Genomic DNA, 144,179 nt, shown 5'->3' with positions numbered 1-144,179 from the left:
GCTCTGTGAGAATATCACTGAATTGCAGAACTGTGTCTTTGAGGAGATAGTAGGCAAGTTACTCGAGACTGGGAAGGAACGAAACTACAATGGGATTGACTCTCTGGCCTTAGTGGTTCTGCCTTTTTTCCTCACCCCTACTTTGATAGTTTTCTCCTGTATAAAGCACACTATATTATTGTTCCACAAACTTCTATAGCCCAGAGCTTGTGTTAGGAGAAGTCAGTGGCTGTTGCTGTCAGGCTTCAAGGAGTTGAGCCGGCCTAGTGCAAAAGCAAAGGTTAAGGTATCTAATCCTAGTAAAACTATCCTGAAGTAACACAAAGTTAAAATACGTTGTCTGGCTGCAGAAACCCAATGCGTAACGTGGAGATTGACAAGTTTAAAGAAAAAAAATCAAGTAAATGTTATCTTAAGCTGTTCCTTAATATAGAAGGAAATGGAAAACATCAACAAACTTTGCAAGATCCTGGAAAAAAAGGCTGGTGTCCATCGAGAAGATACAGCATGTGCATATGCTTGTTGAGAGCATATCATGTAGAAGCAAGGCTTATGCTCCCTGTTGTGGCGGTGACTAGCTGCTTCCGAGAGAGGCGATGAGTTAGTCTTATGCCCACATGAACTGCAGTCAGGTCATTTTTCAGGTTGCGCTGCAGAAGAGATGAGCTCCCCACAATTTAAAGGCTAAACTGTTGATCCTTGGTGTCAGGAATTAGATACTGAGAAGGGTCTCACTTAGGTGCCTAAATTTCACTGTATTTTGAAAACTGGACTTTGTAGCTTGTATCTTTGCATTTTTGGAAACATGCAGACCCTGACACCACGCTGTCGGTGCCAGTATCAGGCGTCCCTGAGCTGCCACGGTCTACGAGCATCGTGCACAGTTAGTTATTCCCAAGGATGCCTACACCCTTTGGAAATACACCTGCTTGCCAGAATACAGCTTCCTCCATATCACTGCTTTCCAATGTTTTATCATCTAAATATGATTTATAGACTGTGTCACATACACACACGTGGGGGCTATATAAAATCTGCGGTTGGCTGTGTGAGTATATATGTGCAGACCCCATGATAAACCATACCAACTTAGGGTGTTGCACCCACACGTCCCACGTAACCCTGTTGGTCTGTGCAGGTGACTGTGTATATCTTATCTACTCCATTATTTTGTCATCTTTTAACTTCAGTGGCAATTATTTTAATTTTCTTTCATGGTGTTATTAAGGATATTGAATTACACTTGGCCAAGTACAGGTCTTTGCAGAACTCATTTGAAATATTCCTCGTGAGTAATGATTCTGCAATTATAATTCTTATTCTTATCAGTTGATTAGTTGTTAATCTTGTTAATATGTGTCACATTGCGCTTTTTTATTATGCTGTTTTTAACAAAGCATTGTACAGTACTCAGTAAAATGTTTTATGGAAATCTAAATATACTACATCTGCATAGTTACTGTTACCAACCAAATTTATAGTCTGTCATTTAGTTTGTTTGAAAGTACCGTTTTTTAGTAAAACAGAAAGATGGGCATAGAGTATGCCACCATCTCCTATCTGTCACCTTTTCCGTGATCTTGCCTATGTTAAGGCTCCAGCTGCTGCACCAAAAATGCATTGGGTGTCTATTTGTCCTTTTAAAATATGAAATCAGATTCTTGCTGTTTTTACCAATTGTCTTTATTTCACAGTGACTAATTCGCAGGCTTTGAATTTAGGTTCACAATTTCCATTTGTTGTACACCCTTTAACACTTAATACTTCTTGATTAGAGTTAATTTTTAACTGAGAAAATCCTTCTCCGGATTGTGAAACCACTGGATTTGCAGACTTCTGGCTTTTCATTGCCTTGCCTTTTTGTGCATGACAGTGTAAAAATGTGCAAAGTATTATGGATTCCTGTAACAAGAGGGATGTCATTCTTTGCATCTTGCTCTGTGTTTCCCCTGCTACAGTATTTTTATCATTCATGGTAGTTTAGCATTAGTGCATTTTAATGAAAAAACACCAAGTGGAAGAACCAGGGTTTTGTATATCGTTATCTGCAGGAAGCATTCCGCTAACTCAGGCGAGGTCTTAACGTCAGAGGTGAACTTGTGACTTCATGCATCTTGTTGTGGCAGCAAGTGATCTAAATTAGACCTGAATTATGCAAGGAGAAGTGATTGTAAAAAGTACTTGTGAAAAGAGCACAGCATTTCAGCTGAGAGATCAGCTCTTGCAGGTAGCACCTAGGAGCACACTCGCAGTAGTTAAGGTTCAGGAGGGACTGTGTTAATTTGCCTCATTTTGTACTAATTGAGGTACAGATATGTCTACTTCCATTGCCAGCCTATAAACATAAAGCTTTGAAACAAATTTGTTTTCCCAGCTTTCACTGAAAACATTTTTGTGATGCTTCCTTGTTGCTTGTGGCAAAGGTGAAACAGAGAAGAATGGGGAGAAATTGAAAGCAAGTTTTTAGGGATAGCCAGGGACTTAATATTACGTTTACTGTGCTTCTGATCCTCCACTTACTTCCAGTCTTCCACGCTTACTGTAATTAGGTGTTAGGAAAAGAAACCTGTATAATTACTGTTTCAAGATGATTAACTGTCTGTGCAAGTGTGGGAAAGCCATTTGTCTCAATATATTACTACAAATAATTTTTAGTATATTTTTAGAAGTGAATACCAGTAGGGGCTCCTAAGCTTGCTTAGGAAAATAGTAATGCAGGAAACTAATTATTAAATAGCTCTTTTGAAGAAGTGGTTCTCCTCTTGGAGAAACACAGCTGCTGTTCAAAGCCAAATCACGTTGTAGGGGAGAGAAAAGGAGGAGAAAAAATTGCTCACAGTGGTTCAGAGAAGTTCCGAAAGAGTTACCTTAGAAATGCTAAAGTCTGTGGTTTTTTGTACATGTGTGTATATATAGATGTATATAAAATTAGCACATGTGACCTTTTCAGCTTCAGGATCTGCAGGGAAAGGAAGCCGCCCAGTGGACATAGGACCAGATTACAAGCCACCACTTGGTGGTAAGTGTTGTGATAAAGCTTTTCAATTAAAATGTAGTGTCTTTTGGTGTTTGACCAAGTGATGCTATATCCAACTGAAAATACTGATTCTGTCTCTTTCAGTAACTTTTTTATCTTTCTCGTGACAGTTGTTCCCACTCAAGACGTTGTAGCCTAATTCTGATGTAGCATTCTTGCCTGCTGTGTGGGGTATATGGCAAAAATATCATCCCGTGTATTTACATTTTGGTCTTGATAAGCAGATCTTCCCAATTTAGTCTTAAATGGCTGCTGTAGTGCACAGTGTAAAATGAATTTGGTAAGAACATATTAGGAAGGAAGAAAAATTGTCTTAACTCCTTCTCTTTATTATCACTTGCGGAAGCCTTGCCCTAAGGTGACCCTCATTAGTGTTACATAAAATGTGTTTCTTTCAGAGGAGAGTGACCCCTGTAGAATACTGATACCGATCCATGTGATAACTGGGTCCAAGGGGATGCCTGTAGTGCCTGTTATAGCAAGGTCCCAGGTTAACTCTCCTTAGACTCTAAACTCTTGAATTTTTTTGTATTGTAACTATGAGTAGGGTGAACATAAATTTTTATAGACAGTTGCAAATGGATCTATAAAGCGTCTTACAGATTTCAAAATTGTACAGAAACACAACTGGCTATAAAAAACCAAGCACTTCACTTGAAATCCTAGCAGACAAGCCATCTTTCTCATTCTGCTGATCTGTATGATTCTAGAAGTGTTTGGGCACTGCTTGCTTTTGATGGGGAATTTTTCTATACAATAAATAACCCCTTTCTCCTATCTCAAACTCTTACAGGCAGTAACAGCCCCCATGGAAGTCCTACTTCTCCCTTGGACAGCAACATGCTCCTTGTAATCATAGTATCTGTTGGAGTGATCACCATTGTGATAGTGGTGATAGTCGCCGTCTTCTGCACTCGTCGTACAACTTCTCACCAAAAAAAGTAAGATGTCCGGGTGGCGCTTTGCCCTGTCCTACCTTTCTCACTTAATTCAATTATTTAATCTTTTCTTTATGATGCTTTAGACGTTATTGCTTTTAAGTATTGCAGGCTGTAGAAATTCTGTTCTAACGACAGATCAGTAATGCAGTTTGAATTCAGGTCTTCAGGACATAACATGCATCAAAACAGCTAAGTTATCGTGTGTGTGGTGATGATGATGATCTGTTTTTTCTAATCAGTGTTTTAGAGCTTACAGGCAAACTGGGGCAATGCTTCCACATATACCTGCACTTGCCCCTCTCTGAGGAGAAATGATTGTTTAAAATACTGTTTCCAAACTGAAGCCAATACATCTGTTCAGAGCTGTGAGAGCTCAACAGCCCAGGCAGATTCTCACTTCTGTCCTTAGCATGTACTTCACTGTGTGGAGTAGGTTTAGAAGCTGCGTGAGATAATACCCAATTTTTAGACAGATTACTGGAGGGGAATCTGAATCTGGTGCTGGTCTCCTTAGAATAGTGCCCCAAAATCCAAAATACAGGTGTGTATCTGAATTCTTCCCTCATTTAGAGCATCTGAATTATGACTACAGCGGAGATGCTTCCATTTTATAGGCTCCTGAAGGTTGTTTCTGCATGTTCTTTGAAAGAACTGAACGGAGCTGAAAGCTTTTTTTAAATTTTGAAAAGACTGTTATGCAAAACAGAGTTCTAAGAAAATGATTAAAAGCCAATTTTAGAAGATAATCTCTGCTTGCTTTGCTGAATCTGAACCATCCTGCAAAACTGCAAGTTCTTCAGGAGAGGAGAGCAAGGACATATGAGTGATGGTCCAGCAACTGGGGGGTGTGTTTGGGAGAGGGCAAAATTCACAGCCTGTGCCCAAGAGATGTATTTTATTTTCAAAGAGCAGAAATAACCCTGTGAAATCTTGCCTTTGTTTTCCCAGTTTCTAAATGCCACTCTTTCATGCAGCAACCCACCACCGGTGAATAGCCTGATCTGATTTACTTGTTCAGCTACAGTGCTCAAAGCTGGGTGCCAGCTGCATATCACCTCTGTTTAGTCATCTCTCAGCCATTCCTAGCAAGTGTGCTACCCAGAAGGGATGCCTTCCTCCATCATAACCAGGCTCCAAAGCGAGGAGCATGTATGGAGGGGAGTGCTGCGACTCTACATTTTACTTCTCCAAAATTCCATCATGTCAGATGTCTGCCTCGCAACCCATTTGCTGCTGTTACTATTCAGCAGTGATGAACAAGCGCATTAGTTAGATGTGCCTAACCTGAGCAGCGGTAAAATGAACGTTCTTGTCATTAGTCTTCATTAGAATTAACCATCCTGTTGCGATAATTGGCTATTTGCACAATTGTTCTACAGCTATTCTTTGAGGATGTTTGTAAGCCCTGGAGTACGGGCACAGCACGATGCACATACACTTCATGTTTAGAATACTCTCTTAATAACCATAAGTACCGGAAACTTAATTTTTGTTAATGAAAGCTTAGACTGTAGAGCACTGTTCTGCAGCATGTGGTAGCATTTGAGACAAATTTCATGGCATCAGAGTCGCAGAATTTGCTTTGAGATGTCAGATGTGCTTATATGTAAAATTCAAAGCTTCCTGTTCAGTGGGTAGCTCTTGTTCAGCTGGATACAAGGTCTGAAGGAAATCTCAGTGAAAATTTGCCTTTTTCTATGAGTGAAAGGAAGCCTACATCTAAGAACATTTTATTCGTTTTCCTTCCCAAGGAAACGAGCTGCCTGCAAATCAATGAATGGGTCCCATAAGTACAAAGGAAACTCCAAAGATGTCAAACCTCCCGACCTCTGGATCCATCATGAAAGACTGGAGCTAAAACCCATTGATAAATCTCCAGATCCCAATCCAATCATGACAGATACCCCCATCCCTCGCAACTCCCAAGACATCACCCCAGTTGATAATTCCATGGACAGCAATATCCATCAAAGGCGGAATTCCTACAGAGGTGAGGTATCAGCGAGTACTTTGACTATGATTTTTAAAATTAAATACATGTTACTGTATCTGGCAAAATCACTTTATTGACACATTATTCAGTTACCCTTAGCTTACTTTGTTCTTATTTTCCAAGTAGCAAACTGGTTTTCTGCCTCGTTTCTAAGACTCTGAAAAGGAGGGATCACCTGTTTCAGTGAGAAAATTGAGCACCCAAGAATTAAATAATGAATTTCCCTTGGTAAATTCTGATTACTGATCAGAAGATCATCTAACAAGTGTTTCATATTAAGCTGTTGAGAGACGTGTGTGACATTTTTTCTGTGGTCACACACACACACAATCAGGTTTTGGTGCTTTAACCAGCTATAGCTCAGCTCTTGAGGTGTGGGTGAGTTTTCACTCAGTGAGTGGTTATCTTGTTAATCCAGCGTGACTGACCCATGCGTGTGACTCTTTGTACGGCCACTCGTTGCCCAGAGATGCACTGCCAGAGGTTTGTGTTTGCATTATAGCCTGGAGTGTTTCTCCAGTGCCCAGCAGTCTCTACCCTAACCGTCCTCTTTTCCACCTTCTAGGGAAGGATGAAAGAGCTGCTTTTATCAATTATGAGTCACAGAACTGCTTACAAACAGGATGGCTGAGAAATAGAAAGAGGAGGATTGAAGTAATCTGGTATGGTATCACAGAAGTCTTGCTGCAATGGTAAATAACCTTCAGTGTTTTTCCTTCAGGACATGAATCAGAGGATAGCATGTCCACACTGGCAGGAAGAAGGGGGATGAGGCCCAAGATGATGATGCCTTTTGATTCTCAACCACCTCAGCGTAAGTCAACAGCCCACATACCAGCTGGCTTGAACTGGGGAGCACCCAAACAAGCCGTGTTGATACTGTATGCACAGGCACACACACTCACATACTGCCTTCCTACTTACTTCTCCTAAGTAGCTCTGTCAGCAGTGGGAAGAAGGCATCCTGAATCCCTTATCGTGAAGGCAGAGTTAGATCAAGTTTAAAAGCAAAACTGAATAGCTGTATTCGAGCGAGCAGGAGGCATGCTGCGGAAGTGGGGAAGAGGTAGGAATGTGTCCAGCAGTCTCTGTCCCAGTCTCCAAGAGTGGCAACTGCAGGTGCTTTCTATGGAGAGCCTATGAGCCTGGCTGCTTTTTATAGTCCCTTCCCTTTGTACTCTGCCAGTATCCAGCTGTTACATAGAATTGTAGAGAGTTGGTAAATCTCTGTCAGGTTCTTCTGTTAGTTTTCTCCTCCCCAGACCAAACAGTCATAGCCTTTTTAGCCTCCCCTCACGAGGCAGCTGCTCCATCCCCCTTATTACTTTAGTTACCATTCTCAGAACCTTTTCTAACTTGACTACATGCTTCTTGAGATGCAGAGAGGCTAGAGCTGCACACAGCATCCTCTGCCTTGTTCCCAATACCTTCCTCGCTGAATGAGATACTACGTTCTGTTGGCTTCTTTGGGTGCCATTGCACGTTGAGCTAACGATGTCAGAGATCTGTTAACCATACCTCCATATATTCTTTGCTGAATTGTAACTGCCAGCTGTGAGCACAGTGTCATATAAACACTGTTTGGATTATTTTTTCCCCTCAGTTGTGAGGGCCTTCTGGAGTTCCTTGCCATCAAAATCACATTTGACTACCCCAAAGACCTTAACATAATTTCCAAACTTGAAGATTTCTGATTGCTCCCACGTCTGGGTCACTCAGAAGGATAATTGATTAAAACCAATCCCAGCACTGATACCTGAGGGATCTCCTGCCGACTCTCTTTAGCCTAGAAAGTTGATCATCGTCCCTTCCTTTTGCTTCCTATCTGTAACCAACTTTCAGTCCATGAAAGAGCTTTCCCTCCAACAGCAACTTAAGGCTCTACTACAAAGTTAAAATATTGTCAGAGCCTTTTTGAAAACATAGCTGTCCTATATTCACTGGTTCCCTTTATGTTCATACTTACTGGCATGCTCTTGAAACTCTGAGATTAGTGATGCAGGGTTTACTTTTACAGGAGTCATGCTTACTCTTTTCTAAATTACCATGTTTAAGAGTGATCTCACTCTTAAACATTAAACATAACTGCTGTCCCCACTGCATGGACAGCTACATGTGAAGTGGTTAGCGACCAGCTGTAGTTTACAATCCACCCTCACATGGCAAACCAAAATTAGTACGTATTTGTGCTAAAATGCGGTAGTAGCTCAGGAACAGCTTCAGGAACAACTCAGCTGCTCATCCAGTAGCAGTCTCAGTGCAAGGCATGCCCACTTGTGAGCTATTCCCCTAATTTACTGAGCAGAGGGGGATGGCTCTGAAGGAGTAACACTGCTCATCTTTTGGCAGGGATACCCAAAGCCTGCAATATATGCATTAGCTTTGCTCCACAGTGTGTCCATTATACTAATTTATTAGGACATGGATAGACCACTGATAGAGGCTGAGGTTTTTTCAGTCTGGCAGAGCAGACTCTTAAATGAGGAGAGGGTGTCTGGTTTGTTATTTCTCATCTGTGCATTTCCCTATCCATTAATGATGATTTGAGCAAACGTCCTGAACTGAAATTTTCTTGAGGCAGTAGAAATAGTTTTTAGTTATTATTATGAAATATTTCAAGAATTAATATATCTAGTTTTCAAATTATGACTCTGAGATGGAAAGGGACTTGGCTATACCTCTGAACAGCTAGGCTGAAACCCTGACTTGAGAACACAAGTGAAGAATACAAAAGTTAACATGCAGTGACAGAACTGTGAGGCAAAATTACACAGTGTTTATTTGGTCTGAGCTTTAGACCTCCCTGAGCACTATGTTGATGTTCAACCCTGTAGGCAAGTTAATTGCTATCAGAAGCTCTTGTATTTTATGGAATTATTTCAGGCCAGTCCATTATGTTTCAGCTTTCTAACTTTTTGCTTTATTTACCTGAAGTAAGTGCTTGGTTTTCTTGCCTCTGTGTACTTTTTCAAGTGTCCTGATGACCCGATTAGCTCAGTTTGTGAGTTTTCCACTGTTACCTTGTTTTACAACCTTTTCCTCTTGGTTTTAAAATAAGTAGTCTGATGCTCCTCGTTTTCTCCCAGTTTTATGCATATGAGGGAGAAGCGGAGGATGCAGTTTTACACTAATCAACTTTGTTCTGATTAGTTTCTTAAAAGTTTTGTCTGATGTCAAATACGGGTGCCTAATGAGGGACATTGCAGCTGTTGGATTCTGGTAGTTTCCTGTCCCATGCCAGGTGCTAGAACATGATGAATTCAGTCTTGTGTAACCCTATAATGAATTCAAGCTGCAACAAGTCTTCCCTTGGGCACTTCTAAGAGTGTTTTCTCTAAATGGACACATAGTGTAAGAAATTCATACAGGAGCCAGTGGTGACATGGCTGAGTGCTCCACAGAAACAGCGTGGGAAAGTACCCCTCATACTAAGTTATTCAGTGAGAAAGATACTCAGCAACTTCTATGCTCAGTCCCAATTAGGATGAAAAGATGCACAGCTGACACAAGTGATACAGCGGTGATATATGTTTCAGGGAGGTAGTATATTCCAGTTCTACTTCTTGATGGTGTTCAAGCTGATGTGATAATGCTGGCACATACAGCTGTGGATATGACGTTGCCTTGCAGCACTAAACCCTGCTGTGACATCCCTTTTTGATACCAGTCCTGCTGTGTTCACTTGAAAAGCCTATCTGTTTTCCCCCTCTTTATTAGATACTGCCTTGCCCAGAAAGAACAAAACAGACACAGACACAGCTGGCTCGGTGTGACGGGTTAGCCTGATGCACTAAATGTCAGGAAGGACAGTTTGCAGCCCTATGGTGCCTTAGGGCTTCAGATTGTTTTTGTGACTTTGACTTTTTATCCTGTTTGCAAAACCTCTGAGGGCTCCCAGCTGTAGGTTTCTGTTTTATAGTAAGCGGAAATATAAATGTAATGTCTTTAGATACCTTTTTTTGCAGAAGCTGTATGGAAAACTGACACGGGTACGCAAGGCCGTTTCTCAGCAAGCAACACAGACGGCAGCACCATTTAGCGTGTTTAAGTCTGTGCCTGCAGATACCTCCCCATTGTCATTCTCCACCCCCCCGCCAGTAGCATTCAAATCTAGTTACTTACCTTTTAAATACTAAATTATCCTAATTTATTATGTTCAATTTTAGTATCATTTGCAGTAACGCAACAGGAGTGGTGTGTGCCTGCTTAGTTCCTCCTTTGACAACTGGAGAACCAAGATTCTAGAAGGATATTAGAACACAAAGTGCTATTTCTTTCTTAACACACCACATTTCTCTTTATCCTGTTCTTCATCTAAACTTTTCTTTTCCTTGAAATTAAACAGTGTATCGCGATCTTCATTAAGAGTTGGTGGTAAAGCAGAGTGATTTTGGACCTGTAAAGCTATATGTGATTTAGGTCTGATAACCCAGCAAACTACTAGCTAACCCCAGCAGTTTAAGCGTGGGTGGCTTTTCACTGGATCAGGTTTACCCCACTTGCTCACCATATTCTGCTTTGGATAGTGTTTTAGAGCTACTGCGATTTTGTGTTCTTTTCCCCATCTCCAAGCTTTTAGGAAATGTCTTGAAAGGTGTAGTGTATGTGCATGATTTTTTATTGTGGTTGCAAAAACATATAAGGCAGTGTTTTGTAGTAACATGCATTACATTTGAGAGTGTTTGAAATGCTTCCTTAAACACAGGTGGAGACTAGTGGGTTCTACAAATAGAAGTAATGAAAATGTTCATGCCTGTAAAATTTTATGCCCTAAAATCTTTACACTTCCTACCTTACTGGCATGTAAGAGAGCTCCTGGTGTCTCTGACTGTTGCCTCTGCCGGATTTCTGATCACCAAGCTTTTGTGGGGTATTCTTCCATTTGCCAGTTCCCTGCAAGACAAAGTGGCATTTCAATCTTGCTTGAAGTTCTTAGTGAAAATATCTGACTTTTCACATGTCCCTGACAGCTAGCTCACAGGACTTAAATCTAGAACCTACTGATTACTCCATATTAAAGTTTTGTTACTCTTCATTTACAGGATGTTGATAAAGATGTTAGCTTTCTGTTGGCGTAACTCGATGGGAGAGAGAAATCGTTTATTACCAATAGCTGAAAAATCTTGAAGTATATTGCCTCCACTGATCAAGTCACCTATCATGTCCTGCTGACAGGCAGTTTCCCAGGAAATGAGGAAGTCGGAGGGTTCAGATTTATTTAGTCAGTCTTTGAGTTCAAACCGTATGCACTAATGCAAGAAGTCTTAACTGAACTCACCATTATAATGATGGATTTTTGCAGCATGTCATTTCGGGAAAATAACTTTCAAAGGCAGCACATCTGGAGAATTTCCAGAAAAGGTTCAAAAGAAAATAACCAACCACAACCTTTTTTTTTTTTTCTTTATGGTGCTAGTGATCATTTCCCTCCTGTTTTCTGTGTTGAGACTCTTTATTCTGGATGATTTTAAGCAGTTCAGTATTTTAGTCTGTCATAAGAACTAAATTCTGTGCATGCTTTTCCTCCCAGCTGGAGGAGAGAGTAGTGAGAGTTTGTTTTGCTGTTAGCACAAAAGGGTGAGGGCAAAGGATGATCTACATTAAGTATAAAATTTGTATGTCTCAAAACAGGAAGAAGAAGAGAGCAAGATAAAAAAAGGAGGGGGGAGAGAGAAAGAGGCTTTTGGTCTGAGTGTGTTAGAGCAGAGCTTTATTAAGTCTGCACAGGGGGAGTGAATAGAGCCTTTGGTGGCTTGTCCAAAGTCTTGCATTATGTAATTAAACAAAGATGCCATGTTTGGTTACAATATTAAGAATTTCAGTGACAGCCAGAAATCATTTTGGAATTTGAGCTCATATGTCTCCTGTATTAGATCTGACATTTATAGCACAGCAGGAAATACATGGAAGTTCTAATGGGAGCTGAGCTTCATTTTTCTCAAGTGTAACAGAAAGCACTTGAAAGATACAGCCAAGAGAGATGCACAGGAAAATTAAGAGCTCTGCCCCTTCTGGGGGTTTTGTGTCTTGGCATGGAGGGAGCTGAAGTGCTGGAGCAGAGTTGGAAAATTGGTGTTGAAACATGTCATCTCGGTGTCACTGTAAATCTTCTGAGCGGTTGGCTCCCCCATTCAGCGGCTCTGTGGGAGGAGGGAGGGATATGGTGCATTTCAGTACACGTGCATGCTTGTCTGTATGTTAAGCATTTTTCTGTCTTATATTCATTCACAGCTGTGATTAGTGCTCATCCCATCCATTCACTCGATAACCCTCACCATCATTTCCACTCCGGCAGCCTCGCTTCTCCAACCCGCAGCTATCTCCATCACCAGGTCAACCCGTGGCCGATTGGCACATCCATGTCCCATTCAGACAGGGCCAATTCCACAGGTGAGGAGATATAAATGATCAGGTAGATTTTGCTTGTAATGGAACAATGAGTGAAGCATGTGGAAATCAAAACCTGAAACTTAACGTGGTCAACCTCCATTGTGGTGTTCCATGAGAGGCAGAGCAATGGGTCTAAGTACAGACAAAATCCTTGATAGGTTGAGTTTTCTGTGAACAGTTTCTTGTGTAGATTGGGTATTTATCCTTGAGATATGTGATGACGTCCTTGAAAAAGGAGGCTTAATGTTTTATATACAAATTCAAATAGGAAGATTCCTTATTCTAAAGCCTTCAGCCCTGGAGTCTGAAACATCAGATTAAATCTAATATGAGCTACTTAATATGATAACTTTTTTCCTAATTAGTTGTGTTGGAAAATGGAGAGGGGACAAAAGTCCAGACTTCGCTACTGAGAGCTGACATTAGTTAATCTTCCTGAAGCATACAGGAAATTGCGGTGATTTCTGTGCAGCATTTTCAGGCTAGAAGCACCATCATTTCCAATAGTTTTTGTCGTGTTTGTAGTGCTCTGAAAAACCTAGTGAAAAAATTCGGCTCTTCTATATGCACTACAGGGTTATATGCTTCATGTATACCATGCTTAAGAATGCCAATACTGTGAAATACTCGAGTAAAATGAGAATGAAGATTTGTGTTCTGTGCTGTTTATCTGAGGTCATCTTACATGTAGCTGTTTCAGTGCAAAACTGTTGACTTGGTGATATGCCTGTGGAATCATTCAGTTCTCAAGCTTATTTTGTTATTAGACAGCTGTTGCTGTTCTCCTTAAAACAGGACAGTGACACAGAATTGGTGTTATTTGCTGTGCAGAGTGTTAACCTGTGAATTCACTTCTTAACTTGTAATGGTGATCTTGGAAAAGGTGCTAGCAAACACTACTGTTTTGTTTCCATCTGACCACAGAGAACATTTTTGTTCAAGGAAACAGGCCACTTATTTTCTTTTTGTCTGCTGTAGAATCTGTTCGAAACACGCCTAGCACGGACACCATGCCGGCTTCCTCGTCTCAGACATGTGCTGACCACCAGGATCCTGAAAGCGCCACAGGGTCTTACCTGGCGAACGCGCAAGAGGAGGATTCAGCTCAGAATCTCCCTACAGCACACGTCCGTCCTTCCCACCCACTGAAGAGTTTTGCGGTGCCAGCAGTTCCACCATCTGGTTCCACGTATGACCCTGCATTGCCAAGCACACCATTGCTGACTCAGCAAGGTGAGTGGGGGGAAAATTGGCAAGATCCGCTTGCCAGAAAGAGAAAAAGGAGATTTTAAGAAGAAAATGAGAGAAGCTTCTTAAGAGCCAGGGAGTACAGTTGGGCTTCAAAGGAGATATGTCAGAGGCTGGAGTGAATTTTGTTGGTGTAATTTTCAAGGCCCTTTTCTTTTACATATGTAGACAAACTAGGCAAAAATTCAAATTCAGCACTCCATGATTTGAAGGGTTCATTTTCATCTAGCAGAATCCTTTTTATTCCACTACTTTCAAAAGCTTTCTGAATAGGCAACAGAACTAATTAACTGAGGCATAACTATATAACAATTTATTTTAAGCTCCGAACCATCCAGTTCACTCGGTGAAGACTGCATCAATTGGGACTTTAGGAAGAACTCGACCTCCTATGCCAGTGGTAGTTCCCAGCGCCCCTGATGTGCAGGAGACCACCAGGATGCTTGAGGACTCGGAAAGCGTAGGTACTCCTACACTGCCAGTGGCTTCATTTGGCAGTGCTTATCAAACTGTGGTGACTCTCTCTTTATATGATACTTGTAAACTTTAGTAATGTCTGCATTGAGGCTTTCAAAGGCAGAGGATAATGAGGCTTCTGACGTCCACCAAGCGCCATGGCCTGTTAACCGATATCAAAAAAATCTAGTGCAAATACCTTCTACGCAAGGCAGTAAATTCAGAGAATAAGCATTTAAATTGCAAGTACTAGAAGTGCTTTCTAAATCTGAAAATTACATAAAAGCATACCTTCATTCCTAATTACACAACACTAAACAGATGCAGTGTTTCTATCTATTCCAGGCCACAAGGACCACTCAAGTCAAAAACTGAAAAACCTTTGACAACATTTTGGCTGAACTGAGGCTATTAGCTGAACATAGGGTAAAGCTCTCTGGGACTTCCTTTCTTGACTCATGCTCAGTGCTTCTGGTTTCTGCTAGCCTATCGCAATCACAAGAAGAGGAGAATACAGAGATACCATCTATAGCAGTAGTCTCTTCATTTTTTTACAGTACATAGCACCTAATGGAGCTTTGGTTTATGACTTGGATTTCTATATGCAGGCTTCCACACTGGAGCTGTAGAAGTGCCCTGCACATCTGTGTTTTGCCTGCTTAGCTTGATGTAAAGAGCATCTTTGTGCACAGAGCTGAAGGCCTCCAACAGTGCCATTTGCTCTTCCGTACAGCTTAAGATGTTGTGTTCATGCTCACTTTGAGACGTCATTTATTTCCATCTGTTTTGCCAGCATACTGTGCCTGGATCCTATTAAAGTCATGCAGCTGCAGCTTCCTGTGCTGCTGCAGAGCAGCCAAAATGTCATCACAGATGGAAAATTTAGCATTAATGCCAAAATGTTTAAAGCCATCATCCCAAACATGTTTTTAGATGCTCGTATGAAAGTGTTCTGATTTTCTGGGAAAAAATGCAACTGTTGGGCTTCTTTGGAAATAGTTTTTAAGACGTGAGGATGTTTTGGGTGTCAGGCACTGAAAGAGCTGTTTTCCTTTCAAATTGCAAGCCAAGAAGTCATTGTATTAGCTATGGTATTACTGCTACAGGAAATGCTTATTTTGAATTATTTTTTCTGGTTTTTTTTTCCTTGTTTCCTTATTGTCCTTTCCTTTTGTCACGTTGTTTTTGACACCCTCTTTATTTTATTTCTGTGTGCACTGGTCTAGAAACTGTATGCATGCTTGATTTGGTGCGCTTTTGCCCTCTGTCAAGTTGTCACTCCTACTTTATTCTTTTTTTTTTTTTTTGCTTGGTAGCAAAAATATACTCATTAGCTTATTCATCTGCAAATTTTTAATATTTAAATATACTGAGTAATAAATTAGTACAATACAAAGTCACCAAGGCACACTAAATACTAGTTAAATTATGGGTTTAAAAAATTAGGATTAGGTAGTGGTGTGAATTCATTCTGCTTTTCAATGAGAGCCTGTAGGAATAAGCCTGAGTACTTCCAGCTCACTGCTATTTATCATTGTCCATAGTTGGCAGATAATGCATTAGACACAGGACAGAGATGACTTTTCTGGTGCAATCTGGATTGCTTGGTAAACTGGAAAGTGCTTGCTGCCTTCATTTCCATTCAAATGAAAGAAAATGTTTGTATCTGGAAGCAAAGGAAGTGAGATCACAGTCAGGGCTGGGGGCTCCACTCTGGGAAGGACTCCAGTTTTATGGTTTGCACTCAGCTGAGCAGTAGCTTTAATATCAGACTCTAGCCAGAAGGTCTAATAATGGACCTTTAGATATATAGAGTAGAAAACTATGATACAGGAGTTCTCTTGCTTGTGAGTTGGCATTAGCAGAGCTGGTGTTGGAATACCATGTGCAGCCTGGCTCACCTTCTGTGAAAACCCAAAGAGGGGTTGGAGAAATGCTCCAAGAACAGAAAAGGTTCAGAACTACACAGTACTGGGAAAGACTTGGTCATCTTAGGAAAGGTTTTGAGATTAACTAGTTCATGGTGTCTATCGACATACATGAACAGCTCTCATAATTCTGTTATCAATGCAATATAGACAAAGCTAGACAACTGAGGCTAAAAATGGAGTATGGCTTTTAGCCAGCATAACGATTCTCAAAACAGTTTTACTGAAGCGATTCCTTCAACTTTTTTTTCCAAGTAAGCTGGAAAGATTTTTTTCTAAAATATCTACTTTGGTTCAGAGGAAGCTGTTCTCTTGAAGCAGGAATTGATAACAAGGAAAACTGATAAGATGATCATAGTCTTAAAAATCAGTGAAACCATGAATCACTATTGCAAAAAGATCTGCACTTAATTTGAAACAATTCTCTATTTTTTCAAGTCCTGTAACTGTTGATAAATCTGCTTCTGCTTATTAATCTGTCAGGGTCAACATCTACACCAGAATCACTGCCTGTTTGTTCTTATTTCTTTAAAGAAATATCCCTCTTTAAAGAAAGCAAGTCACCTTGTCAATAACTTTTTACATCTCCCACAGAATTATGAACCGGATGAACTGACCAAAGAGATGGCCCATCTGGAAGGACTTATGAAGGACCTTAATGCCATCACTACAGCATGACCACCTTCACCAGGACATGACTCCAAACAGTTTCTCACAAGTCTTGGGACTCAGCCTTGGAACACAAGGAGTTGTATAGAGGAGGGGGGGGGGGAAACACAACAGAAAGAGAAACAGCACACGAGAGCATACACAGAAAGCAAACGAACCAACCAGTGCATTTGTGCTACAGCTGGTCAAAAAGAGATGACCTTTCTTGTCATCGTCCTGCAATGAAGTCATTGCCAAGTTTAATTCCATTTACGTGCTGAGACCGTGCAGGATGGGACGCATCAGGCTGAAATCTAGCATCCAGACAAAAGGAAAAAAAAAATGGACTTCACATTTTTTTTTTCTGGTCAGGTTTTGTCTCAGTGGTGTGATTGCCTTGCCTTTTCAGTGTTGGACATTCGCATTTCTTTACAATTTTATTTGTTTTTATTTTATCTTTTTTTAAAAAAAGGAAAAATATTGTAATCAAAAAAAAAAAAAAGGAGAAACTGTTGTTTTCCACAGCCAAGACTGATGTTTGACTGCTTGTTCTGTTGTGTATGAAAATTCATTGCCAGCGTGGGTTGTTCTGTTTTGTTACGTCCCTTTCTGGCAGTTAATCCATGGCCTTTTGGGATGCTGCGCTGCTCTTTGTAAGCCTTTTTTATTATTTTTATATTATAATTATTAAAAGCCTGACTTTCTCCTCTCATCACTGTGAGATTACCAGTCTGTCTGAATTGAAATGTAATTTGAAAGGCTTGTTTGTCGCTTTTTGTGCAGTTTCAATATTTTGAGTGGGGAAAAGTAGACGGGGAAGGGGAGGGGATCCTGTGGGAGGTTTCATTATTGTTGTTTTCCTGTCTTTCTACATTGACTCGAAAGACTGAAGAAAATGAAAGCATCTTCTGTAACGTCCTTCCTTGTAACTTCAGCATACTGTGTCTCTGGTTACTGAATTGCAGTGAGAGTCTCATTTAGAAACATTAAAAAAAAAAAAAAAATTCCTCCTGTAAAGTAGGGTTCCTTATGTTTAGATGACACTACAGCTTATTTTGGCAACAGTGCTCTGTTTTGTTGTTGTTAGTTTAAAAATCACATCATGAAACTTCAAAGTGCAGATGGAGTGCTCATTCAGCATGGAAAACTTAGCACAGGCAGCAGTGCACAGCGCACAGCACTTCTCTGCTGGTAGTGCTTATGTTTGAGCTACCTGGACCTCCCAGAGGCAGAGAACTGTGCACCTCTTCTCATCAGCAACATACACCATACAATACTTTTGAAAACACTACATGTCCACAGGATCCTTCAGCAGCAAGTCCGACCCCAGTGCAATTTCTCTATCCCAGGCCATTTAAACAAGAATCCTTCTCTCAAGGATTCTTCAGAGACATAAGCAAGGCAAAAATGTATTTTTTTACACTTTCGAAACCATTTTAAAAGAAAAACAATATTAGTGACTCAGGTGCTGTTCACATAGCTATCTAAAAAGGAAGGAAAGTTAAAAGGGAACTCCTATATATGAGGGGAGGGAAAAGGGTTTTTGTTTTCTCCATGTATGATTGCCTGGCTCTGCCATACTCTGTGAGGAGGAACAGCATAAAAGAGGAACTGTATTTTAGTAAAAAAAATTTAAAAAAATACCCAGCTGCCTAACAAACTCATGTGCAATTTCACTTTTAAGATGAAAGGAAACTCAAAACTTACTGATGATTCAGAGGGAAAATCAGTCTGTTCTTCCTGAGCGATCGGATTTGTGATCTCGGAAGCTCAGCGATAACAATGGAGGATGCGCAGGTAAAGGGGGTTTCAGGTGCGGGGCACTGCTGCTGTGCTCCACAGTGCCTCTGCTAGGTGGCTGCACCTGTTGAAACATGGACAGGAAATACCGCAGTCTGCTTAAGGTAAAGAAAAAAAAAAACAAAACAAAAAAAAAAAACACAAAGCAAGAACTTTGCTTCGTTTATTTTCTTGTATCCATTTGACTAAAGCTAAAGCTCTGGGTCTGTTTTCATAGTCCCTGTCACTAAGAGAAGGGAGAGCCAATAAATCATCTGGGAGAGCAGCAGGGGTCTGGGTTGTAGTTTTACTTCCTTTCTTTTCCTGGACTCTTTGGTGGTGTCATTTCTAGGACACTTGCTGGGTTCTTTGTTGTTGGTTTTTGTTTGGGGTTGTTGGGGGTTTTTTTTTGGGGGGGGGGGGGGGGGGGGGGGGGGGGCTGGCAGGGTGGGTAATCAAATGAATTGGAGCACTGTGGGTCACCTGGATAATTGATGTTGGGACTTTTAATCAACACAATTCAGGGCAAAATAAGCTACAGAATATGTATTTAAATAATAAAATACACACCCTGTTCTGAAAGGAAGGGGTGTATGTTTTTGTTTGCCTATTTTTTACCTATACCCAAAGAACTATCATCATGCATACACAGTATTCTTAGCTGGTGGGTCTTTGTGAATATTACTTATGTATAACACCATGAATATTAATATTGTCATTGAATTTGGGGAGGGGGAATATTTTTAATGATAAAACAACTGTTCAAAGTTGGTTTTTTTAAGGTTAAACTAAAAAAAAACATTTATTCAATTCCGTGTATAATCTGTATTGCACTTTTTCACATTTTAATGCTACGTTTTCTTACATATCCTGTGATTTTAAATTTGGAACATTGCATATCCTTGTAGTGTCATAGTCAAGCTGTTAAGTGACAGCTTCCCTCGGAGACATTTGGGGAAAAAAAACCAAACCTGTATATTGTTTTATGATTCTCATGTAGAATAATTTTGAGGACTGCTGTAGACGTCTACGTTTCTGTACAATTTTTTTGCTTTTCTGTAGTATTTGCTGTATACTCTATGGCTTTTTTTAATAACTTCATGTTTATTATTTTGTATTGGACATCCAATACACTTTTTTTAATCCAATCAAATTCTGGTCTGCTGGGAGAGTTTGTTCTCTTTTTAATCACTCCTATACCTTTTTTTTCTTAATCAATATGGTACCAGGTTTGGAATTTTATTTGCATGTTTTTTGTTGTGATTTGGTAGGTTGTGTCCTCCAGAGAAAGAAGAGGAGCTGTTATTCCCTTCCCTCGAAGGGTTTTGAATCAGTGAAAGGACATTTACTAGCCTTAGTAAACCAGTAAATCACAGAAAAATAATACTATAGTTCTTTGAATATAGCACTTTCCGTCATAGATTTTAAAATGCAGTAACTGATATCCTTATCGTTACCCTCATGCTAACTCCAGACTCCTCCTTTCTATACTAGAGACTTGCTTTGATCATCGGTCTCATCTCTGCAAGCCAGCCACATCCCCCAGTTACTCATGTCCCATGTTCTTGGGAGCATTCAACCGCTCCTCATCCTGACATCTGCAAACAGGAATACAAGCTACTACGTTGGTTTGCACCCCCTGCCCCCATCCCGTTTTGCTAGGCTGATCCTTCTGCTCACTAAATCGTGCTGCCACGCTGAGGTCTTGGGTAGGAACTGGACCCCAAAAGTCTCCTGACGGGATGCCATGACCCTGCAGCTGGTCAGAGACTTCTCAGCCACGATAGAAGTGGTGGGGTGCGTGCATGTATATGTGTATGGGAAGGGAGAAATTGGGAAGAAAGGCATTAATTATTAAGTTGGGAGCGGCAGGAAGCACAGCTGAGATACAGGCAGAGTGGATACAGAAGAAACAAAAAACAACACCCCACCCTCTACTTATCCCTTTGCTTTTAAAGCTAGAAGTTATTTCTTGCAATGTTAATCAGTGCAGGTAGTTCGCTGTGCTATTTGCTTTGCGGATGAAAAGGTGACAGTTTTAAGAGATGTCTATCACGTAGCCTATTTTACCACAGGTGGAAGTCATACCTGGTGGGACTTGAGCCGTTCTGTGCCGCCGGGCAGTGCGGCACAGGGACACTAGAGGGCAGCCATGACTTGCCAGTAAACAAGGCTGCAAAGCAAACCCACAGCCTACACCATTTTTGCATCCACCTGGAAGAGAATAAGTTGTTTCTCTTCAGCCTAGACTAGAGAGCCCACCATTAGTGCTGCTTTCCTGTTAGCAGCAGTTCAGTAAAGAACTCAAGCTGCAACCTATAGGTTTTTTGTCCATGCCTAGCTGTGGCTTTCCTTGATAGCACTTTGGCTTCTAACACAGAAGCAAGGGGTTGCCTCAAACATCTTTGATAAACTCATGCAACACTTGCAGGTTTTTTTCCCTGTTAAGAACAGCTACCTTGTTAATTGAGCCTGGATTTAAAACAACTCATGTCACGGTTCATCTCAAATAAATGCATTCCTGTAGGGGCTCAACATGATTTAACTAAACTGCCTTTGCCAAAAATGTGAAACCATTACAACTTTCCTGCAGGGCCAGGTCTCTCCTAACCCAACACAGGCTTCAGCCAGGTTACATGTCTCTCCTTACTACACAGGGGTATGAATGCACACAGTCTGTGTGACGCTTAAAAGTCAAATGTTGAGCTGTAGTGTGACTCTCTAGAACCTTCCAAAAGCAGGCACAGCAAAATTCCTGCCTCCAAAAAGGCTTGCCAGCTCTCCAGCATGATGAACACCCTGGAAGTCAAGGGGACAATCATCCTAGCAAGCAAACATGCAGGACATGGGCAGAGGCAGCACCAGTGGGTTTGGAAAAGGAAAGCCAATCCTTGGCAGGCACAATACAGAGAAGTGGCAAAAAGAACATAAGCGTAAGAGTGAAAGAGTGGCAAACACCCGCAGATCCAGACTGCACACCTGCCTGTTGAAAAGGCAGGAAAAGCCTGAATGTGATAGAGCACCAGGGAGACAGACTAAAATCTAATGAAGGGTTATTTGCTAAAGAAGGATTCGGCCTACTTTGAGTGTTGCTGGGCCACCTTGCTGTGGGGCAGGTGTTCGCCACCAGCTGAGAGAGGCTTCCGGATCAGGACAGATCTCCCTACATGCACAGGTGCCTGACTCATTTTCCCCTCCACAGGCAGGGTTGGTAGCAAAATAGGTAGGGCAATAACCTAGTCTCTGTCCTTCAGTAAATGAGAATCAGCTTTTTCCAGTTAATTCCCATTGTCAGCTCCTGTTTCCTCACCTTCTTCCAGTACACACTGCCTTTCCTCCAGACCTTCCTCTCTGTAGGCACAATAGCTTCCATAGGGCTGCAATTTAGAGTAAATGCTAATTTTCCTTGATAATTTATTAGGAGGAAATTCTCTGTTCCCCAACCCATCTGTCTCAGGACATCCCACCCTCAGTCAGCTGCGAAGTGGCCACTGGCTAAGGGGATGCTGCAGGGTGCTCTGCCCGCAAAGGTTGGTCTTGGTGGCGGTTTAAGCACAGCCCTTTTGTTTGACACACAAATGCACCGGCAACACCACTGCCAGCCTTGGAGACAAGATGCAGCACTGCTCTAGTATCTGCAAATCCTCAACACCTGAACCAGACGCAGGACAGCCCTGGTTACAATATCCTGCAGCAACCCCGCTGCTGCAAAGGCTGAAAGAATGAAATGAGACATGCTGGAGATGCAGCAATAAAATCTTCACGTTAACTTAATCCAAATCAGTGGCACTCACACTTAGTAGGCTCCAGGCAAGGGAAGAACAAACACTCACTGGACTGCCCCAGGCTCCTCCACACAGAGGTTCTGCTGTGTTCCTTTTCCCCCTTCTTTCATTTTAGGCTGTCTGTCAGTGCCTCCACCTCCTATAATTCCATCATTCTGTGAAGAGGGAGTGAGGTCTTCTGTCCTGGGCTGCAAACCTGAGGGGAAATGAAAGAGCAACCCCATTTGTAACCTCAGTCACTGTCCCTGGCTGACAGGGCCACTGCAGACATAGCTGGAACATTCAGGTGTGTTGTGTTGGAAAGCCCTGACCTGACTTCAGGCCCCACCTTAGGACCCTTTCACAGGGAGCATGAGACTGCTGCTGGAGCTCAGTCTCCCAGGGGCACTGCTAAAGCAGACACCCAGGTCCCAGCTTGCAGCAGGGCAGGGGAACCGGGGTGGGGGCACCCAGCTCTGGGGCTGCATCACCATCTGGAGGGCGTCAGGATACCGAGGTTTGTCCTTTGGTTTAGTAGAGCCCTGCTGTGATCAGACACATGCTCTGTGCTCTGGCCAGGAAGAGCCTGGGGAGGGGTTTCCCCAGCAGAATGGGGAAACCAGGGATGGCTGCATGCCCGACCTCCCGCTCCCACCCAGCATCCTCCCCAGTCCCAGCATCCTCCCCAGTCCCAGCATCCTCCCCAGTCCCAGCATCCTTGTATGTGAGAACACCAGACCCCATTTCTCTTCCGTGGGCACCGTCACCATGGCAACAGCATCCACTTAGTCTGGCCAAGCTCCACGCTGATGATGGTGAGGTCAGGGTGGCTTTCCTCCTGCACAGGGTTTTCCTTGCAGCTGCTGTGCTGTTTTATGAGGCACAGCCCTCATCCCACAATGCTCCTATTGAGCCCTTCACTGTCTGCAGCAGGGATTTTGTGTCTCTTGACAAAAAAACCCTCTCACTGGAGAAGGGCACTGAAGTACTAGCAGTGAGCAGCTATCAGGGAAACCTTCCCCAGGGTCTCTACCCTACTCCCTATATAAGGCCACGTCTTGCCCTATCCTGCCTGGACCCTTTCATCTTCCTCTGTCTGTCCCTGTCTGCTCTTGGTCCTCTGGAGCAAACCAAAGGTTACTGTATTTCTGCAGCCTGTGGCCCTCACCCCATCCCCATGCCCCAGAGACCAGGGTAGTGACACAGGTGCACAAGGAAGTGCTTTGCAGCGGCTCTGTTGGCTGCATTCCCTCCCTGAGACCTACAGCATTTGGCGTTCTCCTTTGCCCAGCTCCGGACACCAGCACAGGTAACCAGGGTCGTTCTTCCCAGCCCAGCCTGCCTGGGTTCCCTCAGCAGTAAATACCTGCCCTGCAGCACTTCATCTAGTCCCCACTCCTGTCATTTCAGTGAGCTCCAGCAGCCAAATGCTGCCACGGGCAGAAGTTACACGTGGTGTTACTGAACCACAGCCACCTCAGCCTGATGTGGGATTGCTATCAGCCATGGTTAGAAGGGGAATAAAACATGCTACTGCAGCTGGTGCTACTGCAGTGGGGCTGGGTGTGCAGGGAAGGCAGTGAAGCCAAAAGGACAAGGGACCCCCAGACACAGGGCTGCTGGGGGAATACTGTCTGCAACTGGAGACTGCTGCCTAGTCCTAGCCCCAGCCCTGCTAGTGTTGAGGGGACCCAAAGAACAGGGCCCACAGCCCAGTTACCAACACGCTGCAGCACATAGCACCTTCCAGACCCTTTCACTCCAACCATATCCCCATTTCCACCTCTAAGTGGCCACAGCCAGGGTGACAGAGTCCCCAGTGTGGACTGGAAGCACAAAATCAGGGCTCAACCTTTGCCCCAGTTACTCCAGCAGCCAGGAATTAGAAGGACCACCCACACTCCCCCCAAAAGATGGGCTTCAGATGGGAAGACACCCCAAAATCCCCACCACCCCTCTTACCTAGCCAGAGCTGGAGAAGCCTACTACTTGCTACCAGGACCAGGGGGCTGTGAGGAGCCAGGCTGGCGCCTGCCCGTGTGCCCCACCCTCCCCAGGTGTTTCCCATCTCCATCCCCAGGGCAGGGCCCCTTCCTAGCTACAGGGCATTAGCCTGAGTGCTTAACCCAATGCTGCTCATGGCTGTGGGCTGGTTCTGGCCACCTGGCTGGGCTTTGTCTTCCAGGCCAGCCTGTCTGATTTGCAGGCAGGCCTGGAAACGAGGGGCTAGGCAGCAGTGGAGGACAAGGGAGTTTTAACTGGATGAGGGTTGGAGTGGGGACAGCTCTTTGCAACCAGGGTTGCTTTAGGCACTGTTTGAGACATGCTACGAGCTTTTGAGCTCTAATAAATTCAGCAAGCAAACAAGAGCATCACAACAAACCAGAGAGAGTTTCTGAGTCCCCAGTGCTTGTGATTCATGGTCTTTCAGAGGATTTTCCTGAGTCTCCAAGGCTGGCATCTGCCTGTTTTCATCGTACATAAACCAAATTCATACTACTTGAACCAAACCGTATGATTTTGGAGATCATTTTGCTGGAGGCAGGGAGGAAAAATGTGTACGCGTTGTGTCCATGCACAAGTGCCTCCAGGTCTCCCTGTTCATCCCTGGGGTATCTGAAGCTCCTATAGGTACCGCCACCATGGCTGTATGGTGTCATACTCAAGTCTTCATGGTAGAGCTAATTAAAAGCTACATGCTAGGCATCTTTCTAGAGCTAAGTATATATGTCCTCAGTTGCCACAGTCTTACAGGGATGTGAAATGTCAAGTTGTCCTAGCACTAAATCTTTGCCACAAACCGTGAGCTACAAGAGGGGCTTAAGGCTGCAGGGAAAAGGTTAATAATCCATCAGGAACATGGTTCCTGCCTGGCAGTGCAGCCATGAGCTACAGGTGTGGTTCAGGCCAAAAATTATGTCTCCAACATGCTGCCCCCTCCCTCCCCAGGATGGCCAGGTTCCTGGCAATATTGTTCCTGGCAATACATTCAGGCTGCTCCTGAGGAGGGAAGCAAAAATGCTTACAAAGGAGCCACACTGAAGCCCTGTCCTCCATCTTTCCTCCCCCATTCAGAGCAAGAAGTCCCTCCCAAGTCTGCTAGGCCCTTCTGACTCTAGCAGGTTTGCTCCAGCAACGCCAGGACATGCTGTATGCACTCCACCCCCACCCCCCATGCTGGGCGGTAGGAGTGCGTTCCCGTCTCCCATGTGGCTGTTTGCAGGATGGTGAGGCAGCCGGGACAACTGGAGCATCAGCAATAACAATGAGCATCTCCCATCTTCAGCTCCCTCGCTCTCTGGCGAGCCACCCCAGGGGCGGTGCTGGCCCACACAGTACAGCAGAGCAGCATGTCAGCACCAAGCCTCTGCAGAGAGGAGCTGACAGTGATGGGCATGCACATGGCTGGAGCTGACAGCATCCTTTGGCCGCAGTAGGAGGCCAGTGTGGGTGGACAGGACACCTGAGAGCCAGCACCATGTCTGGAGAGGGCAGCTGGCCATGCTGTCCCTTGAGCCATCTCCACCAGCTCTGCATCTGCTGTCTCTGACAGAGCTGGAGGGGGAGAGCACGGGTGCTCCTCCAGAGAGGCTGCTGTGAGCCATGTGTGGGCAAGCCCCAGCCATTCCCATCACAGCTGAAGAAAGCAGGTGTATAAAAAATAAAACAAAAGGGAAGAGGGGAAATATGACCCTGAAGAGCTGTCTAATTTGCAGCACAGTCAGGGAGAGCAGCTTCCCAGAGAGGGGAAGGAATTTAGCCATGTGGCACTGGGAGATGCTGTTAACACCTTCCTGCCCAGCACTGAGGACAGCTTCAGGCTGCTCCCATTCCATTCCCAGCAGGCAGGGCAGGGCATATAGAGTATGGCTGCCTTGGTGGGGGGATTTCTGGAGGATGTGGCTGGCTCCGCACACAGGGCAGGAGAGCTGGGTCCTGCAGCGCTTGTGCAACAAGAGGTCACTCAGTGGAAGTCCTACAAAGGGCCTGGCATTTGCTGGGCTAAATCTCCCACTTTAACCTATCAAACTGTTGTTTCTCCTCTGTTAAAACAAAAGAGTGTCTACCCCTTCTGAGAGACTTCAGTCAATGTCTTTTCTAATCAGGTACCTGCTAAAAGGTGGACTTGAGCAGAACAGTCACTGATGGCAGCTGGGGTCAGCTGGTTGCTGGAGGCTGAAAGGCAGCTGGTTTGCAATGCTGCCTTAAAAGAAAATCAATCTACTTTCCTGCAGCTGTAAGTGGCAGAACCAAGTTAGGATTTTCTTCCCTTAATTTGCCAATAGTAGATGGCACCATAGTCAGCTCCATTAAAATCAGAGCCTAAAGTCAAACTGGGGGCTTGGTGTGCTGAAATTGGTGAGACAAAATATCTGAGGCCTCTGCACACAGCTTAAGTGACAAACCCAATATGTATATACTCATGTGTGAAAATTCACACACAGCCTCCCCTTTTTACAAAGAGGGAGAAAGCAGGCAGTGAGGGGGTTTGTTTGAAGACACCTTGCCAATCCAGCCAGCAGTCCCTTGGGATTGCTGGGAGCAGAGACAGGCAGGGACAGGGACAAGGCCGGGACATTGGAAAGGCCCCAGCGCTGCGCTGGCTCTGATCACAGCACAATCCTGGGCAGGCCAGACCCTCAGCTTCCCTGCAGTTTCACTGAGGTGCTGCTAACAGGGCCATCAGGGAAGGTGGCACTAATAGCAAACATCTCATATACAGAATTGTTGTGCACATCCAGTGACGCCTCCCAGCTCAACACCTTGAATAAGGAAAACACTCAGGACCTCATACTTCAGCACTGATGGTCTGTGTTGAAAACAGGCAGTACTCAGCTGTGACTTGAGGACAGCACCTTGGTGTGTCCTAGTTTCTCCACTTTGTTCCCTCCTGCCAGAAAAGCAGTGTTCAGCTAAGCCTACGCCTCTGCGGGGAGTAGAGAGGGGGCCAGTATTGCTCCTGATGTGCCTAAATGGCTTGAATTAATTTCTGCAGATTTCTCAGTGTGGGCTTGAGCTTAGAAACCAAACTGACTGCTGAGCACACCCTGGTTGAGGCCCCACATGCACACACAAAACCTGGCATCACAAACTGAGCATTTCCCTGCATGGGGAAAGGGAGAAGTGTTACTAAGGGGTTGTATGGCTGTTGAAAAGCAGCTGCAAAACCACCTCTAACTCCTGAGAGCAAATCCAAACTGCATCATTCCGTGCCCTGATTTTCTTCCCATTGAGCCCAGCTTTAGTTCAGCAGTGGGAAAGGGCCACCCACATCCCTACTCACAGGCTACCAATTGGTCATCTCTGCCAAGGATGGAGGGGTGGGCTACTGTCTGCAAGGGGGTAATGGTAGATGGGGAGAGAGTCTATGGTGTTAAAGTGCCACCAGCAAAAATGGACTAATTGTTTATGCTAGTACAGCCCAGTTCCTGGGCTTTTACCCCCTGCAGCCACCACCCTGGTCCAGCCCTTCTGCAGCACTGTCCCACCAGCTTGGCAGAGGGGTTCAGCACTGGAGCAGAGCATTGCCACTGGGTTCCCAGGGTCCTGGCATGGGCTGGCCTCTTTCCTCTCTTCTCCTGGGATTCACATGGTAGTGATGCCCTAGCTGAACTTCTTGGGGGCTTGGAGAGGTGGCTGCCACCCACCAGTGCTGGGCAGGGCGACTTACCTTCAAGGGGTGCACCTCATCAGGTGCAAGGCCCATGTTGGTTCCAGCAGCTGCAGCCCTGGTTCACTAGCGGTGAAGCTGTAACACTGCCCTTGCCTATGGGAAGCAGAAGCTCCTGGTCAACTTTCCAGTCCAAGCATGATCCCCAGCACCTCACTGCCAGGGCTGTTGAGAATCCAACCCTGGCCCCTCTCCCTTTCCTCCCTGGGCTCCAGCTCCTCCAGCTCCAGGACTTTGCTCCTACCCTGGTGCCTCCCCCAGGGTCTGTATTGCTGTTCTATACCCTTGCCCCAGCAAGGTACATGGCCTGTTGGCAGAGGTGGGCTCAGATGGAAAGATTTCTGTTCATCCCATCACCTGAGGATATGAACATATTGTCTATGCCCTCATCTTCCCATGACCACCACCATGTCTCCAGTCCCACAGGAAGGTTTTGGGGCCCCTTCAGTGATTCATTTCTGCAAGCTTTTGCTTTTTTGTGGGGTGGATGCAGCCCAAGAGGGCAGAAGTGGTCATGTTCTCTGCAGTGAGGAAGTTTGGCCTGAGGTGCTCAGAGCAGCTTGCATGGGTGACCTGCTCCAGCTCTGGCAGCAGGATACCTGCAAAGGGTCGGAAAAGTCCTCTGCTGTCCTACAGGGGTGTAAGCAGTGCGATGTTGCCTCTGCCTTGCCACTGTTTCCTCCTGTTTCTGCCCAAAGGTGGAAAAGCAGCAGTGAGTGATCCTGCACAAGCAGTGCCAGGCTTTGAGCAACTCTCTCATTTGCCTTTTACATGCTGTGGTTTGCACACAAACAAGAGCACTGCCTTGTGCACATCTTCCATTCCACATCCCAAAGTGATCCTCTTCCACAAAATAACAGTGATGCAGTCTGACTCATGTGGTTTGTCGCTCATGTCCCACTGCCATATCAGTCCCTTGGGCTGGCAGGTACAAGCTTGGCCCCTGAAGCTGAGTGGAGTGAATTGCAAAAGCTGTCATTGGTGTCTGGTTTTCTTTATTTTAAATAAAATATATGCTATGGTGTATTCATGTCTTTAAAGTCGTGGGTCCTATCTTACTGATGTCTCCCCTAGCAAGGAGGAGAAAGGTGCAAATCCCTTCTCCTTTTGGGCATTTACTGGAGTACCTTGTAGGGTACCTGTTGCCTCCTTGGAGCTCACCAGCCCTGCGCCCAGTGCTGTGAGATCCCTGAATTTGCGGAGGAAATGAAAAAAGGACTCAGCCATGACATGCACAACCCCATTCCCAGTGCCAGGCTTCCTATGGACAGATCAGAGATGTTGCAGGGTCTCTCTTACAGTAGTTGTGACTGGAGGACAACACTGAGCCAAGAGATTTGCTGAGGGTCCTGCCAGGCTGGTGTCCACACAGTGCTCCACCATTTTGTACTCAATGAACCACATCACCTTGCTGGTCCAAACAGTTCAGTGGGTTTGCAAAGAAGAAAAACCTCATTTCCAAGAGCTGAGCCTCAGCCTGCTTCTCACTGCAGCTCTAGCATCACTTTCCTTCCTGTCTAAGGCTGGCTGGTGCAGGGGATCAGACCATCCCAGTGCCTGCAGGAAAGCACTGCCAGGAGTAGGTCTGTTCTGTTGTCTCCAACACCCCAAAACCTCTCACAGGGTCCAAGATGTATGAGTTTGGGAGTCCCTCCCTCCCATAAACACAGACTGTTTGTTCTTCTCTAGGAAGGAGGGTGAGTGGAGTGGGCAGCCATTCTGGGGGAGTTTCCCAAGCCAAGGCTGAAATTCCCATGAACAGCCCTGGCCAAACTACGACTAGGGAAAGGGAGCTATCACAAGAGCTGGTGATCCTGCCTTTTTCCCACTCTGAGCCCCCACACCAGCAGGCTGGGTCTTCACAAGGCACTGCAGGGGAGGCAGTAGTGATCAGGAAGTGGAGAAACCACCCTGTTGATAGGAGGGCGACTTGGCTTTGGTATCTGAACAGTTTGTTCCTGCCAGCTGGTGTGCAAGTATCATGAAATCTCAGCACAGTCTTAAGTCTTTTCAATAAGATAAGGAGGCATCAACACATATGCTAAACCAGTCAAGCCCTTCCAAGTGTGCTTGTCTACAATGGATGGGGCTTCTTCCAGCTTCTCTGGATAGTGGAACAAAGGCTTTTCTTTGGTCAGAGAAAAGCTTTCTGTGCCATCCTGATCCACAGTGGCCTTTAGCAGAGATGTGGCTACTAGCTATGTTGAAATGCTCTGGGTGAAGTAAAGATCGGACTCCATTAGCTAAGTTCTGTCTCCTCTGGTATCATGCTTGTCATGAAGATCTCACAGTTATTGTGTTAACTGTGACCTGCTCTGCTCTCAGGAAGGGTGAGAGAGCCTCCTATGTCTTGCCCATCCTTCTGCAACACGTGGCAGTGGGGGTTGAATCTCTGGTGGAGAACAAACGGCAGGTTTCACAGGGAAGTTTAAGATCTCAAAACTTGGATTTTGTTCTAGTCCAGCATTAAAACCTTGAAAGTTTACAAATCTTCTGTGAAATGTAATTTTAAAAGAAAATTTTGACTGGGCAGGACTGACTCACAATCCCAGTTTTCTCTGTAATAGTAATGGCATGTGAAATAAAACAGCCTGGCACAGACATTTATTTTGAAAGGCAAACCAAACATTTTACTGCCTGAATGTCCCTCACTGAAACTCCAGGACAACTGACAAAACTGACCCACCAGGACAAAGCCATCTGGTTTCAAGGGAACAGCATTTTCTGATGAAAATGTTTGGTTTACTCTTTCCTCACCAGTTCTGCTCATTTACAGCCAGACAAAGTCAGAGACTTGATGGGAAGGAAACCGACAGGGTCTCCCCTTTTCCTGCACCATCAGAAGCCGGAGGGAAAAGAAAAGGAATGTCCTGCTTGGACTGAGCCTGTGCTGTGCTGTGTCAGTGGGAGTGGGAGTGCATCTGTGCATCCTTCTCTGCAAAATAGTGATTCCATTGATGGTCCTTGGGCTCCTTTTATTCTTTTTTCCATCTCTGCCATGGGGAGTCCTGGTAAAGAAGGTCCTGGACCTTGTTCTCATCTCAGCAGGAAAGACATATTGTTGATGTGTTAGCAAATTCAAATCCTTCAGTGGCTGGGCACATGTCAGAGGGCTAAATGGAACCATTGGATGAAAAGGTATGAAGAAAATGAGATTTCAGAGAAGGAAAAATTAATTTGAAACTATTGGCAAGACAGAGATGAGGCACTGCATGGAGGTGAGAGGCTCTGGCTATCAGTTGTTTGGAGACAGGGAGCAGGGAGGATGGTAGCTAGCTACATCTCACTGCCCCAGGCTGTAGGACACACTCCAGCAGCTAGGCTGCCCTGCATTTTCTTGGCTATGAAGAAAGCGCATGAGACCATACATGTGAGCCACTGACCCAAATCACCAATTTTGTGTATACTTCCCAGAGTGGGTTTGGACAAAGACTCAAAGAGGGTATCACAGGAGTGAAATGAAAGCTAAGTGTAGAGGCTAGTTTTACCTTCCTAAAATAGATCAGGTCCTGACCTTGGCATCATCGTCTGGCTTAGCCTGAGACCTCAAAATAGCTGCTTCCTTTCTCTCACTTATTGTCTGCTTTCTGTGATAGTCCCTATTCCAAGGTCTGTATCCTGTGGTATAGTTCATTAGGCTCTTCTCCGAGGATCATGAAGTCATCCAGAGTTTCCATATCTACCATTAATGTGAAGGTTTTTCATACACGCATTTGCAAAATAACTACCAGATTTCTCCTTTGTACTGTTAAAAATTCAAGTGTAGGTAAAAGTTTTAAACTTTTACTGTCAATGGCGTAACACACGCTTCCTGTAAGAATGTGTGAGGTGATGTGGCAGCAGACAAACACGCTACTAAAGCTCTAAAGACATCAGGAAAATACCAACAGGAAGTGAGATAAAACCCTGCATCTTTTATGTTCAACAGGAAAGAGAGGAGAGAGAAACCACACGTTTTTTTTCTTCTTTAGAAGAAAAGCTTTTTAGAAGTTTTGTTTCTTCTTTAAACCTCATCTCATGTTGCCTAAAGTTCAACACTTAAAGCAGACAGCAAGTCAGAGGGATGGGTTTTTCACATTTTTATTTACTAAGGTTTTTATTGTGTGTTTTATATTGCAAACCCCACCCCTAAACTCTTCCCTCCCTTCCCCCCAAAATAAAACAAAAAGTAACAATAATAATTAATATAGTTCCCCCTATTGAGACAAGCCTAGTGTTGACTGTCCAGTCAGAATAACTCAATATTGGCTACTGTACTGCTAAGAACTGGAAAATCAAACAATATCCCCATGAAAAACAAAGCAAAGGAACCCAACCGAAGAAGGATGTTCACCAGACTGGTGGATGGAACACACGTCTACCAGAGACAGCCCTCAGGGTGTTTCTGTGCACCTCCATTTGTCTGAGTGTCCACAGGGGTTGTTGAGATTCAAGTACCAATGCAGCAGTCACAGGACAGTCATCCATGAGCTGGGCTGAAGACCTTTCCCACCTGCTTATATTAGATACCCCAGACCCAAACAGCTTAGCTCCCAATCTCTTGAGATGCTCATTCTAGGGGCCCTCTAGCATCTGGGGAAAAAAGACTGCTAAAACAAATATAAAATTTAAAAGGATATTGTGAGTCTTCCTTCTAGGAACTGCCTCATACCTTTGAAAACATGAAAGGGTCTGTGAGTCTGCTTCAATTCCGTCAACTGATTCTGTTTCAAGATGAACCTGTACATATTTGGAAAATCAGGATCTATATATTATAATTGCCACCTGCCAGTCAGTCCTACAGGAGGGTCAAAATTGACATGTATTTTAAAACTAGGAGATATATATAACTATATGTGTGTGTGTGTGTGCTTACATGTGTGCATAAATAGACTACATGTGTATAACTGTATGCTATATGTATAAAAGCATGTGTGTACATATATATATAAAAAAAATCTATACACACACACGCACACACCCCTTCCACCACACACACTCACACATATATAGTTGTATGTAGCTAGTAGAAAAAACATTTCTAGAGTTCCCCTGACCCTTTAAGGAAGACCAAAGCTGATTACATCTGAATTCTGAGCCACCAAAGCACGTTGAAGCAGGAGAGTGCCCATGAATGCTTGCAGCAACATTCAAGATACAGGCACAGGTCAAGAGTTTTGCAAACAATTTGGTATAAAAAACTACTGTCAGCCAGTGTTTTGGGAGAGAGTTGGGGGTGGGAGGAGGTAAGACAGGGAGTTAGATGGACCTGTATCATTACTGTGATAATAGTAAGTTTTTTGGCACTGCTGCATGAAGTTCTGCTTTCCCGCTGAGGGCTGAAAGGACCCCATGACAGCTGGAAACAGAGGGAGGCTGGACATGTGTTTCTAACACGTGTTAGAAAAACTGAGCACCTGACTCTTTACAGTGAGGTGGCTGGAGACACCTGCTGGCCTAAGGAAAAACAAAAGAGAAAGAAAGGATCAAAGGAAAAGGAGACATTTGCTCTAGAGGTAAAGGCTGTAGCTTCTCAGTGCTGTGTGCACCCAATGGCCCCTTACTGCCTTCATCCCTCTTCGACTGCCTTATATCAGGGAGCCCCAAAAAAATCCAGATCAAGGTGCCTGCCAGGCCCCAGATGTGTGCAGTGATGCTGCAACTGCAGGATGAGACCAAAGCCAGTCAGGCACAGGCTGTTATTGCTGGTAAAATCAAGCAAACTATTTCAATTCCCACATCAGAGGAGAAGCATGGACCATGGCTGGCCAAATTTCTGGTCTGATCTGGTTTAATGGTATAAACATAGTTGCAAATCTGGAGGTTTCTTGGCTGGGCACCACTATTACCCTCGGTGCCCCAAAGCACAAACTCCCCTGGGCTAAGGAGGAAGCGGGCTGGGGACTGCACCCCACTCTTCAATCTTATTCTACCCAGTTCTCTTCAAAGCAGTCAGCCCATGGACACTGAGACATTAAAATGAGAGAGGGAAGGTTAAAGCGCTGCCTTTTTCTTCATCCCTCACTTTGCTTTGCACACCCCAACCTGGAGGGCAGCACGCATGCTTTCCAAACCACGGAAAGGCTGAAGCTTGGGCTCTTCTGCTGGCTGAGGCCAGCTGCCTGGCATGCTGGCAGAGAGACGGGACTTCTCCCACAACCCACATCCATGACACCTACAGAAATACAGAGGGGATATTCACTGCCCTTCCTGTGACTTACGAGGGATTGTTTCTTGTTCCCACTAGAGCATCAGTGGAATATGAAAGAGACAAGCATCTGAAGTCAGGCCTGTCCATCTCCTGGTCACCTTCATCTTCTTCAGATGGAGTCCAAACAAAAACTCAGCCCTTCTGAAATCCCTAGAGGGGACTGGATTAATGAAACTCACCCCTCTTCTTGCTTCCTCTGCAGCCTGCTGATCACAGGAGAAAACCTGGGAGAAAGCGAAACTTTCTGATGCACACAGTGAGCCAGCCAAGTACCCCCATAAAAAAGTACTGTGGGCCACGTTCACAGCTGGTGCAAAGCAATGCAAAGCTGAGGCCAACCGGAGCTGTTCTAAAACTACCAGCTACAGGCCTGACCTGATGTTCCCTTTTATGGCCCACATCAACCTCGGATCTTTGTCTCAACAGGAAAACCTTTTTTTGGTGGCTTCTATGACTGATCATTCATATATTCCAGCTCAGGCACATACCTTGTCTGTGCATTATCTCGTTGGATTAAATTTGCTCATATCCTTTTGTTCCATGTATTAAAATATTCTATAAAATCAAGTGACCAAAAATCTATAGCTCTAAGAATACCTGGTTATCTTTTTTTGTTGTTGTTTTCATGTGTTTTTCTTTGTTTCTAATCACAGTTAAACCTAAACAAAAGAAATGGAGAAAAAAGGGGGCGGGGGGGGGAAGAAAAGGAAAAAATGATTCATGAAAGTCTAATCAGGAACTGAATTGCATGGCTGACATAACCAGCTCTCAGAAGGAGTCCTCACAAATTGGAGGGCAGTTTGGATCTGACACGTTCCAGATCCCCTGTGAGCACTATGGATTCTTTCCGCCCACCAGCAGTCAGAGAAGCAGCGCCTGCAGCACTGGCCCCAAACACCAGCGGATGTGGTAAAGAACCTGAGGACATCTGACGTGGTAAAGTCACACGCCCAGGAATTGAGCTACAAGGCTTCCCAAGAAGTCCAGTCCCTCCACCAGGAAAAGGAGAGAAGCTGGAAACAGATTCTCTAGAAGAATGAGGAGAACTTTGGCTCAGCATCTGAGCCAGCTCTTGGGGCAAAGATGGCTGGGAAGCAGAAATTAACTTGATGTCTTGGCTCAGACGTCCCAGTGGCACAGGCGGTGTGCTCTTGGACTGCAGGATCTGTGGAGGTGGGCTGGCGGTCTGAGGCAGAAGCAGAGATCCGTGAGAGCCTGAGGCCCCGGAAGGGCCACATTGAAAAGTTCTTGTTGCCATTGGGCTCTGACTAGGAGGACTAAGGCCAGAAGGGGTATAACAGGGAGAGGCGACACCAGACTGTTGCAGTGGAGACATGGAGGCAAAAGGTGGCCGTTCTTGGTGGAGCTGGGCTATCGTTCCAGTTAAAGATCCTAATGCACTTGGATGTGTTTGGCACAGGCCCGAGGATGGCCCACTGGAGGGCTGCGCCAGCTGGCTTAGGCTGGAGGATGGAGAGTTGGAAGAAGGAGGGGGTTGGAAGTGATTCATTCCCCCCAAAGTCCCACTGCCCAAGAGCTGCTGTAATGGTCCCCCCTGCAGTGGTCTTGTGGTGGGCTGGAACTGGTTGAGAAGACTTGCGGGTGGGTTTGATGAGAGCTGGGTGAGTGATGTTGATGGGGAGCTAGTTGTGGCTTGCTGGAAGTGCCCAAATCCACTACCAGAAAGGGCTGGCGGCTGCTGCTGCTGCTGCTGCTGTTGCTGCTGCTGCATGGGCTGAGCTGTACCTAAGGGTGATCCAGAAGATGCATGTTGGAACTGGCTCAGTCCCACTGAGGAGGCGCTGCTCAAACCCGGCTGGCTTGAGCCACCTGGAGGGGATCCTACGTGGAATTGGCCTAAGCCCGCAGCAGCTGAGAATCCTGCAAGCTGCTGGATGTGGAAGGAAGAAGATGAAGGGGTTTCTGCTCCTGGTGTATGCAGCTGGGATGGAGTACTGGAGGGGGAGCCAACAGCAGAAGGCCCAGTCGATGGGATTAGAGACTGAAGCCTTTTCAGCTGTCTTGGAGTCTGGTTGGATTGCTGTCCCAGGGAACCCAAGACGGACACCGGAGGACGGAATATGGCTGTTGGGAGGCGTGGGTGGTGGGTCAGAGCTATAGCGACAGAAGTGGTGGCTGCTGCAGCTTGCAGGGGTGCCTGGATCAGTGGAGTCCAGATGACAGGGGTGGGTGTGGATGCAGCAGCGGCAGCAGCAGCGGCGGCAGCCTGGACATTGTGAGCACAGTGTGCCATCTCTCTGTCGTGCTGCACAATCTGCTGGATGATCTCATTCTCTTGGTAGTTGAAAACACCCGAATTGAGGTCATGCTGGACTTTATGCAGCAGAATGGAATTTTTCTTGCCTGTAGAGAAAGTGAAGAGAGAAAGAGTCATTCTGATATGTCAAAGGCTTCCTCAAAGCTTCCTGCCAGACTTTCCTCAAATTGTTGGCACTGTCTCCACTTCACTGTCATTATGGGATCTGTGTACAGTCTCTGTGCTCCAGCAACAAGATGACAAACATTACATGTTCTGCTCTTGCGGTATGATCAACAAGCCTCAAGATCCCATAACAATGTGCCTGACGGGACACATATTCTTAGTTCGACCGTAAAGCCACTTTTGAAAGTGTGGCAGACTGGTAGCAAAGCTTATGAATCTGGAATATTCCCATTTTGCACCTCATAATCTGAACTTCCATTACAAAAAGATAATAAATCCAAAGGCTGTAATTTTTTTGTGTTTGTCAAAGAAAACCTCAAAAATATAAGTCCAGTGAAGTCCCCTGAGTATTCAGATACTCTCCTTCAGCTACCTTTTCCTCATCTGTCTCGTGCAACTTGGTCACTCTGGAGTCAAGTATGTGTTTTCAGTTGAAAGGAAATTTCTCTATGAATAAGGGACAGAACAACTTTACATGCTGGAAAAGCTCAGCTCACCCAAGTAAGAGACCTCAGACATGCTGCAGCTACCATCTTACTTGACCATGCCCTTCTAGCCCCAACTTTAAGGCAACTGCAGGCTAGCAAACGTCACATTCCAGCTGGACTTCCTAGCCTGCAGCAAACTATTAGCTCAGCATTCTTCCTTTTTAATGGGCTGGAAAACGTAGCATAAATAGTTTGTCTGGCCTGAGAGTGTACCTGGGATTGATGGCATGCACTCTTCTGGACTGAAGGACAGAACCACTCAACGCAGGTGGAGGAGATGCTGCCAGTGATGCCCTGTCACCAAAGTACAAATGCCTTCTCAAAGGAGATGATTTCTGACATGGACAGCCACTCTGCATAAAGGATTTCATATCTCCACTCTCAAAACACCGTGTGAATTGGCAACCATGCCAGCATTGATTTTTAAGGAGCTGGTATATGCTGATTTGAAGTATTTTCGTACAAAATTAGTGTGGATTAGATCCCTGTTCTTGCCTTTTCAAGGGTCCTCTATCCTGACAATATATGCCAGTTTGAACTGATGTCAGGACCTGCCTGTGGGCTTCCTTTTCACTTTTGTTTACTGAAGCTGTTTGGATTTGAAGGGTTCAGCCTAGTAAGTTCTGTTGCGTGCGTCTCTGTGTGCGTGCATGAGCATACCTGGCCCCCTGTTTGCGTGTCTGTACACAGCTCATTTTGTAGCTGAAGCTCAGGGGGTGAGTGTAGAAGGGTCACCTCTAGATGAGGCACCTGCCAATTTGGATCAGATCAAAAGCTCTTATTAACTCTCCTCCTGAACCAAATGTATCCTCAGGCTCCGCACCCATTAGCAAACCTCTGCTCTGATTCAAATGTCATTTCTGCTGGTTCTTGCCTGATCACTTATAGTTCCTGTAGAGGACTAGGGCAAACAGACAGCATCTTGCCAATTGCTGCGGGTTTACAGAGCATGAGATAGCGGCAGGTATGGAATGGAGGTCTGGATGTGGAAGGGCCTCTTTTTCTGTATTTTAACCCCCAAATCATGTCATGCTTTAAGAATTAAAGGCTGGTAGCACAGCTTACATCAATTAAAGCTCCTGAAAACAAGGGCTTGTCATTAAACTTGTCTCCACGCTTTCATGAAATCACAACTTTCCAGGTAAGTCAAGAGTTAATATTATCAACTAAGGCCACAATATGATATTTAATTTGTCCCATACAGCATTCTAGTTTAAACTGGTCAGCTGATAGTTTCCAAGAAGGAATGGCTAAGAGTGGACTGCCATGTTGGGTAGTAACTCCCAGTGAGATTCCAGAGGAATTTCCTTTCAATCCTATGCTAGTCAGATCACAGATCTTTGTGTACAGATGTGAGCACATCTCTGTGCATAAATGGCATCCAGATTGTTGGCGATTTTTATTATATGGTGTACCTTTTATATGTGTAACAGATAAAAGAGTCAGAGTTTAAGGACATGCCTCTTACTCTAGCCAAATGTAAGATCAAACATCTGGCAGCAAAGAACTTGAATGACACTCTGACGAGGGTAGCTGGTATCCTGGTGTCCTAAAAAGCAACTCTGAAATGGTAGTCTTACATATAACTAGTGGAGTTCCAAATCTTTTTCACCAGAAAAAAAGATGAAACAAATAAGAAGGAAATTAGAAAGCATAAAAGATACTAGTCACTAACACATAAAATGCTAGTTCTAGTGTCTAGCTGCAAAGCATGAAAAGGTACAAAAAATATTCACAAGAATCAGGCTTGAAAATGTACTCAGCTTCTCTCAGAGAAGAGGTGACTTGATACAGATTTATAGGGAACTTCACAGTTGAAGGAAGCTGCTAAGAACCATTCCCTGTGGTTCCAGAAGGACCCATGAGATGTTGTGATTTTAGACAAGCCCAGAGAAGAACAGAAGGAGCAATCTAACTGTTATTGTAGTTAAGCATTGGAAGAACACACTAAGTGTTTCTCCTTCACTGTAGTTTTAAAAATCAAATGTTTATCTCTTTGTAAAGGACGGGGTGTGGCTCTAGCACCTGAGTGCTATGCAATTGTACAGAGTGGGTAAAGCTTGCAATTTACAGTGGGCTGAACTACACCATAAAACCAAACCACTAAAATACTGACAGATTTTTGATCTGGATCCGCAACTGGTGCAGTTGGGATGTGTCTCTTGTGGGTAGTGCCATGGGATGCTTAATGCTTTTGTGTTTTACCTACTGCTAATCACTCCCTCCAAAAAAAGCAGTAAGGTGTATGGACTGGCCTTTCTTTTCTCACCTTGGAGAAAGACACCAGCCCTGGAAGGACACAGTCCTGAAGTTAAACAGGGTTCTGAGCTGCTAATGCCATTACAGGGGCTGGAGAGCTTGTCTGCATGGGAAGTGCATGTGTAGGATATGTACATAATGGCTGTTTCATTGTATACTGGACTGGAACAGACAGCACTGGATATCCCCTAACAAGACAGCCCCTGGTTCTACCTGCCGTTCATGTAGCCAGGCACACCAGAAGAAGCATGAATGTCACCTTTGAACTTAAGAGCATTTTTGCAGTGAACAGTGAAAGGGAGTGAATGGTACAGAAACAGAAATACTAACTGCTCCAAGTCTGGAAAGAAGGAACAACCTATCTGAATAAAATTGACAGGTAAGAGAGAATCTGGCCAGCATACTTGCGTTAAAGAGGGATTCAGACTACAGGTTTGTAATTGTTCTCTTTCTGGAGTTGAAGGTACAAATCCCAGCATGAGGGATCTGTAGCCATCTCACACAACTGCAAGGTCAGGATGTGGATGGCAGACGGCATGCTGAGTTCAAAGTAGAAAGTGGCAAAAAAGCCACCTCACCACATTTGCTTTCTTGATAACAGACTGTAGGAAAACCAGGCTGAGGAGGAATGGCTAAGAGGGAAGAAGGAGAAACAGCAGATGTTGCTTAGTGCAGCTTTCAAAAAGCTCAATACCAGCAACTGCTCTGTGTTTCCATCATTACACCTCATCTCACTCTTTTAACTCCATGTCACCTCTCTTTGGCTTCTGATTTGCTTCTCTGTGCTTGAATAGCCTGCAATTTCCAATGCTGCCCTCAATTCAAATGAGAACCCATAGCAATGTTAATCAGAGCTGCACGGATGAATTGAGGGGACCAATGTTTTCATAACCAGAGCTCTTGAAACACAGAAAGCTGAACAGCAGACTCTGGTTTCCTTGGCAGAGCACTAAATAGAGAATATGCTCACATTTTCCAAACATGCATACTATTTACCAGAAATGGTTGATCAAAGCTCCTTAAATTTCTATCAAATTGATAAAATAATTCCAGCAAAAACCTTGGAATGATTATTTTTGTTAGTTTTTAAAACCAAGAATTTCAGTTTTCCTTTGAAATTGCATTACACTTTATTGTTTTCCTGAGCCCAGCTTGAATCTATTAACTGTTTCATTAGATCAATTTTTTCTTTTCTCTTTTGTCAAGAAAGTCTCAAATTTCTGCTCCAGAACATTAAAAAAATTATTGAAAATGGTCTTTCAGTTATTGAAGGGAAGAGGAATTTTTCAATATCATTTTCCAAAATTGTAACTGGTTGGCAAACTGAAAAATTAATTGGTTCCACCATTCTAATTAATTGCATCATTTACATGATGTTTCCACACACCAATATAAGTCTTATTAGTTGCTTCTAGAGAAAATCCTCCTTCCAACCAGCACCAGATGAGAACAGGCACAGCAGAGTCCAGGTGGGACAAAGACATTTTCCTGGCAGGTAAGACTAAGGTGCTGCATGAAACATAAGCCAACAGTGGAACAAGGCAGTAGGAAAAAGTTTGCTTGGGCCGGTGGGTCTGAGATTATTTCTCCTCCTCATCTTATTTATGAAATTGCTTCAGTATCAAACTCATTTTTCTTGCTCTGGATTTATTGTCACAGCACCTGCTTCAAAAGGAGACCAGAAAAGACATCATTCAGGGGACTGAAAGGCTGATTAGTTTGGCACTGTGTAACCCTAATTGAAATGTTGTTCTGCAGCTCACAGCTACACTCAGTGAACCGCAATAGAGTGCTGTGTTCTTGCTGAGCCAGTGAGAAGTTTCATCAGGAGGAAGAAAAAGGGACTCCTGTTTCTCCTTCAGTCTAATCACAGAAGCAGAAGCCTGTATGTTACAGAGTTTCTCCTTCTGTGATGTTTATCCCACACAAATTAAAGTGCTGAGCAGAGCCTAAGGTACTAAGCTAAACAATCCACCCAAGCATTTCTCCTACACCCAAAAGCACTATATAAATTTACTGAGATGCCACAGACCTGGCACAGGAGCCACGTGCAACCACCTCTTGCACCAGCAACCCACCCTTGCTTACTCTGAGGTAGCTCAAAGCCCCTTACCTTTCTACAGCGGAGAGAGAAGCTGCCTTGGGTTTCTGTGGGGAAAGTGGTGTGTGACAACCTGATGAAGGGAGGACTGGATGGCTCCCAAGCATCCACTTGGGCTGGATGTGCCCCTGAACAGGACTGAGGGCCAGTTCAACCAATGGAGCTAAAGGAGCACAGCCAGTCAAAGGACTTAAGACTAAAAGGTCTCCATGGCACAACTGACTCCTTTGTTCTCTGTGTACAGCTCCTAACACAATATGCTTTTTTCCCCCAGTCAGGCAAAAGTAAATATCATCAATGGAGTGCTTGGGTTCTAAAACCTCCCTATTTTCCTCACTGCAACAATACGCTAAATATAGGGGGAAAAAAGAAAGGTATCTAGAGCCTAGAAGATGTTCATAGCAAAGACAGTGGTGCTTTGAAGTATGTAAAATTATGGAAACTAAGCAAATAGTTTATTAATCCTTAATCAAGAATTGCAAAGTCAGATTTTCCTCAACTGTAGATAGCACACAAAAGAACAGGGAGAAAGGCTCATGTGATTTCATTAAAGGAGGCAGCACTCAACAATAATTCTTCTATCAAACAATCAAAATTAGCCTTCTGTTGTTAAAATTCTGCACAGACACAGGGGTGATTAGCTGTGACTTTCTGTTCATTTCTCTTGTCAGTCTGTCTAAGCACACTGGCTGCAGTTTAAGAATCCAGGTCACTAAATTGCTTTCTGAATTTGCATGTATTTGCTTATTAGGCTGGCTTATGCCCTGGCCTGCTGTCAAAGTGGCTGCCCCTGCCACATGGTTACTTCTTTCAGGGCTTCGCTTCTTGTTATTCATACGACTGGGTACTAGACGCCCTGCTTGGATCACTGGTTGCAGCAAAGGGCTCACAGCACATTGCAGCTTTGAAGTCAGTCTTTGCCCTCTCTTGCATATGGGTTACTTGTGTCCCTAGCTGGTCTTCTGTGGTAATTCAGCTTCCTGCCCTTGTCCCCAGGGGGGCAAGAAAGCAACTGGCAACTGCAGGCAAAGAAACCCTGGACATACTCAATCACTGGTAGTTTGCCACAACTGCTTCTATGCCCCAGCAGAACCCTTCTGCACTGGTACTATATTGGTTGGAAGGTCTTGCTGCACCAGCTCTTGCCACTGTCTTAGAGTCCATGTATACAGGGAAATTAGCTGGAACATAGATTTCAAAATAATTCTTAGCTCCCAGTATATTGCTCTTTTCCTGTCCAAACCTGACTTCCTCTCAAATGTAAATTAACCCACACTGAACTGTATTAACTGTCATGTAAAGGCTTCTGCTCAGAATTGAAGTAGCTCTTGGAAGCAAAGCAAAGCCAGCTGGATCAACTCTAAGAGCATCCACAGAGGAGCTCAGTGTACTTAACAAATCTGCTCTTAGAAACAAATTCAGATTAACTTTCCTGAGAGCCTGGCTATGTAAATACATTACAAATTGGATGAGCAGTTCTTGATGAACTGCTCTGCCGTAGTTGCCATATGTGTGCTTGTGTGCCATGATACATACAGGGCAGCACCCCCCCGCATACTGCAGTTTCATTTCTCTCTTGATAAAGCTCTATCCTTTGAACTCTGGTAGTACATTTGACGTACAATATCTCCTTCTCCCCTGCTCTGTCCTCTGCAAGCCTTTGTGGAGTTACACCTGTACACAGGGATTTTATTGCAGAAGAGCCAAATACCACACTGAAAGAGAAATAAATTTTATCAGTGAGGAGCCCATTGCACTGGGGAGGTTAGCTGAATCTGTTTTCTTATTACCATCTTAACAAACAGTAAGTGTTCAAAAATATAAAATGGACAATTCCCTATCTTTCTAAGTGGAGGTCTTCCCTCCCTGTACAGCTCAGGCCTACCGCTGATGGCTTCTCCTCTCCCATAAACCAAATACATACCCTCCAAAATATGTGGCCTCTAACAGAGAGAACATAAACTTCAACTGGGCCAAACTGCGGTAGGTCAAACAATACAGTGTGAATAATGTTATCTGATAAATCTCATCACAGGTAAACAAATGTTAAATGAAGCTCTTCCCTCCCAGTCTTTACAAGTTATGCCCATCATACAGAGCTTCACAGAAAAAGAAAATATATATATAGATCTATCTAGAGCAAACTGTTTGTGAATATCCATGAACAGGTGAAAGAACCGTATAATTCTGGAGTGCCTGTGATGCCCTGTGCTGCCTGAAGCATGGTGTCCTGGCTGTTACTTATCACTGGAGGCTGAAGCCAAAAAGCTGCCTTTTCCTCAAGTGGCAGAAGTGGTTGTGTCTGGAGCCAAAGCTCCTGCACTCAATTCTCAGTGCTGACAGCTGTGACAGGGACAGATTCTGGAAGACTCTGGACATTCTGGCACTGTTTTTCTGTCAGTTGTGTGCTTTGCAGCGTGGTCAGGTTGCAGATAGCTACTGGACAAGGCAGGAAAAGTCCCCTAAGTCTAGAGGGGTGGTTGTTAAGTAGATCCTACTTTATGTAATTAAAGTGGGGGTTGAAAATTATTTTAAAAGGTGTTGGAATGGTAAAATCTTATGTGAACAGGTGCTTTACTTTGATGGAGATAGCAAAGAGCTTTGGATGTGGCTCTCTAAATATAAAAGGAATCTGGTAATTTGGGGGACCCATGGAGATGGGGCACAAATATATTTTATCTCCTACAACTCCCCCAGCACTCTCACTTCTGTTTAATGCTCCCAGCTGGCCAACTATCCATCTGAGGTACTACTGACTCTGCCTAGGAGACCAAACTTCCCAAAGAACTTGCACCCTGCAAGGTAGACATGGGTTGAGATAAACTCATGTGACCAAGGCCAGTTACAAAGTCCAAGACAGGTCTCCCACCACCCTCCTCCACCGTCCCTTCTATTGGGGTATCTTAGGCTTTATTTTCCTTCTAGAGTTGCATGAGAAATGGCGCTTCATGCTGAGGTGAAAAGGGCTGCCAGTTCACTTTAATTAAGCTGAAGTAATTTGCATTCACCTATGGCTGGTGAATTGCTGATATCTTTCCTTAGGCTAAACAGAAAATACCCTGACTCTGGGCCTTTACTTCCAAATAAAAAGATATTAAAATATTAAATTCCTGCTTACCTCCAAGCTCCTACCCTGCCTATCTGTGCTAGATAGCATTTCCAGAGTGTGATTCGTCTAAGCCATGTTAGATAGTCACCTTAGGAGAAGACAAATCACAGTCTAAATGCCTTTTTCTCTCTGCTTACTATAAAAGTCAGGTTCAGATCTCCACATTGTAGTGTTGGAAACCATGGGAGAGGATTTCAAGTCAGTGGGATACACATAGTGGTATTTGAACTTTGATTCCTCATAGGCAGTTATGTTCATGTGTTATTGAGGTGACAGGAGAAGACACAATACAGGAAAACCTGTGTTATCTGTGATACCCTCACCTGCTCAGTACTTGGATAATAAGATTCCACCTCCTTAAAGGGCTGGGCAGAGTTCAATGTCATTTTGAAATAAAGCTTTCTTCCAAAGCACACACACTCTCGCATTGTATACCTGGGCCACAGGAACTTTTATCCTTACATCACCTATGCCTGTAGCAGCCACCTCAAATAAGAAGCATATATACAGATATATCTCTCTCTATATATATCTACAGCCTTATGACCAAATCATGGAATCATAGAATGGCTTGGGTTGGAAGGGACCTTAAAGATCATCTAGTTCCAACCTCCTTGCCGTGGGCAGGGACACCTTCCACTAGACCAGGTGGCTCAAAGCCTCATCCAACCTGGCCTGGAACACTTCCAGGGATAGGGCATCCATAACTTCTCTGGGCAACCTGTTCCATTGCCTCACCACACATGTGCAGCTCTTTGGAGGCTACTCACCTGCATACAGTAAACAAATTTGGGACTACGATGTGGATACCATGTAAAATTAATGCTGAGTACATATTGTTTCATTTATACACATTTCAGTCCATTTCATTTATTCATATGATCTTGCACAGCACCTGCCACAAGGGAGTAGGCAGCTAAGAAGCATTCAGAGATGGAGCTCCACATTTGTTAGTACTATTTTCCTTCCAGAAGAGATGAGGAACTGAGGCACAGAGCACAGGCATGACAAGGACAAACAAGGAATCTGTGGCAGAGCTTGGCACAGATACCAGATCTTCTCATGCACAGTTCACCTAGCCTAACACAGGCCAGCCCTTCCTCTGAGACAGCAGATCCTAGGGTACTAGTCATGACCTAGGCAAGCAGGGTTGCAAACCCAACAGGATTTCAATTGCAGAAGCATGATCATGAGCTGACAAATAGGGTGCGCAGTCAAAAGTTTGGGAACAGCTATTTTTGTGGCTTGTTTATATGAGAAAGCTTTTAAAACTTATACCACTACAATATCTTGAACAGACACTCTTGTACTGCAATAATATTACATAATTATATTGAGACTGGTATTGTGCTGTCTTAGCTTTTCTTTGGTTTTTTAGCATCTGCAGTGCCTGGGGGAAATGCAAGGCATTTTTAATCCTGGGTTAACTGGGATCCTTGTATCAAAACATACGTGATTGGCATTCAAAATGTATGCATTTGAAACTACGTGGCAAAAAACTCCTGATGAAAACGAAAAAAATAACTTCCTCTGGTTTCAAGTATGCCTTCAGGTCTCACCAGTGCCTTTGATATGGATGGTAAGCAACCTTATGAGAGACATTTATGGTATTTATTACAGCACAATGAACAATGGAAAATAATTGCCCCCCGATATTTTTTGAATGCATCAGTGAATTTTGATTTGGCAATATTAATAACCCGTAGTGTATTTACTTTCAATGAACATTTGAGTGGTTGTGTTTTACAAGTGCAAATACTTGTGAAAATCTAATTTTAAGCTTCAGTGGTCACTGAAAGTTGGTTTCAAAGCCGGTCAGGAACAGAATGATATGACTTAGGTAACTAAATGACGTATCACAAACTGAGACGATTCACAAATGCTTGTCAAAGAATTACTCACTGGAGAAATGAACAAATAATTTCAACACAAAAATACTACAAAGAATTTTACAGCTTGGTCAAGAACAAGAAAAAGAGGAAGATTTAATCAGTGATAAAATGATAATTAATCAGTCATCAGCCTAATCTCCTTGAGTCTCAGTCTTCAGGCCCTGAGCCAGTGGAGAGGTATGTGTGTGATATTCTGCAGGTTGAGTTCTTTATTGTCTGAAGTTACTCAGAGAGCAGAGTTAAGCAGGGACACAAATCTTTGTAGAATCCCAGCCTTAGTTAGTTCATGGAGACTAATCCCTTCTGGTCTTTAAAGAGCTCTGCAAGTGCAAAACACTTGGGAAACTTCTTCCCCAGCCATGCATGGCACAGGCAGGATGCCAGTATCAATTCCCATTAACAACAGAGGTTAGGAGGATACATCAATGTGCTCTTTGCCAAGCGATCAGTGTAGCTGACAGCTCCCTGTGGGGCTGTGCCCTTCATGCTGCTGCACTGCCCATGTACCAGCAGGAAGTGATGGGGTCACACAGATCAGGATACATCTGCCCCACTCCTTCCCCTCTGCCTAGCCACAGGATTTCAAACTGCATTTGCTCCACAAAGTGAATGCCTCATCGCACCTCCAGTCAACCAGTACTGCTCCTGTTGCTTCAAGGGATGATGTCTTACTTTCTCATCCTGTTTCCCTGCTACCTACACAAGCTTAGACCATGCTTTCCAAATCCGCCATATAACAGGTAATCCTGTAAACATCTCTCCAGTCATTGTGACTGACTGGATGGACTGAGATTTTTCTCCCTGCTCTCTTGATTCCTCATTGCACAGGGGGAATATTGGATGGATCTTATCCTGATGCCAGAATAGTGATAGAGTCCTCTGAATCATTTCATGTACTCAGTAAGTCATGGTCTTCTCAAGGACATGTTGTCACTTGGGTAGAAGGGAGTTAGTGAATGCACCATTGACTTGGAAAGAGGCTCCCATTTGCTTCCATCTTGTGTACAGATCCTACAGAGCTGAACCTACAAGAACCAGAAATATGGTCCTGCTTCTGTTCATACCCGACTTTTATGAACTGCTGTTCTTTACCTTCAGTCCTCTAGAATAATCCCTGTACTTTCAGAGAAAGTCTCAGCAGAATGCAGTAATCTTGACTTTCCTAAAAAGTCACACGCTCTTACACAGCTACTGCTCTGCTCTTTGTAGATGGTGCACATTTCAGGGGAAAGTGAAGGAACGCCTTATTTATAGACAAGGATTTCCATGGGATCTGCCAATTTCAGTAGGGTGCCTGTAACTCCCTTAGGCTCTTTTGGGAAATTCCAGCCAAAGAGTGTTTGGCACAAGTCTGTAAGGTGCTATAAAGATGCTATTTCGCAATTGTAGAGGATGTAAAGTTGAGAGAACAGGCAGCTCTCAAGTCTGATTGCCAGGGAAACAGGGCTGGCACTAGGATTTTCAATGAACGGCTCTGAAGGTCTCTGCATTTTATATGGCATAGGGACTGATGTTGTCTCAGGTCAGCAGAATGGCAAAAGGAGGGGAGGACAATCCCAGACCTCTGCACCAAAGGGCCTGTTATTCCAGTTGCTCCATGTCACCTTCTGACCTTATGTTGACATTTTGCAGCTGTGTGTGAAAGGGAATTTCTCCTAGGGGAAGAAGCATGGGAGGTTCTTTATGCTGGTGCAGAATTTTCCATTAATTTTAGTTACGTGTGCAGCAGCACACAGAGCAAAAGACAAGGAGCACAGGACGCTCCCCACCCCCCACCTGCATACACAGTCACAGAGAACATCAGGCTAGGAAGTTGAGCAGCATTGATGATCTAAAGCCAAAGAATCTGAGATAACATCAAGCTGGCCCACCCCTGATTTTGCCTGACATTACATTTTCTTAGCGGTTTGTTCAGTCTAATTTAAATAACCCAAGTGATGGGACAATTGCCACTTACACCAGGGCCTCATTAGCATGGGCTTTGCCAAACTCTACATATTTAGCTCATAACCTTTTCCTCAGGGGTCACACTTTTGGATTTGCAGCAGGTAATGAGATGCACAGAATACAATGTTCCTTGCATAAAAAGCCCCAGAGGAACTGCACCCCTTGCTGGGATGCCAGCTTATTCCCTAGCCCCTCACCCCATTATTCTCCTTGCCTTCTGCATTGTATTCAGACCTGCATTGACCTTCATGATTCTGCAAAGCAATGAAAATGCATGCGGGTTTAAGAGATGTATAATAAGAAGCTAAAGAAGTTACACTGGGACTCTGAAATGTTCAGTCCTCAACTCTGCGAGACTTCTTGTGTGACCTTGCATAAGTCATTTAATCTGTCTGTGTTAAACATCTCTGGATGTGACCGAGGAATGTTATCCTGGTCTTCTCTAGATAGACAAGGATGATTGCAGCACAGGTTATATCTCCCATGGGATAGGAGAGCATCCTGGGGTGGGTGACTATGAGCTATAACAATTCAATAACACTCTGGTTAATTGTGTTTAGTCCGGGCTGTGGGAGGTTAGATTTTTATCAATTGTTCCATGACTTTGTTCAATCAGGTGCCTATTTCTACTAAATATATTTATAGTTGGACTTTAATAGACAACTGGGCAGGCACTTTGTGGCTGTGTTTTGCTATAGTCTTTTCACAAGAGTCTCTTCAGAAAGCACCCAAAGGTTTCCCTTCCCTACAGCACTTCCTGCTTCTCCGGTTGCTTGTCAATTATGACCAAAAAAAAATTGTCCCAAAAAGGATTATGTTCTGCATTTCATTATGCATTAATATTCCAGAGAAGAATATTCTTCCTCATCAACATGGTTGCTAGTTTTTGTCTTTAAAAAATTAATACCAATAACACATACAGTCATACCCTAGGCAGCATCCCTGCAAAACCAGGTCACACTCTCACAAGCATTCAAGTCCCCGTTCAGAGAGATGATTTCTGCCACAAAATGTTTTGCTGAAATACTGGGGTTTGCTTGCAGGACTTTGGACTCATAGCCTGGTCTGTTTTCTCTTGAACCTGGGAGGCTGAAGGTATTTACACATTCTGAGCTAAAATTCAAAATCTAGTGGCTTCAACAGCATGGCCCTGATGGCCTCAGATTGTAGATCACGGTTCTTCACAAAGAACTCTTGGAAATGGAAAAAAATGGAAGCAGGAGCTGGCAGAAATGTGTGTGTGAAAGAGAGAAAGGGAGAGAAGGATGTGGATTTAACTGATTGTGAATGGGGCTTCTTGTAGGAGCTGAAGTCAGGCAGGGAGAGATGGGCTGGGATCTCCTTCAGTTTGCAACTCCAGCAAAGAAACTAAGGACCAAGCCTGGAGGTGGGGTGCCAGGGCAGCAGATACTGGGAAGGAGACCCTCACACCTTCTGCTTACCAATTCTGTCCAGCCTGTCAAGAGCCACGGTTTCAAAAGCTCGCCGCATCATGGGATACTCTTCCAGCACCTCGTTGAAGTTGTCCACTGAAAGGGAGTAGAGCCGGCAGTAGGTATCAGCTCGCACGCTGGCTGTGCGCCGGCCACGGGTCAACAGGCAAATTTCTGGAATGAAAGACACAACCTGAGAATGTGGGGATAGACACCATCACCGCTGCTGCACAAGACCTGGCACTGTCTCTCACAGGTAGTCCTGCCTGCCACCCAGTCTCCTCACTAGCTAGACTCTACCTGCACTCCCACTGAAAACATGAACTGCGGTAATATCCTGCATATGCAGTAACATTTAAAAATATCAGGGGGCTCAGTTGTGGCAGCTGCTACACACAATTACACCTCAGGGATTCTGCTGATCTAATTAGCTAGTCAAGTTTTGTTATGGTAGATTATCAAAGATACCATTTGTGCACTCAGAGTGGAAAGATGTCTGTCTTTGGCTCCTCATGGGCACTGGCAGCAGAAGGTCAAGCCATACTCTCACTGAAGATAATTCTCCCTCTAGATTTGTAGTAAAGCCTCTGTGTTGACCTGGGGCCTTGGTGCCTGGTAGTAATTTTGATCCCCACACCCAGAGCATTTGTCTTTTCAATGTTTTCAAAGTTTTTTGTAGATGTGTCTTAAGCTTACAAATTCTGAGAGAAAGCCAAGTTAGTGGCACCTACTAACTCTTGGTGTATTTACACTGCAGTCAGCTCTTTCTAGGAAGATGCTTAGCCGTTTACAGAACAGAAGGCCCTTGACCTGGGCACAGACACTCTTTGAACACTCAGTGGAGAGCTCCTGAGTCCTACTTTTCCACTGATTACACACAAAGTATGGGGAGCTAAGCCAGGCACTTAAAGGTGTGCCCTAAAGACTGACAGCTCTCTTCTCTCTGCTGTATGTTGGGTGTCAATCCACCAGCACCACTCTCAGGATTCATTCTGGGTCTACCCCAAAGCACTGATATAGCAGCACTGCAAGGTTGTAAGTACATTATTAGGCTGCTTTCCTAAGAAAATTATGCTTATCAGACCATGCCAGCTTTGAATGTGTGTGAGGAGTTGTGTGTATGGTGTCTAAAACACATTGAATGTCATGGGCAATTTTAATCAAATCTGTCAGGGTCAGGGTATCCTGACTCCAATGCTGTCACTCCAAATCCCTGCAAACTGACCCAGCTTGCTAGGGATGTGCAAAATCTTTGTACTCCAGGTAGGTGCAGACAGGTTGTTTCACAGAAACTAAGAGTCTAAGACTGTAGGAAATGCATGACAGGGATTTTTTAATAGAGAAAAGGCCTTACAGAAGGGAATGAAAGGCAGGTGTCATTCTGCCCTCTCAGTAGGCCATTAATTGTGTCGCATTCAGTGCATGTACTGAAACATGCATCTATCAGAGAACTGTCTGTCTTGGGCTGTCAGTGAGGTCTCCACAGGGCCCTGATAGGAGGGGTGTCTCTGTGTTACTCATAAGAGCAATATTCTAAATCTTCTCTTAGTGTCTTTTCTGACCTCATGTTAGTTTCACTGTTCCAGAGCTCTGCTGCTGATACATTATGCCTGCCTGCTGACCTTCACAACATTTTGCTGAGCCACAGGCTGGGGAGATGATGGACTATGTTTTTTCCTCTGTGTTTATACAGTACCTTGTATGATAGATGCCAGACAGTAGGACTAGGCAACACTATAAATGTGCTTGGAGAATTGAGAACACTCCATTTTTTTCCTTTAGGTTCTGAGATCTGTCAATTTGCTTGGGGCAAAAAGAAATGAACTGACAAGAACTAAGTTTCCCTTCTCTGTTGTGTTATTATTTATTACCTAGGCTTCTGCACTGCCCATAAGTCCCAGTCACCTCCCATTGCACAATTTACTGTGTGAGAAGCTGCAAGACAGGTGAGATGAACAGAGACAGAGGGTGGAGGAGGAGGTGCCTGGGCTATCAGTTCCACATGCTGCCAGCCCTGTGTGTCCAGGACTTATCCTCTCCTGAACACAGTGTGTATTGCTATGTAAGGGTGTCTCACTAACACACACCTCCAAAGTAGGAGCCATCTGCCAGCTTGGTTTCCTTGTTGCCTTTGGTGAGGACGCTCACCACCCCGTGCTGGATGAAGTACATCTTCTTGCCAATGGTGCCTTCCCGGATGATGTAATCCCCTGGCTGAAACACCTCGAACCGCAACTTGGTCAACATGGATGTCACAAAGTTGGGATCTGCGTTTGCAAAGAGGGGCATAGAGGCAACCAGCTTCCGGCAGTTGAAGTTTATGATTTCCTGACGACGATGTAATGCAAATGAGAGAGAGAGAGAGAGAGAGGGAGGGAGGAGAAAAGATGGGACAGGGAGCAGAAAAGACACACACATATATTTAGTCAACATCTAATAACCTATGAAGATGCCCCCACTTGACCTGTACATCAGAAAGTGAAAAAAAATAAAAATGCTGTTCCCTCAGTCTGGCTCCCCAGTGCAGGCTGGAATGGGCTCTGGATGCTCAGAGCATGTAGCAGTGTGAGCTGAAACTGACAGCTTGACACCGTGCTTCACTGCTTTCATTCATATGCTTTCTCTTTGAGCAGGGACAATACCCCGCAACCTCCCAAATACACACAACATGCCTCTTGCTGCAGGAAGCTTTGGACTGTGAGAGAGGTGTACAGCACTGATGAAATGCTGTATGAAAAAGCCCAGGGCTTCTCTCTGGGAAAACATTGTAACTCACCTTGGCAGCCCTGCGTTCTGTTGCCCTTACTTGTCAATGAGATATTAATCAGCACAAATGTGCCAAGGTGCTCAGAGGAAGAATTATACTGGGCAGCTGGGGACAGTGTCAAGAGAGGGGAGGGAGAGGTGCCCACCAGTCACTGATGCATGGCTGGATCATCCACCTCAGATGAAGAAAACCCAATCCAGCTGTTCAGCTGTCATACAGCAGATGGGGACTGTGTCTCCGCCTGTGGCTTGGTGTCACTCAGAGGGTATGACAGCACTTTCTGCTGCACAGGAGCTGCTCTGCACCATGTCAGCTCAGACTCAGAAAGCAGCAGAAAGTGATCCTGAGTAAATCATCTCAGCACAATGCTCCCCAGATAAGCAGGGAAGGAGGATCTGGATGACTGGAGCAGGAAGAAAGAGGGCTGGGGAAGCATCTATCTCCTTGTCACCGGGGTTCTTTTCAGAGTTGCACTTTTAGACTTTGGCAGAACTATTTTTAATATATGGCTGGTAGATCCTAAGCTCTTCTGTCTCCTATGGAAGCAGGTGACTGGGGAAAAAGAGAGGAGGAAGAAAGACCGCTTCTGGTGCTTCTGTTACACATGCTAATATATGTAACATATTAGAGGCATATACTAGGGAGAATCTTCATTGCTAGGCTTCAGCTAGGGGAGGGGTTTTTCTATAGAAACTCCTTTCAAGTGTGGGCCCTGCTAGGAGGCTCCTCCTTTCCTTTGATTCTGTATGCTGGTACAGCTGATGGATGGGGCACAGATGAGCCCAGCACACCTCACAGAGGTTTATATAAAACATGAAAAATAGCTTAATATTAGGCAGCATGAGGTGGGAGTTTACTGAGATGCCATACCAGGCAGTGATGTGTGTGAGCGTGGAGAAGGAAGGGATCTTGCAGAGGTGTGAGGTAATAGCAGGGCACTTTCCAGACTGCTATCCTGCAGGGGTTCTCTGGGAATAGGGAGGGCATTGCCAGACATTGCCATGGCCTCAGAAAGTGCCAAGATGTACCTATTCACATGATGAATGGGTGGCAGGGCCTGCATATTGCAGTCCCCATTGCCTTTATCCCAGCCATGACTTGTGCTGCAGCAATTAACAGACTCAGGCAGGAGTCCTGCAAATGCCAAAGGCCTGAGTTTCTCTCTCCACAGCAGTGAATTCTGTCATGATCAAGGCAAGGGAATAGCAGACATACTTCAATGGCTAGGACAGTCACTCCCTCTGAATGCAACCGTCTCTGACAGAGACGTATAGTCAAGCTGTTGAGCATGTGCTTCTTGGCCTTGGTCTCCCAAAAACTTAGACACAACACAAGAACAGGTACAGTCCCAAGCAATATGGTGCCTTTATGGCTGCTCAGACACATGGATGTGCTGTCTCTGCTGGGCATGACATCAGAGCGCACAGAGAATCAGTGCTAATGGGAAAGCTGGCCTCCCACCGCTCCCATTGACTGATGGCGTCCTCAGCAAAGCACTGAAACAGGAGACTGCACACCGGACACTCCACAGCTGCCAAAGATGACAGGAACATGCATTGCCCATTCACCACCCCATCCTTACCTCTCGGAGGGGTTCACTCAGCTCTCCCAGGATGCTCTCCTCATCAAACATCTTCCCCTGGTAGCGGTGCTCGTAATAATCATGGATGCGCTGCCGCATGTCTGCAGGGAGCTTGTGGAAGGACATATACTGCTCCACTTGTTTGTACTGCGCAGGGGAGAGAGGAAGAGAAGGAGTTACCAGGACATGCAACAAATGGTGCTGTCTCATGGACAAGCACATGCTAGACTGTACCTATACCTGCTTCCTTCAACCCAAGCCAGGCCTAGGCAGATAAATCTGGTGCAGCAGAGAAAAACTGCCTGAGCTCACGGGGAGGTTGCAGACAGCTTTGTTATATTCCCCAAATGGCTGCCCCATGTTTTAACCTTTAAACTTATCCTCAGTGAGTTACACTGCGGAGATAACTCCTCATTCCCTGGGTGCTGAGCAGCCCAGGCGCCTGTTCTCCCCTACACATGCAGCAAAAGCTGAGAGCAGAGATGAGAAAGAAGTGCTCAGCTGGGAATCTCCTCTCAGCAAATAATGCTGGGTGAAGACTGTCCAAATCCTGTGCAGGATGAGAGCAAGAGGTACAACTGGCCCTCAGTATAAGGTTTTCCATGGCACACGCAGAATGGGGGCCAGCATGTATAACCTGGCAGGTTGGCTCTAGACCAGGATGTGATGTGCAGCACCTCGAGGCCTCAGCCAAAGCACAGCAACCCACTGTACCAGTGGCTCTACAAAACAGCAGAACACAGTCCTGCCTTGGGTGTTCACAGTCACAGACAAACTGAAGGGCACACAGAGACAGAAACCTGACAGTTACTCGGTTGAAGCTGCAGTACCCATAGCCTACCTTTCCTCCCCTCTGTGTTCTTGTCTGCCCAGCTATGATGGCACCTTTGCTTTCCCACCTATGGCTGCACAGGTCCAGAGTTTCTTCACCTTTTGTGAGGTCCCTATTGCCCCATGCACTCGTGCTAGGTAACCTGTCTGTATTTTTACCTAATCATTTGCATTTGCATCATGTCATTTAGAGGGGAAAACAAGGGCATGCTGACTGATGCCAGGGCAGTATTTGGGGATGAATGGTGCTTTCTATGAGCAAATTACACTTCCTCAAGGGAACAGGACTGTAAATGGGTCCGCTTGCCTTGAAGGTGCTGCAGGGTCAAGGTGTGTGAATTGCAATGCTGATGCTCCCACCTGCTGGTACACCATACAGAATATGATCCTGAGCATGTACCATACTAAATAATGCTGGCAAAAGGACTGTGCTCCTCCTTTGCCATCCCTCTTGCCCCTCTTCTCCCCGATAAATCTGTCCCTGAACGTCCTTTTACTGCAGCTTGTGCTGAAGCACCTAATTACAGAACTTCTGCTCATTACAGACCTCCCCTGCATACACCAGTGTCACTCTGCTCTCAGTACAGTCTGTGCTGGCACTGCCTTGCATGCTAACAACTTGATCTGCACCAGAGAGGAGAAGGAATTACTCTAAGAAACCAAGGTGGCAGAGGGGACACTCGGGGTTTCCTGGCATTTCCAGAGTTTTTTGTCTGTAGCTAGCAGCAGAGGAGCTGGCTGTAAATATTCATGATCACTATAGCATGATCAAAGTCAAAGCGAGTCACCACCTCCCCACAGGGAGCTAGGCAGAGAATTGGCAATAAACACTTTACTTTATTATTTCAATTGCCGAAGTTCTGTAGAGACTGGCAGGGTGCTGTGTCAGGTGATGCTGTGCTGGGTGCTGCACAGAGTCTGCAGCTCATGAATGAGGAAGATAAAGGGAACAGCAATCTGGTCTGCGCCCATCAAGGATTTTGCAGGTTATCCTCTTCAATCAGTTTAAGAGTTAAGTTTAAGCCCTTTAAGTTTAAAGGCTTGGCTCAGATGCCTAGATGTCTACTACCACTGGAGGTGCACTGCAGCATTTGAGACATCCATGGGACCTGGCAAATTGGACATAGGACATGCAGGACACTCATTATGGAAAGGAAAATCATTAGGCACCAGCTTTTGCTGGCTCAGGTTTATTAAATTTATCCTAAATCCACAAACAGTTCTGCTTGCCTTGATGGTGTATTTGTGTTGAATAAATTATTTGCAAAAATATCACCTCATACTCTCAGTTTTAGCCCAGTGTCTTGAATTGGAACATTGACCATTGTCACAGGATGTCTCTCATCACCTGCTGCCAGCCACCTGTCCTCTACTGCCTTCTCTCCACCGTAAGCACCTGTGATCAAACTTCAACTGACCTTTGCTTCTTGGGAAAAATCCCCCCAGCTTCTCAGATTCACAAGCAGATGTTGGATGGGGTGATTCAGACTCTTGCTTATATTCACTACCGAACATGGATTTATTGCTTTGTAGCAAAGAGCAACAAATGACTGCTCTGCAAAGTCCCTAGGGCTTGTTGGGTTCTCCTACAATCACTGCCCCTAGATTAGGCTCAGAGTAAAAACAGGACAAATTTACTTCATCAGAAAAAAAGGTCCTGCTTGTGATTACAAATTAAAAGCACGGTTATAAAAGAAAACTGTAAAATAAGAAACCATAATTCTCTGTCATAGTTGACAAGAGGTACACATCTTGGCTCTCCTGTCTTTGCTAGTGCTACCTCCTCTCACCCATGCCAGCTGGAGCGTTTTGTGGGGTCTTAACTCTCCCTTGCACAGAGATGGAGGCTGCAGAAGTACTCAGTACATCAGCCCCTTCTCTCTGCATTTGACAAATTGACGATTCATGTGGGGTTTTCCCTCTTTCCTTGGAGCTGCTCAGCCAAGCTGAAGGTTGCCGCTCTCACAGTGTCAAGCATCAACAGCAACTAACCAAAAGGCCACTAAAAAACTGCATGAGGGAGGGCCTTTCAAAATGTAGTGGGATGTATGTGTCTCTTAGAGCTAAGCTCTAAAGAAGATCACTCCTGAGGTCACCAGCAACACTCAGTGATGAGCCAAAGCAGAGGGGTAAGGGTAATCATGTAATAAACATCAACAGCAGAGTGCATGGGAATTAAAGACTGCCTGATAATTTACAGGTCTTCCCTTTTTAACTGAGGCCCTGATACCATGCACTTCTGGCACTCTCTAAAGCCACTTTATACCCCCTTGAGTTGGCACCTCTTTGAGCACCTTTCAGATGTGGCCAGGCCTAACCTGACAGCCCCCTTTTGCCTCCTTTCTCCCTTGTACTTGTCTGTTCAGTCTTCCTACTTGTCTCCATGCCCCCAGTCTAACCTGTGCTCAGAGAAATGCACAGAGATTAGTGGCCTCTCTGAGTTAAACTAAAAAGACTGATTTAGGAATTATTTAAATCTCTCTGAAGACAATCGAGTCCATTTAAATCCTAACTAATTTTCTTAAGTCTGTTTTTCTTCAAATAAGCCCTTGAAGGAGGTATTAATATATCAAAAGGGAACCATTTCGCTGAGTATTTTTCCTTCTGTAACTGGCCACTTTCCCTAGTTGTCTCACCACTCCCATCCCGTTCTATCAAAGGTCAGATCATTCACAGTCCAAAGGGAACTAAATATTTTTAACTCCTTCCATGCCCTCAAGCTCTATCATGAATCCTCCTCTATCTGGCAGTAACAAAGCACTGGCTTGAATAGACTGGCCTATTTCCTTGGCCTGCTGCTGAATATAAAGAAGATCCTGCATCTGAGAAGTGCTGCTCCCATCCCAGTCCTAGCACTGACACCTCTTCGAGTCCTTTTTTGGTCCATGCACATCACTCTTCAGAGCTTCAGAGAAATTGATCTCCATTTTTGCATCTCAGTTAATTCAAACACACTTACACACTTTCACAACATGCCTGCCAACATGGGCAAGCACACATAACCTACTGTAATGAAAGCACTTGGGATGCTTGTCTCCCTCTATCCAAAGATAAATACACATTTCCTACACAAAGCTGTTGCTTGCATCCTTCCAGAAATAGGCTGAAATCACTGTGGGACTGAGTTTAATCTCGGTCACAGTCTCCACAACCAGACTCTATGGAACTCAACAGAGATATATTTGTGTAAGAAAAATAAGAATCAAGCAGGGTAATGCATCTTCAATTAAGTGAAAAATGATGACACTCTGACAGTATTTAAAATGCTGGTAGTATATATCCTGTAAGACTGGATTAAAGTACACATAAGCAGCCACGATGTACAATGTTGTGGCTCTCAAGTGGCAAAGATCAAGTCAGGAGATTCACCAGATGAGAGTGTCTTGATGGGACACAGTTGCACCTTTGTTTTATTTTCTCTGACTTATGATTACGAGTAAAACAGTGTAGCTCTCCAGCATTTAGTAATCATCAAAACCAAATAAATGCTGAGTTCAAATTTTTTTTGTCTTTTAAGCCATTCATATTCCCACCCTCAGGATTTTTTCTAGGACCAGATCTACATCTTACTCAAAATGATCAAGACACACATTCTCATGGAGTCAAATGACTCCAAGAGTGAGTGTTTTAAGGGGAAAAAAGTGAACTTTTGTAACACAATAAAATCACACTGATGCTGCTGGTGCGATCTTTGCTGGTCTCCCTTTGCAGAGCTCTGTGCTTGATCATATTTAGCATTAGTCCTAGCTTACATAATTTTGCTCTTTTCTCTTCCTGAAATTTTGCTGAGAACTGTAACTGCTGCAGGCTATCGCAGTTTATCCTGAGTCTGCCAACACTTATGAACGCAGTTGGCTCTACATAGGTACTCATGCTCATGAGCACTGTCTTGCTGTTTTCCAACAAGAATGCAGACATTCATAAAATTAAATGTACGGAGGGCTGTCTTGTCCATAGCAATAGGAAAGCGATTGAAAGGAGCTGTATTCAGGCATATGCTGTCCTTTCCATATCCTCCAGCCTGCAGGCAGTAAGAGAATGGACTTACAGATGAGGCTGAAGCAGGAGCTGGATTCCTTCACAGAGGGTACCTAAGGAAACTCTAAGTGAACTAATAAGTGGAAAAATAGCTGGGGTGCCTGCATTGGGGGGGGGAACATACACCAGAGTGTGGTACAGGCAAATTGGAGCAGGTTGTTGTATAGGAACCTGGGGTTATTTCAATAGCAATTCAACCAGAACAACTCAGACCATAACTAGCACAGCCCCAAACATTATCAGTGGTACTTTTGCTTTCTGATTAATGAGCTAAATTTAAACCCATGGCCATCTACTCTTCAGCTTTGGAAGCTATTTGATAGCTACCTTCATTCTGCAAAAAGCTTTATGCAATGTCCTGGTTCTGAGTTCTTCCAAAGACTGGGTTAATTTTTGTACCACTAGCTCAATTTGCTACAGGAAGCTGACTTTTAAATGTTGCATGTTACATGCTGAAAAGCATGGAGGTCTTTTACCCTTACTGCAGTGATACCCTCAGAAATTATATTACCTAGTACTGGGCTTTTTATCTCTTGCTGTGCTACAAAGCACAGATACTAGCAGAAAATCCTTGGAGCTTTTTTCCCACTTTCTAGACAACATTCATTACGTTGAGGATGGCTGCAACTATCAGCTGCCGTAGCTGCCTCCCCATGCTGTTAACCAGGACCTATTCAGGCAAGGATTATGCTTCAGACAATCCTGTTTCTGGGCTGTGAGATGTCAACAGACTGAGTAGGGTCAATTATAAGCGTGATGAAACAGTTGTTTACTTCTTCCCATCAGCTGCATTGCTGCAGTGGCCACAGTGCGAGCCAGGGAACCCCACCACAGGGGTGGTACTGTTAGCACATAGTGCCGAGTTTGCAGTCACGCACACAGTGGATGTGGCCTGGCTTTGCTGCAAGCAATGGAAATGTCTGCTAACTCCAGGATCCTAGGAGAGCAGATTCAAGAACTCTGGGACAAATCTCTTTGCATTAAATGCTGTGGGCAATGCCCCGTTTGCTTGCTCTTACAGGTGCTCAGCCTTAAGGTCTAATCCTGCATGTCATGGGAAGGTGGTGCAACGATGAATGTACTATGTACAAACCTGTACATCCTGGCTACAGAAACAGCTTGTTTTCCATTACTAGCTCCAGCCTAGGAAAGGCACTTGCAGAGAATGCCTTGCTGGGTTTGAGAGGTCACATCCTAGCGTAAGTCAGCAGTCCTGCATAGGGAACTTTTAGACCTGATCAAGAATCTTCTATTATCCATTAAGCACTGTGAAACCCATATCACAGGATACTTTGGAGTTGTCAGGTCCTGTCACTGGATCCACATATCTGGAGGTGTGATGAGGAAAAAGAGATCAACATTACTTTCATCAGAAGAGCAGATCGAAAGAGACAAGGTAAAATCTGCCATCAGACAAAGGCCGGAGATGAGGAAAAGGGAACAGTGAGCCTGTGCAATTTGAAATCAGTATTGCTGGGAGCAGCCTTTTGCCAGGAGAGATGGCTCAGCAGGGAGGCTTAGTGCTTCACATTATGAAGTATTTATTTATTTATTTACAGTTCAAGTGCCAAAATGAATTTCAAAACTGATAATGAAGTTTGAAATCCCACACTGGGATACAAAGAACTGCTGTGGCAAGAGCACTTTCCTTTCTGTGACAACACACACAGTGCTTGTGCGTGCACAAACATACTGCTCAGACTAGGCCGTCATCAGCATCACTCAAAGAACAGAACTATTTGTCTGACTTTTAGTCTCAGAAATAAGATGTGAAAATCCTAGCTATAATCTCAGTATCTCTGATACAGCAAACCAACATGAATCCCTAACATAAGGCAAGACTGAAGGCAATCTACAAGCAGCTTCATTTCTCCTTCTGTAAAGACGTCCTACAAAGACACTGCAATGTCACTGACTCCTTCCTTCTCTTGTTTGTGTGAGCATGGAGAGTGTAGTGCATGTACTCCTGCACTACATCGCAGTCATACTCTCCATATAGGCACTGCCACCCATAAAATGGACACGCTCACGCACCCGGGAACTGAACTGTCTGCTTTAAGTGCTGACTGATTGCCACTGCATAGATATCTAGAATATCAAAATGGGGCTTCTCATTATTAACACATGGGTAAACAGTTTCAAGGAATAGTAAGTTCACCAATGAAATATTCTTCCACAAGAGCAAAAACTGCTCGACCCTGGTTTAGTTAAGGCCATAAAGGGAAGGCAATTTGCACTGCAAGATGTTTTTAGAAGAAACCATTAGGTTTTCATTCAGAAAACATTTTCATTTTATAACCAACCCAGGATTCTTTCACAAAAAGGATTCAATAACCTTAAAACAATTAACACAAATTTCTGATTTTTTGGTTGAGCTGAACTGAACGAATAGTTATTTACACCAGCCTACTACCTATTTCTTACAAACATTCTTCTAAAATTGAGGTGGATGTGGTACCCGTAAAAGGACAGCTGCCTTGCAGCATTGGATGCACAATCCTGAGCCAGCCATTCTTACTACATCTTGACTGCTCACCGCCTGAAAGCAGTCAGAGACTTTGAATCAGAGTCAAAGGATGATATAAGTCAGAAGGGTCCTCTGGGGTGTCATCTGGTCCAAATCCCCACTCAAAGGAGGACTAATTTACTTCAAGTTGCAATTTTCTGGCAGCCTCCTTGGACTTACTGTCACATGGAGGTGGGTATGCAGAGATGAGGATGGGGGACACTTTGCTCTTCAAGCCATTCTTTAATGTGCTGGGGGGAGGTTGGACCTCTCCTGCTAACCTGAGCTGCACCTAACCTTGCTCCTTTCACTTGCTGACTCTGGACTGCAAACCAGCCAGAAAACCCAGTCCTGATACAGAAAAAATACCTAGAGGCACTGCTGAGACACTGAGGCCAGGACACAACAGAAGCCCTTGCATTTAGATACAATCAATAAAGCACATCTTTTATAAGCCTTGTTATCAATCCCAAATGCTTTGACTGAGAGCAACGTGGGACGTAATAGTATTCAGGCCGTGTCTTAACAGATTGAGGTAATACACAAGTAGTGCAGTCATAAGGGGATAAAGCAAGGCTCTCCAAACTTTTTCCAATTAGGAAATTTGACTAAATTTTGCATTTGATAAAATTTTCCAGACACCTTTAATTTCTGCATTGTTGCACACTCCCTGCCCTCTCCTTCACACACGTTACCAGAAGAGTAAGAGAGCTTTGCAGCTTTCTTGACATCGAGAACCAAGATGTTAGCTCAGGAGGGGACTTCTGCATAACCTCTTTGGACTCAAGGAATTTGGGAATGCCACCAGAGAACCTACAGATATTGGTGACCAATCATCTTGGGAATGGCACTCCAAATCCTGTCCAGAGTAGAAATGAACATGAAATCTCCCATCTGACAGCTTTGTGGCAGAGTAGGTGTGGGAATAATGGCAGTCTTTGCCCAACTCGGTGCTAATAGAGCAGCTGACACTAGTCATCTTAACATATCTGTGCTGTGTCATTCCCAAGGTAGCACTGGCTAAGCCAACCCTGGAGCCACAAGAATTAATATAGCTTTGGTACAGTGCTGTGCTTGGGTTAATTAGCTGTGCTTAAAGGAGGGGTGGAGAGGGGGCTAATCAGCAAGGGCATGTTGCCAGACTAATGTGATTATACTGTATCCAGGACCCCAACTAGGGTCTCTGCACTGAATTCCCTGTACACATTCATTTGGAGGCAGTTCAGAACACCAAAGTGCATAGTAAAATGGCCTAAAACCACAGGAGTAGCCATGAAGGGTCAGGCCGAGAGCTCTTCTCACCTGGTGGTGTGTCTCTGGCAGTTCCAGGTGCTTTGAGGAAGAGGAGAAAGAATAAAAGAGGCACACAGCAATCCAGCTCCTACCCATACCCTCCTAGCTTTTCTGACAAAAGCAGATTAGGGATACTCACTGCCAGGGCTTGTATCTGCATCTAAGTGTTCAATAATGCTTGAAAGATTTTCCTTATGTGAATTTGTCTAAAAATTCTGAGGCTAATCAAACTTTGGGCCTCCACAGCAACATGTAGCAGTGAGTTCCACAGTTTAATCACATACTGCTAAAAAAAATCACTCCTTAAACTTGTTGCCTAATAAGACTCTATACTGCTGGCTTCCAAGAAAGGGCAAGGACTGACTAAGCCCAGAAGACACATTCTCTGCCCCCAATGTAGTAGGCAGGCGCAATGGCAGTGTCTCACTTCCCTCTAATGAATAGTGGTCTAACATCTGCTTTGACTCCAACAGAGATGGCATGTTCCAGCTGTTATGCTTTAGCCTTTACAATTACTAAATTTCCCCCAATTACTCTTTGTTGAATTCAGGCTGATGACAGAAGTGCTGAAATGTTCATAGTTGGAGAGTAAAGTGCTTTTTTGCTTGGATAGCCAGACCATGGGACAAAACTGTAGCAAGAGGACTGTGCTGATGGTTATGCAGGGTTGTTTTAGGAACTGGAACAGTCGTTAGTGCTTCTGTAGGATTTATAAAGTGATTCTGTCCTCAGTGTTACCTGCTTGCCCCCTTGCAACTGTGCTGCAGCAGGTGCTTCTTCAGAATAACGACAAGTGAATATGAAAGTATCTACCCAGCTTCAATATATATTTTAAGAACAAGAGGCATTGGATAGTTCAGGGTTCATTGGATAGTTCAGACAGTGATGGTTCAGTGGGGAGGAGAAGTAGGGGACTGAATATGGAGAACAGAGAGCTTGAGGGAATGCCAGTGTAGCAGACGGCTCTCAGAGGAGAGATTATGGTTTTGCTGGGCTCTGCAAAACTGACAGCAGCAATTCCTACCTCTCATCAGTCATCCTTCCATATGTACCTGAGAAGATAACACAGGAGAGCCGAGCCGCTCTGCATGATGCCTATCACTGTTTGCATCCTGCTGGGATGGGAGAGTGAAGCCCAGAGTCTCTCTCTGCTTTGTTGCAAGGAGCGTGGCTGCAGTAAGCAGCATAATCACCACTCCCAAAAGCCTCAAGGTTACAGAGTCTGCTGGGGAGGATGAGTGTGTGTGCGTGTGCATGGTGACTTGATATAAATATTAATCCAGCTGAGCTTTAGGATTAGAGAAAGAAATCAGTAGGGGAACCTGCAAAAAGCATGCAAATAACTTGCCTATCGGTCTAGTTTATTCTTCGCCTGGGCAGGAAACACTCTTCCTCTCTTGTGAGCCACAGTTACTGCAGGTTGGGGAGTAATTTCGCAGTCAATGATGAACTTCATGTTAAGGCTTGACCTGATCCATGAGCAGCTGAGGTCTCTGCTCTTGCTTAGGGACCTCCTCCACCAGCGCCCTGCATCAGCTCTGGCACTCACTGGACTTTATGGTAAGCTAATTCAACACACTAATCTAGCAGAAAACTAACCCAGAAGAAATCAATCAGCTCAGTAAAGGTCTGAGAAGTATGGAAGGTGGTGTGCAAGAGAAAACGGTGCAGTTGAGAGTAGTGGCAGGGAACACTGTGTGAGAATGGGTATGTGAGGGTCCCCTCTTTGGTCAAAGCTGTCAGATCAATTCAGTTATAATACATAACTGTACAACATGACTTGGGGAAATTTTTCTATCAGAATCCTTCAGGATGGACTTGTAGCAATATTCTCTCACATGTAGTAAATAGACACCAGTCTTGGGTGCAGAGATATTCTGGAGTTAGACACCAGACTGAGACTAAAAGATAAGAGTCAGTTCCTGACTCTGCCACTGACTCTCTCTGTGATGATGGGCAAGTAATTTAGGGCATAACACACTCTGCAATGCAAGTTGGGACAGACAGGTCCCTTCTAACTTTGCCTCTGGGACTGGAAATAAAACAGTCACTTCAGAGTGCCAGATCTAAAGAGCTATTCTGATTCAGAGCTTTTTAAGGGAGGCACAGAGCCAGACTTACATGATGGCTATGCCACTTCCAGTGCCTGAGCTGGCGGGAGTGCTCTGTGCCACATGGGATTCTCCACTTGTACTCAGAAACCTTGGCACTACACTGTCTTGGGGAGTGCAACTTCCGTCTCCAAATTCTCCATGCTTCCTACCACCCCATCGATCCTATACAGCCTCCCTGCATTGCATAAACCAGGATAGCATGAAGTCCAATGTTACAGGAGGGGATTTAGACAGGACAGGGATTCAATGTTCAAATGTTCAATGAATCCAGCGCGGAGTGAGACAAGCCTGTTACTGAAGCCAACAGACAGCACACCTTGGCTTTTATTCCTTTTCTCAAAAGCCCTGTTTGTACAAGGGAAGAACAAGTTGGTTTGGCAGAGATGTAGACGATCTGAAACCACCACAAACTCACACCTGAACCTTGTTGTGAAGGTTACACAAAGCAAAGCCTGTCAGTACAGTTACTAGCTATAACCTTCTGTCCTGTTACCATGTTATTTCTGCTATTCCTCTTCCTCCCCACTGTCTCCCCTTTCTTTGGCTAATCCCAGAACAGCTGCCGAAGTCTCTGTAGCCTAAGCCTCTGCTGAGGTGAGAGGCAGAGCCCTGTTTGCAGCCCAAAGGTGTACTCAGCAGTGGTCTCTAAACTGCTGTCTGCTTCTTCCAATCGACTTCCAGACTTGTTGAGATTCTTTGCTTATAATATGCTTCAACAGACACATTGTCCCATGAGGACTGAACTAAATGAGTTGCAGGGCTGCAAATCATGAAGCAGCCTCATTTTAATCATGGCTATTCAAGTGCTAAGGAATGCAGAAAGTAAGTACATATTTGTTTTTAGGCTATAATTTGTCCCATTTGCAAGAGGAAAATGAATGTACTCAATCCCTGAGGCTTTACTCTTAGGAGAATACATTGGGAAATGAACCCGCTATAACAACTACACATGAAATACACCCTTTGTTAAATCCTCTACCTGCTGCCTTTAACACAAAGCTTTTCTCCTGGATCTGTTAACCCTCTCACTCACTTCTCCACATTCTAATAAGGCTTTAACATTTCACACCTCTGCCACCCCATCACAGTCCCTGCTGGCTTAGTGGTGATTGACTTCCCTGAGCACTGACTGGAATCCAACTCCCAGAGTCAAGTTCTGCCTTTGTCTTCAGACCTGGCTTGAGAAAAAAATCATAGTGCCCAGTCCTGCAGGTGTAAACCTGCCTATGGCTAGGTTAACCTGGTGGCTGGAACTGCAAATCAGTCCTTGACTCCTACGCTGCTTCAAACACATTTGAATAAATACTCTGGCTACTTCAAACACATTTGAATAAATACTCTGCATACACAGATTTGATCAGCTTGCATTCCTAGTGCTGCAGCGTCCTTCTCTTTGGCATGCCTTACTCTCAATTAGAATTAGCCCAGCCAATCTGTAACACAGTGGTAAAACTCTATACAATGTCCAGTACTCTAGTTGCATTCCAGTCCTCCACACTTCTTCTCCTGGGCTTTTTCCCTCTTTTAGCTCTAGCTGTGGTTTGACATCTTCCCTACCTCAAAGTATGATTCAGCCTCTGATCTTCTTTGCTTTCATTCTCTGCCCTACTTTCTCTCTGTGGCCCACCACTGTAATCCCTGTGCCTCAAACCTGTTCCTAGGCCATCTAACACATCCTTTCTGCCACCTCCTCCCTGAACTTAAAATTCATTTAGTCTGAGCATGCTAGCCATAGTTTACCCACTTGAATAACAGCTACTCTTTCACCTCATCTAACTGCACCTGGCAGGGTCAGAATAGGGCTAGCAACTAATTCTTCCTTTTCTTAACCTTCAGATCACATGTATCCATAAGACCTTGACCACAACACCTCCTTGCCTACGGCATCCTCTGCCCTACTGCGGGCAGTTGCTTTTGCTGATGCCTGAAAGTAACCTACTGTCTTTGCAGTGAAGTCCCTTCCGCACCTTTGAGCCACACAGGCCTTTGCTCTTAGTTGTACACAGTCACTCTTCAATTAGCTCTCCTGTTTTGTGGAGGTGCGGGCCTACCAGTTCAGCCAGAAGTTGAAGGCATAAGTTTTGCCTGTCTATGTCTTAGAGGGAAAAGTATCATTGTACCAACAGCCCCTTTGCTTTAGGTAACAAAATGCCATTGTACAGATTGCAATATACTGAAGGCATGGAAAGAGGGAAGGAATTGATGCAGTTCCATGAGTTACCCCTCATTAACTGAATTCCAGTGACTGACCCTGTTTGTCCCTTACCATCTTTACAAATTCACAGCATCACCTTAAACCCACCACCACCAGTTACTGGCTCTGCAGTGGTAACCTGATCAGTTGTGACATTTCTGTCTGTGCCCTACATTATGCAATTCAACAACGGTGTGATTAATTCGATAGCTGCCTGGGGAATCTGTTCGGTGCTCCTGAGCTTTGATCTCTGCTTTGGGGTTTGTCACGTAGTTTCATTCATGAAATGAATGTGAATTATCTGGATGATCTTAAAGAAAGTACGTGCTAAACAAAAGCTGCACATTCTGGAACATTCACTTGGGATTTGAAACAAGATCTCGGAAAGGAAAAAGTTACTTACAGTTTTAGGTACTGGTGACATCAATAATGTTGATCTAAAAAGACAGTCAGAGACAACAAGACTCACCCACCTGCCCTACTATTATTCATCTGATCTTGCATCTATTTCCTCCTGAGGGTCTGTTTGAGTGATCGGATGGGTATGAATTACCAATAAACTACCATGGTGACAAAGACACCACATCTTTGGCCTCTCACCTGGGTCACTGACAACCCTGGCTTCCTCCAAACAGTGCGTAAACCACCCCTGGGTCACATAAGGGTTGCAAAGCCCAGTTCTTACCTTCTCCTGGTACTGACGCCGTGAGGAGTCCAGAGACTGGATAAGGGCTGTGGCATGGCCGATGAACATGGCATAGCAGGTGGCACCAACAATCATGCTCAGCATAGTGAGCCACACATCTGACATGCCCACGGGTGCCTGCTGCCCATAGCCAATGCAGAGCATGTGACTCATTGCCTTGAACAGCGCATAGGAATACTGCTTCCCCCAGGAGTCATTCTAAAGAGACAGATAGACAGACAAAGCTTTAGCAGTGGGACAAGACATTCTCTGATAAGAACACATTTCAGAAAAGGATACCTAACATTAGACCCAAAAGTCCATGTTTAAAGCACCTATATATGTTAAACAAGCAATTTAATTCTTTGATGGCTTGGAAGTGCTGGGCACTCTCGATTTAAAAAAAAAAAAACAAACAAACCAAACAAAAAAAACCCCCAAATATAGTCATCTGACCTGACATTAACCGACTTTGGCCAGGGTTATTACAGATTCCATGTACTCTTTCCAGAAAAACTTTCCAGAAAGGAAGTCAGACAGTCTGACATGCTGGTAACATGGGATAAACTGAGATGATGCATTGGGATATTTTCAAAATGACCCACGTGTGGAGGAAGGAACTGAAGCAAATGATTACTCCACTGGGAAATGGACTTTAACAGAGAACTGGTAAAAAAGAGCCTGAGCAAGGTTGCCAGCAGCAAGATCTTAGAGTGGGGAAAATCACTCCCCAGCAATTTAGGAAATGGTTGGGATCTCTGGTCATTACCTGAAGAGATGGGAAGGGCAGAAAATTAAGATGATAATGTCCAGACAGCAAGTTCTTCTCAGTGTAAAACAAGGCCTTTTTCAGGGAGCTGAGAAAACTACAAATGGTCTCATTTGATAGCTGCAATAAACCACTGTGAGAAGCCAGCTGAAGTCAATGGCTTTTTTTTTTTTTGTGCTCTCTCACTGCAACTAACACAGGACGCACCTCAGCAATTACATCATGGGATAGGGAGAAAAAACAGTATAAGTTTCATGATTATTCTAATTAGCCTTCGTTCATGGAATAGCTCCAGGTACCTTTACTGTCCTGTGGGTATTATATGCTAGCAAGTCCTTGCCCCAAAACCTTGTAAAGTAAATGCACTGTCATCACACACTGCTGTTACAAGGTATGTGAAAAAATACCTCTGCTACAGTGACATGCATCGCAGCACAAAATCTGTACATTCATCAGTCTTTCTGTTCCTAGGAAGGTGTTAACTTTATGGATATAGCTTTGCAGATACATATACCGTGGCAACTCAGGAGGTCATTGTACATTAGGCCTGGTTTGTGTCTTGACAAATAGACAAGCAATCCTTTTGTAAGCTCCATTCTGAGCCTCAACAGCAGCCTCAACACCAGTGACCAGTAATGCTGGGATCACTGGAGTTTACTGGTCACCTCCTTGGAGGGATCTAATCATAATCAGGTGGATGGCTGACGACCTCCCTGCAAACAGCTCTCTGAGCATCACTAATGTTGCTGGAAATTTCTCAGTAAGCTTACAAGTAGTAAACAGAAGAAAAGAATACTGTTGCTGTTTGTGAGCTGTGGCAAAGAGCTGGAATTCTGGAGAGTGTTAATGCTCGGTTAGGAGATAAGCACATGGACAAAGACAGGCGATAGCGTTACCCTGGCCATATTCAGTTACATTATGCAAGACAGGCCTGATTCACACTGCAACAAGAAGGGCAAAGCAACAGAAGTGACAGCGAAGCACACACAGAAGCAGCACATTCACAGTCCCAGGAGACACTGCTCTCTGCTGGCGCCAGCTTGTCTGGGCTCACCTCCACAACAAAGCAGGAACCTGTTCACCTCCTGCATTGAAAAAATTACCCTTGAGTCAACAGAGAGAGACAATAGACATGTGCCCATTGGTGTCTCTACTTCTGGCTATGCAGTTGGCCTGCCAGTGGGTGATGAGCTGCAGCCCAAAGGGGAGCCAGCTACACATGAAGGTGAAGAGCATTTGCATTCTGCTGCCTGTACAGGGCAGCAGGAAGGATCCAACCATGGGAGCTGCCTGAGGTGTAAGCACCAAAGAAGTGAATCTGCTTGCTCCTTTGCTTAACCCATGTCTATGCTGTGGCTCCTAGAGTCCTGGCCAAAGAAGTGTGGGGGCCCATTTTTCCTCCACCCAGGTTTTGTGTCATTTTGCAGACGCACTTCTGATCTGTGAAGGCATCAAGCGTCTCACACACCTTACACAGGCATCCCTGCATCTTCACTGTTAACATTTCCAGGAGCCACGGTCCCTTTCCCTCAGCCCTGTAGTACTAACAGTCATAAAGGTGTGGCCCCTGCACTTACAGAATCGCAAATGCTGTAAACTCGACAGCTTTAGCCCATCTATTGTCCATGTTTCAGCAGGAGAGTCATCATCCTGAGACAACAGGCAGCAGCAGTCACACTTGACCAGCTTTTGCTTAAAATGGTGCATCACCTGTAAAGGTGGGCAGCACATTGACAGCTTTAGAGACGGTAGTGCAGGTGTCCTGTCCCATCCCTTCCTCGTTAAATGAATTCCGTTCCCATGCAGGTATTTCTCACTGAACATTGCAGAAATGTTGCTGCCTTCTGAGTTCAGTGTGTCAGTAGTTTAACAGAGCAGCACATCTCCACAGCAGAATTGAGACCAGGAAGAAAAGTGCTGAGCTGAAATTCCAAAGGGAATTTGGGGAGACAGAATAAGAATAGCTGAGCTGGAATTTGATATATCAGGAAACTGTCTGCCAGAGTCTTTAATGGCCAAGAATGATCAGAGCCCAAGAAGAACATCAGGGTATCAGGCAGGTTCAAGTTTTAAAAGCCATTCTTCCAGCAACTTGCTCCTCAGGAGTGCTGCTCATGAGGAAGCTTGCCAGTGTTTTGTAGGAATTAGTCATCCAAAACTACAACATCCAACATCACTGAGTGTCCATAGACTGCAGAAACACTTCTGGCTCCCTGGTAACTCTATACTTACAAGTCATAACCCCACTTCCCATCAGCAGCACAGCTCCCTGCAAGTACAGCCTGCTTCGTGCCAGACTGAGGAGATCACTGAGTAATGACAGACTGAGGGGCAAGAGCTGGAGAGGAAAACACCAAGTGTTTAAAAAAAAATCCTGAGCAATGTGGTTTGCTGGGAGGAAAGATCAAGGACTGCTGAAAGAGAGGCACTTCCATGAAGGGGAAACCTTTCAGAGCAATTACCATTAGGACACAACCTCTGAGCTCTTTGAGCATCTGCAAAGAGCACTGGATCCTCATGGCACAGTCTATGTGATGACACTTTGCTTATAGGTCTCAGTATATCTTTAGTTTTTAGGCCTGCTCTACACTCTTTTGTTTTCCACAGAATAAGCAAGCAGGTCAAGACTGCTGTACTTTAAGCCAGACTAGTAGTAGTGGTTCAAAATGTACTGTGAACACAAGTTTACTAGCATTACAGTGCCTGATACTGATACAGTTTGTTTCCATAAGAGCCATACCCCTATACTCAATATACCACTATGCCGGTCCCCATGGTGTGAGGGTTATACTACTTCGAATATACTGGAGTGGCTAAAATGGCCCATTAGGGTAGGTAAATGAGGCCTTAAACTGCAGAAAGAAAATGACTCCTTGTTAATCAAATATCAAAGCAAGCTAAAATGGAGCTACAGATCCATGCTTGAGCAGAGTCAAGAGGGATGTTATCTCAGACACATGCCAGGCACTAAGCGCATTTGCAAAAGGGAGTTAAGATTACTTTGAAGCAGTTTCTCAGACTAGCTTGTTTTTAACATCCACACTGGCAGTACTATAGGGGCTTCTCTGGGATTAATGTCTGGACTGCAACACCTCTGCTCAGATCCACCCTTGAATACTTGGAGACATTCCTGGAACTCTTCAACGGCAGTGTTGTGTTCTGCAGTACCTTACAGAAGCACCTAAAGAAACAGTATCATGTCTTATAGGGTGTTCCGGGTCTGATGTACATGTGAGTGTACCTGGTTGAACCCTCACTGGAGAAGACTAGAAAGAGAGAGGTAAAGACAGACAAGTACTGGCAAACTCTTGGTCACAGTCCATGGGCACAATGTTATGTCTAACATTACTAACATTTCACAGTATTAAGGAGCTGTCTGTAGTGAAAGGGCATGTTTCAGTCTTGTGAACTCCCTTTGTCTCAGCAGTGATCTTATCTGGCCACTGAATTGTTACTTGGGGTTTGCTACTGCACATCACTTACGTCACGCTGTGAAATAAGGCCTCTGAGCATCACTGCCCTCCCCTGGACAACACTGTAACTGCTGGGCCAGGAAAACAAACCTTCAGATCCAGTTTAAAGGAAGGGATAAGAAATGGAGATGATAGGGCAAACTTCACATAGGACAGAACCTGACTGTTCTGGGCTTATTTCCAAGGAGAGCTTTGCATGGCTGTCACCTAACAGAAGAGATTTTCTCAGGACTATGAGTGCATCAGTCTTAATTGCCCCAGTCAGCCTTGCCTGGGACCCCCACCCATGAACCCCATTGTTCCTGGAGCTCCATTTCAGCGCAGGCCTGGGCACCCAGACCTTGCTTGAGCTAGCTGTACCTGTGCCTAGCCCTGCACCCTGAACATATGCTTTAGCTTTGTTTCCAGCCTTGCCTCTGACCCCATCTCTTGCTGCTCCTAACTGGATTCCCTGGGTAGACCTTGGACATGACTGTCACCCTGCCTTCACTGGACCCTGTTATCACCACTTCTGCTCTGCCCACCCTGTTTTGGACTGGTAGGACTGTGCCTTAGCTGGCAAGGGCACTGCCTGTGCAGGGGTAGCTCTTGGCTCCTGGCTCATATACCCCACTGTGGAGCAGCCCTAGTCTTGCTGCTCCCTGACAGATTTTATAAAACACGATCACAGAATCATTAAGGTTGGAAAAGACAATCTACTACCCAGCTTCATATGCCTGCTAAGTGTGGGTAAGAGGGATCTGCTGAACCAGAGGCTTGGATGAAGTTAGGAATCACACAGAAGATGTATGCAGGATTGCTCTGTCTTCCACATCACATGCTGCATCTGTTTCTTTTCCTCCTTTCTATCAGCAACACTGCAAGAATGTGTTGAGGGGCGGAGAGGAGGGTTTAAGCTCAAAAGGAAAGCTGCTCTCCTTCTTTTGTAGATGGGAAGATGATTAGTATTTCCTGTGCAAGGTCGCTGCATTTGACATGGGGATATTTGCCTTCCCTGCAGGGTTTATCAGTTCAGCCCAATACCCAAGAGAGCGAGCCACACGTTTCCAGCAGCTTTCAGGTCTCAGCACAGCTCAGATTTCTCTGATGAGAAGCTGCCAGGCAAAGGTCTTGGAGAGATGCTGCTGCCTGCACACATGCTGCTCTGCAGCTGACTCACCAGTGTTTCTCTTTTTAATAAAGTGCCCTGTAGGGAAGCTAATGCAGAAGCCCCTGAGATTGGGGCTGAGCAATTAATACTGAAAACATCCCTCCCTGCCATTTCAGAGCCAATTCGGAAAGAAGTCATACAGAGACTCATTCCTTCTACAATTGCTAAAGATGAATCACGGTGCATGTAGAAAACACAAAGATGAATTGAACCCAGGGATTTAGTGAGCCCCCAATATGATTTTGGCAAACCAGACCCTTCACAGATCCCCTGGAAGAGGATCAAACCTTTAGGAAGCAGATGGGAGGTGACTGCATTGGAATCAGAGCTGGTTTTATGGATTGCAAGTGACTAGGTGTGAAAGTCCAGAGTGGTGGAAGAGCAGCACCAGCATACTCAAGGAGAAAGCCTCCAAAAAACCTCTACTTACAGCTCCCCTTGGCTGTAGTAGCTTCAGAAGATTCCTTTTTTTCCTATAGTCGTTCCATCCCAGCTTTTTGGCTCCGCTGTGTAATCAGAGCAGTCATGCACTAAGTGTACTTATTTCCTCAAAGTTGTGACCAGGTCAGTACATAATGTCCTAAAATCCAACCTACCGACTCTGTCACAGACAGATGCCCTCCTCACCTCCCACCCCTCTCCATCACAGCTCTCAAACGCAGCCATTCTGGAAACAACCATCAAGATCTTGGCACCAAATTCTGAGAACAGCCTACTGGTTTCTTGTTGTTTTCTGACTCAGTGGCCTCTCTTATTACTTCACTACAGATATAAGTAAATTGTTGCACTAATCATGCCATCCACTCCATCACTGGTCCCAATGACACACCTGGAAATTGTCTTAGGAGATTAGAGGACAGAACCTTATTGTGAGAACAAACTATATGATTCCAGAAGAACTAATTATTTTCTTTGTTAAGTGTTTTAAAACCAAGCTATTTTGGGGCTGGCATATTCCTGTACAGCTTCTGGAGTGGAAGTCACCTGGTGAGGCATATAACCATCTCTCCAGTTCTTCATCTCAGTTTCCTGAGGCTCCATTTCTGAGACAGTCACTGAGATAATAGGTTGTTTTCACTTTTATTAAGTGGAAAAAGTGAAGCTTATTTAACTGCAGAGGAGAATCGGAAAAATCACACAAGGCAAATTTAATTCCCAGCTTCACAGGCTCTCAAGGCTGGGAAGACAAGTACTGCAGCATGACTCCTTGCCTGGTAAAGTTCTGCTCTGGATAGAAGCTGTCTACCCTGCTCTTCCTGGAACTCTGCTGAGCCCTCCTGCCTATGGGATGTGTCCTTCCCCCCTTTCCTCTGTCTGGCTGTTAAGAAAGGTGCCTAGGCTAAATCTTTTCTTTCTCTGTCCTGTCTCCTGCCACCTTTCAAGACCCTATCCCTTCACTACACATCTACCTGGACAGTTATTTATAGGCTCTAGTCATAGTCTGGCCCAGGTAACTCTTCTAGGTTATATAAATTTAGATTTGTTTCCCTCCTCATCAGGCTCTGATCCCAGTATGTTTGCAGCTCTTTGTTCCACTGGGTTACATAAGTGGTTTTCTGGCTTTACAGCCTCTGATTGAGAAGTGTCCAAGAGCCAATTTGCATTAGCTTGTGCCATGCATTTATGCAACCTACTCAGTACAACCCCAGGTATCTCAGACTATTTTAGACACCCACCATTACAGTATTTACTTATCCTCAGAAGCATCTGGGGAGGGAGAACTCTCTGAGCCTCCCATCTGACTTGCCTTGGATCACAAAGAACAGAGTTGGGAACCGAACCCAGGTATCTCACTTTCAGTCAGAGCTCCAGCCACTGGATTATTCTTCCTCTCACCATGTGTGTCTACCATTGCTAGTTATTGCCATCTGTGAAGGTTTTCCATGCACCAGTTACCAGTAACCTGGTTGTTTTGACTCTTCAGGTCACTTTCCAGCTTGTGTGGCAGCTCTCATCCACTGGCCTTTGAGCCAAGTGTGCTACTCACACTTGTAATTCTGTAACGCTAGCTTTTATCTCTTCCCCCGGGGCTGGACAGGAGAAGCAAATAGAAGTTGTTGCCATTAGACAGAAGCTTCCACACAAATGTTAGGGTAAAAGAAACAAGGTTCGTTCAAATCTGCTGCTCTGAAGCTGTCCTGCAAGGGCACCATGGCCAAGTCACTTCATCGGGTGGGGATGATTTGTGTCTGCACCTCTGAGCTCTCCAGGATGAGGAGCTGTGTGTCCTTTTGAACCTGAATAGCACAAGCACAATGGACCCCTGATCTTTCATTGCTCCTGCCATATAAATAATAAAAAGGCAGCATGGGGGAAGATAAGGCAGCTGCTGCATGGGTTGTTCTTCTGCTGTAGATAAAAAAGGGTTCCAGTCTCCAGAACTGTCAGTCTGGCACCTTTCAACGGCAGGAAGTGAATGATTATTGCAGAGGGAAGAAATGAATAAATAAACACCAAACAGATGACTTTTTTATGGATGCTCACTCTTCTCAGGCATGGGCAGCATGTGACCACAGCTCTGCATGTGGGAGGCATGGGAAGTTGGCAGTTCTTTTATACATTTTACATTTGTTCTGTTCTGCCCGAGTGCCTGATTATTTTTTTTTTAAGAAGAAATTGGCATGGGAAACCTGGAGGTTAAGAGCTGCGATAAGAGGCAATTTTTTAAGCCTTGTCAGTTTTTGCTGCTTAATCAACTGGACATTGTCCCTTTGAATAAAAGATCCTGAATTCTCAGTGAGTTTGAAAGGTACCATGAACTCCCTGTGCATTTGCCATATGCAAACAGCAGAGTGAGCAGCATAGCTTGGGATGTTATTGGGAAGTCTGGCTACTGATCCCATGACAGGAGGCCAAACTGTGGCTTGGCAGAGTCAGTTTCAGCCCACTCTAACGGGATATTGTGCAGCTCCCCAGGGAGAAGGGTGGGTGATCACACCAAACCTTCGCGTGGATATGGAGCAGAAGGCTTAACAGTTTCCTTGGGACCAGTAATGGGAATTATCGATCAGACCCAGCTATGACTCTAGGACTCCCTCTGCCCCCTGCCTTTGCCTCAGTATGCCCAGATCCCAGCAGAAAACTGTTTCCATTCATGCTCTTTGCTGTTTCCTGCCAGGAGGGGGAGTCTGGCTCCTGCCTTCGGCTGCAGGCAGCCAGCAGCAGGCTCTGCAGGGGCTGGTTCCTGCTCTGCAGTCCTGAGACTGTCTCGTTGCAGAAAATGCCTCCAAGTAGCCTCCTTGTCCACAGTGCCATGGCTTTACAAGTGCCTGCTGGATAGTGGAGGAAGGCCCTACAAGTTGGTGGGGGGAAATGAGAAACTGGGGGATGCCATGCTAGTGCTGGGAGGTCAACGCTGAAACGGTGATGCTGTGACCGAGAGCCTGGGTTTAGGGCCATGAGGGAGCAAGCAGGGCAGGCACTTACCACCATGCGGTTGAGGGACACCCAACAATCATCAGGGAAGTCCTGCAGCATAGGCACAAGGAACTGAAGGCAGCCATCCCAGTGACACAGCAGCAGCATCATCCCAATCAGGTTCACAATCCGCACCACTGCACTGGCCAGATCGTAGGTCATATGGAAGATCTGCAGGGGCCAACAGGGAGCAGATTAGATGGCAGCTCCCCAGACAACCAACCCAACATAATCAGATGCAGTATCAGGGTCAAGAACCTTGCTAAAGTAACAGAAAAGGCCGCATCAGCTCAGCTTAGGTCAGTCACAGTAAACAAGCAGAATCGGCTGAAAAGCAGATTAAAAACCAAAACACAAAATCATAACCATTCACCCCTCTTGCCCTTTGATTTTGCCTTCTAATTTACATTAAAAGCTCCATAGCTGATTTTATAAAATAAGTTGGTTGCAAATTTTTCTGGAACATCAGCCACTCCTCGGAAATAAACTCTATCATTACATCTTTTCAACGTCTATGCCCTTCTTTGATTTCTGCTCTTGCTGAATATATGCTACACACTGACCCACGGTGGAAGTTGTCTTTGTACTGCATGTCAGATCCAGCCTCTGCAAGTATTAAATGCAAGAAAGAATGGCCTCGAACTCAGCAGAGACTTTTAGAAGAGGATCTGATTTAACTATTTTCTTGTATTCCTTGTATTCTGCTGCTGTATCACTTCCAGTTTTAGGTGAAGGTGGGCAAGGAAAAGAGAAACATGGCAGAGCGGTATAGAAGTTCTTAGGAAGGAAACCCAGAAACCTGTCAACAGGCAACAGCAACCACACCTCTGCAGCCAGTTCTCTAATGTAAAGGGAGTCTGTGGCCGTGTAGTCCGGAGTATAGTCACAAGCAGGACCCGCTGAGAAATCCAGGTGCCCTATTATCAAAGCTGCATGTGCAGTCAAGAACTGCTTGATGGACAGCATTTTCTAGGAAGGTGTGTTGTGGAGACATTGGGAGTGCTTGGCTCTTTTATGCCAAGCTTTGTTATGACAGTTAGACACACAACGCATGCCAGCAACCACTATCCTGAGCTATGTATCTGCCCAGGTTTGGTTTTCCCTACCTTACAACATACCACAGTGAGGAGACGTGGGCTCTGGAGAGCGTGTTTGGCCTACTGTGGCACCTTCTGGCCTCTTTTGTCATTAACACAGTTCATGAAGACAGGAGACCTTGCAGCTGTCACTGGGCAATGGTTTATATCCAGTAAGGACCATATGCTTAGTCCTCACAGTATGCTGGCTTGCAGCTAAAGAAGCCTACCGCATCACCCTGAAAACAGAGACCCTGAATACATCTGGCATCCTCTCCCACATGGTACTGTGTCACCATGGCAATCTGAGACAGAGCAGGGATGGATGGAGGCCTGGCAGCCATGCCCCAGCCCTGCCAATGCATCCTGCCCTAGAGCCTCCTCTGGACGAATGTTAATCTCTGCTCCCCACACACAGTCTTGCTGTTTCCAGTAAAGAAGGAGTGAAATATTTGGACAGCTGTGTATGAATGAAGCAGAGATTCACTGCTGTCAACTGCCATAGCTGGGCCTTCTCAGGAGGCCTCCCCATGGTTTGAAGGCACATACAGCCTGGCTGTTTTGCAGCACAGCTCGCAATCTCTTGACACTATGTCCTAGGTGGATTTAACAGAAGGGAACAAAAAGCAGAGGAATGTGAGGAGCAAAGAAGACTACTGTGAATCAGATGAGGCTGCATGTCCCAGCTCTATTCCTACATTTCCACCCTGACCTCTAGGATGGTACTCCCTTCCAGAGTATATTTCAATCAGCTCTGTCCTAATCCGGCTACATCAGCTTGAAGTTTCCCACAGAGCTTGTTTACCTTACCCTGCAGTCCCTCCTGCTCTCTCAGTCCTGGACTTCCCACCAGCCCTGCCATAGCCCCTCCACTCCAGCCCAGAGCCCCTATGCTGTGCCACCTGCAGAGTCCCCCTCCACAGCTCTGCTCTTGTACCTCACCCTGCCGTGCTGCTCCAGCCCTGCATGGTCACAACTTTCTGTTCTCTAACCTGCCACCACACCTCTCGTTACAGTGTAATTCACAGTGCTGTCCTAAAACTGACCTCCAAGTGAGCCATGCAGAACACACAGAGACACCTTTCCAAGCTCACCATTTCCATAGGGATGTAGCAGGTTTAACTGTCAGATTTTCAGATGTAAAATAAACCTGTAAACACAACTTTCTTATGGGGCACCAGGCAGTGGGCAAAAGGCATGGAGACCGTAATTCAGGCCTCTATAAGATAGCAAAGTAACTTTCACTTTGCTATATTATTATTAAAAATTGATAGTTCAGTGACTGAAACCGCAAGAAGCAGCACACCTAGTGCTTTTTGGGTGCTGAACACCTCCAGAGCGCTGCTGGGGCTCCACTGAGCCTCAGTGTAGGAAGATGAGCATGCAGCGGGTGATCAGCCACCTGGGAATCCCCTCTGGAGGGGCAGACAATTACCGAGGCAGATGACTGTCAGGGAAGTAAGTATCTGACACAGGGGACAGGCCATAAGGCATGCTGTGTGACTGTATGGCTAAGTCTACATAACTCCTTGCTGCTCTGACAGAGATAGTCCTGCTCCTCCCAACCACCCACGGCAGTCAGTACCTGCCATCTTTGCCTATACCAGGGACTGGCCTCCTCTGATCTCATAGTCTGTTCAAAAAGTGCTAAAAAGGCAGAAAACTTTTGTTATAAAATAAAGGAATCATGGTTTGTCAGTTTAGCTGCCTGAATTGGCTCATCACTCTGTTTTACAGAGCTAGCTGTTCAATTTGAACGCCTGTTTCCACACCAGATATTAACACTTCTCCACCTAATCAGGATGCCACAAGGTCATATGCATTGAGAGATGCCGACAAGCTCAATCCAGAGCGGGAGGGAGCCAGAAAAGAATGCTGGAAACCGGAAGGATGAATGATTTGGATAACTGCTTCTAAACTCCATTATTTCTGTTGCATCCAAGATGCAGCTGGAATCCACAGTGTCACTAAGTGTGAGAATGGCCATTCTAGTGATATTTCTGGGCTGAAAAGAAGAAAATACCCAAAATCCAGCATGAAAGGCTGTTCTAGGAAATCCAACTCACAATGCTGACTCAATAGGTCAGTATGAAAGCTGAGCACGTAATTCATAAAGAATAATCCGTACTGGTTTAATCTTTTTTTTTTTCCATTGCACAAACGATCATTCTCATTTAGCTGACCCAAAGCGAATGTAGCCTATCTGAGTGACAGCCATGGGCTATGATTTTAATAAAGCCAGAGCAGCAGTTTGCAGAAGGATCTCTGAACGGATCTTTTGTAGAGCAGGGTTTTACTGTGCTAATGACTTTTCCTCTCCCACCTATGTATGTTTTTCAAAGAGCTCTAGCCCTCCTGTAACCCAGGGAACTCCAGCCAGGGACAGGGAGAAACCCTGCCAGATTTAGGAAGTGCCTTTCTTCCATTAATATATTAAAAGCAGAGGGTGAAGAGCCTGAGGGAATGGATGGTTTAGGGGAAAGGTGAATGGATATGGAGCTTCTCCCATGATGATTGGGGTCTATTCTAGTCAGGCTAAGGCAGAAAGCCTTTATTCTTTGGTGCACCTCCAAAACACAGGAATAAATGAATGTGTTTGCATCTGCTGTTAGGCCCCACTGCCTCCTCTCACGCACTAGTAACTCACGCATTTGTTGGTGGCTGAAAAATGACATCTTTGGCTCACAGGTCTTCCTTTACCACTGGGTCACCACCCATCACGTAACCCACCTGTAAGCATAGGACCCAGGGTCGAAGCACAAAAGGGAGGAGAGTCCTGCCTCTGTATGAACACCAGGGTGCATCTGCCCTTGTGGTGCACAGATGTTCCCACCACAGAGCTCAGAGAGGGCAGGAGCTCAGTGGCCATTCCTATTTGCCCTTTAATACCCAGAGCATTAGACAACTGAGCTGACATAAACTTCCCACACAGGTAGAGAAAATATCTGCTTTATGCAAGGGCAGATTCAACTCACCTACTTTGGAACTTGAGATCTAGACTGTATCATTAGAGTCACTGGATGGGAAGACACACTCAGAGGGTGACACACCTGGTTCGTGGCACTTGTTTACCTGAGAAGGAGGTGCACTGCTGCCCATAAAGTAAGCCTATACAATGAACTCCAACTATAAATGTCTGAACTGCAGGTGAGATAAATCCAATTTCAAATATCAATCTTAGGAGTTACCAGCTTATGCCCACTCCTTGGAATACATTTGCATTCACATGCAAGAGAAAAATAAAAAACACTCACTGGGTGGCACACAGGAATAACTGAAGGGATGTGAACAAACACCTTTCACTGAGAAGCAGCTCCTACTGTAAATAGGGGCCTGTGTTGCAGGGAATACTAACTCCAACAGTGTGTTGGAGAGTGTCTAAGCCAGTGCTGCAGTGCCCTAAAGCAGTCTATAGCTCACCAGGGAAAGGTGGGGAAGAAACATTCTAGAATAGCTGGTCCACAAGCAGAGGAATATGAGTGGTAATTGGAACTTCTCTGGTTGTCATCATTAACACTCAGGGCTTTCTTGTCCTGTTGTAACACAACCCAAGCTGGGTCCCAGAGCATCACACCTCCTTCTGCCCCTAGAACTGCTTGTGCTTTCTGGCTTTCTGCTGCCTGTAATTTGGAAAAGGGGAGTGAGGAGGAGGAGAAGGGCAAAGCATGAATTTACACTTAAAAGCACCTCTTTCCAAGGGTATTCTTTGATAGAGCTAATATCCCTGTTTCTTGATTGTCCAAAACAAGCTGTGGCTTCAGAATCCCTGTTACAAAGTTGGATCTGCCTGCTAGCCAAAGGACAACTTGCAACACTTTCTGAAAGGACAGCTTGGAAAAGTGGGACGACCAAAACTTTCCTCAAAAAGTAATCTCTAGTTATATAAGAGCTTCATCTTGGATATCCTGCTTATACAGAACAAGCTATTGGGATCCTATCAGTTTGAATCTGAAATCTTGTCAGCTCCAAATAACTGTACAGTACTCAACTGTTTCTCTACTGCAGCAGGATTCTTCCAACCTGATCACTTGAGCTGGAAGAAATCAAGGACACCTTGGAAAAGTGTGGGCCTGGCTCTTGCAGTGAAACAAGAGCTTTGACTGAAGTCAAAGTTGTATGTTTAATTAGGCATGTTGTTTTCTGTTGGCACACAGCTCGGTGTGGCTATCCAAACCAAAAGGCCTTCAGAATTCCTCAGATCCTTGAAAGTGATGCTGTTAGTGTGTCTGTCTGTCTAGGGCTGTGGAGGCTGGACTGCTTCAAGACTGAGAGACCACTGAGAGGACACTGTGGGGAGTGCTGTGCAAGGAGTCAGCTTGGTCCAGGCACACTCTGCACCAGCCCTGCCAGGCCCAGGCCAGCTCCAGCAATGCCTCTGTCTCTGCGCTCAGCTCCCCAGCACGTCAAGCTCTGCAGGCTAGGGTGCGATTGCACATCCCTGCTGGCTCTGCATGTACTGGAGGTGCTATGCTTGGAATAAATGGGTTTTCTTGAGGGTCTGGGGACTGCAACGCAGAGGCATACTAATGATTCTGTTCAGAGACATCACAGCTGAGCCGGAGCTAAACACTTTGCCAGAGAGATCTAACAGCATCCACACTTGCTCAGCAAACGCTGGTTCTACACAGAACTGACTTCCATCCACAGGGTTTGTGAACAGGTTCTGCACCACAGGAAAGCAGTGAAACTGCTTGTTGCCCTTCACTACCTCCACTAGCAATGTAGCAGTATTTCTGTAGCTCTACATCCAAACTAAGAAAGCCTGCTGGTCCTGAGCCAGTGCTGGTATCTGTATCCACACTATGTTAATGTACAGCTGTGATAAATCCTCTGCAGATAATCAAGTAGCTGTGACACTGCTCCAGCTTAATAGAAAGCAAAGAATTTACTCTTAATTAATGGCTTAAAAAACCCAAAGATCTTCAAAGGAAATACAAATCTCAAAAGAGAATCAAAGCAGTATCATTTGTCATTCTGAGTGCTCTAGGGTCAGAGTTAAGGTTGTTCTACTGTGAGGAAATACGTGTTTACTTACATTTAAGAAGAGTATTTGTTGACTATGGGGAAGAAAGTTGACATCTTTCACTCTTCCTTTCTTTACTTGGCTTTTGTAGATAACAGAGGTAAAGGTACATTTTCCTCATAGAGGCATGAGCTGCCTTTTCAAATCTAAGTGTTAATCTCTCGATATACTGGGGATACTTGGTTGCTGTGAAGAGCTTTTCTGAGCCTAAAATACTGTTAGACAGATTACAGTAGGGTGGCTGCACTAAGACCCTGCATCATCAGCTACAGTGTCTCGGCATGTCACCTATCTGATCACTGACTGGGCCTCATCCTCTTTAGTTACAAAAACTGGCTGGACAACAGTTTAAGCTCTTACTCATTCTGGCCAACATGCAAACTAAAGGCAGCTCATTGAAAAACCAGTGGTTTTGCTCATTTAGGGATCAATACCACAAATCAGTGCCAATTCTTGTGGCAAGGGGCAAAATGTCACCTCTTCCACACTCAGCAAGTCTTGACTGACACAACCCATGTAAGAGGGGAAGGGCTTGGGAGCCTTGATGTGCAGATCCGTCCTAGGAGGCTGAAGCAAGAGGAGAGACGAACAACATGAAGACCTCACAGGATGGGCTTCCCCCAGGAGGAAAAATCCTCTCCAGGCACATAGAGCATTATGCACATTAGAGCACTGAAGCATGGAAGCCATGAGCATACATGAGGCACACACAAAGCCAAAACCCCTGAGCAACTCAGAGACTGTAAGGACACACAAGAAATCAGAGTCGAGAGAGGAAGGGCAGCTCCCCAAGAAATCCAGCCTGTTGAGTAAACGCTCACCATTGGGCAACACAATGTTTCAGCAAAGCAAGACAAAAGATCTCAGCTGCTATTTTCCTTCTCCTGATCTGCTATGGGAAATGCATCATCAACATCTTTACTTGCTCCTTCCCCACCCTCCTCAACTTTCTATTTATTTTCCCAGTGATGTCACATTTAAGCTGTGCCAAAACATAAACTAATTTTACTCCAAAAGGTTTGCTGTCTCAAGTAACTCACAAGGCCACACATTTGGTTCTTTGGAAGAATGGACAAAATGCTGTTCTTGCCACTAAAATATACAAAATTATGAACTCTGAATTTCTGAGGCAACTGTTGCTCAGGCTGGCCTGATGAAAAAGGGCTTAGTTAGGGAAGAAAAATTATTTAAAGGAACACAGTTTGGCTTATTTACAACTTCACAGTATACTGGGCAGCAGAAGTCCCTTATGAAGGATCAGCTTTGGGTCAGACAGCTTTGGGCTGTGCTAATCACAATATGCTTGGCAGAACAGTGCAATGGTATGGGAGAGAGGGAGCTTTGGGATCCAGATTGTATTGGGGCAATGCTGAAAGCACCAGCCAGCACACAGCAGATGGACTGGAGATGGGAAATCATCTGTGGTGCACAGATACATCTGCAAGCAGTGTGCAGATTCAGGGATGCGCTCGACAGTTTGAGGTGGTGTGGGATTTGGTTTTGCCTGCTTTTTGCTGTGCCAGCAAAGAAAACTATAGCCAGGAGATCAAGTTTTAGATGAAGGCAAGAGTTTGGGGTTGATTCTCTTTTTATGCTTGCTTTGCACCAAATGACACAATCAATGTCAGCGGAGTTGCTGATGCTGCCTTGAGTCAGTGCGAGAAGAGAATCAGGTCTGTGATTCATTAGGTTTAACGCTCACAGGGGAAGATACTGTGGAGAGTGCTTGTCTCAGGGCTGCCTGGAACAGTGAGTTTGAGGGAAGTGCACTGAGTGCCAGGTGTCAAGAGAGATATCTAAGTAGATTTTACACTTAAAATATAATAATCCTTTGTGCTGTTGCGGCAGTTTTCATCTGAAGGTCTCAGGGGGCTCGGCTGACATTAATCTGGTATACTTCAATATCTCCAGTGAATGTGTGATCTCCATTATTCTACACGTGCAAAATGAGGCACATAAAAGGGAAAAGCCACTTGCCAGAGGTTGCACAGGAAGCTGAGAGCAAAGTTTTGAGCCAAATCTAGGGATGACAGATTAGATCTCCTGCTCTAACCACTGCCCACGTATTGTGGCTATAACTAGAGCCCAAGGAGGTATCCTTCACGTTCAGAAACAGCCACTTCAGCACCAAGAGAAGCCAGAGTGTGTATGTGCATGGAGGGCAGGGAGAAATGATCCGGCAGCAGCCTGGTGCTGTTAAAGGTCCGTAAGAACACGATGCAAGCCTGCAAGCCTCTACCTACTTCAGAGATGATTTAACTCTTCCCAGGCAACTTGCTTCTGGCTAGTGGAAGTTCTTTTCCAGGTAGGAGCTATGGGACCATAGAGAAAGAACAGCAGGAAGCCCCTGCAAAAATGAAAGAAAAAAACCCCAAACATTTTCTTGCCTTCTCCATCAGAGATTTGGGCCTACTGGAAAACATTTAGAGCAGAGAAAGGTAAAATAGCAAGACTAATTAGCACTGAGAAAGCTGGCATAAATGGCAGATGTTTATAGATAGATATATATAAAAACCCCAGAGATCCTGCCACCACCATGTGGTTTGCCTCTGTACTCGGATAGTTGAGGTTGTCATGACAACAGCCCCCCTTCCCCTCCCCATGCCACCATTCCCAGCCTAGACTTTAATCTTCATCATTTTAAGAACTTTTGTCACCACGGCAACATGACATAGACTTTTAAAAATATTTTCTAGCACAACTCAAATGACTGTCTTTCCTGCATGTTTTTCTTTAAACCTCTATGAAAAAACATTTAGGGTTGTATTCTGCCTCCACTGAACCGAGCTGCAAGCCTCCCATGGATGCTAGCTAGCAGGGACAGGAGCTGACTGGTGCCTCCAGCACTGGGGGGGGTGATGGCATTTTCACCTCCCAGTGGACATGTCCCAGAGCAGCAATGCAAGGACTGGGGCCAGGGCTTTTTCAAGAACCTCTATGGCTTTGCTTTTCAGTGGGGCTTATGTTCTCATACGCCTACAGCTCAGGTTTTCAACAGTATCTCTTGATATATTTAAATGTTTTTGAAAAAAAGAAAAAAATCTAGTCCCCAGAGCTGTAAGTAGGTTAGTTGTCTCGCTCACAGTGGGAATTATATATCTTACCTGCCTAGGCATTTTTTTTTAAATCTCTCATGGCACTTATCTGCATCTTTCGGAATTGTAGTTCTTCTGAGAGGTTAGCAATGAATCACTTCTGGAAATAGGTCACAGGCTTTTTTTGAAGTTTAAGAATGACCACAGTCATCAGGCAAAAGGTCTGTCTAGCTTAGTAGCTATACATAGATATGCCTAGGCAAAGAAATAGCTACGAGGCTGAGGGGGAAGGAAGCATAAATGCCTGAGAAGGAGAAAAGAAACAACTGGTTTGAAACTGGGGCTGGTTAGTGTGAGGAAAACGTGACTACCGCAGGGTAAGAGGTGAAGGCTGCTAAGGCCTGGAAATGGCATCAAGAAGGAGCACTGAGTGGTCTGAGAGGCTGGTCCACACGGCTCTGCACTGCACTGGCACTCAGTGAAGGTATTCATCACTGGAAAAGGCAGTTGAGCGGCAAGATGAGGTAATCGATAGATGACTCAGATGATGTAGGTGAGTCCAGGCTGCAGACTGTCACATGGACCTCACTGGTGGTCTGATCAAAAAGTCACTGAGCTAAGTGGGAAAACACCCCCTGAGTGCACTGAGCTACCAGGCACAAAGTCAATTAAAATGGTTTGCACGGACAAGTAATGATACAAAATACTCATGGCAATATTGATCAGGTTATGCTATTACCTTGGTCAGTGTCACCCTTTCCCCTGGAGCACGGATCTATTTTCAGCAAGGAAGTTAAAACAATGTATAAATAGGGATCCTGAGGAAGGGGATCCCAATCTTCTTTCATCCCAGCAGCAACATAAGGTCCCAAAGCTGGGCCATGTCACATACTGGTTTGAAGCTGTTTGCCTTCCACTAAATGATAGTTTTACCATAGTTCGAGGATCCCTGATTAACAGGTAGGAGTTAAAAAACAGTAATTATAGAACACCTGCTGGGACAGTGTGGTCCAGGGAGGAAATGGTGACAGACAGGTAAGACAGAAGTATCCCAGAAAGACATCAGTACTGTGGGCTAGGCTCAGTGCTCTTAACTGTCCTGTCTTACCCAAAGACAAGAGGACTTTTTATCAAAGTGAAGGATCAGCTGATGAGAGGAAATGCTTTTTTTTCCCAAACAATGTGCAGTTTAGCTTGCGGAATACATTGCCGCAGGAATCCTTCAGGCCAGGAACTTGGCAGGATGTTAAATACATGCCTAAGTAAATAAATGGCTGACTAATAACAACTTTAAAAAATTGGTTTATATTATTCCTTTTCAGTGCTTAAAAAAACCCTGAGGAATAAATCTACCTGTGAGCAGATTATTTCAGAGCTGTTGTTTTGGAATTCATCACATGCTCCCTCTGAAGCATTTGATCACTATTAAGAGAAGAAGAGTGGACTAAATGAACAGTGCGGTGTCTGTCGCAGTGCCTTCCCATCTGTGAAGGAGCCTGACCCAGAGAACTAGGTACTGCCAGCTGTATTTGTATCCATAAACACATAATCAGAACACAGGAGAAAGAAAATCAGATCAAGAGAACAGACCTTTCAAATAAGAAAGAAAATCATCTTCTCAAAATCCAGATTGCTGGTAATATTGCCCTAGATCACAATCTAGAGAAAGCTGCTACAAAAGAAATTAGCAGTGACCTTTGTCTTCATATTTCTTTCAGCCACACTTGAACTTTTTAGGTTAAAATTCAGAAGACATTTTTAAAAATCCAAGATTGTCACTTAAGATACTTACAGCTTCATATGATTATCACCTGGGATATTATATAAACTCATTAGGTCCTGCCCAGTAAGTATAAATTTGCTGAAGAGCTACAGAACTCATGCAGTTTACTATTGACCAATTAGTATTTCTTCAATGCATCTTGCATTTCACGCAAGAGAAAGTTAGTGCATACTAATCCTCTATTGATCCCTATTCTAATGTTTGTAGGGTAGTGCCCTGAAAGAAGCTGGGCCAAAAAACACACACCCCAAAATGGAATGAGCATGCACCTCTTTGTTTCCGAAACACCTCTCTCTGCATAAGCAAGGCAACATTTGCACACACAGCTGAGGCCCCCACCTCATCCTAGAATAGGCTCAAGTGGTTGGAAGCATAAGAGTTTATATATAGGCTCTTCCCCTACAGAAATCTGGCCTATGGCTCCACAACTAAACGTCCATCTGGGGGACCCTACAGAAGCAGCACACCGAGAACAGGGCAGCAGCCAAAACAAGTCCTATGGGCTCTTTAAAAGAACTGCAGCTACACATATTTTCACACTGGTCTCTTCTCAGTTCTGTAGCTAACATTAGTTTAAAGGATCAGGCTTTCTGTCCGCTGAAGTGACGGCAAGTTTTTTCTTCCTGTTTTTAAACAGAGATGACAATGTAAATTTCTACATGCTGCATCTGCCCACTGATGCTAGCAGTGTGTTACCTTTGATTATATTTATGTACAAAAGAATGTCTTATTGCTGCTTATAGCACAGCTCAGCCTGCCAGGATGGTTCATGTTCTGCAGGGAGATTGAGTACCTTCCACCTAACTCAGTCCTCTAGTTTAATTCGATTACAGCCATGGCAACCAAGCACAACTTCCACCTTGACTTTTTTTTATGCTGTTAATGACTGTAACATCCATGAAGGGAACTGGCCTGGCAGTCCTGGATACTTGAATGGTTTCATGCGCCACGAGGCAGAGAGTGTGAGCAAAGATAATGATAGCTCTCCAGCTTCGAACTCGGGGACACTGTATTTTAACAGAGACCGACTTCCACAGACTGTGGATGCGCAGCACAACAGCCTGATTTTCAGATAGGCTGAGCCTTTGCCTGAAAAGTCTCCGTCGATTCACTTTGGGCACTCTCTTTCTTGCTAGCAACATTTCAGAAACGGCAGATAAAACAACCAATGCACTTCATACCACAGTGATAAAAATTTTTGACTGCAGCACAGGACAAATTCAGAACAGCAGTGCGCCAGGCTGCTGGGTAGTCTGCTGTGGTCCCTGATAGCACAAACTTAAATTGCTTTGTAACTGTTGGGTTTTTTTTTCCTAAATTGCTTTGATGGAGGCTAGTCTGCAATTTCCAACAAGGATCTGAATCATCTTTTCAGGGACCTCAACAGTTTGCCGGCAGGTCACCAAAAGATTTCATTGCACAGACTGATGCAAATTTATTTGCATACTGTGTGTCACACATGTCACATCTGGCCCAAGAAAACTAACAGGGAGACAAACGCCCTCCTACTCTTTTAGAGTAATAATAGCAGCATAACCTTTTCAGTATTGCAACGTGCACCTTAGAGAAGATATCTCTTAAAAGAACAATGCAGTGAAAATAACTCCCTGAGTAATATACCTCAGAAGACCTGTACCCTTCCATAACCTTCACAGAGGAGACACAGAGAAATTAGAAGAGGAACTGCTGGAGGAAATACAGCCATAACCCTCACATGCACGCAGGCTGCACTGATCCCAGGAGAAAAGCAAAGCGGGGGAAGTGGCTGGATGCATTTTTTATTTGCTTTAAGAATCTGGGGCAGGGAAAACTGTTTTTTAACCACCAAGCAGTGCAGATTGTATTTATGGAAGTATGACAGGTTAATTCCTGCTGTGGTTGCATATAGATACTTCAGCTGATTATAGAAAAATGAACCAAGTCAGAACAAAGATGTTTGAAAACAGTATTTAAACTCTACCTAAAATATTCTTAAACCTCCATTAATATGTGCTGGGCAGGAACATAGTCCCTAAAGGCTGCCATTTTAATTAGAAATCCAACAGGAAATGCTGCCTGATGGCAGGTATCAAGACAAAAATCCCCAGAGCTGCAGCCTGAGAGGAGGAGGAGATTTGTACAGCTCTTTTAGGGGTATAACATAGTCTAACAATCATAGTAATAGTAATAATAATAGTTTGACAGGGCTGTTGTACATTCAAGCAAAGTACAAGGGTTTTATAAAAAAGTGCTGCTGTTCCCTCTGTCTCTAGCTGTGCCTCAGAGGTTGAGGCCTTGTGGCACATCATCAAGCTGATAATGTAAAGGGGAGTCCCCCTTCTTATTCACAAGATAGGGCTTTTCTGTCCTTGAAACGAATCTTCAAACTTTGACACCCTTTCTTTGCAGCAAACCTATATCAACCAGCCACCCAAAAAGTCAGAGATATTAGTGCTTTTAAAAGGCCACACCCTTCCACCGTCAGGAAGGGTGTGGCCTTTTCCCCTGAAAAGGAAGAGGCATTTGATACTAGGTCCCTGTCTGTAAATGCTGGAACATGCCCAGACACCACCACAGCATTGCAAGGCGCTTGGACAAATGTTAACAAAGCCCTAATGAAACCTTTTCTTCTTGTTGCATCATATGATCAGAAAGTATTTTATTTGTATGTCTTTCCAAAAAACACATTGCATGATAGAATTATTTAAACAAAGCTACGTGCTTTGGCCCAATTTTGGTATTTTCCTTCTGAAATGGCTTGGCTGCTACATCTATTAAACTTCTCCTTTTAATGCTGATGGGAATGGGACTCACCACTCCCTCCCGATTCACTCCTCTCCTGCACTCTTCTCCTGACCTTTAAGCCTGGCTTCTTTCACATGAGCATACACAAAGAATAGTTTCACCCACTTCAGTTGAAACTGCAACAAAACAAGGTCAAACCACATCAGATGTGGAGCCCAATTGCTCTTTGGCAGCAACCAGGATCAGTTAATTCAGAACAAGGCACAAGAAACCTCACATCAGTCAGAAGGATGATAACCCACCTCCTTGGAATACTTCACCTGAATGTGTAATAGTGAGAGATTGATTTATACTTGGAAGCATGAGTGTTTTTTAACCTTCCAAAGCTCTTGTCTACCTTATAACTCTGGATATACTTATAGCTCACATAAACATCCAAACTGCCCTTGAATTGTGCTGTCTGTGGAAGAAGCTCCAATGTCTGAATACATACTGTCTGAAAGACTATTTCCTTGAATGTGTTTGGAATTTACTGCCTTTTCAATTTCATTGACTGCTCCATATCTTCGCTGAGTATGGCAGGAAAAATATACACGGCCCTCATCTTTTTCTAGCTCACTTACCACTTTACAGGCTTTTCCTTTTAGTCTCATCCCCTTAAAGGAAAGAATTTCAAACTTTGCATTCATTCCAGGTTGTTCTCAATCATTCTCATCAATTTTCTCTGAATTCACTTTACTCCTACAGTGCACAAGTAGCCCAAGTATCTAAAATTGGGATATTTTTATACTGAGTTATCCTATGATGGCCATTTATATTATTTTTTAGTGCTTGTCTCCACCCTATGCTCCCCCAATCCCAGTTTGGCTTTTTTTATCCCTTCCAGCAGAGAACCGGAGACTAAGAAGCTATACAGAAGAAGCTTCTATAAAGAAGCAGTACTATAAAACAGAAATGGTGCTGCTTTAAGGATTCACATTTAATCTGCTTGTTTTCTTGTTCAGTTTTAAAAGAATCTGAGTCCTTTGGGAACTCACTTCGTAACCTGCTCATTCAGCCCCTCCTGCCTTGCCTTCTACAGTCTGGCTCATTCTTCAACTTCTGCTGCCTTGTCTGATTTAATGACACCTCATTGCTGTGAAAGCCCCCAGTCCAGCAGTAGGAAAATTTGCCCCCATCAGTGTAAGAGGAAGTGGGCAGAAGAAATGATGGCAGCAGCACTGAAAAATTGCCAGGGGAAATGAAGTACATAAAAATGACAGCACTGATCATTCTTTACAATTCCCCAGCAGCTCACCACGTGCTGCCGCAGCAGAGTCTCCCTTGTCAATACCTCTGAATATTTATTTAGAGAAATTAAGTCTGGGGTAGAATCTCCTTTCCCTCTGTGACTGACTGGGCTTTACAAGAGTTCTGTCTGCACTGGCTATGTCTACAAAGGCTACAGACTGTACACAGAGGCTCTATCTACACTGGAAAGCAAGAATGGACTCCAAGCAAGCAATAGGTATGTGGGGCCAGCCTTGCGGCACATGCTTTTCCATCCTGAGCCGTGGCTGTAGCACCAGCTCAAAGCATCAACAGTGAATTTAGGAGGGCCTAGTATCTCAGGATACACGCTCCTGGATGGTGTTCAGCTTCAGTCATGCTTGATCTCTCCAGACGCTGTGAATGACAGCTGTGCAAAAGGGCAGAAAATACTCAGGCCCTCCACCTTGGAAGAAGTAAGACTATGATGTAGTCCATGTCTGTATGTGTGCTTGTACTCATGGAGTGCAGATACTAGACAAGCTGGGACTCAAGAAGTGGTTCAGACTCACGCTGAAGTGACAGCAGGGATCAAGAAAGGCTGACATTGCCTTTTTTCCCCATGCAAAGAGTACTAAGAGTGGAAAACTGCAGCATAGGACTAGATTCCTGCCCTAGGGAGCAAGCCATGCTGTAAGAAGGAACAGAGAAGGGACCAGAGCAGTGCTTCAGTGGTTTGCATTTCCTATAACAAGTGTCTTTTCCATGAGCATTTCTAACCTAAGGCAGAATTATTATTAAGTGTCCGTGGTGATGATAAATGAAGCTGGATCCCTGACCCTGTAAAGCTTTGGCTGAGCAAGAAATGTGAATCGGGACACAAGCATATCAGGCAGAGGTTATAGATACCAGGAGCAACTGCAACATATGGGATGGATCAGGCAAGGGGAACCAGCAGGACAATAGAGACGTTATTCCTAGACAACATTGAAGTACTCTTTTCAGAAAGCTTTAGCACTAGGACTAAATGATTCTCTGTTTAAATAATACTATTTGTTTCTTTCTTTGTGTTTATGGTGCTTTCCCCTCCACAAAATGAATAGGGAGTTAAGTTGCAGATGAGGAGTTCTGCTAGAGGAACATGGGATAAGAAGCAGTTGGGCTGTTTTGAAACCCACCTTCAGGCAAACTTGACCCCTTCTCAGACTGATGTCACCTCAGCAGCCTGAGAAGGGGCGGTGGGATGCCTCAAAAAGCCAAGGTTAAATTGAGCATGGGACGAAGGAAATGCAGGGAACAAAACATGACCTCTCCAGATTTCAAATCCTGGATGGAAGAACCCAGATATGAGCCTGCTCCATCAGTTTAGGCTTAGCATGAATTCACAACCATGGGATCTGATTTCCCAGTTCTGTGTCCAATACAGTTGAAATCTCACAAAACAGAAGGTTTTGCTTCCTTTCACTAAATGTACAGGAATATCTGTTGGGTTCACAGCACCATCATATTTCAGAATTTTATGCACATGGTGGGCAGCTATCGAGACATGGGAATTGCAGCAAAGTTTCTCGTGAACACCTACGAACTGGCAACTTCCTCAAGATGATTTGCTCCGAAGCACGCAGATGGGTGTGGGCACTCCGAAGAGCAGTAAACAAAATCATCTGAGGGATAAAATATTTCACAGCCCCTGGTGGGTAGACTGAAAATGGAAGGGTGTCAGGAACAGATGTCTGATATCCCAGTTATTAGCTTGGATCTCCCTAAAACCCCAGGCACCTCAATCTCTGGAAGGATTAGACTGGTGTCCAAATTTTTACTAAATGATTGGTATTTGAATCTGAGCTACATAACTCTCCCTCCCACAGAGACAAGAAATGACCTGAACATCAGGATTTCATTACAGATCTCATCTCTCATCTGTACACTAAATATCATGGAGCATGCAAACACTTTTGACAAGACTAATGAGAAAGAATTTGTCAATTGTCTCTTCTTCTGATCTGCTGGGTGTCAAGGAAGGTGAGGAAGAAAGTGTTGAAGATCATTAGGGATGAGGTGAGGGGCATGGAGTAGAATGTATTGAGATGAAATTAGAGAAAACCCTAAATTGACCATAAGGGCAAATGCTGACTGTAAGGTTCTTTTAGCAGCATTACCTTGCTAAAGGAAAAGCAGGAAGCCACATCATTTAGGGCATCAGAAATCAGGGCTGATATGGAATACAGGCGGCTTCTGTGAGCAGCTGCGACTGCACCTGGATCTGCCCAACCCATCATATCTTCGCTATGATTCAGTACACCCAAGGTGACCTGGCAAATCCTAATCATTGCAAAAGACATAAAGGGAAGGCCAGCAGTGACAGCCACAGGCAGGCCGGGCCAACCACAAAGACAAGCGTCTGGCCAGTATGTCCCGTCACCCTCCAGCAAGCCATCTGGGCTTTGCTAAGTTGTCAGCCCCATACACACAAATATACAAATATGTATGCATGATGAAAAGATGTCCCCACTAGAACTGATGACCACAGATGACCTCCAGCTGCCACCGCTCCAGGAATCAAGAAGATCTCTCCCTGGTCAGCCTGTGAACTGGCTGATGGTGCTTTCCTGTAATTGCCAACTGCAGAGAGCTTCACCCTCTGCACCTGGCTTCGAGTCTTTCCAGCAGTAAGCAGAAAAGTGCACAGCTTGCTGTCCAGCTCCCAGGAGGCTCCAGACCAAGGACTCGAAGCACTCTGCTGCCCTCACAGTCAAGCCTCCCAGCCAGCCACCTGGTCTGCCACATTTCCCAGGCTTTCAACACAGAGTTATACACTAACCTCCCTCACATCATTATGTCCCACCGCCACCCCGGCTTGCTCCTGTCCCTTTCTCCTGCCACTTTTCTGATGCCAGTGCTGGCATCTGGAATTGGCAGCTGACTCCCATCCATCAGTACATCCCCTCTTCTGTGCCAGCTGTCAGTTAAGCTGGTGCATTGGTGCATTTGTTGGACTTGATGATCTTAGAGCTCTTTTCCAACCTTAATGATTCGATGATTCTATGATCCTTCCCACCTTCCTGGCTCCAAAAAGCAACCCACTGTGCACTGAACTGCTAGACTCAGAAGCAAGAAGCTGGGTGTTAGCTGTCAGACAGGGTAAGCTCCAGACCATCTGCAAACAAGTGATGGGAGAAAGAAGCCACTGTGTGGGGTTCTGATACCCAGCGCTCATGTGGAGGAAGTACCTTGTCTGGAACAAAATGTGCTCTGTCTTTCCACCTAAGTCACTGTAGAAATACCCTCTCCCCCCTCTTCCTTTTGAAAGATCTCTCCACAGAATAGTTTCTCCCCCCATCCAAAACAGTACAGGAAGTTTTGGGATGGTATCCTGCAGCTCACATCTCCCCCAGGAAGGAGGAAACACATGCAGACAACTTTTCCTCTAAATGACCAGAAAAATTGCTAGCTAATCAAAACAGGTACTGCTTCACTCAAACGCCTGATTGTAACACTGGCTCTTCTCCCTTCCCTCACCCCCATTAGCTGATCAGGGTCAAATGCTGGGCTCTGAGGCTGCGTCCCTTCCATCTGTTGCTGCTGGCCAGACGCTGCAGAGGTAGAAAGGAAAGGCTGAAATGAGCTGCACATCCTGCAGCTGGCAATTGCTCAGGCTGGGGCAACATTTATCAAGCAAGGAAATGGGACAGCACTCCTAACGCTTTCACCCTCAGGACCTAGCCGCACTGCACTGTAGCCCACAGTAGCAGGTCTGCTTGAATACAAAGAGCAAGGAAGACTAAGCAGTACAAGCCTCTCCAGGGGTTCTGCAAATCTCGCCAAGGCCCACAGGTATTCAGTGGGGGTATGATCCTGCTCTGCCATGTAAGATCCCCCCCTCCATGGTGCTCTTGATATCCAGACTAGAGCAAAGTTGGCAGAGATATGTTTACATTTTTCTGCAATGCTGGTGAAGCTTTAGAAGTAGGAGGGATACCTCTCCTGTGAGTGTGCATTGCTGGTTTAGTGGATGCACTGGAAGGGAGGTCCAGAGAGCTTCCTCTTTTCAGCAGCAGATGGAAAGCTGCTGCCAGCTGCTGCAGGTCCCCAGTCAGCACTCTGTGCAGCATGTCCACATCTGAAGGCTGCAGATAAGGAGGGAGTAGTTTGTGATAAGGTTCCTTTTAAAGGAGCTATCTCCTGTAGGAGCTTGCAGCATGCTGTGCTTTGGGAAAGGGGGAGAAAGGAGAGGGTAAAGGCCAGAGGAACATGTTCCAGCCTGGCTCCAGACCTCATCATCTGCATTCCCAGCACTCACAGTGAGCCAGGATGGAAACTGAAGGGTTTTTTCCATTTCCCTAAAATGGGCTGTGTTATTCCGTCCCTGCCAACTGCTAAAATGACCTTGGAGAGAGAAAGGAGAGGGGCAAAAAGCTATATACGAGAAGCAGCAGCATCATGTGCTTGCATCTTATCTCCAGCAACATTGTTGCCATGGGTCATGAGAGAAATTCCACGAAGGATTCCTCAAGTTCCCCTGCAGCACAGCTGCACGCTACCCACATGCACTCATGGGATGCACTCTTTAAGGCAGCAAAGCAGGATGGAGCTGCAATCTGCTACACTCACTGCTACATGCTCACCCCTCTCACTCATAGTGGATACAAGAGAGATCTCTCCTTTTGCCTTCCATGCTGGAGAAGCCATTCTCTTCCCCCCAGCAACAGCAGAGACCAGCTCTCTACTCTCTGTCCCACTTGTTCTCTGTGGGCCAAAGCAGAGTCAGACCCTGGCTAAGCACGGCAATCTACTGCACTGGAAAGTAAATAATCCCGTGCACAGTATACAAGACAATGGTGCAAGACGAACATCTCAGAAAAAGTGAAGAGGTATTGCCACTTGACACATTTAAAATTTATCTGACAACAGCCCTTGAAGATCAAACAGATGATTCTGTGCCAGGACAGACTAGATGATGCAGCAGGCGTTCCCCATCCCTCATTCTACTGTTTCCTTTCACAGAAGCCCTCTTCATTCTGCTTTCCTCCCACCCTCCTGGCTTTCCCCTGTATTTCTTTCACATTCTAGAGTTGGACTGGGTCTGCCTTATGCTCAAGACAACATACAAATATGTCTTTCAGGTCTGGAGGGAAGACAGCTAAAGAGAGAAGTTCCTATCTGTCCTTCCTCATACCGACAAGCTTGAGGTGATTTACCAACTGAAAAAGGCAGTTGGTAAGATGCCCACGCATCCTGGCAACAAACAGACCTTTGTGGAAGTGCTCATAGGCTCACTCACAGGCCAGAGCTGTGGGGAGGGATAAAAGCCTCCTGGAGAAGGCACAACCAACCTGAATCACACATATTTTTTCCCTCTTCCCACCTGAATGCAAATGACAGAGTAACAGAGAAAATTACATTTTTATCCTTTCTATGCATGAAAAAGTAACATGGAAATAGAGAGGGAGGTGATCATGGCACAAGCTCCCCATGACTCATTAGTAGCTCCACTTTGCATCTCCCATGGATGCTCTTGCACAAGGCAGGGACAGAGATATAGGGAGATACAGGGAGATATAGGAAGTGCTGGGCTCATGCAATACCCAAAGTTCATCAATGCATTACAATACAGTTACACAAACCCACCAGAAGAATGTTCCCCTCCTGCTGCAGGGGATATTGCCAGCCTGTAGGGAGCCCCTGGAAGGAGTGCAGTCTAGGCTTTCTTCAGGTGGTCTTTCAGATACCGCTGCGGCACGTAAGGGTAAGGTTCTGCCAGCCAAGCCATTTGCCAGGGCTGGTACCAAGCTTTTTCGGATCTCTGTGATGTATAACAACTTTCCAGTGTAATGGAGGCATAATTCCCCTGACCCACCACTTCTATTTTTCAGGGAAGATTTATAAGTATGGTGAATGGGGGGAGGGTGGTGTTGCATCCCTTTAGCACTGAAAGGGAGGAGCTGTCTTAGTGACATGGTCACATGGACACGTCTCATCTCCCCTAGGTATATCCTGCTACTTGCAGAAGTCAGTTAGACCTGGGCCCAGTGGATGGGACCAGTCTTGGGTGGTGGTGATGAGAGGACAACTGGAAATTATTTTTCTGCTGAGGATCTTTCATTGGTGATCGCTGCCGGGCCCTGACACAGGTCTCTGGACTTTGGCTGCATTGAATTTGTATAATTAACTACACAATTTCAGCTTAATTCTTTGTAGCATCACAAAAGCCTGTCACACTGTTGGGATAAAGTGGAATTAGTGGACGTTTGGGTGATGCATACTGGAGAGGAGTCTAATCAACCCTACTTGAGGGACCACCTCTCCAAACTGGGCTGCACTGAGACACAGTAAATCAAGAGGAATCAACACCCAGCAGTTTGCTGGGTGAAAAAAAAATATATAAATGGGAAAAAAAAAAAACCAAAACAAAATACAAAACCAAACCCAAACACAGCTGCTGTATCTTAACGGCTCTCCACCCCCTCCAGGGATTTGAGGAAGAGCAGGCCTGTCAGCTGCTTTAAGGGACATTATCCTCACAGTTTCTTCCCAGTGTTTACAAGGAAGCACTGCTGCTGCTTGTTTGATTGCTTGTCACTGCCAGCACAGAGAGAGGTTCTCTCAAAGTTCACCTTCGACAAGCTCCACCACTGGAGAGTGGAGCTGGACCTAAAGTAATCCTACAGGAGGACAGACTCCCAGCTGTCTCCTTGCTCCCTGGCTCTGTGCACACCCCAGCACTGGGCAGTGTTTTGCAGAGTTACTTCCTTTCTCCTATACTAGCGTTGCACAAAGTCACTTCTTTTCTGATTTGTCTCTAGCCATCTTCAGCTCCTGGCCCACACATGGCTCACTCCTTAACTCAAGATTTCCCCTCCAGCCTGTCTCCTTCTACTCCAAATTCACTGCACAGACCATCATCCTTTCTTGACCATGTATCATGTCTGGATTCAGACTTGAGAAACATATTCCCCAACCTTTTCCTAACCCTCAGGGTTCAAAGATACAAAGCAACCATGATACCATCCTCTTCTGTGCCCATCTACCTTGATGACCCCAAATCAACAAGTCAAGGAAGAGGATATTACATATATCACAGAATAATGAAAAGCCACATAAGACAAGGGTGTGCTAAGATAAAGATATGTGTGTCCCACATTGAGTTAGGGCTCTGTTTCTAGAGAAGAGTAGGAACAGCATCCCCTTAGCCCTGGGGGCAGAAGCCACCAAAGGGTACTTAACAGAGAAGTATATGTTTATGTCATATCTCAATGGGATTGCTCATGGTCTACATCAGAGCAGATCCCAGGCCTAATGGCACCTCAGAAGCGTGAATGAACTTCAGCTGTTTAAGATCTGTGAGGCGACTACATTATTATCTTCATTTTATGGAAAGGAACAGTGTGGGACTACAGACACGTGGCTTATCCTAAGCCCAGAAGGAAGCCAGAAGAATAATTCTGGTGTTTCTGTTTTCAGATCACATCTCTCACTTTCTTTTTCCAGGTATCATGAAAGGCAGAATGTTTCCTGTGATCAGACCCTCCCTGATTTCTGGTTTCTCCCTCATAAATACTGGATGAGCAAATGGCAAAGATACAATCACCAGTTCAGCAGGGAACGGCCTGCTACATGGGTCTGCCAGGGTAGATAGAGCAACCATTGCCATTTTACACTGTCAGCGGATATAGTTTTTTCTTCAGGTTAAAAAGCTAAAGTCCACAGTCTTCATTCCCCCTTCCCTCTGTACATGCAAACTGATATGCTTACATTCTGCCCTTGACCAACCAGATTGTGTAGAGAACCACTGAGGTGAGAACTGAGAGTGCTGCATGGTCCAGGCTCCTCTGCAGCTGACCCAGCTCAGCACTGCACAGTGTGTGGCCAGCTGCCACCACCCGTCCCTCCGATGCTGCAGTGCATCCAACAGAAGCACTGCTGAGACATGCACTGAGCAGCTCAGGAAGCCTTGGGGCGGGCTTGAGCGGCTCTGCTCCTTGGGATTGTTGTGCCACCCATCCGCTACAAAAAGCTTGAAACGAGGGGCCCCAAATAATGTTTTTGTCAACTTCTATAATAAAAAACCCAATCACAGGGCACTGACTGGGGGGAAGGGGAGAGGTACAAGTCACATTTACCTGAAAGAATCAAAAAAATAAAGCACTTTTACTTTCTTGAACATGAGAGAATCACGACGGGTAGGGTGGCAGCACAGTAATCCTGGGCTGAAGATTTTTGTTGTGAAGATTTATGTTAGGCTGCAAGTATTTTGCATGCATCACTAGACTAAAACACTGTATGTGTGGTGCAACACACTTCAAGAAGTGCCAGGGTAGGAGAGGAGGCATATTAATGAAAAGCAAGGCAATTACCCTTCTCTCTTCAATTTTATGGCACTCTTATTGAGGAACTTCTGTACAGAAGTTATCTGGCTCACAGCTCTGGCAGCTGCTGTTCTGCAGGACTTCCTGCTTAGGAAGGGAAGAAGACACAAGAGAGGAATAATTACCAAATACCCCCGACAAGCCAGGAGCAGAGAAAGTGACAGACACTGGAAGAGCAGAGAACAGGGGACATGCGTTCCTTGGAATGAAAAACTGGGGTGAGGATCAGCACCATCAACAACACATCAGAATTCTTCCTTCGTGAAGTGGTGCTTGAGTGAAACGAATAAAAAGGTTCTTGTACAGAGGTCAGAGATGTACTTCTAAGTCCTTTTCCAAGAAGGCAATAAGGAAAATTTTGCTCATATTGCAAAGAGATTTCAGAAACATTTTCCATTCTAATGTGACTCTGGGAATGTGGAAATTGCCTCATGCTTTTCTGTAGCCCTTGGGTATTCCTGCTTAATCAAAACTGGGAGAGGGAGAAGTTAAAGTAAGAGAGGAAGCTTAAAAATATGCATCTTTATGAGAGAAGCAAGAATAAAATGACATCTTTTAGCTCTGAAGAAGTTACCACATTGATTTCTGCTTCACAAAAATGAGGTTAAGTTGAATGCATTAAGCTGGCAAACTGGATAATTGCATGTCCTGAAACTGTCTTAGAAATAGCTCTTTTCACAGCGGTGCTCAGAAAATAACTTCATCAATAAGGCTCTTGCCCATTAAACCTTTGCACCTCTCTGTGCCTTGCTCAGGAGTGAAGCTTGTCTTTCCTGAGAAAGACTTCTTCCTTTCACCTCAAACTAGTGGGGAAAGTAAGGCTGGTTTGCATAGCCTTAGCGTATTCCTGGCAAGAAGAAAACAGAGTGAAAACCAAACATGTTCTCAGGGCTGGGGCTTTCCAGTTCCAGTGCCTCTGGTGTGTTGCAGAGTCTTGCACTGTAGCTGGCAACTCTTTCTCTAGAGTGGAAGTGAGGATTGCTCAGAGCCAAAGCTTGGCCTCAGGTTTTGCTGCCGTGTGGAAGAGCGTTGCTTCTTTCCCCAGCCAAGCTGGCCAGGGTCAGGCCCTTCCAGACAGCCGAGCCCTCATACAGCCCTGCTGGCAGGATGGGTCCTGACCTTTCTGCATGGCTGACAATGCCCTATCCCCCTGCCTCAGTGCACAGCACCTTTGAAACACAAGAACTTGCCTTTGGCTACCCTGTTTGCACGGCAACGCATATGAATTCTTCCAACTCACAGTATTATCTTCCGGTGGTGCTGGAGCCTAAGGTCTCAATACTGGACTCCATCCTAGTGAGCTTTGTCTGGGAGAGGGATTTCAGGCTTCTGCTCTGCCTTGAGCTCCACAATACAACAGCACTTGCACAGGGTGTTGTGTCTACAAACAGCAAGGTGTACTGCTAATTGGTTGTTCTCTCCCATCAGCCCTCTCCACTTACTAGAACAAAATGGGCTAGGTAGGTACTCACTACAGTGGATTCCTCTGGTGTCCAGTGGTGCCTTAGAGTGCCCACCATCTTCAAGAGGGGAGACAGCAAAGTAAACCCAACAGAAGAAACCATGCACCTATCTAAAGAGCCGTTCAGATACAGATTATTTTCCAGAATCTAAACCGTTCATTATCCCTGTGAGTGGGGTATTTTTCTCTTCCTCATAGCATAGCTTTGCTCTCCCTTTTGCTCCAGCTCCAGCAGGAGCAGCTGCTCAGGTCCCCATCTGGCACTTCCCCTTGCCCAGTCACTGGCTCAGAGCACATGAGGGTGCTCTGTCGGGCGATGAAGTAACTGACTTCAGTCTTGGCAAAAAGCAACTCTACACTGCCGTGCTCCTCCTTACACTCCGAAATCATCTCTTCTTCCTCCCTCACTAACCAACTTTTTTTTTCCCCCGTGGTTCTATTTGGGCCAAGCTCCTGCTTCATTCACACAACTTACAGGTTCGGCACGCTCCTTTCCAACCTGTCTTGCTAAATACAAAAAGTAAGGTGAGGAAATGCTGTTCTCTTCGGCTACCTCATTAAAGTTTTTCATTTGATATTAATGCAGTCAATAGTGCCTTCCTGGAAGAAGCTTCAATGAGAGGAGCAATTAATTTGCTACCACTTGCCAAGGCTAGTGTACCTTAGAAACATTGGCCTTAATGTATCAGGTGAGTCTGGCAGAACACGATTTCCATACTGCTAAAAGACAAAACCAGATTTGGCATTGTATCAACAACCAAAATGGCAACAGGAATCTCCCTCTGAATGGCTTCAAAAGCTGTATCGGCTGTCCCTACCATCAGCACTATATCTACGTACATCACACATACACCGTGTGATATACTGACACAAGGCTCAGCCTTGGCTATGCACAGCACTGGGGAGGCTGGTTGGAGCACATACACAACCTGAGGTGCTCAAGTCCAGCTCCACTGAGGGTACAGGCCTTTCAGGGTGGCCTTCACAGTGGTTCTTCTATGGGGCACAGCCCTACTGAGGTGTGAATCTCTGTTCCTACCCACCTAAGGGAAGTGGGCACTGCCCTTGCTGGTTCCTGAACTCACAGAATTCTTCTGTGATTTAGAAGGCTCCCAGAAGTTTTCCTTAAGCTTTGCAGTCAGAGTCTAAGACTCTCTAGACCCCTTTCCCTGTTACAAACATACTTGATATAGGTCATAACATCGTCCATAAGCATGCCGTGATGCTGTATGACAGCAACGCAGCAGGCTGTGGCAATATGCAGTGGGCCCAGGATCCCTACATCGCTGCAGCTGGAGCATGCCCCATCAATAGAGTGAAAAGACTCCATGGTATTAAATCTTAGAAAATGATACTGATTGCAGGAGGAATCTCCTCATGCCACACTCCAGCACTTCTCTTTTCAGGACCCTCTGTTATTGTAACACAACAGCAATAATAAAGCCTGCTAGAAACCCCACTCCAGAAACAATGGCCTGAAGAAAAATGACAGACAGCTGGCAAGATATGGGCATTGAGCTGCAGGCAGCTGGTGCTGGCACAGAAATAGAGATGTGAGCTTCCCAAGAGAAAGGCAAGCTTACCACAGTGTCCAGTGGAGGGACATGTAAAGTGTAGTCTAGGAGGAGTCTGAGGGAGGGGCAAAATGAAAGCCTGGAGCAGCCACCAGCTATTGTAGTGATTAAAGGTCATTAGAAGATCAGCCTATCTCTTTTGAAAACCTTTATAATTCCATCCCAGCATAAGAGCCCAGACTGACGGCCCTTGTGACACGGAGAACCAGAGGCTGGGCACAGGCAAGGCCCTCTTATTAACATGCCTTACACCCTGGTCAGTGGTCACTTGAGATGTGTGGGGGAATTTAATGCCATTGCTGCTGCTACGGAGAGCCTAAGGCTTACCAGGGCCAGTCCCCCAGATGATTTCGTCACACAGGCACCTTCACACTAAGAACAGATGAGAGAAAAAACATCCATGAGATGGCAAATGACTTTCACTTGCTACAAGCTGGATCTGAGCTACTGACCTAGAGACAAATGGCTCCATGCCCTAATCCCAACTCCTCAAGCCATCATACCATCCTGTTGACAAAAGATGCATTAAGCACTGTCAGGTGACTGAAAAAAAAAAAAAAAAAAAAAGACTTTTTCCTTTTTATGGCAACTTCTGTAGCTGCACAGCTATTCAAACATTTGCTTGGCTCCTTATAATTCATTATAACCCATTTTTTATTATATACTCTTTGAAACTGTATTCCCATTGCCCATGTGGGAAGCTTAATTTGCATTATAGCAGTAGAACTTCCTGCTAAAGACAAACTCCATCAACAGACTTTTTTAGGTTTCTTTCTCCTGAAAGGTAACATGGCACAGGGCAGGGGATGGATTACTAGCTGCCTACGGGCAAGTGAGGGAAAATGCAATGTCTGTACACGAATGGAGAACATCTGTTTCCTTCTGTTGTCTGTCCTCACTCCGCAAGTACATTGTGCTGCACAAGCAAAAACAGCTCAGTGTAAAAGGCTGTGGTAAAATCTTGAACTACCTTCTTCTAATATGTGGACAAGAGTTTTTTGCCATTGATTTCAATGCAGCCGGGATTTTCTCTAGAAGGAAAAGATGCTTGAGTATTGGGTCAATTTGTGCTGTGAGAAAGCAAATTACTGTAACTTGCATTATAGTTCTAATAAGCTCCTGTAATGACACTGAAGACAAATGCTTGATAATGCTGCCTTCAGAAATGAGGTAATGCAAATTTAAGAAGAAACCAAGCCCATTCTCCCCCTCCCTGCCACATTACCAGTGTTTGTTGAGTCTGATTTTACTCAAGGGTGGCCAGAGGTTTTAATGAGTTACTCTCATGGGTCTGTCTTGCTATTTGACACGACAGAATTGCAAATCATAGTGATAAAAAAATCTGCTAAGCTATTTTGAACTGCTCATGGAATGGGACCCTGCTGTGCTACTTGAGAACAATCGTTTTGCCCAGCTCCTCCCCTCTCAGGATCCAGTTATGGATTTGGCTTAACGTTACATCCCCCAGGCCACTAGCCACATTATTTTAATTTAATTTAAGGTTGGTTACAAATAGGTCAGAAGAAACTAAGGGAATTAGCTGTTCAAATCAAAATGAAAATCAATTGGGAGTCATACTCTCATAGTCTTTGGAAGCTCTCTCCTAGTCCTTACACATAAGACCTCTAGCTTTTCAATCACTTTTCTGAATACCTCTGAGTCTTCTTAAAGCGATGTCATCTTTCAGATGATGTAATCTGTGGCCAGTAACAGACCTGAGAAGATGCATTCCATCCATTCTAAAACTTCTATGTAATACAGAAACTCAAGGGAAGAAAAGGACAGCATTGAGGAAGGTTTTCAAGTTTTCACTGATGTAATAGTTTGAAAATAATCAAATTGTCCTTTTCTTCAGGTTCCAGTTGCCAAAATCGAAAACTTTTTTTTTTTTCTGACAAAAATATGAAAAAATCCTCTCACAATAACCTTATCATTGTGATATATATCAAAGTCAGTTAGTTCCTTTCCTTCTCATCATAATCCCTCGCATAGATTCTGAAATCAAAATGTTTTGGTTATCTAAACCTATGTGCTATTTGGAAACCAACTTATAGGAGTAGGATTTTACTGTTGTCCCAAGAAATGTTCCTTGTTCATAAATCCAAATAGTTTGATCTTAAATATAGGTTACTGTATCCTGGAACCAAACATGGGGGTAGACGCTTTGCATAAAATAGGGAAAGCTCAGCAAATTGCTCTTAGAAAAAAAAATTCAATCATTTTTGCCTATGAAAACCTAAAGAGTTTTTGTTTGTTTGTTTAACACTCACAATCTGAACTGCATTGGTTCATTTTCATTGCGTATATGGGTTACATGGTATTATTCCGCTTTTATTCTTTCTGCTGGGTGACCTCGGGTTAAGGTTTGTAGGATGTTAATGTCTGCTTTCTCTGAACAGTGTCTCAGAGACACCAGTGTGAAGGCCCAGCTCCTGGCTCTGTGAATGACAGTGTGCCTCCATATTAACATAGTCAAGAATCACAGACCAACCCAGATACCCTGAAGAGCTGTTGGAGTGGTTCAAAGGCCAGGATGACAAGAGCTTTCTTGGGTATAACCAAGGCATGACTGGAGCACCCATGTTTGTCCTAACCCTGGCAGTACAGCTCCAGACACAGAGCATGCCAGCCCTCCTAGATATCTGCTCATGGACTTGATAACTACCAGACAATGTAGTTTATAATATGATATTCAGGCAAGCCAGGCTCAAGCCAGTGTGAGTATGCCTTCCTACATTGCAATCAAGCTTCCTACTGCAGGGTAGATACAGCAGACACTTCAAAAATACTCTATTTATATTGTGCCCTACTGGTAAACTTGTTCGTTGGACCACTCATACAAAATGGATAATGCAAATGAAGCTTGTTTTTGTACTCCAGTGAACATGAGTGCATTAGATTGTTTTTCTCCTTTTTTTCTTTGCTTTTTCCTTTATGGTGTTTGCCAAGCTGTAGACCCCAAAGAACTTGTTTCAGATCTGGGGGAGGATGTCAGAGTATTCCACCGTTGAGCCAGAATGGTGCAGGCACTTCAAACCACTGGCTCGTGGGCCCACAGACTCATGACTAGCATTGATCTGGAACTGATGAGTGGCTGGCTGTTTTACAGCATTGCAGCCTTAGAGAATACTGCTCCCTCCTCACTGCAGGGTGAGTGATAAATTCATGCAGAGCATGGACAATTGCAGGGGAAGAAAGAGAGAGGCTCACTGTGAACTCAGGAAGTGACCACTTATCCCTGTACTCACTCAGAGTTACACTAATGTGCAGATGTAATGATCACCTACGAGGCAGAATAAGTAGATTAACATTGCTGTGTATACAGGATCCCCCTCTCCTCCTCCTCCAGGACCCAGAGTCTCATCACTAGTTATAAGCAAGGAGCTAAGTTTCCCATGGCAGCAGTGATTGCTCCATCAAAAGTCACAGCGGAAGCTCAGTACAGGTGCGTGGGGATGCACCCTCTCTGACTAGTCCATCCGCCTCTGTTAATAGACATAGAGTGGGGTAGTGTGGGGGAGCAAAGGAGAACAGAAGGCTTCAGCAACACCCTCTCCCAGCAGTGCTCCTTCTTTAACTCTGCACAGCAACCTGCCCCTTGTGTACACCCAGAGCCAATCTAGTCCAACACTCCTCCATCCTGCAGGAATTAACACTTCCAGAGCACCACTGCAGAAAGATGATTGTGAACTTTCAGACATGGATGATCTCTAGGCAATTCAGAGTAAGAGGAAGAAAGAACTGTCAGTCATTCCAGGGAGCACAGCCGTTTACTCTCATGCAAAGATTAAGAACTTCGCTTCCCTGTCTCCTTGTTGCTTTGTAGCATGCACTGCACCAATGACAAGGGATCACCCCTTCTCTCTGCTTCCCTCCCCCATTTGAGAAGGTGGAAAACCTCCTAGTATCATACTCTCTCCGGGAAACTGCTGCTTGGGTCGAGCCTTGTTTGAAAAAAAGACTATAATGTTTGCTCTGCTGGGCTCTGCAATGCATAACAGTGTCTGCATTGCAGTCTCAAACTGCAATCCAACACCATCTGTCCCTTCCACTTGCAGCACTGCATCACTCCAGGGAGTCTGTTCTTCAGGGGGGATCCAGAGAATGCCTGGCTGTGCTGTCCCCTGGTACCCATGACAGCCAGTAAAAGGGCAAAATGCCTCACCGATTTGTATTACAAGACTGAAACTAGAAATGGCTGCTCAGTGAAACTGTATGAGTAGCAAAACAGTGAAAAGGCGCTGATTTGTTTCCATTTCATTATTTTTTAAACCAAATTCAGTACACTCAACATGAAATATACTTAAATCCTCTTTAACCACCTCATGGAAAGGAAGTCAAGGAGCAGAGGCAAGCAAGCGCAGAGCTCTGCACTGCTGTAGCTATGTGTAAATCTGCATGTAGGAGCTACTTTAACAATAGCCTAAGCCACCAACTCGCCTTTCCTGAGGGTTCCTGGATCAGAGGACAGGCAAACAATGCAACCAAGGGACAAGACAACAACCTGGAGATATTTCATTGGTCTGCTCAGTCTCTGACTTGCTGAGTCACACTGGGAAAGACACTTCAGGTTTTTTTATCTCCATCTCCTTATGCACTTCCTGCCTGCCTGTGCTATGAAGCAAATTAACCTAGTAGTGAATTGTTCAGGGCTGCAGCCGCCTCTCCCTATACATCTGTACAGGACCTTGCACAATGTCAGCCCAAATTTCAGCAAGGCGTAACGCTCAGCTCTAAGTGAAGAATTCACAAATCATTGTACTAAAAAGAGGATGCCTGAAATTTGTGAAATATGTACCAGTGCTCTCCCTCTGAGTCTGTGATGCTGGGAGGAGGAAATGGTTCAGCTGTATCATGAATTAGTATTCTGACAGCTTGGTGCAATCTAGCCATGACTTGCATGGCTGCTTTCCCTTCACATTCCCAGGAGCACACTCTGCATTAGATCATGCTCTGCATCAGGCTCTGCTCCAAAGCAGAAGAGAAAGTATGGGGAGGAAGATGAAATTGCCTTGACCAGCTTTCCTTGTCCTGAAAATATGCTCCTGACATGTGGAGAAAGCTTAAGGCAGCTTCCTCTCTGCTTTGGAGAGCATGGAGACAGGAAAAACTTACTAATTTTCAAGCTACCTGTAAGGTTGTTGCTTCACTCACATTACGCCTGACAACTCACCCTGCGTGTTGGAACTCCCCTGGGAACAGCACAGGGTCCAGGGGTGGTGAGGCTCTTGCTTTTCACCAGACCTCTATGTCTTTAAACAGACCCTATTTGTCTGCAGATTGCTCTTCTTTCCTCTTCCCCTTAACATAGTGACAGAAAATATAGAAAGCAAGAAGGTAATAAATACATCACCAAGCCATTTATTCAAGAGGTAAACATGTAAAATAAGATGCTTGGGTAAACAAATGCCACAGGTTCTGCAAATCAGCTGTCTCTAGACCTTTCCTCTGACCTATTTCTGGACCTTTTGGGGCTCTGAGAGGGCAAAACCCTGCTGTCTGGCTAACTGCTCCACTCACAGGCAGTTCTATAACTACATGCTTCCTTCAGGGGAAGGGTGTACTGTACTTACTCTCCTCCCAGCCCACGTATCATCTCCACAGATTATATACATTATGATCATGAAGCAGATAGTACAGTCTAAAATGAATAAGTAACAATATGCTGAAGGCCCTTTCGGGAACCTGCTAAAAGCAAACCATTAGAGTCAAAACACAATTCTTTAGCATTCACACAGGCATGAAGTGGGAGAACGGGCATTCAAAGAAAGCACTCTTGTGTAATACCAGCATAAGTGGAAAAAAGATTTAGGATGCAAGGGCATCATAGCCTCTGCTCACCTCCTCCCACTGATGAATATAGCGGATGAGCCGGGAGAGCCGCAGAAGCCGCAGGAGGCTGAGGATCTTAGTGAAGCGCACGATGCGCAGTGCCCGGGCTGTCTTGTACACCTCAGAATCAATGCGGGTTTCAACAATCAGGAAGATATAGTCCACAGGGATGGAGGAGATAAAATCCACCACAAACCAGCTCTTCAGGTACTTCATCTTGATTCTCTGTGGGTCTAGGATGATCTCTGTGTTGTCCTCCACCACAATGCCTGTTCGGAAGTTGAGGACAAGGTCGATGAGGAAGAACGTGTCTGAAACCACATTGAAGACAATCCATGGGGTAGTGTTTTCATCCTTGAAGAAAGTGATGCCCACAGGGATGATGATCAGGTTCCCTACCATCAGAAGCAGCATGGTCAAATCCCAGTAAAACCTGGACAACAAGACAGAGATGTGAGATCAGCTATAGAGTGGGAGATCAGGGAGTCCAGGTCAACAAAACTAATGTGCTTTATATATACACCTCTACTGTCATTCATTTCCTATGCTCTGCTAGTCTGCCTGATGTACTCAGAGTGCACAAGCTGCTAATAAGATACTTAATACGATAGCAGCACTCATCTTCTGGCTTAGAGGGTTCAGAAAGGAATTGAGTGCATGGCTGGACATGCACACTTGAAAACTTTGACTGGGACTTCAGAGCTACCCAAGAACAGACTGAGATACTTGCAGTTACTATGATGACTGTTAGGTAAAGAGCAAGAGAGAAAAGTATTTGGAAGGCCTCAGAATTCATATGCCAATAAAGCCATTTGGGGTTAAAATCACCAAGCTTGCTCCTACTGTCTGATCCTTTTTTAGAAATAGCTAGCTCTGATAGCATTGGGATCAGGAGGGAACTGGAGATTGTGCTGTGATCTACAGTGTTCAGTTTAGATTTCTTGCTGAGCCAAGCTTATGCTGAGCCTGGACTTCAGGAGTTTGGCCCACACTCTTTAGACTCCTGTGTTGTGCACAAATAATCAATAAAGCTTGGAGTCATGTGCCTGGAAATACCTATTTCATTTCTCAAGTAAGCAACAAAAACATTTAACTACTGTTCCATGAAGCACAGTCTCCAAGAAGCTTATCTTCACTTTAGGGGCAAGTCAATATTATCCATGTGGGCCGTACAACAACATTAATTTTTGGTTTGGAAGGCATACACAGTCTGAGTATTGTTCCTAATATATTTGTTTTGGATTTTTGAAAGATTTTTCCCAGGTATTACTGTAAAAGATACACAATCACACAATGTTGCCACAACTCACCCAGAGTGAGGACTAAAAACTTTTCTGGGTCTCCTACTTTGTTGAGGAGTCTCACAAAGGAGCCTCATGGCCCAACACAGTGGTGCTCCAGTCCCCTCCAAATGTTTCACATGTAGAGATGCCAATGCATTGTGGTTTCACATTGCCAAGTTTTCATCAACTCTACATTGTACATTACAGGATGACTACTATAATACCATCAGGTATCATAAATAACTTGCATTAAGGTGCACTTGTCATAGCAAATGAGCAAAGTACACAGAGCAAACCGATTATCAGGTTTGGTTGCTTAAACCTGAAGATGCAACATTCAGAAAGCTGCAGTGGCTTTTTCAGTCAGTCACATAAATTAGCATGATGTTTATATTATTATTAATCTCTTGATTACCAAACAAGCCTAACTTCCTAGACCATAAAAAAGGCGACAGCAAGTTAATACAAGGTAGAGAATTGAGCCTTCCTCTAAACCAATAACCTCAATAGCAGTGAAGTCAACAGGGTGACTCTGGACTTCCAATCATGTAACGAAGGAAACTGTAGGGTTTGCTGAAGAAGGACACGCACATGCTGCTTCTCTATCTGTCTGACAGATTACAGTCAAAATCACTGAAATGTTTTAGAGGAAATAGATTTGCCTTAAAGATCTGCAAAATCCAGCTTTGGTAAAAGTTGTTCATCTTAAGCCTGGGCCTTTGACCAGCCTGAGCTGCTGCAGAACAGTATCACTATAGTGAGGCAACTACACTGATTTGTTAAACTCTCAGCAGGAAAACAAAAAGGGCAGAATATGACTTAAAAGCCTTCTCTTTATAGATTCTCTCTCCCTGTTAAGAACATAAGACTTCAAAGCACCTAAAAGCATATTTAAGATTCCAGCTATTACACATGTACAGACAGGGTCACAAACCAGCAGCACACCAGCAATTCTCAGAAACATTCAGCAGAGACTCATGGGAACCAACTTCAGTATGAGCCAAGTTATCCACTAACAAGGTTTCTAAAAATGTCATCAACTATCTGTTTCTTGCTCTCAAGGTGCCATGCCCCAGCAGGCAGGGTAGCATGCGATCCTTCACTTAGTATAAAGGTACAGTTGGTGCTAGCAGACACTCAGCAATGACATTTGTCCACTCAGCAATGAGATTTGTCCATATGCTTCTAAGAGCAGGGCCATGTCACACACTAATATGCATTAATACTGTATAAATCCATGTTGCAGTCTTCCTTGTTAAGGGCCTGAGATGGTGCTGCAGCTTTCCTAGACAATTAATCTAGATAATCGCACAATAGCAGGAAGTCTGGAAGCAGTGTGTATGTTATTACCAAAAATAAATAACCTCCCAGCGATCTTTAATTTGCCTTAGGGGATACAGAAGGAGATATGCACAAGGAACATTATTTTTCCCAAGTTTTGAATTAATGGCATGAGACAGACATGGCCAGACATGCAGAGATGTAAAGGTTTTCTTCAGAGATCTTTGGATTTTTGTGCCTCTTATTTTTACGCTGGCTGGTGATTTCAATACTTAGTGGCAACTGGGGACAAAGACAACAGTGGCTAGGATGGCTCACAGTTTAAGATGTTTTAGACACACACAATCCCAGTAAAATGCTTTCCGTCTGACTGTAGCACTTCCTGCCACCCCAGTCTCTTAGAGTCAAGCATGGTCATACCACAGCAAGCTATCCTGCATCCTGATTTACAGTGTTTCTTGCTATTCCAGTTCTAAGATCTTCAAACTCATTTCATGCATGCTCTTCAGTCCCAGTCTTCTATTACTGCTAAACTGTCCACAGAGAATCATGGTTTGCAATGTGGGCAAGCAAAGATGAAGTGCTAAAATTCATTGCCATGTGTTTCTTAAGCCACATTTCTCCTCAGGGGTGTACTAGTGACTCAAGATTATTGTCACAGGCTCCCCTCGGTTCTGACCTTTAAAGCCACCACTTACAAAACACAGAAGGTAAACTCTTCTATCCAATGTGCCTCTGCTAGTAAAAGCATATCCAAGGTGTCAGGGAGGAGATTACCTTTGGACTCCACAAAGGAAGCAGAAAAAGCTGCAAATCACCAAGAATTTGGTCTGCACACCAATTCCAGCACAGGAAATTCACCTGCCCTTAAAATGTAAACTGCCTAGAAGTTAAATTTTAACTATTAAGATTCCACAGCTCCTGCACATTTTAATTTTACCCCCATATGAACTGCTAAGGATGTCATCACTGGATTTAGACTAGACTCTCAGGGATCACAACACCTCAGAGGTCTAATATCATCCATGTGTCATTTTGTATTTACACTGAGGAACATTTTTTCACTCCCTGTAAATTATTGGCCAGAATGACTAATGGTGTATGTGATGTACATAAGGGCAAGCACCAGCTATTAATAACCCATGCTTTCCATATTCCTGTTGTTCCTTCACCCAGGGGTTCCACAGAGCTGACAGATGAAATTGGCTCTGATGCACCCATGAGAGGCAGGTAGAGTTATTAACCCCTCCTGCAGGATTAGAGAAGCCTCATGGCAAAATTAAGAGAATGGGATTTGTCCACAGAAGTCTGAGGATAAGTAAGGGTAGGGACCTGAATTTAAATCTTGAATCTAACCAGATTTGAAGCTATTCATTTGGCTTGAAAAAGAGTTTAATAGAGATGTATCTCATGAACCTCTTCCTCTGATATCCTGTCATCTTCTCACTTCTCTTCCTGTTTTCGAAGCCTACATAAAAAATTAATAAATATGAATGTATTGTTTTATTGTAGTTGACTCAGTGTGACTGAAGAGCGAACAGCACAGCGAACAGCCAGCACTATAAAACCATGTCTTTTTCAAACACGCTTGTGTTTTATACTACATCCTGCTCTATACATGCTTCTTAGATCTGAAAATCACATTTTAACATGCATTGCTATCTCCAATCTTTTAATTCCTAATATATTATTCAGTTGTAACGGAACGCATCTGAGAATTAGCGTGGCAAATACACATCAAGCATACACGCTCTTTAAGCATAGATAGTGTCACTCAGTTGATTTGATAGCATGTACACTTCGTGGGTATTAGTCTGTGGTTTTTGACCAGAAAGTTAGATCATCTTTCTGTTCTGTCTAGTGCATAACATAACAGCAGGCTAGAAGTATTGCTTTCGGATGTCAGTTTTTAATTAAATAAACCCTGATTTTTCAAAACTATTCCATGATGCAGTGTAACCAATTACAGTGCACAAGCTCAGGAAGAACTGAGGCCATTTGGAAAGAAAATAGTGAATTGCAAAGGTTAGCCCAATCAGCATCACTGCATTCAAAACCTGGCCGAGTGGGGCACATTTTTGGCCTTAACTTCTGTTCTTGCTCTGTAATGTTTGCACAGTCAAGAGAAAATAGACTTGAGCAACCTCACCTCTAAATTAACAAAGCTTTTTGGATGTTTTCAGCTTCTGCTGAAAGGCAGCCAACTCTGGGTTGAACTGATGTGCTGCCTGAAAGCACACAGAAAGGAAACAATAAAGCTGCATCTAACTGAAAATTCCAGGGAGCCAGGATATTCTCACCAGCAATGGAATTTAGCTCAAACAGCGTTGCCAACCGTCCTAGTCTTACAAGAAAAGACCTTTAATGAACGTATCTTGCTAAAACCAAAACCAAAGTTGCTCTACCAAGCCCAGGCAGGAGCACTGGCTCGGTGCTGACTCAAGAAACAGAGTGCCACCTATTGAGTCACAGGTTACATCTCCATCCTCTGCTTTGTATGGGGAGGAATTGCAACTTTATTCCTTTAATTCCTGCTGACAAAAATCTGCTCTTTTGTCCAGAGTGGCAGCTCCCTTCCCCCTCTCTGGATTGCATGTTGAGTTAGACACCGCTGTGCTCACCAGCAACTATCCTAACAAGAAAGAGGTTGTGCCTCAATTCTCAGGACTGCTAGTTGGGCTAGAAATAGAAATCATCTTTTGTAAAGAGCATTAGTGGATGTCCGTGTGCCTGGACCAGCAACAGTGGGAAGAAAGTTTACTCCAGAAAGCAGCCACTCACGGAGGTATCTGAACACAGAGGAGGAAGAGAGAGAAGAAGCAGGAAGAGATCCTTCCCTGTCTTTGGAAGCATTACTTCTCCCAGATATGAGTAGGCATATTTCTATTGGAGAGTTACAAACTTTGCATTATTCACAGAGATAATAGGATGAACATGGTGATTCACTGCTCCTAAACACACTAAAGGACACTTAACCAGCTACTGCATCCAAGAATTCACTTACTAGAAGAATTATTTATAGGGAGTTATTCAAACACCTGTGCACTTGAAAACCTGTTTGAAATGAATACCCACCAAAAAAAGAGTCAAATTACTTATAAAAATATTCTGCGTGTTATATAATGGGAAGTGATTACGGGGACCTAGCTGAAGAATATGACAAACAGTTTTAATTCCTTCTGACCAATCTATGCAAATAATATGTATCCTCTGCCATCCTGAATAAAACCTCTGAGAGCACTGAGAGCCATGCATTACGACAGCACGAGAAAAAGAGTTCTGCTGTATCCCAGCCTCCTCTAGAATTCCCTGGCTGCCTGCTTCAGCAGCACTGGCTGCTTCTCATTCAGCCGTGGTTGTCCCTGTCTGTTACAGAACATGGACTGCACCAAATTCAACTTCTCTGACAGTTGTTGCTGTGCAAATACATAGAGAATAAACGCTGGAGATACACCCAGGGCTGAGACAGTGGTTAAGGGCAACGCTCAGATTGCCTGCACCTACGAGTCTAAGGAAGATGTTCCAACTATCTCCTTATGATGACAGTCAGGAGACAGGACTGGGAGCCCTGTATAGCTGGTAGTCTGAACTATTCATCTTTCTTTTGAACTTAGATGCCATAGTCATCATGATGCCTCAGCTGGGTATCAGAGAGTAAGTGGTATCTGTGAGTTACTAAGGTCGGATACAGTTCTGCATGTGATTAACTTTCGTATTCGGAGCAAAAGGACTATCAGCTAGTGATGAATTTTAAGTGCTTATATAAGCAGGTATATGATTAGGGATATCTCACAGTACAGCATCTACTACAAACAAGGTGTATGCCTTGGAGCACTTTGCAGCTAGATTTCTTTAAACTCATGCGTTGCCTTTGAAAAAATTTTCATTTAATTCAGCTGTCAGTCTTAGTTGAGGCAAGATATTTCCAAGGTCTGTATTTAGCCTTTGACTTAGACTATCACCAATCTACATAATTGCTCACCTAATCCCCTCCAAACAGTGCAGAATTCCATATCGTGTTTTGAGTTTAACCCTTACGCTCATATTATTACCTTAAAATATAATTATATGATTTTGATGAGTAGAAAATTAAGCCATTGCTTACGTAATACTTTAAAATGGCATTTGCAGTCCAAGCAAAGTAGCATATGACTTTTTTACTGCTTCTCTATCATCAATTTTTAAATCTAACACTACATTATTAAACGATAATCAACACCCTGCATTTTTCACAGTAATGTCCACACACTAATTAAATCCCAACAGATATAATGAAGATGGTATTATCATCCTATATTACAAACAGATAGACTATGGAATACTAAAGATTTAAGTAACTTGTTCAGAGGTAGAACTACTATCCAGAAAATACAGTTGCCAAGTTTCAGAAGAGGTTTCTAGTTATGCTAAATACTGTAATTTGATCAGTAGCAGCAAAAGGGAAAATTCCTTTCTTTCCATTGTAAAAATATAAATACACACATTACTTAGCAATATTTTTATTCCAGCTACAATATTGGGCAATTTGCAAACAACACATTTGAGGCACTGATGCATTTAACCAACTGTAACATAGTACATCATGAATTATGCCCTCTCTTTAACTTACAAAACACAATGCACTATATCAATATGAGTTACCTTAAATTATTAGTTCTTTGATAGTGCCTACAATACACCCACTCTGTTGTCAGGCTTCTTAAAGAGATGAAGATTTGTGTGATGGAGACTTTTACAGGAGAATTCAAAAGAACAGAGGACTAGCAAAGCAGACCTTACATTGAAGGTAATCTACCAAGAAACGTGTTTGTCTGAACTGCGAAATAGCTCGATGTTCTGAATAGACACGCAGTTTGGTACCTGTTGGCACAGCCACTTGGTCAGAGCAGACCACAGACAGCACTGCAGTAGGCAACCCCCTCAGACAAGCCTGGGCTTTTATTGCAGTGGCTGTAAAAGCCTTGGACCTTGCACTTTCCACTGGCTCCGGTCAAAAACTGCCAAACACAATGTGAGCTCATCACCAGGGGAGTTACCATTTTCATGGATTATTAACTAAGGAGAAATGGCAAAGCTTATGGCTTGTGTGGGCTCTGGCCTCTGCAGGGAGGGAGAACACGCCACATGCCAGGACCTCCAGGGAAATCTGCCCTTTGGGGTTCTTCTGGATAGCAGGGACACTTGGCATTGCCTATAGGAGCTGCTAGAGGAGCCACCAGGAAACTGGTGGAGATTGTCCTTCACAAAAACTAGATTTATCAAGACAGATACATTTCTATGGTCTCCATTTAGTCAGTTTAAAACAGGCTTTGTGAATCAGACAAGGCAGACAGTCTTGATGTTCTGCAACTTTGTTGGGATGACTTCATTGTGCTTCCTGTTTTTCTGTCTCAGAAAACCCAAGTACTTTGTATTATCTTTGCGCTGAAGCGCACCAGTCATGAACCAAAACCACATTTAAGAAAAGTATTGTTCAAGCATGTAAAAAAAAATAGAACCTTGTCCCAAAGGGCTGCTGACACCCCTTCTCATAAGTGTATTTAACTTTCACTCAGACAGGATAGCTGACGATAGAATTTAAGTGACTTGGCTAGGACAACAGCACTCTAACCACTAGATAGTGCTATCTTTCACTCAAGTTCTTCCAAATGCCGTACAGTGTATGTGAACTATGCAGCAAGTGGTATCACTAAGCTCAGTTTCATGTCATTTCACTACAGTCTGAGGCACGTCAGGACAGAAGAGTTCATGGAGGCTATAGCGCTGCTGCCTGGCTTGCACATGTCCTGGGATAATGAGAGTTCTGGATGTCTAATCGGTAAAGTCAATATCTACCACCTAATGCTGCAATGTGCTTAATAGAAACCATATAAGCGTTTTCAAGTGTTTTATGTGCAATCTGCCATCCAATAAATGCAAATGTATTGGAACAGTTACACCTAGTCCTTGCTCCACAGACATACTGTATCAAACAGAAACAATATGCTCCTGCACTTTATTTCCAATAACACTGAAACATAAACAAGTCACAAGAATAAGAAAAGTCATGGTGGATTCTGCACGAAGGAGTCAATAGACCACTCTCCTCAATGCCTGCTGCCTTCCTGCCTGCAGATATACTGTATCTTAAATCTGTACTTAGAACCCAATCTTCCCAGAAAGGTGAAAATAAACAATATTTCATTTCCCCCTTTGGGGAACTCACACATTGAAACAGAGATAGCCACAAAAGACTTCATTTGCTTCAGCTCTAAATTTGGAGCATGGAGGCCAATAGAGCACACATCCATCCCATTTCCGACTAAAAACGTATTAATAGTATTTTCTCACTCGCCTGGACGCAGCTGTTGCTAGCTTGTGGAGAATTCCCCTGTAACAAGCTGCAAAAGCAGTGAAAATTTTGTGGGTACTACCTGTAGGAATGCTTATTTCATTTCTTTTTGAAGGGCCAAAAGAAGAACATTTACATACTGAACCAAGAAAATTTAGTGTTGCCCTCATAGCACCATTGAGGTGATCAAAGACATAAATTGTTCTCCAGTGGAAATTCATTGCAGCAGTGGCTGGAGACACCACTGGGAAGTTAATATGGTGCAGATTCAGTGGGAGATTTATAAGCATAAGTTTCTTCTTGTTGCACCAGGGCAGGGCAACCACTGGCAAACCAAGCTCTAACCTGTCTATATGGACCTCTCTCCCTGCTGGTGCACATTAGACTGTTTTAGGCTCCCTGTTGAGGGGAGGTATAGACAGATTGCACACCAGCTGCCGGTGGTCTGGGATTACCTCCTACACAGCCACGTCGCTACATAAGATGTGTTCCACTCCATGGCTGTGTCATCAAACTTAATCAAAAGGAACATGCAACACCACATCCTCCAGAGTTAAAGAACTAAGTACAAATTTCTATTTATAGCATTTAAACAAAAGCGCACTCATGGCAGAAAGCCCAGGCCAGAGAGCCTATTAACCCTCTCTTCATATCCCACCATACTGTACTCATAAATATTTCTTGATTCCCCTCTCCTCTGCCCCCACCATGCTGGATCCCAAAGCTTTTCAAGGTGTGAGATGTGTATTGATTTCATAGAGCTCCCAGAATACATTATATATGAGGCTGACATGCTAAGGGCCTGGCAGTTCTATGTTTGATCTTCTGAAATCTCTCACCTGTATGAATATGGAAAAGTTCCTCTTTGTTTGCTGTCTGTTGATCCAGACTTTGACCCTTCTCTGTATGCATTTATCTCTGATGATTTAATAATGAAAAAGACCAATAAACTGAGGAAAGGAAGGAAGCCCCTTTGGGGGGACCTATTGTCATGGAAAAGTGCCATATGTTGTCATTGTAGAGAACAGGTAGGTCAGTAAGGGGTGCAGCTTCCAAGTCATCATGAATACGTTGTGGAATGTGAAGGTCTAAAGCCTAAAGACATGCATAAGTTGTGACATTATGAGGTTCAGGCCCAGGCCCATGTCCAACATCTAGGATGACTCAACTTCCAATGTTCGGGCAGTCTGTTAGAAAGGAGGATCTGCACTAGGGAGTTCTGAACTGTTTCAAAAAGCAGCAATACTGGGACAAGGGTTTGATTTGTAACCAAGGACACAACGGAAAGGGACTGTGTCTTATTTCAGGGTGCCCAGACTCCAATTTCTTGGAGACACACAGGTAGAGATTCAAAGCCTACTTTTCTGAATCTGATTTTTCACCCTTCATTGCCAGAGAATTATCAGCAACTTACACTTACAGGGTTCAGTGTTGCAGGTACATACTTTTTATATGTACATATGTCTATTAGTTTCAGAGTAAATGCTGCTGCAAGAGTGGCAGAGGACATATGACACCAACTGATGTAACAGGTATCTTCCACCACCTCATCTTTTACAAGGATGACAGGCTGGATTCTTAAGTATTTTGTATTGACATGGCTCTCTTGGCATAATATGAGTTTACATGAGATAAGGATGTCAGCTTCACCACTGGGAACCGAGATTTACTAAAATTAAACACTAAAATAGGGCAGAGAGATTACGTGAGTCACATAACTAGATAAGTTTAGAAAGTGGGGGACAGTGGAGGGGACATTGCACTGCTTTCTGCTAGCTGTTGGTTGGTTTTGGATCGACAAATTTATGCCTTCATGCTCTGCCGTAGGCCACAAAGAGGTGACAAATGCATGCAGCAGATAGCCAAGTCATCTGCCAGTCTGAGAAAAGGACTTCCAGCCATCCAAGATGCTAAAAATGTTCCTCCCAGGAAGCTATGCCACAGCTTGGTGTTGATTAGAAATCACAACTCCACTCTCCCCAAATGGAAAGTGGGGTGAAACTGAAGGTCTCTTACTACAATATCTAAACTCTCATAGAGGCTCCTAGAGACCCAGGTTTGGGTTACTCACCATAACTTTTGAACCATGCACCGCCAGGACAACCATCTCTGCAGCACATCACTAGTGGGCTTAAGCAGCCTTAGAAACAACTGTGTATGTAGTTTAGCTGGGTAGCTGGCCATTTACATCCAGTTTACAATGAAAAACCAAAAACCAGAGGAAAAGATTCCTGTGCCTGAGGATGGATCAAACCTGAGCCTGAGCAAGTTGTCATTCAGCTCCATGAAGAAATGTACTCAGTGAGATACATCTGTGTTTGCAGGATAAAGCACACATGCTTTCTCATATTCTCTCTTCAACTTTTAGAGCTACCAGGATTTATGCCTGAGACAAGCAACAGCATTTGCCAGACTTCAGCACACATGCATGGTTATTCCTACTACTCTGCATGAGCCCTGAATATGCCAGATGGGGCAGAGAGGAAAGGTTTAAGCTCTTTCCTGCTTAATGGCAGGATGGGAATCCAAAAAGCTGCCAGAAGGAGGTAATAGTAGTTTGGAGTTTTCCAATGGTCTGCTGGAATGATCATATTCAAAGATGTGTTACTCTAAAAGCTCAAAACTCGCTAAACCACATGCTTACTGAGGAAAGTGAAAGCCTGAGTGACAGAATGTGTTCTGGGACAGTTGGACTTGATGATCCTAGAGGTCTTTTCCAACCTTAATGATTCTATGATTCTATGACATGGACATCGTCACTTCACCACAGAGCTGCAGTTCCTTAGCACAGGGGTAAGAAGACCTGGAAGAGAGAGTTCACTCCCAACTTACTCTCCCAAGTCAAATGCCTTCTTTAACAGGCATTGCTCCTGGATTAAAAACACTTTGGTCAACAGGGATGCCAACTCTAGTGTGAATTTTCTGCCTACCCTGTGAACAGCATCATGGCTTCAAGGGTTAGAGGCTGAGGAACTGCCAAAGGAGAACCATGGATTGGGATGGATGGAGTATATATTGTGTACTGTTTCCAAACTTCAGCTCCTACCAATCAGTGTCACTCCATGAGAATCAACAGGAGAACACTGACTTACATCGCAACTTTCAGCCCTGGTATTAAATGTTAATGCTGGCATCACTGTTTCAGACAAGCTTCAGCATAAAGTGCCAGCCATAAGCCTCTTTCTGTGGGGAAGAGAAGATGGGGTGGAATGGAGTAAGATATCTAAAATGATAATGAGGCAGTGACCATGTGTGCTTCAGTTTCAAAAGCAGAAAATATGTTTCCTCCCCAAGTCTCCTGCTGCTATCATCAGACTCTTGTTTGCAATGAGTTATTCTGGCTGGATTGGAGCACAATGAATCTTCAAAAAGGCTAATGCTGCTGGGATCTTGGGGCTGTTTGGGTATACAAGACCCCAGACAAGAAATGAATCACCTTCTAAAAATGCAGCAGTTAAGGAAAAAAAAAAGTCCAATTGCCTCTGATTATTTTAAGTCTCAGAAGAAACATACTGTGCTACAGCTATGCTTATCTAAGGCATCCACGTAAATCCACTCTCCCCTCCAAAGGAGTTTCACCATCAGCATCTGCCAGCTGGGAGAAACTGAGGCATGGAGAGGCAGTTATTTTTTTAGTGCCTCACTCGCATGGAGGTCCACAGCAGAAAGGAGGAGAGAGACCAGGAATCCCAACATCCACTCCAGTGACTTAAGGGCACTCCACCCAGCTCATGACTTAGCACTTCAGCTCTACAGAAAGGCAGTTCCTTAAGCAATGAGCCACTGTGCTCCAAAACCCTTTTCATTTTCTGTGAAACTATTATCTGGTGTCCCCACAAACATTCCTGTATTGAACTGACTGAAATGAGGAAGCCCAGCAGAAGCTTAAGGGAGGCAGGAAACTTGGGGAAAAATGAGGAGGACTTGGTGAATGCTCTCAGATAGGAGAATGGAAAACTCAGGAACTGAACATTTAAAATACCTACTCCCATAGAAATGATCCAGTCAGACACACTCTTCACCCAGACAGGATGCTTTGAACCACCAGTTATACAGAATATCAGAAATTCAATGGCTAGATTTGGGGCATGTGAGCTTCTCCCCTCATGTCAGATCAATAGGAGCCAGGTGCTAGAGGATCTGGGCATTTTCATTTAACACATATCTGCCTTTTGCCAAGACTTAGGACATTGCTGTATCTCTCCTGCTCTTTCCAGGCCACACTGCAAATTTCTGACTTTTGAACTTTTCTAGAAAGGGCACATCTAGAAAGGGATTCTCAGGGGGATCTCCTTTATCAAAGCTCTAATCCATGTTGCATGGTCTCAGTGACCTGCACAGTCCTCTCCTGCCTTGTTCCAGTCAAGAAACCTTCTGGAGCAAGTTGTAACTGCAGCTCCTTCTTTCCTCACCATTCTGAATCTCCATTACAATCAATGGGAGTTTGCATAATACTTGTTTTTAAAAAATGCACAAACCAGGAAAACACTGGTTGCAAAACACAGCAGCTTGCTGTAAGTCTAATGTAGCATCCGGTGCTGCTGCCCCAATATATACAGTACTTTTCTGCCAGAGACATCCAGACAAATAGTGATGGGCACCATTAAAAAATGCTTAGAAAAATATTTTCCAATATGGGCTGGGCTTGATCTGCTCTATTTAAGTCAATGGAACACAGCCACTGAGCCCTGGGGGAGCAAGTGCCAGCCCTAAATCATTTCTTTGATTAATTGTTCTTGGGAAGGAATAATTCATTAAGCATTCTGCTCAGCAATTAGAAATAAATATATTTTTAGAATGAACAACCTGCCAGAAACAAGTTGTTTCAGAAATATATTCAGACTGATGCAGCCCATTTTCCATCAATACCTAACAAGGAGGCTCCAGCCTGCCAGTTTTGACCCTAAGCTAGAGGGACATTGCAGAAAAAGGTAGGACAGTCCTGTCACTGAGGAACTACCCATGCTGTCTACACAACTCAAGCTCAGATTCTGTGAGCACCTCTCTAGAAAATAATGCAGTTTCTCTGTATATTAGGTTTCCAGACATAAAATGGGAATAAATATCCTTGCTATTTCACAGAAATATTGCAAAGCTATTTCTACAAACAGTTGGGACAGTGCAGATATAATAGTATAATAGTAATGAAAACTCAATAAATAATGAAAAAAAATACCACCCTGTATTTGCATTTCAGCATCAGGGCTCAGACATGCTACAAAGTACATGTGAAATAGCAACCTCTTTAAAGATTTTTGGACATATGACCAATATAATTCCCACGGAATTCAGGTGTAACTGAAACATGCAAGTAGTTTTGTTGGGACAGTAAAAAATTACCAAACGGATAGCGGAACAGGTATCTATTCCAAGGCAGTGATATTTGAGCTCTTTCCTGCCTATTTAAGGTGCAGATTCCACTGACCAACGAGGTGTAACTGTATATTTTAAATCCACCTGATACTGTTTTAAATTTTAAATCCCCTTACTTCAAGGCAGGAACTTATCACAGAGCTCTTTCTATTTTCTTTTCCTCTTTTAGTGAGGACAGGGTCTATTCATGCCTGAAGTCCAGAGAAGCACAGTCAATGGCAAGATGAGCAATGGCACTTTGTGAATGCCACAGCCCTCCTCCTCAGTCTAGAAAAATGTACTTCTGGTCCCAAGTCTGGAAGAAGAAACCCCCAAAAAACCTAAGCGTGCTTCAGATACTGAAAGTTACAGCAACAAAGGATTATTCCAGACTTTTCAATTTTGCATCTTAAAAGAAAAGATATGTCTTAGCCTTTGTGGTGCCTAGAGGCAAGTCTGTTCCCTGCCCTGTTTTGGGTACCTAGGATGGCAGCAATGTCTCAATGAATTCCAGCTTTTCCAAGAAGCAACACAAGAACTCACTCTCAAAGGCCCTCTTCTCTAAAACATGAAATACACTTGCTGGTTTTTTACTTCTACACATACAGAACCCAATTTCAAGGCCACTGTAGCAGGCACTGACTTAACCTTTGATTTCAGGAGGGCCAGGGATGCACTAGTATATTATGTAAATTAGCTGGGAACCTGTGCACTACAATAATGCTTGATTATGTGATTTCTATGTTTTTCTTCCTTTTAGTTAATCTAGTCCTTCTGTTTAAGTAAGCTTAGTAAGGCAAAAGGTAGGGTTTTCCTCTGTGTTCTTTCAAATTCATCCCACCAGAAATATATGTGATATGACTCAGCCCATCTGGCTGGCACTCACAGGAAGATCACAGGAAGGCTGAGAAAGAGAAGTATAAAGATGGTTCAGTGATGAGGGTACCTGGAAGAAAGCTCTGCAAGTCACTTGCACCAACATCCTCAGCACTCCCTGGTTTCAGAGGGCAACAGCAGAAGGTCTTTCATTGGAGTCGAGGAAAAGCAGATAACAGATTAGCTCTGCTCTCAAGTATATCCAAAAATATTTTAGCTCATTAGATATTCAGATTGTAAACTAGGGATCTCCTTTACGAAAGACATGATTGTATCAGAAATAGCTAGTTTGTGGATGAAGACCAGAAAATTCAATGCTCTACAATACTTCCCCGTAGCAACAGAGAGCTAGCCTCACTAAATCCTGCTTTGAAGATCCATTCCACAAACATCAAAATATGAATGTACTCTGGTGTCTCTCACTGTAGTGCAATATTAGCAGGTCAGAGACAGTGCTAGATACAGTGCCTGTATGTGCCTTTGAGGTACGTATATAAGAGAGACAGGCCACAAGTAGCTCCAAGGAGTAAAACTGATTCCCAGTGCCTAGCTGCAATGTATTCTCACCGAGGAATTTGGCTCCATACGTCTACTGATAAAAATTAATTTGAAAGAAATGATGATTTATCATTCTGTATGCACAAGACCCCTAGTGTATGGAGAAATAATTTGGCCCAGCACTGTAGCAAGGCTAACGCTGAGGTGAAATGCAGCAGTTACGCGGTACAGCTACTGCTTTAGGGCAGAGTATGAATAAAGCTGAAGCACACCATTTGAACTGTACCAAAATTACTCACAGTGTTATCTGGCTGCCTATAAAAGCTAGTAGTCTGCTCTGTCAACAGCCGTGGATTTTGAATGATCAGGGCAGTTGATGTTACTACAAAACTACTTTATTTGGAGTAACTTTCCTTCCATTTTCTGAGCTAACCAAGACCATATATATTTTTCCTTTGAAAAACAAGTTTTCAAAGAGCTTGTGAAGAATTCTCTCCCTTCCTCTTGTGACCAGCTGCAGGAAAGCCTCAACCTTGAACCACTGTAACTGGAGGTATAGCCAACCATATGTCTTTTTTCCTAGCTGGACAACAGATCTTAGTATCCAAGCTTGGGGCAGGCACAAGTTTCCACTTACCTGTCCTTACTTGAAAGAGATGCACTTTCCCTGAAAAAACCTCATCCATAAGGATGTATACAGAAAGCAAGGCCTAAAGCTTATTCGTGGGCCAAACTGAGGAAATGTGAACGACTAACATCAAGGCATCTTGTTCAGCTCTTTCACAGCTTGTCTCTGTACATCTTAGCTAAGAAGACCGGAAAGAAATGTTGATGGCCTGCCATTAGTGAGAAAATGTGTGTGTGATGATTACACTAGAGAAGTGTTTAAGAACAGCTCAGCCTTGTGAAAATAATACCCAATAACAGCTGCCAAGTCCCAGAGGGGTTACATCTCCCAGCTCCCCAGGTCATGCATGACTTCTATACATCTGTGGCTCCAACAGCTATGCTCATGGATAGGCATTGTCTTTCATGTCTGTGGACAAGCCAACACCTCTGTCATTTCCTATTCACCACAGGACACTCTGCCCTGCAAAGAGGGCTGTGCTGACTGGTGGACTGAGCTATTGAGAAATCTTACTGCTTCCCCCCCCCCCATGTTTAAATTTCAGCTATGGGAAACAGAGGACTGGAAAAACATTTGAGGTGTTTGAAGGTGGGAAGAAGAGCAAAAAAGAGGTAGTTGTGGTCTGGGAATCACCATCCTGTGGTACCAGGGAGAGTGATCTTTGTACAGATGTTTGACATGCTCAGCTCTGTTTTATGCTTCTCGCATCCACATCACTCATGAGGTATTGTATTACTAGATGCACCCCCAATGTTATGTATTGAGTATTTCCAAAGCAGACTCATTCACACACACATAACACATCCACCCACACGCAGTAATGGTTAGACAGACACAAAGCCATCCAGCAGCCAATTATTTGGGGTGGGAACAGTTTGCATTAGCTCATGATGAAGCTTAGCCTTAATTCTACTGAGCTAGAGAGGCTGGGAGCTGTGCATTGCTCTCCTGACTGACTGCAGATCTCAGAGCAGGGCAGATGATGTCAAGGCAAACCTTTTTTTGTCTGCAGTGCAGATTTCGCTGTGTGAATTTACTTGCAGATGAGGCTTCCAGATCCCCTGTTCAAAAGCCAGAGCCCTAGGTCATACCCACATCTGCCACTGTTAGCCTAAATTCCTGTTTCTGCTGCAAAAGGAGCACGCGACCAGCAGAGCTGCCCATATTTGGGAGGCTCTGGCCCAGCTTTCAATCAATATATGTAGACAACAAGAGGCCAGAGGAATCTGCCCCACCTGGTGATGGATCAGGAGTGGGTAAGAGAGGAGTGCCTGTGCTGCAAAGAGAAAGCAGAGGAGCCCAGTCAGAATGGGAATACACCAAAACAAGCTCTGAACAATGTAATCTGACATGAGGTTTTGCAAAACTGAGGACCAAAAACTTTCCAAATGTAGTCAGGGTTGAGCCAAAAGTCACTGCCAAATCTGGAGTTCGATGTAAATATTTCTTCGAACCAGACTTTTCTTCCAAGTCCCAACTGTGGAACAAGCCTAGCTACTCTCTAACTGTTTCATACACAGTGTATCACCTTAACCATGGCTGACATGATCTGAAGCACACTTGTGTTTGCACTAAAAGCCAAGGGTCACAACAGATTATCCAAAAGATTCAACAGAGGATGTTTTCTAAAGCTGCCACACCACAGAAAAGGACAGACCTCTTGCCAGCTTCTGTGCCAGACCTTTGATTCAGGAGCGTTTACTAAAATCAAGAAGTCACATATTCCCAAAGAAAAGGGTAGCACACCTTGAAACGCACGTGACTGATGAGGAAAAGATGGAGCATTTTCTTTCTAGAGCATCTCCAAACCCCATGCAGGGGCTGCACAATTCTCACTTATGGACACAAAAGGTAAAATTAATCTTGTCTCCCTCCCTGTGCAGGCTTATTTCTATCTTTTTCCAGCCTAGTTTTGTATGTGCCACACAATATAGCACCATACCTGGAACTGTACAAGCATTGGTAAACAGTTTTCTTATTAAGACAAAGGAACCAATTATTCAGAAATCACGTAACAGTACATGGATCTACTCATTTTTGTGGACCTAACAAAAGATGGACACGAGATGTAATCAAATCTACAGCAGTACACAGAAAAGGTTAATCATGAAGAAATTCTCATGAAACTACCTTGTAGATATTAACCACACCCTTGCTGACATCTACTCTGCCATCTTCTGTTACACTGAAATATTTTAGAGTTCTACAGCATCTTCCATGGCCTCCGGCAATATCAGCACCTCTTTTTCAAAGTTGGAGAAATCAAGGCACAGAGCATTCTGTTCAGGATGACTCATAGGGTCAAAACCAGGTGCCTGACCTGCCTTCCAGTTTGTCATTCTACCTGTTATATATTGTTTACTATTCAAACTGTATCTCCAGCTAAATGAGCATGGGAGAACGAAAAATACAAATGGTTTTTATAGGCATAAAGGAGAACAGACCATGATCTGTAGTCTAGAGGGGTCCTTTTTTCTGCCCTCCCCACAATTCACAGAAAACCAGGGATGGGAAAAGATATTCCTCTTGTTATTAATAGAAGTATAACTTGTGCACACATTAGTGCTTTAAAGCAAAGGGGGAAAGATCAAGCATCAAGAATTTGTATTTAATGAAAGCAGGCTTGCTATTGTTAAAAAAGCTGCATAGAGTCAGCCATTATCATTTCTGTTACCATTTGACTGTTGGGAGAGTAGTCCAAACCCTGACACTGGCAGGAAACGTCACCTTTGCACTGTTTCACTGTGCCTAACTTCTGCTTCTCTGCAGAGAGCCAAGAGGTCCCTGCACTTGCTCAGCCCACACCCCTGTGCTCTGCATCATCCCTCCAGTCTAGCCACAAATGCGGACAGAGGTGAGAGAACACAAGCGCAGGGCTGGATCATTAGGGGCCTCCGCTTCCTCCCATCCCCCAGAGATATGCACCTATGCATGTGCACATACAATGCCTTTGCAGATGAGACATTGCACTGGGTAACAATGATGTTTGCACTGTGATGAGTTAGCACCTTGCCCTGAAATCATGTGTGAAGCAACGGCTGGGAGGAAGGGACTTATTAATGTGGAGTCCCCGAGTCTTTGGAATGCAGCTGTTATCTCCCTCACAAGGTTGGGAATGCTGATAACTTTGTGAGACATTTCTTTCCCACACCCAGACAAATCCAAACACTCTTTGCTAGGTTTTCCACCCCCAAACATGCAGGGAATGGAACTGAGCATTGAACTGTAACAGTGCTCAGCAGTGCTCACCAGGAAAACTGAATCCCATCAGAGTTCCTCTGCATACAGTCTCCTTGGAGCTGCATACAGGTATGAGGGCTTACTCAGTGTACAACTACCGATTTCCTGGCAGTCCCAAGAACCCTGAGCACAGCTGTGAAAAGAAAAAAAAACAACAAAGGAATTCCAGCTCCTACACTAGACTCAGCTGGCAACCTGTGGCACTTCTCCTGCCTCTAAGCTCTTTAACAATAGATGCATAAACACAGACAACCTCTCCATCCAAAGAGGCAGAGATTTAAATCCTTAATTAGCACATTTGGACGAGTCACCACAAATGAGATTAGCTTTTGCGCATTGCTGGGGAAGAAGTTGTGCCCCTATAATGTCCAAGTGGTGGGTCCTCAAGCTGATGTTGGTATTCCCCTTTGGATGCTCATCTGCTTTGCTCTCATCAGCACTGCCTTCCCCTGCTGTAGGCAGCATCTCTTCAGGAGCTAACAGCCTGGTCTTACTACAAGCTGGTGCTAAGACTAGGCACAGGCTGACCATATTTGATGTCAGTCACTGCATGGAATGAATATTTTCAATTTAAAAAGGGACTTCCCAGGTAGCAAACCATTCAACATGGAAAAGGGGCAGAAAAAGGTCTCTATAATAGCACCTTGTTAGCCCAGCACACGTCAGCTCTCTCTTCTGTGCTTCTGGAGTCCTAACTGCTTTGTCTGCTGACAAAACCCTGGTTTTAGTGCTGTCAGCACTGCAGAGCTGTAGAGCTGCACAGAGCCAAGCTGCGTTCTCATCTGCCTTGTGCTTCACCAAAAAAAAATTGCCCACTTAAGCAAGGATACCTGAGCAGTTCTTGCTGCTTGTCATATACAAAGCAGCCTTGATTTAGAGACCCCAGGATGAATTTGCAGTGCCACTTGGTCAAGAGACCTTTTCCTGACTTGTAGGCTGAAAAGCAACTGTTTTACAGCTGTCTCACTAAGAAATGTTCAGATAATGTGGGAATGAGCACTGTATTACTGCTAGAGGAAGAGGTTATCTAAACATTTCAGAACAGAATTTAAATCACCCCATTCACGATAATAACTCTGACTTTTCTGTAACAGAGCAAGTAAATCTCAAGAAGCTATAGATCACTGGACACCAAGAAGGTAATTATGTCACCAGCCAGGTGCTGCCCGATTTGAAAGATGGTTGTGGATACCACACTGGCATCAGCAGTCACAGGAACACATGTGGGATACTGAGAACCAACAAAGGAGAAGAAGACGACAGAGGTCTCTCCACATGGAAATAAACCCACGCTCTGTTACAAACCAGAGAAGGTATATAAGAGTCATGGTGATTTTCTTGGTTCTTCCCCTTGGTCCTGAGTTCTGGAAATAGACTCACCCCTCCACACACAGGAACAGCCTGGACCTTGCCCAGCCATAGACCTCATGGAATCAACATTTAGGGATGAAATCTTATGCTCTCACTAGCCACTTCCCTACAGACTGGCCTTTGCCTTAACACTCATCAGTGGAAATGGGTTTTTTTGAAGTTCTCAAAGACAGAAAAGGAGTTGGCACCTTTCTTTCTGAGTGACATTCATCTGTAGGTAAATTGATTTAATAGCTTGTTACAGTGCCAATTAGAATCAACAATAACTCAATTGACCTATAACTGCCTTGGCACCAACGCAGCTTTCAAAAATAAGAGAAAGGAAGAAATCTGTGCTCTGGCAGAGATGAGAGCTCAGATAGCTGGTTTCAGGAGCAAACTGAGGGATTCATGGGCTTGCTAATGAGATGCTCATAACACATCAGAAACAAAGACAAATTTCAATGCTTTAAAGCTAAAATGGCACTATGTTATCTCCAGACAAAGATTACTCTTTTATCCGTAAAATACATGGATTTCAGTGCAGCAGCAGTGACTCTACAACAGAAAAAAAACTCAATGCAACAGAAAGCACTAAGCATAGTTACCTAACCAGAATAACACTGTATTAAAAACTTAAGTTTACCTGCTTATAATAGTACTGAAAAGTCCTACACTGATTCTGCATGTGCCTACCAATAAACACCTTTAGAAAACACATTTTTCCCTCAAATAAAATCTGTTTCATACTAATGCAGTGGAGATTGTGCTTCCATACAAATTCATCGTTTTAAATGCTTAGCTCCAATGATTCAGATATTTCAAGTTTAAAAAGTAAAAACTGGGCAGAGTTTGTCTAAACATTGCTGGGCTGGTAGTGTCCAAGGATGGAAAGAGGGATAATGTGGCAGGGTTTTAAATTACTAGGCAAAATGATCCATTCTTAAATCAGGAAGGAAAGCAGGGACTGAGAAAACTGAGAATGTTTGAAGGGTCAGAGGGACAATAGCAACTAAGAATATATAAAAGGAGAGGAAACTATTCTGGGGAGATCCACCCAGAAAAAAACCTGAAGGATAAGGATGGAGATTGGCAAGGGAGGGAGCTGGACTGAGGAAGGTACCAAGCACAACATACTGCAATTTTGAGGGGGCAGTTGTGGAGAGGCATTGCTGAAAACTAAGGTGAGGTGGAAAACAGTGTTCAGATGATAAGCTGGGTATTGGGACCTAGGACTGGCTGCACAAGAAACCTGCCACGAGAAGCCCAGAAAATGGAGATGGGACTGATGGGGTAAGAAACACAAATTTGAAGTGAGGGATGGGGAAAACAACAGGTTGGAGAGAGTGGGGCAGAAGGCGTCATGTCTAGGTACTGGGGAGAAAACAAGCAGAGAGTTCGTAATAAGCAGAGTACATTTCCCTTCAGAGCCTGGAGCATAACCCAAGAATCTAGTGCATCATTGTTCTTTTGCTGTAACTACCTGCTACGGCCATTGCTTAATTCAGAGCAGAGGGCAGTGCAGCATATCCTCAAAAAGATCCATACCTGTTACTGAACTCAGAAATATTATTATGAGGACAGGGATTGATTTGTTTTTAAAACCTTAACAACTGTACAAAAACACTGTATTAAAAATTAGACTGCAAAGTCAAAAGCTCAGGTTATGAAATAGCAGAATGGAGGTTAGCTGTATGTATATATTGTTACAGTCATTACATGATTCAAAACAGTTCTTCCTATAGAATTCATGCTTCATTCAAGATGAGAGGAAGGGCTTGAGGCAGACGTGTGCAGGAAAGAGATTTTCTATACAAGATCATTTCTTGCACAATCTGGAAGGTTTGTAATGAAAGAGATAAGGAACTGCAGAATGAGATGTGATGGCTAGGGCAGATGAGCAGTGCCCTGGAGATTTCGTCTCTGCCAAAAAGTTCCTGCAGAGGTGTTAGGCAAATCACTCAATCCAAGACTGCAATTAGAATAATATTCTTAGGTGATGATTAAGAGAACACTATATCATTGTTTATAGCTATGATATTTTTTTTGCTGTAACAACAGATAAAGTAACAAACATCAGAGGCTCGGGAAGAGGGTGGGTGGGATTGGCATGCTTATTCTTCAGTCTGGCTACTCATCATGCAAGTCTAAGAAATGGTCCAAATCAGAGTGTCCCACCCTTCTTACAGCACCCATGACTCTTAAAACAGGTAGACATTATCTCCGTGCCCTCTTCTGGGTCACAGCGATGTCCGATTCCTTACTATGCACCCACAGAGACAGAGCTCTGAACATACAGTGTGCTGTGTGATGCTACATACTCTGCAAAATGGGTCCTCAGATTGACTACACCAAGTTAATGAATGTTTTTGACCTTAATCTCTATGAGTCTCTGCCACCTTTGCTATAAACTGGGGATGGTAATACCATTTTCCTCGCCATGGTGCTGGGAAGCAAAATGAACATTTATTACTATTATAGTTGACTATCTTGTAAGTGCCAAAGGAAGAAAGAAGCCATGAGGAAATTAACCTGTTTTTTCATCTCATTTTCTGCCCTGGAAATTGGCAGGAAAGTTGTCTGCAGTAAAGACAGTGAAATCTGACTTCAAGAAAGCATCTCCCCTTCCTCAGCTAGCAGTGTCCCCACACCATTTTGATGTGTGCCATCAGCATGAACAAGAAAAAAAAGGTAGCCGAGTCTATGATCTGCCTACCAATAGACCTGTGCCTGATTAGCACTTTGTGTTTGTTCTAATGACAGGCACAGATTCTGCTACTAATGCAACTGTTTCCCCGACCTTTCCCTCTAAGCAGAGGTTTCACTGAACCAGAATTTCAATTTGCTGTACGTAAGGCTTACACAATGGGTAGCTTTCATTTTTCTTTACTATGACCAGTGGGCAAGTCATAAGATCAGAGTTTGCCATCGTGGGCAGCTTCTGAATGTGGGTAGGCATGAAGTGAGGCTGGCACAACCACCAGCATTCTGGGCAGCAGGTAAAGAAAAGGGCATTACTGTCTGAGAGCAGGGAGAGCAACAGCCACCTAAGTGAACTGCCAAAGTCAGTGAGCAGTGCTGTATGCTTCACAAATTGTTTACCCTTCTAACAAAGTAGTGAAAAGCTTATGAAGGAAAACAGTCTCCGCAGACAGAGCAGCACTCCATGAGGCACTCTGGAAATCACTTCTACTCAGGAGAGTGAAAAAGGTAAAGACAAATCCTTCCCATTTCTGCTCAGTCCCACCAGTGCTATTGGGTTCAGTATTTAGTAGTATAATTAGTAAACCCCACTGATTCCCTGTGAGAAGGCAGTCTGAATGACAGCGCTCAGAGGTCTGGAGCAGCACAAAGGGGAGTGAATGATGTTGTTCTTCAGGAATTTCCCTACCTTATACATCGCACCTGAGCATCTATTTCTTTTGGTGCCACAGAAACCTTCCCAGGTTCCCAAGCAGAGAGGCGGCTCTGGTAAAGGAAGCAAATGGAGAAAAAGCATCTATCTGCAGGCAGGTATTACAAGTAAGGGAGGAGAGTGGAAAGCAAAATTCCAAAATCTGAAGTTGGGACTATTACTGAGCAGAATATTTTCCATTGTTTTCAAGAAGGCAGCAGCTTCTCTTTTCTGTGAAGAAGTTAATAGATTACTGGGCAATGAATATTGTGCAGTTCTATTTACATCCACTGTTTGGACTATTTTGGTCCTTCAGATAGTGTATCTGTTCACAGGCCTTCTAAAAGCAGCAGGCTACACTTTTTTGCAAGCAATTTGGATAGCAGCTACAACCAATATGCTTCAGTCAGCTACAAACTAGATAGATCATAGTTTGTCTAGATTTTTTTTATTAAACCAATTGTACTGGATCAATGCTTCCTCTAAGCAATAAATTACAATTTTATCTAGCCAGCAAAAAAGCTTTTAAAATTACAGATCAATCTTGATCTAGGAAATGCAGTTTGGCTCTGTGCCTATGTGCGATCAACCACAGATGCAAATAAATGCAGGGTGCTAGCACATACATCTGCACCTCAGAATAGGACCTAGTATTCTTATTGTCTTTAGAAATTGCTAAGACACCTTTTAAGTGCTCCTAGAACTGGTCCACTGCATTAGTCATGAGTAGTCAGGGGCACTGAGTTTGGTTTTTATAAAGGTCATTTGGTGTCCTTTCACCTCACAATGGACTAAAAGCAGAAATCAAAAGCCTTAATCTATATTAATTTGCTTTACTCTTGGAGGGTCATGGATTTGTCTCTGGAATTAGCCATATTAGATGCTAAAATGATAACTTAATGAGACTATGATGAAAGCCTCTGTTCTAGTCTAAAATAGGAACTCCTCTCACACTGTGCGAAGGAGAAGCTACTCCATGAAGTAAGAGGAATTACACCAATGTCATTTCACTGGAGCACAGTCAAGCTCCAGTAAATAGGGCTGGAGTCTTCCATTCAAAAGTTCACATCTCAAGCTGTACTGAGACAGGAGTCATGAGGTCTGGAGCCCTACCAAAATGCCTGGAAATGCACCTTGCTTGCAGAGGTGAAACTGGTTTCTCCACAAACCCAGAAAACAAGATCTGGGTCTAAATATTTAAATATTAATTTGAAACTGGTACACCAAATGCTACTCTACAGCTTTGGTGACAGCAAAGTGCAGAATAATGGAGACTCATGCCTCTTGCAAGATTGTAGTGCTCCAGAATCTGCACCCATCTGTAACAAGGAGCAATCACGCATTGCACTGCGTAATTTGCAAAGCAGAAAATAGAGTCTTTTGGGTCAAGGATATAACTCTTGCAAATATTTTGATAAGGCTCCTTGGTGCAATCTGCTGCATTTCAGAGGTCAAAAATGTTATTCATATTCATGTGAGTTGTTTCCAAGAGAGATGCTTTAGTAGCATTCAGGGAAGGAGGGAATACAAAACCCAAATAGAATCCAGGAAAGCTCCCACTCTTCTCCTTCAAGGTAGCCATTGTTCATAAGTCATTTTTCATGGAAGCCCATGCATTTTCTCTAAGTGGCAGCCATATTCAAGCAGATATGCTGCAAGTGACCTAGAAACGGGTGAACAATATTCCCCGGAAAATATACATACTGACCATACAGTAGCGCATCCAACTCCTCCTGGCCTCTTCAGATGTCTCTCTGCACAATCAATACCACTGTTCCATCTGATGTTGATATATCATAGTAGGGAGGAAGTGCATATTTGTGTGCTAGGCTTCTGGCATCAATTTAGAAAAAACACAAAGTGGCAAGATACCAGCCTACCTGGATTCTGACCCTGAGCTGTGAGTGTCTTGCACCAGGGTACAGATATCCAACTCACTGCGCTTTCTCTGCACAAATGCAAAGCTACAGTCAGGGGAGGATTTTATTATTAATACTAACGAGTCATATGTGCATTCATATGTATCTGCATGCATAGGAACATCTGAGTGTTGGCAGACTCAGTGTGATCATCTGGCTTGGGAGAGCCTAAGCTTGCCTGCATACTTCATTCTTTTGTGTAAAGCTAGGAGTGGCCCTATAGCCAAGTACCTCAGAAATAAAAACTTACCTCATAATTAATTGTGCCATTTTAAGGAATAAGCACTGGTTCACTAGGAATCTTAAAAAAAAAATAAACTCTTAGGACCATCTCACCTTGGGCAACGTGGTTACCTCAGTGCTACAATCCATTTACTGAAGTTTGACAGTCTGGTTCTATGCTGAAAATGTAGTCATAAAGATGGAAGGGAATAAATCCACTATACAGATACATAAAAGATATGCAAACTGAACGCTACTTTTGCATAAATCCAAATACAATCCAGAGTCTAAATCCAAAATTCCTTAGGGTGTGACACACAGAGAACACCTTGCTAGAATAACCCAGGAAAGCACAGTAGTTAAATTTTTAACTCCAGACTTGTGGCAAATAATAAAAAGATCTATAGCCAAGAGCATGAAATTGGTTTTGTTCTTTCTAAAACTAATCACTCTCATGTTTCATGGTGTTTGTGACGTATTACTTGATCAGTCACAACAGGGAGGCAATTTTGTACTCTTTCCAGTCTGGGTTTGAATAAGATTGTGGTTGCAAGGACTATGTATCGTGATGCAGCTACTGGAAACCCTCATATGCTCGGTCAGCTGTTCACTTGGGACACTTGAATGCACTGAATTTAAATGACAGTGCAGTCTTCCAATTCATGTAGCCTTCTAATAACATTTGTTAGTCCAAGCAAATATCAAGAAGTCTGTTAAGTGCCAGTGCAGAATCTTCTAAGTGTGTGGACTGCTTGCTAAATCCCTAAAAAGTAGCGTCAAGAGGCTTCTGTCATTTCTGTCGTTGGGTGCTCAAACCCACCCTGGAACTCCTGCCTGCAATTATCTTGCTAACTGTATTTTAGGGAATAACGCAAGGTTTCTTGAAGAGTCCAATAATTCAATAAAATCATCTAGTTTGATAAATATGCGTTTGAACAATGTTCTTCTACTGTGTGCTTTTAAATCTGAGATGTAAGCCACTTGTAATTAAAGTTGAAGCAATAAACCTTAGCCATTGATTGCACTAAGTAATTAATTATTGATTGTAGTACTTTACATACATATTGCAGAGGACAATTCACCTGTGCAGCAGACAATACTTTATTCAGAAATACCCAAACTCAACCCCTCTGCTACACAGAACTACACAAATATTGGCTTTAGGTTTACAAGTTAATTTCCTGATTAACCTTCATGGAAATGTTGCTGAGTGAAAGCAAGACATTACTTTCATAAAGACAATGTTAACTATTCCCTATCCAAATTAATTTTGCAAATAAGGATTTACAGATGCAAAACAGAAAATCTTTCTCTCTAAGACTCTGAAGGTATTAAGTTCCTTCTTAATGAATGCTGCTATCCCCTGCACATACCAATTCCTGACAAACGATGCTGCAGTAAGAAGCTGTACCAAACAGCAACAGTAGCAACATCCTTCTGTAACTCTTGGGGAAGGAGAAGGGAGAGGACTTTGAGGTACGGAAATGGGACAGGCAGACCACACCTTCTCAACTGGAGATGTAGGACTGGTTAAGCAGCAGATCCATGCTTTTAGTCTAAGGTTGTGCATCAGGTGGGAACATTTTTCCCCATTTACACTGAACTTATGGAGAGGCTTTCTCTTACAAAAAGCCAAAGCAAAAGATGTTTGTTGGTTAAAAATACAATTTAAAATTAATAATAGGCTGGCAACACTAAAATTAAGCTTAACTATAAAGGAAACCTGCAGATGGTTTGACTGGGGGAGATGTCAGATGTGTCCTCCAGCTCCTCTGACTAGGAAATTAGCAAGGAAAGTTATGGCTGGGTGTGTGCTCTGTGCAGAAAGGTCTGGGCATGCTAGGGAAAGGGGCAGGCGGGGAGCTTTGTGTGGGCCAGGAGGGGGAGATTGTACCTGAAATCGCTGTAGGGATGGATGATCCAGAACCCGGCAGACTTAACCCTTTCCTGCTCCCTCTCCACGGCCTTCTGGCTGCCAAACATCCTCAAGGAGAATTTGTTGACCCCGGGCTGGAGCATGGCCCCGAACTGCCTCTGCATGAAACCGGCTTGGCCCAGCCTCTGGTCCTCATCTGGGGTGATCTGGTCGCACCCTCCACCTCCTTCCACTTTGATGGAGGTAGAGGAGCAAGCCCGGGGGGGCTGCTGCTGGGGCTCCGGGGGGGATGCTGGTGGTGGGGACGCTGGCAGTCCCTGCTCCAGCTCCCCACTGCCGGGGGGGCTCTTGTCCTCACTAGGGGAGGCCGGCTCCCCTTCCCCGCCGATCAGCCTCTTCTCCTCGGCCGCGTCGTGGAGGTGCCTGCTGGTCAGCGAGGACAGGCTCCCTTTGAAGCGGCGGCAGTCCCCGTTGGTGCTGGTCTTGGCGCCCTTGCTGCCTGCCTCCGTCTCCAGGAGGCCGGGGTCCCCCCCTCTGCCGGGGTCTCCCCCGAGCGCCCGGGTGCTCCCAGCAGAGGGCGAAGGCAGTGGCTTCAGCCTGATGCTTTTCCTTCGGGTGTCCTTGTCACTGTCTTCCTCCTCGTCCATGATCGTCGCCTTGGGTCCTATCTGCTGGGGCAGGCTGTAGAGCCTCTTGCGCATGGAGGGGGGCAGCTTGTCCATGGCTGATGCTGATGCTGCTCAGTTAGAGGGAGAGATCCCCCCGCTCTGCCCAAGGAGGGGAACCGTCACTGCCCCCAGGTCTCTGCCCCCAGATCAAGGGGCAGAAGGGACCAGGGACTGGCGTGTCATCTCCTTACCAGACTGTGGCATCCACAGGCTCTGCATCAAAACACAGGCTCTGCATCCAGAAGGGAAGGAAAAAAAGGAGGGAAGGCAAAAAAGCTTCCCTCCCCCACCCCCACCCCCCTCACCCCGTTGTCCTGATTTGGCTACTTGCTTCTTGTCTCCCCTTGGTGAGTGTTACTGCAATCCCTGTTTGCTCAGATCCAGAGCACTGGGCAAGAAGTCTAGAGAAGAGCCACACACTTCTGGCTGGAAGGCGAGGGAGGGCGGCAGCAGCAGCAGCAGCCGCCTTGCCATGTTGGCTTCGAGATGCAAATGTGCTGTGCCTCCCGGCGGGCAGACATCATCCGGAAAGCGAAGCTCAAGCCCGGGTGCCTCGAACACCTCAACCTGCCGGCCAGTAACACAATGAACTGCAACCTGCAGCAGCCACTGCTTGCTTACATCACTGTCATCACTTATTCCTCATGCAGCCCCTGCTCCTGGGAATATTCATGAAGCGATCCCATTCTATTGGGTTGCCATAGGAGCGACTACTGCACACAGGCTCTGCCTACCTGAGCCAGCACCCGGGCTTCTTAAAAGGGCAACGCCTGGCTGCCAAGGGTGTGTGTGTGCCTGAGCGGGCGCCGCAACGCTGCTGCTGCTGGGCTGCAAGGACAGCGTTGCCCTGGCGCTGCAGAACTCCTGCCGCTAAGCAAAAGTCATCCGCGGCTCGGCTGCAGCCGGCTGTGCCAGGCGTAATACCGTCCCTAGTTTGACGGCAAAAATTACCGGCGGCCGTGAATTTTAAAATAGCAGCATCATAAATATATATTTAAAAAAATAGGAGTAAGAAGGTCGCCTTTTCTCTTAGATGCTGATGATCCTTTCTCCTTCTGGAGTTGTGGCTGCTTTGCTGCAGGTTTGCTTATGAAGATACAGCGGGGTTTGTGGGAAGGGGCCAATCCAAATCCAAAGGAAAAACAGCGGTTCACCTTGAAAAGCTCACTTGCATGCAAACCAGGGACTTGGGGAGTGCCTGCCTTTTCCAGCAGAAGTTTGCTGCTGGGAAATACGTTGTGTTTTGTACCTGTCTGCAAACCACAGAAGGTTTGGAAGGTTTCTTTTTCCTTTGCTGCCTTCCTTCCCCGTTAGACATGCAAAACGTTACTATTTCTCCCCGGCGGGGTTGGATCTAGCTTTAGAAGTCATTCAAAAAAAGAAAAGCAAGCTGCATCTCAAAGAGCTCCCCTACCGGACTGAGGGAGGCTGGACTGGGATGGCGAAGGAGGAGTGTGTGGGATGCGTGGGCTCTCCTTCTGACACGGGGAAACCCACTTCCCAGTGGGCACCTGAGTCAGCACATTCTGCGGCTCACCCTCAACTAGCATGTCTCCCAGGAGGCTGGTCCTGGGAAAAGAACAGCTCCGGATGGGAATTCTTCCTTTCACTGCTGGCTACAATGCACCTCGTGTAATAGAGGTCGACGCAGTGGAAAGAGGCTAAAATCGGGCTTTTCCCTACTTTTTGTTCTTTGAGAGGTTTTTTTGAAAAGTGGTGACAATCAGTCCAGCCCCACGCTTCTTTGGGAATGGCTGTTTATTCCGTTACATTTAAAAGGCTCTTAGATTGATGAACTAGTTCAGATTATTTACTAGTGCAAAGCCTTTGAAACCGGTGGAGTTACATTAATAACCTGTTTAGCCATATGAGAGACCCTTTGCATATATTTTTGCATAGATTCAATATCTGAGGCTTTCTAGAATGTTTGTTGGTTTATACATTTAAAATTATACCTCCTAGGAAAAGGAAACCACATGAACTGTGCAGCCAGGCAGGGGAGCTAAACACAGGCAACTAACGCCCACTGCAAGCAAGAAATATTCACCTTTTCCCTTCCAGGAGTCACCTGGCACTGGCCTAAGGTAACTCTGCCATTTAAAGCAGCAGGATGTTACTTAAGCTTACTTCAAGAAAATGCAGCCATCTCCAGTGACTTCACCACACACACAGACAGCACATGCCTCCTCACCTTTGTTTGCCTGCTCTCACTCTGTCTCTTGAATCCTTTCTCTGAAGCATTCACCCGCTCCTCTTCTCCCTCCTCCTCGCACAACCTAGACTGGCTGTGACTCATTTGAAATACTGTCCCATGAAGCTACCCAGTGCAAATATTATTTAATATTATAATTTTCATCACAATTTCTGGTAGAATAAGCTTTTCAGGGGAAATAAATCTCGATTTCCAAATGTTCCTGTAGATTAGATAATGTGAACTAAGCCAGTGATAGCATTAAAGGTTTTTTTCTTCTTCCCTCCTCCAGGCACTAGGGATGCTGAGGTGTAAGCACTTTTGTGCCTAAGCTGCAATCAACTGCCTTCCAAAAGGATGTGTTTTGATTAATGAGGTGCATAACATCTGAAACTGATGCAGCTTCTCAAACACAGTCCCTAATGTTCCCAGAGAATGACAGAGCAATAAAGGACATACTCAAGGAATCAAGCTGTTAGTCCTCTTTCAGCTGTAGATATTCTAGCCAGCTCTTGGAAAATACCCACATTCTTTATTTCCTGACCTTTCTGGGATTATTCTCTAAGTGCTGCCTTATTTGATGACACAAATAAGGTTCTCTTACAGCCCTGAAGTAGGGAAAGAAGACAACAGAGCATGCAAGATGCAGAATGCTCCCTTATCAATTCTGTAGCTAGGAAAGAAAATTATCAGGTGCTAAGACTGAGTCAGGTTGACTGGCACACTGCTGAACAACTACAGGTGCATGCAGATATCCCTGTGCCCAGAATTCTGGCTAGCACCTCCCAGCCACCAGTGTCCAGCCTATATACGATACATATGATTCCTCAGCTACAGAGAAGTTTTTAAAGTTATTTTTTTGGGATCATGTTTGTCACCTTTACATCTATCTATGCAAAATAAAGCTTCACTTCAGTATCACACCTGTTTTAAAACAATTTTTCAAGCACATCATTTTAGCAAATGCTATAGTCCCATTTTGGAAAAAAAAAAAGCTTAATCTGAAATAAAAACATAAGTGCTGCATCGGGTCTAGGCCTTGCCAAGCAGATAGCCCGAGGCTGGTAGCCCAGCGTGCCAAAAACCAGAAGGTGCATTCCTGTGTGGCTCTGTCTCCAAGTGTGGGTTCCTAAACACTTCTAAAAACTTGGCTCCAGGAGTTATAGGTACCAAACTCAGAGGAAGTTTTAAAGTACTTTAAATATAATGACAATTTTGTGTCCAGAGAACTTCAAAGTAATGATATTTTATTTGAGAGCCTTCCAAGAACTAAGTCCAGGAGGCTGGGAATTATCTTTGTCTAATGGTATGAAACTACTCCCATGGACATTATTTATTGTTGGCATTGTGGCAGTGCTTTCCATGTCAGCAAATGGAGCTTTATAGGCACATTTTTAGAACATTTCAGAAAAGCTAGGACTGCTGTGGGACTGTCTTGCCTATCATTGGCTGCACAGTACAATCAGAGGGACTATAGCGAACCCACCTGCCCTGAAAAGGGAGAAGTGTTTTTGAGGGAAATTATCTCTTTTTTAACAATGTTTGTCAGATACTACTCCAAGAATTGGCATAGATACAAAGGGAATGGATTTTGTAATGAGAACACAGGTGAATCTTTATTCATTTGGCTTATTATTATTCTTCTTAGTGGATTTTGCCAGCTCATATATACATATATATATGTACGTATATATGTGGTGCTATTGTAATAAAAATCCAGTGCTGCAATGCAAATGTGAAAAATCACAGCTCAGGACTATAGAAGAATAGGCTGAGAGACATAAAAAGCGATAGCCTCTAGCTCAGGGTACAGAAAAATGGCACTTCAGGTCATGGTTTAGGAAACATGGTAGTGTTGGGTAAACAGTTGGACTTGATCCTGGAGGTCTTTTCCAACCTTAATGATTCTATGATTCTATGAAAGCAGCAATGCAAGCTTTCTATATGCTGGCCTGTTAGGAGCACCTTTACCTGGGTGAGTGTTTCAGTCATCACCCTTAAACCCTTGGATTCTCAGATAAAAAAGGAGCCAACAAACATGTGGTATACATTGGAAGAATGGGAGCACGTCCTTTCAAAGCTGCCTATTGTTCCTAGCAGGCAGCAAGTAACTCATAATTGGCATTTGAAATCCATGAAATATTCAGTGCTACAAAACAGAGAAATTCTGCCTCAGAGTTTTAGTGGTAGAGTCTGCACTTGCTGTCTCTGCAGCTTATATCATACCTAGAAGATAATAAAGAAATAATTACCATAAATACACAAACCCTATCTCCCCCTCACTCCTATTAATTACCCATGTGTGCTGTCACACTTGTACTGGTTGAATTTCAATCAGTGCTGTCTTATTGTTCTGTCATGTTCCTTATAGAAACTGTGAGGTGGGAATTGAACTGCTGGAACATATGTTGAAATGTATTTAAGGTACAGAGAAAAGGGCACCTGAGCATCTGACTAGGATGAAGGTAACAGCTGAGCAATGGGAAATGAGATACATGCCAGGATGCAGGACTCTGGGGAGTGATCCCAGAGGGCAGCAGGGAGGGAGGAGAGTTCCACAGAGCTGGGTGTCAGGATAGAAGGCAGAAATCCACTTTTGCTGTACAAGAATTGTTTTGGGATAGGAGAAAGAATGGTTCAAAGTCCACCAGTGGGAGCAGATAGATACTAAACAGGGCCTTAACAACAACGGACTGTGGAGCCTGGCAAGAGAGGCAGCAGCAGGAGATGAGATACACAACAGGACAGAAAAGCTTGAATCAGGAAGTCCTTGGAAAGTTCTGTTCATTCCAGCTTCCAGTGGTAAACAAATCTGGAGCAATCCCTCTCTCTTCACTCTTATAAGCAAGATTAAAATAGGAGCACATGTCTAGGATATAGTGGGGTTGCTGGGAGTGTGCTTATGACTAACAAACAGCTTTGCCACTGGACTGCAAAAAAAGGAAATGTTATCCAAAGAATCATCCATGTTGGTACCTATGGAAAGAGGTTACAGACTATGCAGAAAATAAACGTCTGAGATTTTCAGGATGTTTAGACTGTTTGCAAAAGCTGGTAATCCTCAGTGGAGCAAGTAGCTTAAAATCATAGCTAGAAACAGATTGATTAGCAAGAGCATCTTGCCACCTGACCTTCAGTATTCCCCTTAGAGGATAGAAAACTTAATAGAAATAGAAAAATAGAGACAGGTAACCAAGCATGAAGCTATGAAGAAGAAAAATTACACAGAATCTGGGAAGCTGCTGAGATTAGAGCAACTATATGATTTAGTCACAATTACTTTTAGTTTACAAAGTATCTACATTTTTACCTTATGGTCTAAACTCTACCAATGAATTTTCCAATAGTCTCATTGAAATGCTTACATTAAGCTTGTATCTTGGACTTCAATAAAATTTGCCTTCCAAATGCATATTCCATGAAGTTTCTAGTTAAAGACTGAGAACTAGCTTATTTTTCTACCCTCATCTAGAATTATTCAGGAGTGGGTTGAGACAGCATGGGAAGGTTTGCTTGAGCTGGATCAGTTCAATGACTATCAAACGACTCACTCTCAGAATAGCACCTTTCACCAGCATTTAATGAGCTGTAGCTTCACAAAGAATAATGGATCCCTTTTCACGAGTCTGACCCTACCAATGTATCTTCTGTCTACATGAACTCTACTATTTTTGATTATTATGCAGTGCTGGATTTGTTGGGAAATGTGCTACTGTCTCCAACAACAGTAGCGGCAGCCCCCAACTTTGGGAAGTCCAGACTCTACTCTCAGTGATCTGAAGTCTGTCATGTCTAACTTTAACCCTTTCTCTTCCTCAGTAAGCGAATCAAATGAGCCCAACATCACGTTGTTGATGCAACTGCAAACCAAAGTTTCACAGCTACATCACCTGTTTACACAACTCTGATTTAAGAACTCATAATCTTAATGGATGTATCTTGACAATGCCTCCCTGCAGCAAATTGCTGAAGACAGGCAGAAGATTTAAAAATTTTTAATAAGAGACTAATTAGAAACAAGATGCTCTGTGAGCAAAATGGCTACGAAAGAAATGTCCCATAGATTTATGCATTGTGACTGGAGTCTCCCATGTCTAATGTGCAGGATTCAATACAAACTCTTCCTCTATAATTCAAAATTGTACTGTCATATATGGATTCCCTGACAGGTAGTCATTTATTGATGCCAGTGCCATAGGCTGCAGCAGCTTTGAGCGGAAGACCCTCAGAGGTCCCTTCTACCTTAAATTATCTTTTAATTCTATGACTGTGTGACTCAACAGGAATTCTCTCTTTACTCCAGCTACCTACTTTCACAAACATGTAGGAAGATACTATCTTTGATGCAAAATCCCTCTGTCAAACTTGTTTTAAACCATCAAACAGGTTGAAATATTAGTGGGAGGGAACT

The 144,179-nt window shown here is 44.3% G+C and overlaps 2 protein-coding genes across 2 annotated transcripts in view; one reads left to right on the top strand and one right to left on the bottom strand.

Annotated features, from left to right (window-relative positions):
• The window catches only part of NEO1 (neogenin 1), a 209,046-nt gene extending 192,284 nt beyond the window's left edge, over positions 1 to 16,762 (top strand). Inside the window, exons 22-29 of the mRNA XM_064455827.1 lie at positions 2,951 to 3,019; positions 3,831 to 3,978; positions 5,730 to 5,968; positions 6,693 to 6,785; positions 12,203 to 12,361; positions 13,340 to 13,594; positions 13,933 to 14,069; positions 16,588 to 16,762. Coding sequence (XP_064311897.1) covers positions 2,951 to 3,019; positions 3,831 to 3,978; positions 5,730 to 5,968; positions 6,693 to 6,785; positions 12,203 to 12,361; positions 13,340 to 13,594; positions 13,933 to 14,069; positions 16,588 to 16,671 — 1,184 coding nt within the window. The 3' untranslated portion in view covers positions 16,672 to 16,762. The remainder of the gene's footprint in view (positions 1 to 2,950; positions 3,020 to 3,830; positions 3,979 to 5,729; positions 5,969 to 6,692; positions 6,786 to 12,202; positions 12,362 to 13,339; positions 13,595 to 13,932; positions 14,070 to 16,587) is intronic.
• Positions 16,763 to 32,009: 15,247 nt separating this feature from the next.
• HCN4 (hyperpolarization activated cyclic nucleotide gated potassium channel 4) lies at positions 32,010 to 138,365 on the bottom strand. Its single transcript, XM_064456876.1, has 8 exons — positions 136,928 to 138,365; positions 108,669 to 109,092; positions 76,546 to 76,707; positions 67,728 to 67,946; positions 54,067 to 54,213; positions 51,805 to 52,045; positions 49,727 to 49,891; positions 32,010 to 36,409 (listed from the first exon to the last, which is right to left on the bottom strand). Exons 1-8 carry the CDS (start codon positions 137,629 to 137,631, stop codon positions 34,827 to 34,829), a joined length of 3,645 nt encoding a protein of 1,214 aa, XP_064312946.1. The 5' UTR covers positions 137,632 to 138,365; the 3' UTR covers positions 32,010 to 34,826.
• Positions 138,366 to 144,179: the final 5,814 nt, after the last annotated feature.

Source organism: Phalacrocorax carbo, chromosome 7, assembly GCF_963921805.1.
Source record: "Phalacrocorax carbo chromosome 7, bPhaCar2.1, whole genome shotgun sequence".
Lineage (NCBI taxonomy): Eukaryota > Metazoa > Chordata > Aves > Suliformes > Phalacrocoracidae > Phalacrocorax > Phalacrocorax carbo.
This window is presented reverse-complemented; position numbering and strand designations above follow the sequence as displayed.

What these genes read in the sequence shown, in the direction of transcription:
- HCN4 (XM_064456876.1), bottom strand. Translation starts at nt 137,631, where the DNA reads ATGGACAAGCTGCCCCCCTCCATGCGCAAGAGGCTCTACAGCCTGCCC. An exon ending in GGCGTCAGTACCAGGAGAAG is followed by an intron (nt 54,214 to 67,727) that starts GTAAGAACTGGG and finishes TCCCCTGCGCAG; the next exon opens with TACAAACAAGTGGAGCAGTA. An exon ending in TGACAGGCTGGACAGAATTG is followed by an intron (nt 36,410 to 49,726) that starts GTAAGCAGAAGG and finishes CTTTCTCTACAG; the next exon opens with GCAAGAAAAATTCCATTCTG.